Below are 144179 nucleotides of genomic sequence, written 5' to 3'. Positions count from 1 at the left end.
CATAGCAATCAGAGAAGAAAAGGAATTAAAAGGAATCCAAATTGGGAAGGAAGAAGTAAAATTGTCATTGTCAGCAGATGACATGATACTATACATAAAATATCCTAAAGATACCACTGGAAAACTACTAGACCTCATCAATGAATTTGGTAAAGTTGCAGGATAAAAATTAATGTAAAGAAATCTGTTGCATTTCTATACATTAACAACAAAGTATCATGAAGAGAATTTAAGGAAACAATCCCATTTACCATCACATCATAAAGAATAAAATACCTAAGAATAAACCTACCTAATGAGGCAAAAGACCTGTACTCTGAAAACTATAAGACACTACTACAAGAAAGACACACTACTACAAGAAAGACACACTACAAGAAATTGAAGATCTCACAAACAGATGGAAAGATGTACTGAGTTCTTGGATTGAAAGAGTCAATATTGTTAAAATGACCATACTACCCAAGGCAATCTACAGATTCAATGCAATCCCTATCAAAATACATAATGCCATTTTTCACAGAACTAGAACAAATAATTTTAAAATTTGTGTGTGTGGAAACACAAAAGACCCCAAATAGCCAAAACAGTCTTGAGAAAGATGAACAGAGCTGGAGGAATCAGGCTCCCTGACTTCAGAATATACTACAAAAATACAATAATCAAACAGTATGGTACAGGCACAAAAACAGACACATAAATCAGTGGAAAACAATAGAGAGCCTAGAAATAAACCTACACACTTATGGTCAATTAATCTATGACAAAGAAGGCAAGAATATATGAGGGATCAAAGACTGTCTCTTCAATAAGTGGTGCAAGGAAAACTTTACAGCTACATAGAAAAGAATGAAATTAGAATAGTCTCTAATACTAGATACAAAAATAAATTCAAAATTGATTAAAGACCTAAATATAAGATCAGATAGCATAAAACTCCTAGAGGAAAACACAGGCAGAATACTCTTTGTCATAAGTTGTAGCAGTATTTTTTTTGGCTCCTAAAGTAAGGAAATAAAAGCAAATATAAACAAATGAGACCTAATTAAACTTAAAAGTTTTTACACAGCAAAGGAAATCCTTGACAAACAAAAAGACAACCCACTGAATGGAAGAAAATATTTGCAAATGATCTGACAGATAAGGGATTAATATCCAACTTACATAAACAGCTCACACAACTCAACATAAAAAAAAATCCCAATTTAAAAAGTGGGCAAGGAAAAAAAAAAAGCAAGGGCTTTATTTTGGGGCTTCCCTGGTGGTGCAGTGGTTGAGAATCCGGCTGCCGATGCAGGGAACACGGGTTCATGCCCCAGTCCGGGAAGATCCCACATGCCACAGAGCAGCTGGGTCCGTGAGCCATGGCCACTGAGTCTGTGCGTCCGGAGCCTGTGCTCCGCAACGGGAGAGGCCACAACAGTGAGAGGCCCACATACTGCAAAAAAAAAAAAAAAAAAAAAAAGAAGAAGAAAAAAAATAAAAAGTGGGCAGAAGAACTGAATAAACATTTTCCAAGAAGTAAATGCAGATGGTCAACAGGCACTTGAAAAGATACTCAACATTGCTAATCACCAGAGATATGCAAATCAAAACCATGATGAGATATCACCTCACACCTGTCAGAATGACTATCATTAAAAAGCACACAAATAACAAATGTTGGAGAGGATGTAGAGAAAAGGGAACCCTCCTACACTGTTGGTGGGAATGTAAATTGGTGTTGCCACTGTGGAAAACAGATGGAGTCTTCTCAAAAGATAAAAATATAACTACCATATGACCCAGGAATTTCACTCTTGAGTTTATATCTGAAAAAAACAAAAACACTAATTAGAAAAGATACATGCACCCCAATGTTCATAGCAGAATTATTAACAATTGCCAAGATAAGGGAGCAACCTAAGTCTCTATCAACAGATCAATGGGTGAAGAAGAGGTGGTAGATATATACAATGGAATACAACTCGCTTATAAAATAAAAAAGAACACAATTTTGCTGCTCGCAGCAACTTGGATAGATGTGGAGGACACTATGCTAAGTGAACTAAGTCAGTCAGTGAAAAACAATAACTGTAGGATAATTATCCCAAAGGACTCTAAACTCCATCCAGTTTAGAGTAAAATAATTCATTCAAAAAATCTGTAGGATATCACTTATTTGTGGAATCAAAAAATACAAATCATTAGTGAATGGAACAAAAAAGAAGCATACTCACAGATCTAGAGAATAAACTAGTGGTTACCAGTGGGGTGGGGCTATAGGGGTTGGGGAGTGGGAGCTTAAAACTATTGGGTGTAAGTTAGGCTTAAGGATGTATGGTACAACATGTGGAATATAGCCAATATTTTGTAATAACTGTAAATGAAAAGTAACCTTTAAAAATTGCATAAAATTTTGTAAAAAGTTTTTTAAACCTGTTTTGAGTTAATAAAAACTTAGCTTCACAAATATACTAAAACTCTGCCTTTACACACTTCCATCTCTCTCCTTCTATATTGTTATTGTCATAGATTACATACATACCCATTATTACCTATGTGCCCATTATTACAGATTTATAATTATTGTTTTATGAATTGATCTTTTAAATAATATGAGAAACAAAGAGAGGAGTTACAAACCAAAGATAAAATACTACTGGATTTTGTATTTACCTATGTGTAATGCTTTACCACACTTTATTTTTTCGTGTGATGTCAATTTACTATCTAGTGACATTTCATTACAGCCTATAGGATTCCCTTTATCATTTCTTGTAAGGCAGATCTACTGGTAATGAACTCACAATACTTTTGTTTTCCTAGTAATGTCTTAACTTCTTCATTTTTTTGAAGTATAGTTTTTCTGGATATAGAATTCTTGACTGGTAGTTTTGTTCTTTCAGCACTTTAAATATGCCATCCCATTGCTTTCTGTTCTCCATTGTTTCTAAAGAGAAATTGGTTGTTAATCTGATTGGAGATCCCTTGTATATTACAAGTAACTCTTCTCTTGCTCATTGCAAGATTATCTTATTATCTTTGGCTTTTGACAGTTTGGTATAATGTGTCTCAGTCTGGATCTCTTTGGTTTACCCTACTTGGAATTTGGTGAGATTCTTGGGTGAGTAAATTCATGTTTGTTTGCTTGTTTTTTCAAACTTTGCAAGTCTTGACCATTGTTTATTCAGTTATTCTTTCTGCCTTTCTCACCTCTCCTTTTAAGATTTTCTTTATGTAAATGTTGGTACGTTGATGTCCCACAGTCTCATAGGCACGTTTTTTTCTTGATTCTTGTTTTTTCCACACTTTAATTTTTTTTTGCTGTTGAAAAATGGGCATCTAAAATATTATGATGTGCAGAAACAGAAAAAAAAATAAAGAAAAGAAAAATAGATACTCTACCAGTCTTTGCAGATTGGCTCTGGTTTGGGGACACTCTTCACTGTTTAGCCAGGTCACATACAACTCTGCCATAGCCTTTACTTCCTGCACATGCTGAAACTGAAGACAAACCAGGAGTAAAAGCTTATGGTGTTTTTTGAGCAGGCATCCTTCCCTGGACATGTGCAAGGCATCCTAGCCTACCCAGTATATTAAGGAGCTTTTAGTCTTCAAAGATTCTCACTTCCCATTTTTTCCTACAGCTTTCAATTTACCTATTGCCTCAACTTATTTTTTGCCCCAGGTGGTAGCATCTTGTTCATTTGGTTTTCAATGTTTTCAGGGTACATCCTCTGTGTAGACATAGCCATTTCTCTGCCCCTGAGAAATTCCACATTAGGAGGAAAAAAGGCCATGTTAATACTTCAGAGAACCCACTGACAGGACAAAGCAGACAAACATAATTCTTTGTGGAGGTCTCTGCTTCCTCAAGGACCAAGTGCCTGCACTGGGAATACAGGCTACCATTTTCAATACAACCACTGCATTGGGGAAGGGATTGGGGGATGGTATGTTTAAACAACACAAATTTCTCCCACCCTGTTTAACAGTGCTTTCTCCTGGTTATGCATTCATTTGGTTGCTGTAAACGTTTGACTATCTTCCAGAGTTCTGATAAGGTTAATTCTCTGTAGTAAAGTTTTTCAAATATTATTTCTTCCTTTACTGGCAAAAGTCATACTGCTTTTCTCTTTAATCTATTAATGTGGGGAATTGCAGTAATATATTGTTTATCCTAATGTTAAGTCATTCATGTATTCCTAAGATAAATTCAGTATGGTCCTGTTGAGTTTTCCTTTTCATGTATTGTTGATTTGCTTGTAGGTTTTTTAAAAGATAATTAGACTTACCTTCATAATTAATTTTGACCTACAGTTACAACTTCTCATGTTCTCAGTATATAGTTTTGTAGCAAGATTATACTTGTAAAATGAATATGAGAGTGCTTCCACTTTTAAAATTCTATGGAATGTATAGTAATTTGGGGATTACATGGTGTATTTTGAGTTTCTGTGTTTTTAGTGCCTTTAAACAATATTGAACTTTCTTTATCAGGCAGTTAAGCTTGATCCTTTCAATATTAGATTTTAGCTTTGTTAGGGAGAAGGGGCAGTTTAGCCCTACCATAAAAGTTTGACCCTTTGGGTATCAAGGTTCAGAATGTGCCTTCAGACAAAAACGTAGGGTATTTTGTAGGGCTCATCTCACTTGTTTTCCTTTTCTTGGGGAGTATAGTCCTAATATGCCTATTGTCCAAGGACTGAAAACTGATGTTTCATATATTTTGCATCATTTTTTAGTTTTTCTTTTTTTTCAAACAGGAAGACAAGTCTAGAATAAGTTACTCCAACCTGCCAGAAGTGCCAATTCTCTGGTTCATCACATTTTTATTATTCTATTTTCTTTATTTTTTCTTCTATTTATTTTATTTTTTGTATTTTGTTCTTTTCCCTTATTAATGTCTGCTTGATCTGTTATTTAGATATTGTATTGAAATCTCACATGATGACTGATTTTCCCATTAATGTTTATAGTTATTGCAATCTTTCTCATATTTTCTAAGATTATGATCTTATAAGCCTAATATTTAGAAGCAAATTGTGTTCATGGAGGCCTAAACTTGTTGAAATTATATTATGACCTTTTTAAAATAGCTATTGGTATAAAATATATTTTATATTGACATAGTGATACAAATATTATTTTAGCAAGTAGAAACAGATAATTTTAAGTGTTAACTTATTCCCACCTATTTACCAGTTCAAATCTTATACAAAGTCTGATAAGGAGGAACTATGTTTGTGTTTTACTTAAGAGTAGAAAAGAGAATATTTCCCATTGAAGAAATTATATTTTCAAATGCAACTCTTTTGTATCTTCCACCTTGGTATTGAGCCAAAGAATAATTATATAAGAAATGATGAAAATAGACACACAAAGAGTAAGACACACATAAAATCTTTATTAAAAATATCTCAAAAGAATCTATTCATACTTTGGTTATACATCAGAGAATATATCACATTTGTGGTGAAATATACAGTAGATTTGTATGTATTTGATTATTTTCAATAACACCTGTGATTTGTTGATTATTTACCATGCATCAGGCATGAAACTATGCATTGTATCTGCATAATCTCAATAAGTGTGTACACTTAAGCAGGTTATTTGATTTTACTTTGTCCCAATTTTCTCATCCATTGGCCTCTTAAGATGCCCTTTAGTGTCATAAATTTTAAGAGATACACTCTTCTGTAAGTTTTCCTGAGGGGCAGAGGGGAAGCCCGTGTACATTAAAAAAAAAAAACACCTAAGTGTTATAAATACTAACATATTAAGGACATGTGAATTAATATGGGTAAAAGTTTAGCCTTCAATAGGTAAACTTTTTCTTTAAAAATTGTGTACACACACGTGCATGCACACACACACATGCAGGAATAGAACAATTATCTCTTTACAAATGTTTACAAGTAATGAGGACACTGTTATAAGAGCAATCTAATAACAATGATAGCTGATGGGCTTATTGCCAGAATTTTATGGACCTACTTGTCTGCAAAAATAAATCACCTTTCACACTACTCATCTGTTTGTGTTTTATTATGGTATTACAAAATTTTCCTCCTGTATTAAATACTTTTGTATATCAGTAATTAAATGTTCTCCTTTATAATTTAGTTTCCAGATGTAAACTGTCCATGTAGCTCTTAAGAACACTTTAGAAATAGATAACAACATAGTCCCTATCAAATATATAATTAATTATTAAATATACTGTTTATTATTTTCTATATTTTATGATATTTTAATATCTTAAAAAGCTTGCTGGCTGGAGAGAAATTGCCACTCTCAAGGCTAGTCAATTTTGCTTTAAGACATTTTTTAGAGTAGTTGTAGATTTATAACAAATCTGAGAGGAAGATATGGAGATTCCCCATATACCTCCCTTCCCAAAATCTATGTAATCATTCCCATTATTGACATCTTCCATCAGAGTAATATATACATACATATATATATATATATATTTACCAAGGATGAACCTAAATTGACACATCATAATCACTCAAAGTCTATAGTTTACCTTAGGGTTTACTCCTAGTATTGTACACTATGTGGGTATGGACAAATGCATGATGACCTGTATCCATCACTATAGTATCACACAAATATATTTTTTTAATTTTATTGGAGTATAGTTGATTTACAATGTTGTGTTAGTTTCAGGTGTACACCGAAGTGTATATGTATATGCATATACATATGCATACATATATCCACTCTTTATTTTTTTTTAAGATTTTTTTTCCCATATAGGCAATTACAGAGTATTGAGATTTCCCTGTGCTGTACAGCAGGTTCTTATTACTTATCTACTTTATATATAGTAGTGTGTGTATATCAGTCCCAATCTCCCAATTTATCCTCCCCCTGTACCCCCTGATAACCATAAGTTTGATTTCTAGATCCATGACACTACTTCCGTTTTGTAAATAAGATCATTTTTACCCATTCTTTTTCAGATTCCACATATAAGCAATATCATCTGATATTTGTCTTTCAGTGTCTGACTTACTTCACTCAGTATGACAGTGTCTAGTTCCTTCCATGTTGCTGAAAATGGCATTATTTTGTTCTTTTTTAAGGCTGACTAATGTTCCATTGTATATATGTACCACATTTTCTTTATCCATTCCTCTGTTGATGGACATTTTGGTTGCTTCCATGTCCTGGCTATTGTAAATAGCAGTGCAATGAACATTGAGGTGCATGTATCTTTTTGAATTATAGTTTTCTTTGGGTATATGCCCAGGAGTGGGATTGCTGGGTCATATGATAGTTTTATTTTTAGTCCTTTAAGGAACCTACATGCTGTTCTCCATAGTGGCTGTACCAATTTACATTCCCACCAACAGTGTAGGAGGGTTCCCTTTTCTCTACACACTCTCCAGAATTTATTGTTTATAGATTTTTTGATCATGGCAATTCTGACCGGTGTGAGGTGATAGCTCATTGTAGTTTTGCTTTGCATTTCTCTGATAATTAGTGATGTTGAACATATTTTAATGTTCCTTTTGGCCATCTGTATGTCTTCTTTGGAGAAATGTCTATTTATGTCTTCTGCCCATTTTTTGATTGGGTGATTTGTTTTTTTCAATTGAGATGCATGAGCTATTTGTAGATTTTGGAGATTAATCCCTCGTTGGTGGCTTCATTTCCAAATATTTTCTCCCATTCTGTGGGTTGTCTTTTTGTTTTCTTTATGGTTTCCTTTGTTGTGAAAAAGCTTTTAAGTTTAATTAGATCCCAATTGTTTCTTTTTGTTTTTATTTTCATTACCTTAGGAGGTGGATGAAAAAGATCTTGCTGCATTTTATGTCAAAGCGTGTTCTGCCTATGTTTTCCTCTAAGAGTTTTATGGTGTCCAGCCTTACATTTAGGTCTTTAACCCATTTTGAGTTTATTTTGTGTATGGTGTTAGGGAGTGTTCTAATTTCATTCTTTCACATGTAGTTGCCCAGTTTTCCTAGCACCATTTATTGAAGAGACTGTCTTTTCACCATGGTATATTCTTGCCTCCTTTGTCATAGATTAGGTGACCATAAGTCTGTGGGTTTATTTCTGGGCTTTCTATCCTATTCCACTGATCTTTATTTCTGTTTTTGTGCTAGTACCAATTGTTTTGATTACTGTAGCTTTGTAGTATAGTCTGAAGTCAGGGACCCTGATTTCTCCAGCTCCGTTTTTCTTTCTCAAGATTGCTTTGGCTATTTGGGGTCTTTTGCATTTCCATACAAAAAGTAATACTTTTGTTCTATTTCTGTGAAAAATGCCATTGGTAATTTGATAGGTATTGCATTGAATCTATAGATTGCTTTGGGTAGCATAGTCACTTTCAAAATATTGATTCTTCTGACCCAAGAACATGGTATACCTCTCCATTTGTTTGTGTTGTCTTTGATTACTTTCATCAGTATCCTATAATTTTCTGTGTACAGGTCTTTTGCTTCCTTAGGTAGGTTTATTCCCAGGTATTTTACTTTTTTTGTTGCAATGGTAAATGGGATTGTTTCCTTAATTTCTCTTTATGATCCTTTGTTGTTAATGTGTAGAAATGCAATAGATTACCTTATATTAATTTTGTATCCTGTGACTTTACCAAATTCACTCATGAGCACTAGCAGTTTTCTGGTAGTATCTTTAGGATTTTCTATGTAGAGTATCCTGCCATCTGAAAAGAGTGACAGTTGTACTTCTTTTCCAATTTGGCTTCCTTTTATATCTTTTTCTTCTCTGACTGCTGTGGCTTGGGCTTCCAAAACTATGTTGAATAATAGTGGCGAGTGTGGACATCCTTGTCTTGTTTCTGATCTTAGAGGAAATGCTCTCCGTTTTTCACCATGGAGAATGATGTTTGCTGTGGGTTTGTCGTATATGGTCTTTATTATGTTGACGCAGGTTCCCTCTATGCTCACCTGGAGAGTTTTTATCATAATTGAGTTTTGAATTTTTCAAAAGCTTTTTCGGCATCTATTGAGATAATCATATGGTTTTTATTCTTCAGTTTGTTAATATGGTGTATCACATTGAATGATGTGCATACGTTGAAGAATCCTTGCATCCCTGAGAGAAATTCTCCTTGATCATGATACATGATCCTTTTGATATGTTGTTGGATTCTGTGAGCTAGTATTTTGTTGAGGATTTTTGTATCTAAACTCATCCATAATATTGGTCTATAATCTTCTTTTTCTGTGATATCTTTGTCTGGATTTGGCATCAGGGTGATGGTGGACTTGTAGAATGAGCTAGGGAGTGTTCCTTCCTCTGTTATTTTTAGGAGCAGTTTGAGACGGATAGGTATTAGCTCTTCTCTAAATGTTTGATAGACTTCACCTCTGAAGCCATCTGGTCCTGTACTTTGGCTTGTTGGAAGATTTTTATTCATTTTCAATTTCATTGCTTGTGATTGGTCTGTTTATATTTTCTGTTTCTTCCTGGTTCAGTCTTGGAAGGTTATACCTTTCTAAGAATTTGTCCATTTCTTCCAGGTTGTCCATTTTATTGGCATATAGTTGCTTGTAGTAATCTCTTATGATCCTTCATATTTCTGTGTGGTCTACTGTAACTTCTCCTTTTTCATTTCTAATTTTATTGTTTTGAGCCCTCTTCCTTTTTTTCTTGATAAGTCTGGCTAATGGCTTATCAATTTTGTTTATCTTCTCAAAGAACCATCTTTTAGTTTCAGAGTTTTTTTCTTTATTATACAGCAAGTTCTTATTATTTATCTATTTTATACATAATAGTGTATATATGTCAATCCCATGTCCCAGTTCATCCCACCACCACCACCAACTCCCTGCTCTCCCCCCTTGGTGTCCATACATTTGTTCTCTACATCTGTGTCTCTATTTCTGGCTTTCAAACCAGTTAATCTGTACCATTTTTCTAGATTCCACATATATGCGTTAATAAACGATGTTTGTTTTTCTCTTTCTGACTTACTTCACTCTGTATGACAGTCTCTAGGAACATCCACCTCTCTACAAATGAACCATTTTCGTTCCTTTATACAGCCGAGTAATATTCCACTGTATATATGTACCACATCTCCTTCATCCATTGGTCTGTCAGGGGGCATTTAGATTGCTTCCATGACCTGGCTATTGTAAATAGTGTTGCAATGAACATTGGTGTGCAAGTGTCTTTTTGAATTATTATTTTCTCTGGGTATATGCCCACTAGTGGGATTGCTGGGTCATATGGTAGTTCTAATTTTCATTTTTAAAGGAACCTCCATACTGTTCTCCATAGTGGCTGTATCAATTTACACTCCCAACAACAGTGCAAGAGGGTTGCCTTTTCTCCACACCCTCTCCAGCATTTGTTGTTTGTAGATATTTTGATGATGGTCATTCTGACCAGTGTGAGTTGATACCTCATTGTAGTTTTGATTTGAAATTCTCTAATAATCAGTGATATTGAGCAACTTTTCATGTGCCTCTTGGCCATCTGTGTGTCTTCTTTGGAGAAGTGTTTATTTAGGTCTTCTGACCATTTTTAGATTGGGTTGTTTATTTTTTTGATATTGAGCTGCATGAGCTGCTTGTATATTTTGGAGATTAATCCTTTGTCATTTGCTTCATTTGCAAATATTTTCTCCCATTCTGACAGGAGAATTGCATTTACATGTCATTACATGTCATTACATTTTGTTTATAGTTTCCTTTGCTGTGAAAAGCTTTAAGTTTCATTAGGTCCCATTTTTTTATTTATGTTTTTATTTCCATTACTCTAGAGGTGGCTCAAAAAAGATCTTGCTGTGATTTATGTCCAAGTGTGTTCTTCCTATGTTTTCCTCTAAGAGTTTTATAGAGTCCATTCTTACATTTAAGTTTTTAATCCATTTTAAGTTCATTTTCGTGTATTGTGGTAAGGAGTGTTCTAATTTTGTTCTTTTACATGTAGCTGTCCAGTTTTCCAAGCACCACTTATTGAAGAGACTGTCTTTTTTTTCCCACACACACACACTGTGTTTTATTTTTACAAGAGATAGTAAAGTGACACCAAGCACTGTAAATGGATGACCAGAACAAAAGTAACAATGATTGCAATTACAAAACACACTCATACTATGACATAATATTGACATTCAGTCCAGTAGAAGAGAGTGTCTTTTCTCTATTGTATATTCTTGCCTCCTTTGTCATAGATCAGTTGACCATAGTTGAGTGGGTTTATCTATGGGCTTTCTATGCTGTTCCATTGATCTATATTTCTGTTTTTGTGCCAGTACCATAGTGTCTTGATTAATCTAGCTTTGTAGTATTGTCTGAAATCAGGGAGTCTGATTCCTCCAGCTCCGTTTTTTTCCCCAAGATAGCTTTAGCTATTTGGGGTATTTTATGTCTCCATAAAAATTTTAAGATTTTTTGTCCTAATTCTATAAAAAATGCCATTGGTAATTTGATAGGGATTGCACATAATCTGTAGATTGCTTTGGGTAGTAGAGTCACTTTCACAATATTGATTCTTCCAATCCAAGAACATGGTATATCTCTCCATCTGTTTGCGTCATCTTTGATTTCTTTCATCACTGTCTTAGAGTTTTCTGAGTATAGGTTTTTTACTTCCTTGGGTAGGTTTATTCCTAGGCATTTTATTCTTTTTGTTGCAATGGTAAATGGCATTATTTCCTTAATTTCTCTTTCTAATCTTTCATGGTTAGTATATAGAAATGCAAGAGATTTCTGTGCATTAATTTTGTATCCAGAAACTTTATCAAATTCATTGACTACCTCTAGTATTTTTCTGGTGGTTTTTTTAAGATTTTATATTCAGAGTATCATGCCATCAGAAAACAGTGACAGTTTTACTTCTTCTTTTCCAATTTGGATTCCCTTTTTTTTTTTTTTCTTCTCTGATTGCCATGGCTAGGACTTCTAAAACTATGCTGAATAATACTGGTGAGAGTGGACATCCTTGTCTTTTTCTTGATCTTAGAGGAAGTGCTTTCAGTTTTCCACCATGGAGAATGATGTTTGTTGTGGGTTTGTAATATATGGCCTTTCTTATGTTGAGATAGGTTCCCTCTATGTCCACTTTCTAGAGAGTTTTTATCATAAATCAGTGTTGAATTTTGTCAAAAGCTTTTTCGGCATCTATTGAGATGGTCATATGGCTTTTATTCTTCAGTTTGTTAATATGGTGTATCACATTGTTTGATTTGTGTATATTGAAGAATCCTTGCATCCCTAGAATAAATCCCACTTGATCATGTTGTATGATCCTGTTAATGTGTTGTTGGAATCTGTTTGCTAGTATTTCATTGAGGATTCTTGCATCTGTATTCATCAGTGATTTTGGTCTGCAATTTTTTGTTTTTAGTGTCTCTGTCTGGTTTTGGTATCACGGTGATGGTGGCCTTGTAGAATGAGTTTGGGAGTTCCTTCCTCTGCAATTTTTTGGAAGTGTTTGAGAAGGATTGTTGTTAGCTCTCCTCTAAATGTTTGATAGAATTCTCTTGTGAAGCCATCTGGTCCTGGACTTTTGTTTGTTGGAAACATTTTAATCACAGTTTCAATGTCATTACTTGTGATTGGTCTGTTCATATTTTCTATTTCTTTCTGGTTCAGTCTTGGAGGATTATACCCTTCTATGAATTTGTCCATTTCTTCCAACTTGACCTTTTTTTTTGGCACAGAGTTGGTTTGTAGTAGTCTCTTATGATGCTTTGTGTTTCTGTGGTGTCCATTGTAACTTCTCCATTTTCAATTCTAATTTTATTGATTTGTGTCCTCTTCCTCTTTTTCTTGATGAGTGTTGGTAAATATTTATCAGTTTTGTTTATCTTCTCAAGGAACCAGATTTTAGTTTTATTGATCTTTGTTATTGTTTTCTTTGTTTCTGTTTCACCTATTTCTGCTCTGATTTTTTTTGATTTCTTTCCTTCTACTAACTTTGGGTTTTATTTGTTCTTCTTTCTCTAGTTCCTTTAGGTGTAAGGTTAGATTGTTTATTTGAGATTTTTCTTGTTTCTTGAGGTAGGATTGTATTGTTATAAACTTCCCTCTTAGAATTGTTTTGCTGCATCCCATAGGTTTTGGATCATTGTGTTTCATTGTCATTTGTTTCTAGGTATTCTTTTATTTCCTCTTTGATTTCTTCAGTGATCTCTTGGTTATTTAGTAATGTATTATTTAGCTTCCATGTGTTTGTGTTTTTTACATATTTTTCCCTGTAATTTATTTCTAATTTCATAGCATTGAGGTCTGAAAAGATGTTTGATATGATTTCAATTTTCTTAAATTTACTGAGGATTGATTTGTGACCCAAGATGTCATCTATCCTGCAAAATGTTCTGTGAGCACTTGAGAAGAAAGTGTAATCTGCTGGTTTGGGATGGAATGTCCTATAAATGTCAATTAAGTCCATCTTGTCTATCGTGTCATGTAAAGCTTATTTTTCCTTATTAATTTTCTGTCTGGAGGTTCTACCCATTGGTGTAAGTGAGGTGTTAAATTCCCCCATATTACTGTGTTACTTTCGATTTCTCCTTTTATGGCTGTTAGCATTTGCTTTATGTATTGAGGTGCTCTTATATTGGGTCCACATGTATTTACAATTGTTCAATCTTCTTGGATTGATGCCTTGGTCATTATTTAGTGTCTTTTTGTCTCTTGTAACAGTCTTTATTTTAGCCTATTTTGTATGATATGAATATTGCAACTCCAGCTTTCTTTTGATTTCCATTTGCATGGTATATCTTTTTCCATCCCCTCACTTTTAGAAAGTCTGTATGTGTCCCTAGATCTGAAGTGGGTTTCTTGTAGACAGTATATATTTGTTTCTTGTTTTTGTATCCATTCAGCCAATCTCTGCCTTTTGGTTGGAGCATTTATTCCATTTACATGTAAGGTAATTATTGATATGTAAGATACTATTGCCATTTTCTTAATTGTTTGGTGTTTGTTTCTGTAGGTCGTTTTTCTTCCCTTACTCTTTTATTCTCCTCTCTTCTGTTTCTTGTCTAGAGAAGTTCCTTTCACATTTGTTGTAAAGCTGGTTTGGCGGTCTTGAATTCTTTTAGTTTTTGCCTGTCTGAAAAGCTTTTTTTTTCCTCTGTGGAATCTGAATAAGAGCCTTGATGGGTAGAGTATTCTTGGTTGTAGATTTTTTCCTTTCATCACTTTAAGTATATCGTAGCCCTCCCTTCTGGCCTGCAGAGTTTGTGCTGAAGAATCAGCTGATAACCTTATGGGGATTCCCTTGTATGTTATTTGTTGCTTTTTCCCTTGGTGCTTTTAATATTCTTTCTTTGTATTTAACTTTTGTCAGTTTGATTAATATGTGTCTCATCATGTTCCTCCTTGGGTTTATCTTGTATGGGACTCTGTGCTTCCTGGACTTGGATGACTATTTCCTTTCCCAGGTTAGGGAAGTTTTCAACTTTGATCTCTTGAAATATTTTCTCAGGGCCTTTCTCTTTTTTTTTCTTCTTCTGGAACCCCTATAATTCAAATGCTGGTGTGCTTAGTGTTGTCCCAGAGGTCTCTGAGACCATCCACATTTCTTTTCACTCTTTTTTTCTTTATTCTGTTTCATGGCAGAGATTTCCACCATTCTTTCTTCCAGGTCACTTATTTGTTCTTCTGCCTCCATTATTCTGCTACTGATTCTTTCTAGTGTATTTTTCATTTCAGTTATTGTCCTCTTCATCTCTGTTTTTTTGTTCTTTAGTTCTTCTAGGTCTTTGTAAAACTTTTCTTGTATCTTCTCAATCCATGCCTCCATTCTGTTTTCAAGATTTTTGGATCATTTTTACTATCATTATTCTAATTGTTTTTCAGATAGATTGCTTATCTCCTCTTCATTCAGTTCTTCTTTTAGGTTTTTATCTTGCTCCTTTATCTGCCACATATTTATTTTTTGTCTCATTTTGTCAAACTTACTGTTTTGTGGTCTCTTTTCTGCAGACTGCAGGATCATAGTTCCTCTTGACCCTGTTGTCTGCCCCCTGGTGGGTGAGGTTGGTCCAAATGTTTGTGCCATTATCCCTTTGATAGGGGTTTTGATTGGTGTTTTGGTGATCAGAGCCTGCTGTAGATATTGAGTGGGGCCTCCCCTTTGCTCTGTGATTGTCACTGCCCTGTCAGGGGCAGGGTCTGCTCCTTATTTGTTGTAGTAGAGGCCCCCAGATCTGTTTCTTAGCTGTGATTCTGATCTGCAGTGGGAGGTAGGTGGAATTGGAGCATTCCCACTGGGAGAGAAGCCACTGTATTTTCCTCCTCTGGAGATGTTCACCTGTGAATGTGCTCTTTTGTGTCGCCTTTTGCCCAGTGTGCAGGCTCACAAAGTATACTGTTGTTGGCACTGCTCTGAGTCCTGCCTCTACTGTGGGTATGCCAGCAATTGGCCCTGGTCACTCTCAGGCATTGTTTTCACCCGGCCACTGGTGCAGGTCTAGTGAGGTTAGGTCCCAGGACTGCAGTAGTTATGCACCTGGACCCCTGTAGCAGCTATGGAGGTAGCTTGAACTCTGGTCTGGCCTAATCCCCAGGTGTACATCCCCATAGATCCCACAGTTGCTAAAGCCAGACCTGTGCCAGCTGCAAGAGCACCTGTTGTCTTTTTGGATGTTTCACAGGTGCTGAATTGAGGAAGCCACCAGCAGAGGTGTAACTCTACTGTTTGCAGAGCTGTGAAGAGAGATTTCAGCTCTTCTTCCTTAGTCATACAGCCCCTGGGGTCAGCTGAGTTTTCAGCCAGTACTCTGGGTGATTTTCCTAGTGGGGGGAGCTATCTGTGCCCTCCCAGGACAGCAGGGCAGATCTGAGTACCCACTAGTGGATTTCCTAGTAGTAAGAGCTATCTGCACACTCCCAAGACAGTAGGGAATGTTCCAGCACCACTGATGGATTTCCTAGTTGTGGAAGCTATCTGCACCCTCCTGGGACAGTGGGACGTGTCCCAGCACCCACTGGTGGATTTCCAAGTATCAAGAGTTAACTGCAACCTCTTGGGACAGCAGGGCAGGTTCCAGCACCCACTGATGGATTTCCTAGTCACAGAAGCTTTCTGCACCCTCCTGGAACAGCAGGATATGTCCTGGCACCCACTGGTGGTAACAAGAAGTTTCCACATGCTCCCAGGACAGAGAGGCAGGTCCCAGCACCCACTGGTGGATTTCCTAGTTGTGGAAGCTATCAGAGCCCTCCAAGGACAGCATGGGCAGGTCCTGGGTCTCTCTGGCAGAATTGTTAGTGGCTGGATATGTCTGTGCCTTTCTGGGTCAGTGGGGGCAGGTCCTGTGTCCCACTGGTGGAATTCCTAGTTTCAGGGGCTGTCCATGCCCTTCCAGGTCAGCCAGGGCAGGGCCTGGTGTCTACACATAGGTCTGGAAGAGGTGGTCAGTACCTGCCTCTGGAGCCCCAGATGGCGGCAGCAACTTGCCTCATACCTGGAGCTACTTTGGGCAGTGTCCTGTTTCTTGGGAATGCTCACAAGGATAGAAGTTCTTATGGCTATCCCACCCTTTTCCTTGTGCACCTCCCAATAATCATGCCTTGCCTCTCTGGTGGGTCCAGGCTTCTTCCTAGTACACCCTCAGTTGCCATGGCCCAACCTCTTTAGGCTGTTTCTGCACCTAACCCTGTTCCTCTCCCTGAGACTGAGCTTCAGAGTCTGAGCTTCAGTACTTAACTCCCACCCTCACTGACAGAGGTGTGTCTCAGGTTGGGGTGTGCAGTGTACTGGTGTGACCCTCTGTTCAGGTTAGTCTCCGTTTTGCCTTCCACAAACCAGTTGCTGCTCTCCTGTTTTAGGCTTCAAAACTCCCCCTCTGTCCAGTCTAATTTCGCTGCTGGTGAGGAGCCTTCCCAAGGTGTGGGAACCTTTCCTACTTCACAGCTCCCTCCTCAGTGCACAGGCCCTATCCTGATTCCTTCTGTTTCTTTTTTTCCTACACGGTTATGTGGAGGTTTTCTTATTTTCTCAGATGTCTAAGGTTTTCTGTCTGAACTCAGTAGCTGTTCTGTGTAAATTGTTCCACTTGTAGATGTATTTTCAATGTTTCTGTGGAGGGAGGTGAACTCTGCTTCTTACTCCTCCACCATCTTGATCCTGATCTCAGTGGAGTCCTTTTGACCTCACAGAAAGTATTTTCACTGCCCTAAAAATCCCGTGTTTTACCTGTTCATCCCTCCATCCTCCAAAATGCTTGGCAACAACTGATCTTTTCACTTTCTCCACAGTTTTGCCTTTTTCAGAATGTTATATAGTTGGAGTCACACAGTTTATAGCCTTTTTAGATTAGCTTCTTTCACTTAGTAAAATACATTTAAGGTTCCTTCATGCTTTTTCATGGCTTTATAGTCATTTCTTTTTAGTGCTGGGTAATATTCCTTCACCTGGATGTACCCCAGATTACTTATCCATCCACCTACTGAAGGACATCTTGGTTGCTTCCAACTGAATTTTGTCAGTTATGAATATAGCTGCTATAAACAACCATGTGAGTTCTCTCACATGAAACCATGGGTTTCATGTGAGAGAACATTTCCACTGGGGTTGGAGAAGCCACTTTTGCTGGGAATAGAGTGGCTAATTCCACAGGAGGTGTGAAGGCTGCTTCTACTGGTAAAGAAAACTCAAAAGAACTTAGGTACTCATTGTTCTCCACTTCATCAGGGTCTTCCTACACACAACCCCATCCCATTCTTTTCCAATCAATCAATGGCCTCACTTTAACAGTAGACACCATGTTATGCTGGAAGTTCAACCTGCATTGTAATTATTCCAATCATGGGCTGAGATTCAGCATTTGATTTTTAACAATTTTTGCCTTGTCTTTACAGGAGGTAAAGATGTCCTTCAGAGCAAATGCAGAAAGTTTTAGGTCATTTATATGGCAACTGTCCTGGGAATTTGAATTCCTGTGATCATTTTTTGTTCTTTCACATTTTAACCAGTGACATTAGGAGTAACCAACAAACCTCATTACATTCCCTAGTTTCTCCAAAGTGCTCTGAAGTATCATATACAGAGTCACTTAGCTCCTTGCCAAAGTGAATGATTAGGAGTACCCAAGGCAAATGTTATATGTGTCTCTATAAGCAGTTCATGGCATGTGCTATCAGTGCACTCTTTACTCTGGAAATAGAGTCATTAGCATCTTTAAGTATGATCAGATTAGAAAGTCAATTTTAGAAACCCCAGAATCAATTCATAAAACTCATCCTTAAAATTCTGTTTCTCTAAAACCACTCTTGGTACCAAAATCTGTATTAGTCAGGATTCTCCAGGGAAACAGAACCAATAGGAGATCTCTCTCTCTCTGTCTCTCTCTCCCCTCATGCATACACACACACACAAATACATTTATCTCTCATTTATATATATATATATATATAAATTATATATATATATATCAAAGGGTTAACATTTACATTTATGTTAATGTAACAGAATGAGAGATACATTTATCTCCCATTTATATATATAAATTATATATATATATATATATCACGTTAACCATTAAACAACACAAGGGTTAGGGCCGTGACTCCCCACCCTGCAGAAGAAAATATAATTTTACAGTTGGTCCTCCATACCCACATATTCAACCAATCATGGACCATGTAGTACTGTAGTATGTATTTATTGAAAAAACTCCACATATAAGTGAACCTGTGCAGTTCAAACCCATGTTGTTCAAGGGTCAACTGTATATAAATATATAGAGGTAGATAAGCATACTTGTTTATAAATTATATATATATATATATATATATATATATATTATATATAATATAAGAGAGAGAGAGAGGAAGACTTATTATAGGAATTTACTCATATGATTATGGAGGCTGAGAATCTTCTCTCTGCAAACTGGAGAACCAGGAAAGCCAGTGTGCAATTCAGCCCAAGTCCAAAGGCGTAAGAACCAGGAGTTCCAAAGTCCAAGGGGAGAAAAAGATAGATGTCAGATGTGCCAGCTCAACTAGAGAGAAAATTTGCCCTTCCTTCAGACTTGGGATTTCAGATTAGTCTCAGATTTGAAGCTTTCCCCTTAGAAGGACTGGGTGCAGTTCATTCATCCATACATTTAACAAATATATATTATGAGTTTTTACCACGTACCAAGTACCATGCTAGGTGGTAGGAATAGAGAAGTCAACTAAAAAATGTACTCATCTTTCTGACACTAACATCATAATGAAGGAACACAGATGTTAAGAAGCAAACATTTGAAAAAAAATTTTCAGATAATCATAAATGTTATGAAGAGTGTAAATCAGAATAATTGGATCAAGGGGTAATTGAAATTTAGGGATTGAGGAAGGAGGGTACTTAAGATAGAATGTTTAGGTAATGCCTCTTTCATGAAGGGACATTTGAGTGGAATTATAAGGAGACAACCATGTGAAGATACGGGATAGGATACAGGCAAGAAGACAGCTGCCTAAGAACCACATTCCCTGTTCTTTCTTTGGGAACTAAAGCATCAAGAATGGTACCCTATGGCAGAGAGGAGTGGAAAAGTCAGTGGTTAAGAGGGGAAATTTTAGGAGCACAATACAACATATTCTATTTTGGAGAGGATGATGGGTGAAAGGAGGTAGTGTATCTTCCCCCTAAGGAGCACAAGATCTGAGCTAACAAGATGGGGAGCTTTATGAAATCTCTCTAAGAAGACAGGAAGACAAAGGTAGGGCAATTAAAGGAGAGGTCACCAGAAGCAAGGAGACAATTCTAAAGAAAATATATGTTTTTTACATAGTTTGGAAAAGGTATATCTTTCCTATAAGTCCATAATTTCCCTGAGGACAGGATCTTTCTCATTCATTTTTCTATTTCTGATGTGGTCTGCTTACTCCTTCTGTCATCATCAAAAGAACCTACAATTGATTATGCTTTTATAGAATAAGTGCTCATCAAATTTCATACAGGATATTCATGAAGTGGGAGACATTTACATAAAGCTATATGGAATTTCACTCAGAGGTCATTTGAAAGGGATAGATGTACCCAGGAGAAAGGAAATTTAGAGGCTATCATGGCCATACCAACAGAGACAGTACATATCAGGAAAAATTTCAAATACTTGAAGATTATTTTTGAACTATGCTGTATGAATTCCTCCAGAAATCTTTGTGCAAAGTATGACCTTTGTTTGAGTTTCACTTTTAAAGTTTGTATGTCTTTCAGACTCATCGATGAGGAAGGAAAGAGCAATCATGCAACTGGTAAGAGACAGGATATATAGCACACCAGGCTTGAAAATCGTGGTGGCAAAAATAATTAACAGATAATGTCAATGCAATAAAAAGTTGTCACAAGATAATGGTCTCCAGCTGTTGTATAAATATTGCAGTGAGAACCATTTTTCAAAGACAAATGTCAAAGTTGAGACAGGAATTTTTATCCCATAAAGTAATAACCCTTAAACAATGTTCTATTGCAATAATTTATTTCTGACACATACCTTGCTCTAAAAAAAAACAGAAAAATTTTTTTATAATAGAGATGCTATATTTGTGTCCTAACAGTTATTTGTTATCTTCAATGTTATGATTATTCAACTTGATCAAAATTACCTTTTTTTAACAATTTAGAAATGTTTATTTTAGTGTATTTTCCTACATGACTAGTTATCATCTTACTTCCTATGTAGGTACCCTGTATAAGCTCTACTTGAAAATAATGACTAGCATCTGAGAGTCGAAATGGCAGATTATACCCTTTTTTAAATCAATAAGAATGTCTTATTGACAGTGTTTGAAAATTCACTGTTACAGTTCTATCTAATACCTTCAACTGAACATTATAGTTTTATATGCCTATTTTTAAAAACTATCTTACATTTTTTCCCTAAGGAATATGTCTACCCAACTCCAGATGATTTTAGGTAACATCACAAACCCAGATGACAGCCAAGTAATCATATATGGATTATTACATGACTCCTGAACTAATTTTGCAGGCTATTGCTAGAGTTAGAGATCTTTGTGTAATTTATTTTATCTAAACTTACTTTAGAATAATTTCTGTTCCAGTTATCAATCTATTGCTTCTCAGCTGAAAACACTCAATTTCCTGCTATGTAAAATGGAAATAATAATGTAACCTCATAAATATTTCTCCTTTGCCAGTAGGCACTATGTTAAGCTTGGTTAATGCAGAGTTTTGGAGGGACCCAGCAGAAGGAAATGTATACTTTTTTTGGTTTCAGGGCGCTCCTCTTGGTAAATTCCTACAGTGTGCAACAGGCAGCAGCACTTCTTGAGCAGATTTCCCCAGAAGGCAACTTCTCAGTCCATCACCCTTGCAAGAAGATTACCAGTAAGTTCCACAGTGCAAGACATCAGCAATCATTTCCATCATCCTACGGGCAACTGCCACACCCTCTCCAATAAGGTCTGGGTCTGAGCCTTGGGAGAAAATGTCTTCCATATTTTCTGTGTCTCAGACAAAAGGGAGGCTTATCCCTATATCAGTTCTTGTATTCTTCAGAGTTCTCTTTTCCCATTAGTTAGGTAATTATGATTATAATTAATCATTCTTTATATTAAATCTTCCCTGTTAAAATTACTGTGTGCTTTGATTGGACTCTGATTAGTACTACTTTCAGATTCATGCCTTCAGTTGTTTTTTTTTTAAGTCACTAGAATGCAGTGGCTTCTTATTGAGGTAAGACTTATTCAATATAAAATTAACTATTTAAAAGTGTATAATTCAGTTCATTTAATATATTCACAATGTTGTTTAACCACCTCTTACCTCTATCTAGTTCCAAAACACTTTCATCACCCCATAAGAAAACTCTGCTCTCATTAAGTGTCACTCCAATTTCCCCTTAGCCTCATCCCTGGCAATCATCAATCTGCTTTCTAGCTTTATAGGTGTACCTATGTTATTTCATATAAATGTAACCGTATAATACGTGACATTTTGTATCTAGCTTCGTTTGCATAATATAATGTTTCCAAGCCTCATTTACATTGTAACTCGTTCCTTTTTAAGCTGAGTAACATTCTCTTCTATGCATACACCTCATTTGTTTATTTAGTCATCCAGTGAAAGACATTGAGTTATTTGTACATCTTAGTTATTGTGAAGAGCTGCAGTGAATATTCATATACAAGAATTGATATGAGTACCTGTTTTTAATTCTTTGTGGTATATACCTAGAAATACTGGGCCATATGGCAATTCTCTGTTTAACTTTTTAAGGAATCACCAAATTTTACCATGGTGGCTGCATCATTTTATATTCCCACCATCAGTGTACAAGGGTTCCAGTTTCTCTACATTTTGGTCATTTGTTGTTTTTCATTTTTTTGATTATAGTCATCCTAGTGGGTGTGAAGTGGTACCTCATAGTGATCTTAATTTGCATTTTTCTAATGATATTGAGCATAATATATGCTTGTTGTCTATTTGTATATCTGCTCTGGAGAAATCTTTATTCATGTCCTTTGCCTGTTAAATTGGGTTGTATGTCATTTTGTTGAGTTGGAAGAATTCGTTATACATTCTGGATAATAGATCTTTAACAGATATGATTTGCAAATATTTTTCCCATTGCATAAGTTGTCTTTTTTAGTTTCTTGATAATGCCCTTTGAATGCACAAATCTTTACATTTTCATGTACTCCAGTTTATCTACTTTTCCTTGTGGTGCTTATACTTTGGTGTCATATTGATAAACCCATTGTCAGATCAGTGTCATGAAGATTTATCCCTATGTTTTCCTGTAAGTGTTTTATATCTTTAACCCTTAAATTTAGATGATTGACCCATTTTGAGTTATTTTTTTGTATACTATGTGAAATAAGCATCAACTTTATTCTTTTGCATGTGGATATTCAGTTGTGCAAGCCAAACATTTCTTGTTGAAGAGATTACTATTTTCCCATTGAATGGATTTGGCACCTGTGTCAAAAATCAATTGGACACAGATGTATGAGTTAAGATCTGGACTTTTAATTGTATTCCATCTGTCTGCATATCTATTCTTATGCTGGTAACACATTGGTTTGATTAACTACAGTTGTGTACTAAATTTTGAATTCATGAAGTGTGAGTCTTCCAATTTTTTTCCTTCTTTTTCATTGTTTGGGCTTGCAATTCCATATAAATTTGAGAACTGGTATTTCTTTCTTTTTTTAATTTTTGAATTTAATTTAATTTATTTTTTATACAGCAGGTTCTTTTTTTTATATACAGCAGGTTCTTATTAGTTATCTATTTTATACATATTAGTGCATATATGTCAATCCCAAACTCCCAATTCATCCCACCACCACAATACCCCTCCACCACTTACTTTCCCCTCCTTGGTGTCCATACATTTGTTCTCTACATCTGTGTCTCTATTTCTGCCCTACACACTGGTTCATCTGTACCATTTTTCTAGGTTCCACATATATGCGTTAATATACCATATTTGTTTTTCTCTTTCTGACTTACTTCACTCTGTATGACAGTCTCTAGATCCACTCACGTCTCTACAAATGACCCAATCTTGTTCCTTTTTATGGCTGAGTAATATTCCATTGTATATATGTACCACGTCTTCTTTATCCATTCATCTGTCAATGGGCATTTAGGTTGCTTCCATGACCTGGCTATTGTAAATAGTGTTGCAATGAACATTGGGGTGCATGTGTCTTTTGAAATTATGGTTTTCTCTGGGTATATGCCCAGTAGTGGGATTGTTGGGTTATATGGTAATTCTATTTTTAGTTTTATAGGAACCTCCATACTGTTCTCAATAGTGGCTGTATCAGTTTACATTCCCACCAACAGTGCAAGAGGGTTCCCCTTTCTCCACACCCTCTCCAGCACTTGTTGTTTGTAGATTTTCTGCTGATGCCCATTCTAACGGGTGTGAGGTGATACTTCATTGTAGTTTTGACTTGCATTTCTCTAATAATTAGTGATGTTGAGCAGCTTTTCATGTGCTTCTTGGCCATCTGTAGAGAATTGTTATTTCTAAATTCTGCAAAAAAAATGATGCTAGAATTTTTATAGGGATTGCATTAAATCTATATACCACTTAGAGTAATATTGCCATCTTCACAATATTGTCTTCCAATCCATGAACACAGGATGTCTTTTGTATTTTTAGTGTATTAGTGTATAAGTCTTTCACCTCATTGGTTAAATTTATTTTTAGGTGTCTTATTTTTTAGGTAATATTACAAATGAACTGTTTTCTTTTTAGATTCTTAATTGGTCTTGTGTAGAAACATAACTGGTTTTGTTTGTTGATCTTGTACTCTGCAATATTGCTGAATTAATTTATTAGCTCTATTAGTTTGGGAGATTTTCCATATAGGATCATGTCTTCTATGATAGAAATAGTTTTACTTCTTATTTTCTAGTTTGGATTCCATTTATTTCTGTTTCTTACCTAACTTTCCTGACTTGAACTTCCAGTACAATGTGGAATAGCAGTAATGAAAGCAGGCATACTTGTCTTAATTCTGATCTTACGAGGAAATCTTTCAGTCTTGCATCATTGATTATATTAGTGTGGGTTTTTCATAAATGCCCTTCATCATGTTGAGGGAGTTGCCTTCTAATCTTAGTTTGCTGGGTGTTTTTATCATTAAAAGATGTTGAATTTTGTTACATGCTTTATCTGAGTCAATTGAGATGATCATGGGTTTTTTTCTTTCTGCTCTATTAATGTGGTTTTTACATTGATTTTCTTATGTTGAACCACCTTTGTATTCCAGGTATAAATTCCACTTGGTCAGAGTACATTATCCTTTTCATATGCTGTTGGATTTGGTTTGCTAGTATTTTGTTGTTTTTGCATATTTATTCATAAGGGATATTGGTCTATAGTTTTCTCTTATTTTGGTGTCTTTGGATTTGATAATAAATAAGGTAATGCTGGCCTCATATAACACTAGGTAGTATTCCTCCCTCTTCTAGTTTTCAGAAGCATTTGAGAAGGATTGATGCTAATTCTTCTTTAAATGTTTGGTAGAATTCACTGTAAAAGGTATCTGGTCCCTGACTTTTTTAGTGAGGTTTTTTTTTCCCCCTTATTTTATTTTATTTTTATTTTTTAACATCTTTACATATACATATATCCCCATATCTCCTCCCTTTTGTGTTTCCTCCTACCCTCCCTATCCCACCCCCTCTAGGTGATCACAAAGCACCGAGCTGATCTCCCTGTGCTATGCAGCTGCTTACCCCTAGCTATCTATTCCACATTTGGTAGTGTATATATGTCCATGCCATTCTCTCACTTCATCCCAGCTTACCCTTCCCACTCCCCATGTCCTCAAGTCCATTCTCTACTTCTGCATCTTTATTTCTGTCCTGCCCCTAGTTTAGTGAGGTTTTTGATTACTGATTCAATCTTTTTATTTGTTATGGGTCTGTCAGATTCTATTACTTTTTCAGTCAGTTTTGACTATTTGTGTGTTCCTAGGAATTTGCCTAGTTCATCTAGGTTTTCTAATTAGTTGATGTACAGTTGTTTGTAGTATTCTCTTATACTCCTTTTAATGTTTGTAAGATTAGTAGCAATTATGACATTTTCATTTCTGATTTGTTACTTTCACATTCTCTGTTTTTTTCCCTTAGTCAATCTAGCGAAAGCTTTTTCAATTCTGTTTGATCATTTTAAAGAACTGGTTTTTGGTTTCATTGATTCTATTGTTTTTCTCTTCTCTACTTTGTTTATTCCACTTTATTAGTTCTCTTCATTAGCTTTGTGTTTAGGTTGGCCTTGCTTTTCTAATTCCTTATGTTATAACGTTCTGTTATTGATTTTAGATCTTTATTCCTTTTTTATAATGTACTCATTTAAACTTATAAAATTCCCACAGAGCACTGCTTTCACTGCATGAAGTAAGTTTTTTACATTGTTATTTTTATTTCTCCCATATTTAAATATTTTCTCATTATTCTCATGATTTCTTCTTTGACTAACTGGTTGTTAACAGTGTGTTATTTAATTTCCAAATATTTGTGAATGTTCTAGCTTTTTTTTTTCTCTTATTGACTTCTAGCTTCATTCCACAGTGGTCAGAGGAGATACTTTTATGATTTCAATCTTTTAAATATATTAAAACATGTTTTGTAGCCTATTATGTTATCCCTCCTGAACAATGTCCATGTGCACTTGAGAAGAATGTGTATTCTGATGTCACTGAATTGAGTTTTATATATATATATAAAACTTAAGGTATATATACATATATATATGTATATATATCTTAAGACATTGTTTTATAGTGCTGTTAAAGTCCTCTATTTCCTTTATCGGTCTTCAGTCTAAATGTTTTACCCATTATTGAAAGTAGCATATTGAAATCTCCATCTATCATTTTAGAACACTTTGTGTTGCATTTCAATTCTGTCAGTGTTTGCTTCATATATTTTAAGGCTCTGTTATTTGAATGGTATATATTTATAATTTTTATGTATTTTTTATTAAATAACACTTTCATCAATATACAATATTCTTCTTGGTTTTTCTAACATTTTTGACTTAAATTCTACTTTTCTCATACTATTATATGTACCTCAGCTCTCTTGTTACCATTAGCATCTTTTCCCATCGTTTCATTTTGAACTTATTTGTGTCTTTAGATCTAAAGTGAGTCTCTTAGCAATGTTTGTTTTGTTTTTCAAATCTATTCTGCCAATTTCTGTCTTTAAATTGGTGAATCTAACCTATTTATGTTTAAAGTGATGAGTGATAAGTAAGAACTCCATTTTGCTCTCTGTTTTTTATATGGCTTAATTTTCATTGCTGCTCAATTTCTCTAATACTTTATAATCAATTTTCTTTATAATCAATTACTTCCAGTGTATGATTATGATTTTCTCTTCATTTTCTTTTCCGTATAGTTTCAGTAATTTTCTTACAGATTTCCCTGAGGATTACAATTAGCAACATAAAATTATAGCAGTCTAGTTTGAATTGATACCAGCTTAGCTTCAGTAGCATTCAAAATGTCTGCTTCTATATAGCTCAATTCTCCCTTTGTATTATTATTGTCAAAAACTACATCTTTATACATCATGTGTATATGCTAAGGTTTTATAATTATTGTTTTATGTATTTATCTTTCAAACCATATATTAAAAAGAGATGTTATAAACCAGTAATACAATAATATAACATTTGTATTTATTTATGTAATTACCTTTACTGGATTTCTTTATTTCTGCATATGCTTTCAAGTCACTGTCTAATATCTTTTTATTTCACCATAAAGGATTCCCTTTAACATTTATTGTAGGGCAAGTCTATTGCTTTTGTTTATTTATTAATATCTTAACTTCTTTTTCATTTTTGAAGAAAGATTTCACAAGATATAAACTTCTTGGTCAACAGCTTTTTCTTTCTTTCAGTAACTTAAATATCTCATTCATTGTCTTATGACCTTTATAATTTCTAATGGTAAATCACTTATTTGTCTTATTGAGGATTACTTGCAGGTTATGAGTCACTTCTCTCATGCTACTTTCAAGGTTCTCTATCTTTGGCTTTTGACGGTTTGATTATAATATGTCTCAATGTGAATCTGTTTCAGTTCATCCTATTGGAGTTTGATGAAATTTTTGGATTTGTAGATTCATGTATTTTACCAAATTGTGTTAGCTTTTTAGCCATTATTTCTCCATATATTCTTTCATTCTCTTTAACTCTCTCTTCTTCTTCTTGGGATCCCATTATGTCATGTTAGTATACTTCATAGTGCCCAAAAGGTTCCTTAGGCTCTGTTTATTTTACTTCCTTTTTTTCCTAGAGTGAATAATTTCAACTATTCTGTCTTTAAGTTAATTGATTCTTTCTTCTGCCTATTCAAGTACACTGTTTATCCCTTGAGTGAATCTCTTATTACAGCTGTTGTATATTTTTAACTCCAAATTTTTGGATTCCTTTTTATAATTAAAATTCCAGGAGTGGAATTGCTGAATCATATGGTAGCTCTATGTCTTTATAGATATTCTCTATTTCATAAGGCATCAGTCTCCTGGTTTCATTTAGTTTTTTGTCAGTGGTTTCTTTTAGATCTTTGAGCAAATTTAAAACTGTCAATTTAAAGTTTTATCTAGTAAGTCCAATGTCTGGGCTTCTTCAGTGGTGGTTTATATCAATTTTTTTCCCTACGAATGGGCCATAGTTTCCTGTTTATTTATATGCCTTGTAATTTTTTTGTTAAAAACAATATTTTGAATATTACAACGTGGAAACTCTGGAAGTCAGATTTTCTCCCTCCCTAAGGTTTTCTGTTGTTGCCTGTTGAGGGGTGCAGTTGTTCATTTGTTTTGTGACTTCTTGAAGCTACTTTAGCAAAAACTTGTTTTCCTTGTTGTATATAGTCACTGAATTCTCTGTTCCATGATCTCAACATTCAGCTAGTGACCTGACAACAAAAGTTTCCTTAAATGCTGAAATGTAGCAAAGTTTTCCTCCACTAAGCATTTCTCTAGTTGCTATAAAATTTTCATTAGTTTCTAAGGCTCTAAAAATGTTTATTCTATCAAGGATTTTTTTTTTAGTTGAAGTATAGTTGATTAACAAGATTGTACTAGTTTCAGGTATACAGCATAGTGATTCAGTTTTTGAAGATTATATTCCATTATAGATTATTATAAGGTATTGGGTATAGTGCTATACAGTAAATCCTTGTGGCTTATCTATTTTATCTATAGTAGTTTGAATCTGTTAATATCATAATGCTAGTTTGTCCCTCACCCTTCTCCTTCTCCCATTTGATAGCCATGAGTTTAATTTCTATGACTGTGAGTCTGTTTATGCTTTGTATTGCAATTCATTTGTATTATTTTTTAGATTCCACATATAAGTGATATCATACAGTATTTGTCTTTCTTGGTATGAATTATTTCACTAAGCATAATATTCACTAGGTACATCCACATTGCTGAAAATGCAATATTTCACTTTTTAATCACTGAATAATATATATGTGTATATATATATACATATATGTATATTAATACATATATATTAAGAAGATATATACATATATATGCACATATGTATATTAATACATATAATTAAGAATATATATATATATATATATATATATATATATATATCTTCTTAATCCAATCATCTGTTGCATTGGGTGCATGTATATTTTCAAATGAGTGTTTGCATTACTTCCAGATATATATTCAGGAGTGGAATTGCTGAATCATATAGTAGTTCTATTTTAATTTTTTTTTTTTTTTTTTTTTTGCGGTAGGCGGGCCTCTCACTGTTGTGGCCTCTCCCCTTGCAGAGCACAGGCTCCGGACGCACAGGCTCAGCGGCCATGGCTCACGGGCCTAGCCGCTCTGCGGCATGTGGGATCTTCCCAGACCGGGGCACGAACCCGTGTCCCCTGCATCGGCAGGCGGACTCTCAACCACTGTGCCACCAGGGAAGCCCTATTTTAATTTTTAAAGGAACCTCCATACTGTTTTCCACAGTGGCTGCACAAATTTTCATTAACACCAACAGTGTAGGAATGTTCCCTTTTCTCCATATTCTCTCCAACATATTATTTGTAGACTTTGATGATAGCCATTCTGACAGATATGAGATGATAACTTGTGGTTTTGATTTGCATTTCTCTAATAATTTGCAATGCTGAGCACCTTTTCATGTGCTTATCAGTGATCTGTATGCCTTCTTTGGAAAAATATCTATTCAAGTCTTCTGCTCATTTTTTAATTGTATTGTTTGGTTTTTCAGTATTGAGTATGAACTCTTCATATATTTTGGATATTAATCCTTTATTGGTTACATCATTTACAAATATTTTCTCCCATTCTATAAGTTGTCCTTTTGTTTGTTGATGTCTTACTTTGCTGTGCAAAAGCTTTTAAGTTTGATTAGGTCCCATTTGTTTATTTTTGCTTTTATTTTCTTTTGCCTCGGTACACTGACCTAAGAATATATGGCTATAATTTATGTAAAAGTGTGTTTTGCCTATGTTCTCTTCTAGGAGTTTTAAGGTGTCATGTCCTATGTTTAAGTCTTTAAAATATTTTGAGTTTATTTTTTTATGTGGTGTGATTTAATGTTCTAAACACATTGTTTTACATGCATCTGTCCAGTTTTCCCAGCACCATTGTCTTTTCTCCATGTATATTCTTGCCACCTATGTCTGGATAAATTAACTGTAGATGTGTGGGTTTATTTCTCAGGGCACTATTCTGTTTCACTGATCTATATATCTGATTTTGTGCCAATACCATGTTGTTTTGATTACTATGTCTTTGTAGTATGGGATACCAAAGCATAACTTTCTCAGAGGTATGGGATATTTATACCTCCAGCTTTGTTCTTTTTTTTTTTTTATCAGGATTGCTTTGGCAATTCAGAGTCTTTTGTGATTCCCTATAAATTTTAGGATTATTTGTTCTAGTTCAGAGAAAATGTCATCAGTATTTTGATAAGCATTGCATTAAATCTGTAGATTGCTTTTTGTAGTACAGTTTATTTTAATAGCATTGATACTTTGAATCCAAGAGCACAGGGTGTCTTCCATTTCTTTGAATCATCTTCAATTTCCTTTATCAATATTTTATACTTTCCCACATGTATGTCTTTCACCTCCTTGCTTAAGTTTATTCCTAGGTTTTTTTGTTTGTTTTTGTTCATTTGTTTTTGTTTTTGAATGTGATTTTAACCAGGATTTTTTTTAACTTTCTCTTTCTGATATTTCATTATTAGAGTATTTAACAGAAATGTAACAGATTTCTGTATATTAATTGTGTATCCTGCAACCTTGCTGAATTAACTTAATAATTCTAATAGTTTTTGAGTGGAGACTATAGGATTCTCTATATAGAGTATCATGTCATCCCCAAATACAGACAGTTTTACCTCTTCACATCCCTTTGGATAATTTTTATTTCTTTTTCTTGTTTGATTGCTGTGACTAGGACTCCTAATGCTATGTTATACAGAAGTAGTGAGAGTGGGAATCCTTGTTTTGTTCCTGAATTTCACAGGAAGACTTTCAGCTTTTCACTGTTGAGTATCTTGTTGGTTGTGGGTTTGTCATAAATGGCCTTTATTATGTTTGCTCTCTACCCACATTGATGAAAGTCTTTATCATTAATGGATGTTGGATTTTGTCAAATGTTTTCCTAGGTCTATTGAGATGATCATGTATTTTTGTCTTTCCTTTTGTAATATAGTGTATCACATTGATTGATTTGCATATGTTGAACCATTCTTGTGACCCTGGAATAAATCCAACTTGACCATCATGTATGATAATTTTATGTATTGTTAGATTAAGTTTGCTAATATTTTGTTGAGAATTGTTTCATCTATATTCATCAAAGATGTAGGCCTGTAATTTTCTTCTTTTGTAGTGTCTATACCTGTCTTTGGTATCAAGATGATGCTGGCCTCATAGAATGAATTTGCAAATGTTCCCTCCTCTTCAATTTTTTGGAATAGCTTGAGAAGGGTAGGTATAAGTTCTTTGTATATTTGGTAGAATTCCCCAGTGAAGTGAAGCCATCCAGTCTTGGACATCTGTTTGCAGTGATTTTTTTTCAAATTACAGATTCTATTTCATTTCTAGTGATAGGTCTGTTCAATTTATCTTTTCCTTCTTCACTCAGTCTTGGGAAGCTGTGTGTTCCTTGAAATTTGTCCATTTCTTCCAGGTTGACCAATCTGTTGGCATAACAGTTTATAGTATTCTTTTCTGATTTTTTTTTTGTATTTCTGTGGTATCAATTGTTATTTCTCCTCATTCATGTCTTAATTTGTTTATGTAGGTCCTCTCTCTTTGCTTCTTGGTGAGCCTGGCTAAAGGTGTGTTAATTTTTTTTTACCTTTAAAAAAAAAAAGCTCTTGGGCTTCCCTGGTGGTGCAGTGGTTGAGAGTCCACCTGTCGATGCAGGGGACATGGGTTCGTGCCCCAGTTCGGGAAGATCCCACATGCTGTGGAGTGGCTGGGCCTGTGAGCCATGACAGCTGAGCCTGCGCATCCGGAGCCTGTGCTCCACAACGGGAGAGGCCACAACAGTGAGAGGCCCGCATACCACAAAGAAAAAAAGAAAAAAGAGCTCTTGGTTTTATTGATCTTTGCTTATTTTCTATCTCTATTCTATTTCTTATCTCTCTCATCTTTATCATTTCCTTCCCTCTGCTGACTTTGGATTTTGTTTGTTTTTCTTTTTGTAATTCTTTTAAGTGGCAGGGTAGGATATTTATTTGATATTTTTCTTGTTTCTTGAGGAAGGCCTGTATTGCAATGAAGTTATCTGTTAAAACTGTTTTTGTTGCATCCTATAGATTTTGTAAATTTGTGTCTTCATTGTTGTTTGTTTCTAATTATTTTCTGATTTCTCTTTTGATTTTATCATTGACCTATTGTTTTTATAGTAGCATGTTGTTAATTCTCCATATGTTCTTTCTTTTCCTTTTTTTCTTTCTGTAGTTGATTTCCAGTTTAATACAGCTAGGGTCAGAAAAAATGCTTGATATAATTTTTATCCTCTTAAATTTGTTGAGGCTTTTTTTGTGACCTAGTATGTGGTCTGTCCTAGTGAACATTCCATGCATGCTTGATGAGAATGTGTATTCTGGTTTTTTGGATGTAGTGACTGTAGGTATCAGTTAAGTCCAACTGGCTTATTGTGTTATTTAGGACTTCTGTTGCCTTGTTGTTTTTGGTCTGCATGATCTGTCCATTGATGTCAGTGTTAAAAGTCTACTACTCTTATTGTATTATGGTTAATTTCTCTCTTTATGTTAGGTTCTTGTGTATTGGGTGCTTATATATTAATGAGTGTTATATCCTCTTCTTGTATTGATCTCTTTATCATTATATAATTTCCTTTTTAAAAAATTTATTTTATTCAAATATAATTGATTTACAATGTTGTGTTAATTTCCACTGTACAGCAAAGTGATTCAGTTATACATATATATATATATATATATATATATATATACATTCTTTTTCATATTCTTTTCCATTATGGTTTATCACAGGATAGTGAATATAGTTCCCTGTGCTTTACAGTAGGACCTTGTTGTTTACCCATTCTATCTATAATAGTTTGCATCTGTTAATTCCCAACTCCCAATACATCCCTCCCCCATTGCCTCTCCCCCTTGGCAAACAAAAATCTGTTCTCTATGTCTGTGATTATGTTCTGTAGATAAGTTCATTTGTGTCATATTTTAGATTCCACATATAAGTGATATCATATGGTATTTATCTTTCTCTTTCTGACTTACTTCATTTAGTATAAAAATTTCTAGATCCATTCATGTTGCTGCAAGTGGCAATACACTGCCCTTCTATGTATTTCATTATAGCCTTTGTTTTTAAGGTCTATTTTGTCCAATGCAAGTATTGCTATCCCCACTTTCTTGTCACTTCCATATGTATGAAATATCTCTTTCCATCTCCCCAATTTCAGTGTGTGTCTTTTGCCCTGAAGTGGGTCTCTTGTAAGAAGCATATTGCAAGTTATTGTTTTTTTAATCCAATCAGCCACCTTATGTCTTTTGATTAGAACACTAAGTCTATTGACATTTAAAGTAATTATTGATAGGTATGTACTTATTACTATTTTTTTCCCGTTTTCCAGGAGTTTTTTGTTTGTTCTTTTGTTCTTCTTTTTGTTTTTCTCTTTGTGGTTTGATTATTTTCAAACCACACTTTTGTACTATGCTTTTGTACTACTTTTGTAGTATGCTTGGATTACTTTCTTTTTCGTTTTTGTGTATCTATTGTAGATCTCTGATTTGTGGTTATGTGGGGTTCCTATATGTTGACCCATGATTATATCTGCTTGCTTAAACTGATAGTCATATGTTCAAAAACACATTCTAAAAGATCTACATTTTTTACTCCCTTTCTCCACATTTTGTGTTTTAGATGTCCAATGTTATATCTTCATGTGTATCACTTTACTCTTTATTGTAACTATAGTCGTTTTTACATGTCTTTTTCAATTTTTAATCTATTTGTTGACTTATTTAAGTGATCCTCAATCCTTACTATATATTTTCCTTTTCTCTTGGGACTTTCCCTTTCCTGTAGATTCTTGCTTCTTTTCCATTTAGAGAAGACCCATCAACTTTTCTTTTAGAGCAGGTTTAGTATTGCTGAATTCTTTTAGTTTTTGTATGTCTGAGAAATTTTTTATCTCTCCTTCTATTCTAAAAGATACAATTGCTGGGTAAAGTAGCCTAGGTTACCAGTTTTCCCATTTCAGGTCTTTGATTATACCATTCTCTTCTGGCCTGCAAATTTTCAGCAGAGAAATCAGCTGATAAGCTTATGAGGCTTCCCTTAAAATTGACTCTTTGCTTTTCTCTTGCTACCTTTATAATTCTCTCTTTATCTGTTTATGTTTTGTTTTGTTTTCTTTTTGCTATTTTAATTATGATATGTCTTGATGTGGGACCCTCTGTGCTTCTGGTACCTGAATATCTGTTTCCTTCTTTAGGTTTGGGAAGTTTTCAGTCTTAATTTCTTAAAATACATTTTCAACCCCCTTTTCTGTCTTCTCCTTCTAGAATCCCTATTACATGTATGTGGGCATGTTTTTTTATTATTCCATAGATTGCGTGTGCTACTTTCATTTTCTTTCATTTGTCTTCTGTCTGCTGTTCTGATTGGGTGATTTCCATTATTCTGTCTTCCAGATCACTTATTCATGGTTCTGTGTCATCTAGTTGGCTATTCATTGCTTCTTGAATGATTTAATTATTAATTTTTGTTTGAGCTATCTTCATATTTTCTATTTCCTTGTTAAAAAGATCTGCTTTTATATCGATAATCTCTCTTAATTTAGTTAACATTTTTACTACCACCTTTTTAATTCAGTGTCTGGTAGACTAATTATCTCTTTATTTTTTTTCAGGGATTTCTCTTACCCTTTCAATTGGGAGTATTTCCTCTGCATTTTTATTTTACCTATCTTTCTCTATCTCTATGAATTTAGGAGTAACAGTTATCTATTATGGTCTTGAAGAGGCATTTTTATGTGGGAGCACCCCTGTGTAGACAGCATGTGTTGAATGTCTTTGGTGTAAGGGCTGGTTTTGATGTGGACACCAGCCATGTCTTTCCTCAGGGTATGCTGGCCTCTATCACTTTGACAGTGGATGTGGTTGGTCTTGGAAGACTTGAAGCTTGCACAGTGTGTGAAGTGGGACTTGTTTTTTGCTCCATGGCTGTTGCTACCCTCTTAGGGGTGAGGGCTACTCCCTAGTTGTTATAGCAGAAGCCCTGATGGTTAGGTTTGAGCAGGCTCTGTTCCTTTTGAGTTTGTGTTTTGCCCCAAAGCAGGGGAGTGCTGAAGTAAGTGAGGTTCATGTGCTCACAGAGGTCTGATGCACCACGTATGTAGACATCCACAGCTCTGTTCAAACACAGCCCAAGGTCACATACTTTCACCTGTTTTGGTTGTCCCAGAGCTACTGCAAATGCTATGGCATGGAGTGGGTGGGGCCACAGTGTTCATCAGGCTAGGGCTGGGGATCAGGGTGTTGTGGCAGTAGGAACTGAATTGGCTGCACTGCTGTCAGGGATCTGGGCTGTTTCTGGGGTGCTGATTGAGCTAGCACCAATACTGGCTGACACTGCTCCACCTGAACCACATACGAGGCCCCTGAGTCTCCTCTGCATCCTTAAATCAGGTCTTCTCCCAGGGCCTGTCTGCCCCAAATGCAGCACCAAGCTGTAGCATGAAGTGGGCAGGACCAGAGCATTCACTCATCTGGGAACAGGACAGCAATGTGGTGCTGATTGGGGTGGTTCCCAAGATGTGGCTTGAGTAAGAGCCAACAATGGCCACCACTTCCCCACACAGACCACACACACCCCATGCTCCTGATCTGTGTCCCTAGATAGTCTTTTTCCAGAACCTGTCTGCTCCAGACCCAGTGCTGTATGGCATTGAGTGGGTGATACTAGAGCATTTACTTGACTGGGAGTGGGGACCACAGCTTACTGGTCATAGTGCCTCTTCAGTAAATGCCAAAAATGTCTGCTGCTGCCCCACCCAGACCACACCCCAGGCACCAGGGCTGGTTCTGCAAAGCTAAACCAAATCTTTTCCTGGGCCCAGTTGGCCCAGATCCCGTGCCAAGCTGTGTTGTGGAATGAGCAGGCTGAGGTGTTTGCCCCACTTGGATTCTGGAGTGTGGCAAGGCAGCAGCCACTAGTGCGGAACTCTCTCCATCCTATTTGTTGGCAAGCCAGCACTTGCACCCTCTATGTAAGTGGGGTCTAGGCTTCTCCAGCCCTTGAATCTGTCCCAGTGGTTCTCCTAGTAGCCATGTCACCTCTGTGTAGATCTCTGGAACACCATGTGGCAAATGGGATGCTCACTCTGTGGCTTGACCTGCTCACTCCCCAGAATGAGCGTCCACCCATGTAGACCATCTTTTCCTTTCAGATCTTTTCTAGGGGTGGAGGTTCTGATGCTATATCTCTTTTCCATCCTACCTGGTTATGTGGAAGTATTTTTTCAGCTTTGGTTGTATAGGTATTCTTCTGCCAACTTCCAGTTAGTTTCCTGTGAAAACTTTTCCACACGTACATGTATTTTTGATGTTTTTAAGGGGAGAATGAGCTCCATATACTTCTATTCTGCCACCTTGTTCCAATCCTCTTTGTCAGTTTTGCCAGCTTAATGATTGTTTCAGTGGAGGGAGCTCCCTGTTTTGCCATTTTCCATGTTGTCACTCTTGTAATGTATTTTTTAAATGATTTATACAAAACAAATAACAGACTATTAAGACAGAATACATGAATTACAAATGGAAATAATTCTCTTGTATTTACAACTTACTTATGAAGATATTCTCTATAGGATCTAGACTACTGACAAGCTTTGCTAAAACTTTGAATTCTATAATATAATCAAATTATTTCCCAAGCTTGTCCTTTTAACAATGGTCTATGTTTTCTCAAAATCTATTTAGTAGAATTTAAAAAGTAGTAAAATTTCTTAAGCAAATGTCTTTTAAAGGGATCTTATTCTATGTATTCTAGTACATTTTACTGGAAGTCAAACATATAGTATTATAGTATCTAAGAAATTTTTAATTATATAAAAATTATAAAAATTTTAAAGGGATTTTCTTTTAATATAATCATGAATGGGTTCAACCAAGACTGAACATCTTAAATTTTTTAGGCTACAAGTGACTGTAAACATCTAAATTCTCCCCTAAAGAATCATACTTCTCCCCGGAAGATGTGAGAAACCCACCTGAGGAACAGTGTTGTCACACTGCACAGACTAACATACCAGATAATTTTTCCCCTCTACATTTCATTTCAGTTAAAAATGAGAAATTAACTGAAGAAGAGAACTTATTTTGTAATAAATTTTTAGAGTCAATTCCAGTTTTGTTTATGCTATAAGGATGTACCACATTTGTTTATCCATTCATCAGTTGATGGATGTTACCAGTTTTTGGCTACTAGGAATAATGATGCTATGAATATCAATATGATATGTGTGAACATATGTTTTCAGTTCTTTGGTGGTGTATTCCTAGGAATGGAATTTCTGGTCATATGGTAACAAAATGTTAAACATTTTTAGGAACTTCCAAAATGTTTTCCAAAGGGGCTGCATCATTTATATCCATTGTTTATTTTGTTCACTGCTGTATCTCCAGCATTCAGACTATTGCATAGTAGATCTCAATAAATAGATACTGAATGAGTGAATGAATGAACGAACATGGTTCTTGTACTTATTATCAAGTTTTCTCTCAAATTAGCGACAAGCTCTTATTTAAAAGAAGAGGATTTAAGGAGGTAGTCCTAATCTCATTCTGTTTAGTTAAAGCAGAAAAGAATCTCAGATAGTTACCTACAACTCAGGAGCACATGTTTTCTCAAGAAATAATCCTCATGAGCATCACTTAAGAATACAGAAATTACACATTCAAAGTAACCTTAGAAGAAATGGTGGGAGTAACAAAAGTATATATATGATATATATTATCATTTATTCATAGTTAAAACTTACTAATATCATCTCAGTTTGTTAGTGTATATACTAATAAAAACAAGGTAAGGGACTTTCCTGGTGGTGCAGTAGTTAAGAATTTGCCTGCCAATTCAGGGGACACAGGTTCGATCCCTGGTCCAGGAAGATCCCACATGCCGTGGGGCAACTAAGCCTGTGTGCCACTAAGCCCGTGCACCGCAACTACTGAGCCTGTGTGCCACAAGTACTGAGCCCATGAGCTGCAACTACTGAAGCACACATGCCTAGAACCCATGCTCTGCAACAAGAGAAACCACCTCAATGACAAGTCTGTGCTCCTCAAGGAAGAGTAACCCCCACCTACTGCAATGAGAGAAAGACTGTGCACAGCAATACAGACCCAACACAGCCAAATAATAATGATAATAGGGTTCAGGGAAGATGGAGGAAGAGTAAGAGGCGGAGATCACCTTCCCCCCCCCCCACACAGGTACACCAGAAATACAGCTACACGTGGAACAACTCCTGCAGAACACCTACTGAATGCTGGAAGAAGACCTCAGACCCCCCAAAAGGCAAGAAGCTCCCCACATACCTGGGTAGGGCAAAAGAATAAACAGAGACAAAAGAATAGGGACGGGACCTGCACCAGTGGGAGGGAGCTGTGAAGGAGGAAAAGTTTCCATGCACTAGAAGGCCCCTTCACGGGCAGAGACTGCGGGTAGTGGAGGGGGAAACCTTTGGGGCCTCATAGGAGAGCGCAGCAAAAGGGATGTGGAGGGCAAAGCGGAGAGATTCCCGCACAGAGGATCGGAGCCGACTGGCACTCACCAGCCCGAGAGACTTGTCTGCTCACCCGCCGGGGCGGGCCGGGCTGGGAGCTGAGGCTCGGGCTTTGGTCGGAGAGCAGGGAGAGGACTGGGGTTGGTGGCGTGAACACAGCTTGCAGGGGGTTAGTGTGCCACGGCTAGCCGGGAGGGAGTCGGGAAAAAGTCTGGACCTGCCGATGAGGCAAGAGACTTTTTCTTCCCTCTTTCTTTCCTGGTGCACGAGGAGAGGGGATTAAGAGCGCAACTTAAAGGAGTTCCAGAGACGGGCGCGAGCCGCGGCTAACAGCGCGGACCCCAGAGACAGGCATGAGACGCTAAGGCTGCTTTTGCCGCCAACAAGAAGCCTGTGTGCGAGCACAGGGCACTATCCACACATCCCTTCGGGGGAGCCTGTGCAGCCTGCCACTGTCCCGGGATCCAGGGACAACTTCCCCAGGAGAACAAACGGCGTGCCTCAGGCTGGTGCAACATCCCGCTGGCCTCTGCCGCCGCAGGCAGGCCGCGAAACTGCACCGCTCCCTCCCCCCGGCCTGAGTGAGCCAGAGTCCCTGAAGCAGCTGCTCCTTTAACCCCGTCCTGTCTGAGTGAAGAACAGATGCCCTCCATCGACCTATACACAGAGGCGGGGCCGAATCCCAAGCTGAGCCCCGGGAGCTGTGAGAACAAAGAAGAGAAAGGGAAATCTCTCCCAGCAGCCTAAGAAGTAGCAGATTAAAGCTGCACAATAAACTTGATGTACCCTGCATCTGTGGAATACATGAATAGACAACGAATCACCCCAAATTGAGGAGGTGAACTTTGAGAGCAAGATTTACTATTTTTTCCTCTTTTCCTCTTTTTGTGAGTGTGTATGTGTATGCTTCTGTGTGAGAGTTTGTCTGTATAGCTTTGCTGTCACCATTTGTCCTAGGGTTCTATCCGTCCATTGTTCTTTTTTTCTTTTCTTTTTATAAAAAATAATTTTTCTTAATAATTACTTTTTATTTTAGTTATTTTATTTTATTTTACTTTATTTTATTTTATCATCTTTCCTCTTTCTTTCTTTCTCTTCTTTCTTCCTTCCTTCCTTCCCTCCTTTCTTTCTTTCTTTCCCTCTTTCATTCTTTCTTCCTTTATTTCTTTCTACTTTTTCTCCCTTTTATTCTGAGCCATGTGGATGAAAGGCTCTTGGTGCTGCAGCCAGGAGGCAGTGGTGTGCCTCTGAGGTGGGAGAGCCAACTTCAGGACACTGGTCCACAAGAGACCTCCCAGCTCCACATAATATCAAATGGCAAAAATCTCCCAGAGATCTCCATCTCAACACCAGCACCCAGCTTCATTCAAGGACCAGTGCTGGACACCCTATGCCAAACAACAAGCATGACAGGAACACAACCCCACCCATTAGCAGACAGGCTGCCTAATATCATAATAAGTCCACAGACACACCAAAACACACCACCAGACGAGGACCTGCCCACCAGAAAGACAAGATCCAGCATCAACCACCAGAACACAGGCACTACTCCCCTGCACCAGGAAGCCTAAACAACCCACTGAACCAATATTAGCCACTGCAGACAGACAACAAAAACAACGGGACCTACAAACCTGCAGCCTGCAAAAAGGAGACCACAAACACAGTAAGATAAGCAAAATGAGAAGACAGAAAAACACAGCAGATGAAGGAGCAATATAAAAACGCACCAGACCTAACAAATGAAGAGGAAATAGGCAGTCTACCTGAAAAAGAATTCAGAGTAATGATAGTAAAGATGAAGCAAAATCTTGGAAATAGAATAGAGAGTATGAAAGAAACATTTAACAAGGACCTAGAAGAACTAAAGATGAAACAAACAACAATGAACTACACAATAAATGAAATTAAAAATACTCTAGAAGGGATCATTAGCAGAATAACTGAGGCAGAAAAACGGATAAGTGACGTGGAAGATAAAATAGTGGAAATAACTACTGCAGAGCAGAATAAAGAAAAATGAATGAAAAGAAAAGAGGACAGTCTCAGAGAACTCTGGGACAACATTAAACACAAAAACATTTGAATTATAGGGGTTCCAGAAGAAGAAGAGAAAAAGAAAGGGACTGAGAAAATATTTGAAGAGATTAAGGTTGAAAACTTCCCTAATATAGGAAAAGAAGTAGTTAATCAAGTCCAGGAAGCACAGAGAGTCCCATACAGGATAAATCCAAGGAGAAACATGCCAAAACACATATTAATCAACCTGTCAAAAATTAAATACAAAGAAAGTATATAAAAAGCAGCAAGGGAAAAACAAATAACACACAGGGGAATCCCCATAAGGTTAACAGCTTATCTTTCAGCAGAAACTCTGCAAGCCAGAAGGGACTGGCAGGACATATTTAAAGTGATGAAGGAGAAAAACCTACAACCAAGATTACTCTACACAGCAAGGATCTCATGCAGATTTGATGGAGAAATTAAAATCTTTACAGACAAGAAAAAGCTAAGACAGTTCAGCAACACCAAAGCAGCTTTACAAGAAATGATAAAGGACCTTCCCTAGGCAAGAAACACAAGAGAAGGTAAGACCTACAATAACAAAGCCAAAACAATTAAGAAAATGGGAATAGGAACATACATATCGATAATTACCTTAAATGTAAATGGATTAAATGCTTCCACCAAAAGACACAGACTGGATGAATGGATATAAAAACAAGACCCATATATATGGTGTCTACAAGAGACCCACTTCAGAACTGGAGACACATACAGACTGAAAGTGAGGGGATGGATAAAGATATTCCATGAAAATGGAAACCAAAAGAAAGCTGGAGTAACAATTCTCATATCAGACAAAATAGACTTTAAAATAAAGACTATTAGAGGAGACAAAGAAGGACATTACATACTGATCAAGGGATCGATCCAAGAAGAAGATATAATGATTGTAAATATTTATGTACCCAAGAGGGGAGCACTTCAATACATAAGGCAAATACTAACAGCCATAAAAGGGGAGATCTACAGTTACACATTTATAGTAGGGGACTTTAACACCCCACTTTCACCAATGGACAGATTATCCAAAATGAAAATAAATAAGGAAACACAAGCTTTAAATGATACATTAAACAAGATGGACTTCATTGATATTTATAGGACATTCCATCCCAAAACAACAGAATACACATTTTTCACATGTTCTCATGGAGCATTCTCCAGGATAGATCATATCTTGGATCAAATCAAGCCTTAGTAAATTTAAGAAAATTGAAATTGTATCAAGTACCTTTTCTGACCACAATGCTATGAGACTAGATATGAATTACAGGAAAAGATTTGTAAAAAATACAAACACGTGGATGCTAAGCTATACACTAGTTAATATGGAGGGGACCACTGAAGAAATCAAAGAGGAAATCAAAAAATACATAGAAACCAATGACAATGGAGCCACGATGACTCAAAACCTACGGGACGCAGCAAAAGCAGTTCTAAGAAGGAAGTATACAGCAATACAATCCTACCATAAGAAACAGGAAACATCTCGAATAAACAAGCTAACCTTGCATCTAAAGCAGTTAGAGAAAGAAGAACAAAGAACCCCCAAAGTTAGCAGAAGGAAGGAAATCGTAAAGATCAGATCAGAAATAAATGAAAAAGAAATGAAGGAAATGATAGCAAAGATCAATAAAACTAAAAGCTTGTTCTTTGAGAAGATAAACAAAATTTATAAACCATTAGCCAGATGCATCAAGAAAAACAGGGAGAAGACTCAAATCAATAGAATTAGAAATGAAAAAGGAGAAGTAACAACTGACATTGCAGAAATACAAAAGATCATAAGAGATTACTACAAGCAAGTTTATGGTAGTAAAATGTACAACCTGGAAGAAATGGACAAATTCTTAGATATGCACAACCTGCCAAGACTGAATCAGGAAGAAATAGAAAATATGAACAGACCAATGACAAGCACTGAAATGGAAACAGTGATTAAAATCTTCCAACAACCAAAAGCCCAGGACCAGATGGCTTCACAGGCGAATTCTATCAAACATTTAGAGAAGAGCTAACACCCATCCTTCTCAAACTCTTCCAAACAATATCAGAGGAAGGAACACTCCCAAACTCATTCTACGAGGCCACCATCACCTTGATACCAAAACTAGGCAAGGATGTCATAAAGAAAGAAAATTACAGGCCAATATCACTGATGAACATAGATGCAAAAATCCTCAACAAAATACTAGCAAACAGACTCCAACAGCACATCTAAAGGATCATACACCATGATCAAGTGGGGTTTATTCCAGGAATGCAAGGATTCTTCAATATACGCAAATCAATCAACGTGATAAACCATATTAACAAATTGAAGGAGAAAAACCATATGATTATCTCAATAGATGCAGAGAAAGCTATTGACAAAATTCAACACCCATTTATGATAAAAACCCTCCAGAAAGTAGGTATAGAGGGATCTTTCCTAAACATAATAAAGGTCATATATGAAAAACCCACAGCCAACATCGTCCTCAATGGTGAAAAACTGAAAGCATTTCCACTAAGATCAGGAACAAGACAAGGTTGCCCACTCTCACCACTCTTATTCAATATAGTTTTGGAAGTTTTAGCCACAGCAATCAGAGAAGAAAAGGAAATAAAAGGAATCCAGGGCCTCCCTGGTGGCGCAGTGGTTGAGAGTCCGCCTGCCGATGCAGGGGATACGGGTTCGTGCCCCGGTTTGGGAGGATCCCATATGCCGCGGAGCGGCTGGGCCCGTGAGCCATGGCCGCTGGGCCTGCGCATCCGGAGCCTGTGCTCCGCAGCGGGAGAGGCCACAACAGTGAGAGGCCCGCATACCGCAAAAAGAAAAAAAAAAAAAAAAAAAAAAAAAAAAGGAATCCAAATCAGAAAAGAAGAAGTGAAGCTGTCACTGTTTGTAGATCATATGATACTATACATAGAGAATCCTAAAGATGCTACCAGAAAACTACCAGAGCTAATCAATGAATTGGTAAAGTAGCTGGATACAAAATTAATACACAGAAATCTCTGGCATTCCTATACACTAATGATGAAAATTCTGAAAGTGAAATCAAAAAACACTCCCATTTACCATTGCAACAAAAAGAATAAAATATCTAGGAATAAACCTACCTAAGGAGACAAAAGACCTGTATGCAGAAAATTATAAGACACTGATGGAAGAAATTAAAGATGATACAAATAGATGGAGATATATACCATGTTCTTGGATTAGAAGAATCAACATTGTGAAAATGACTCTACTACCCAAAGCAATCTACAGATTCAGTGCAATCCCTATCAAACTACCACAGGCATTTTTCACAGAACTAGAACAAAAAAATTCACAATTTGTATGGAAACACAAAAGGCCCCGAATAGCCAAAGCTATCTTGAGAACGAAAAATGGAGCTGGAGGAATCAGGCTCCCTGACCTCAGACTATACTACAAAGCTACAGTAATCAAAACAGTATGGTACTGGCACAAAAACCGAAAGATAGATCAATGGAACAGGATAGAAAGCCCAGAGATAAACCCACACACATATGATCAACTTATCTTTGATAAAGGAGGCAGGAAAATACAGTGGAGAAAGGACAGCCTCTTCAATAAGTGGTGCTGGGGACATGTAAAGGTATGAGATTAGATCACTCCCTAACACCATACACAAAAATAATCTCAAAATGGATTAAAGACCTAAATGTAAGGCCAGAAACTCTCAAACTCTTAGAGGAAAACATAGGCAGAACACTCTGTGACATAAATCACAGCAAGATCCTTTTTGACCCACCTCCCAGGGAAATGGAAATAAAAACAAAAATAAACAAAGGGGACCTAATGAAACTTCAAAGCTTTTGCACAGCAAAGGAAGCCATAAACAAGACCAAATGACGACCCTTAGAATGGGAGAAAATATTTGCAAATGAAGTAACTGACAAAGGCTTAATTTCCAAAACACACAAGCAACTCATGCAGCTCAATAACAAAAAAACAAAAAACCCAATCCAAAAATGGGCAGAAGACACAAATAGACATTTCTCCAAAGAAGATATACAGACTGCCAACAAACACATGAAAGAATGCTCAAAATCATTAATCGTTAGAGAAATGCAAATCAAAACTACAATGAGATATCATCTCACACCAGTCAGAATGGCCATCATCAAAAAATCTAGGAACAATAAATGTTGGAAAGGGTGTGGAGAAAAGGGAACACTCTTGCACTGTTGGTGGGAATGTGAATTGGTACAGCCACTATGGAGAACAGTATGGAGGTTCCTTAAAAAACTACAAATAGAACTACAATATGACCCAGCAATCCCACTACTGGGCATATTCCCTGAGAAAACCATAATTCAAAAAGAGTCATGTACCAAAATGTTCATTGCAGCTCTATTTACAATAGCCAGGACATGGAAACAACCTAAGTGTCCATCATCGGATGAATGGATAAAGAAGATGTGGCACATATATACAATGGAATATTACTCAGCCATAAAAAGAAACGAAACTGAGCTATTTGTAATGAGGTGGATAGACCTAGAGTCTGTCATACAGAGTGAAGTAAGTCAGAAAGAGAAAGACAAATACCGTATGCTAACACATATTATGGAATTTAAGAAAAAAAAATGTCATGAAGAACCTCAGTGTAAGACAGGAATGAAGACACACAGTTACTAGAGAATGGACTTGAGTATATGGGGAGAGGGAAGAGTAAGCTGTGACAAAGCGAGAGAGTGACATGGACATACATACACTAGCAAACGTAAAACAGATAGCTAGTGGGAAGCAGCCACATAGCACAGGGAGATCAGCCCGGTGCTTTGTGACCACCTAGAGGGGTGCAATAGTGAGTGTGGGAGGGTGGGAGACGCAAGAGGGAAGAGAGATGGGAACATATGTGTATGTATAACTGATTCACTTTGTTATAAAGCAGAAACTAGCACACCACTATAAAGCAATTATACTCCAATAAAGATGTAAAAAATAAAAAAAATAATAGCTATATAATAATAATAAAGAAAGAAAGAAAAGAAAAGAAAAAAAACCAAGGTGATAAGATTGAACGTCATAAAAGTTGGTTTTCTATTTGTTTTTGCAGTGGTCACACATTGCATTCCTCTGTCTAGGCAACTGAACACTGCAAAAAAATAAAGTGATTGCAACTACATTAGCAGAAGCAAATACCTCTACTAGACAAGATGCTTCAAGCTTGTTGACAGTTTCAGAGTTCTATCTGTAATCACAAAATATTTGGGTGTATATTTAAAGGTAATATTTGCCTTATGTACTCCAGATACTTGAGTAAAAACAACTTGGAAGCATGTTCCTATTTTAAATTCCTAGGAAATTCGTTGTGTTCTCATTCACTATTAACGCTATTAAGGGTTATGCATGTGAATCCAAGGAAAGAATAATTCCTTAATTATCAGATATTGATGTGTTGCTGTATTTTGAACACCAGGCTAGCACTTGTTTCACCTTGAAACAATCGGTGAGCTGAAAGAATCCTAAAACCACTTAACTATAAAGTATTTGTTTTCTTAAATAATGTGAATGATAATGAAATATAAGCTCACATGGAGTAATCATTTTCATTTAATATTTTCATGTTTCTTGCCTCTAATTTAAACGATAGTAGGATATTTATCTAAATTTATTTTGATGCTGTATAATGAAATGCAGTTCAAAGCAAAGCACTGATAAAAAGAGATGCTTGGATGTTCTTACAATCAGGATGGAAAAATGTGAACTCTATGAAAGTTTAAGGGAGACAGCGAGACTGCCACCATTTATTTAATTCCTGTAAAATATTAAGCATTGGAATCTCAGCTTTACATACATTATCTCATTTAATTGTCACATCACAGATAAAGTATCATAATCCTCAGGTTTATAGCAAATGATTCTGAGATTTTAGAAACTTTATTGATCAAGAATGCTAAAGAAGGAAGTGGCAGTGCTGGGATTTAAATTTAGGATGTCTCTAAAGCCCAAATTCTTAACTACTCAACTATCATACTTTGTTCAAAATATTATTGCAATTTAAAAATAAGCCCCTTTGTAAACTTTATGTTCATTCTAAACAATATTATTATTATTATATAAATAGCTTTTTCATATTCAATAGTAATACATGGTTGTTAAATAATTAGATAATACAGAATGAAATTATCTAATCTTATCATTGCTCAGTGTTCAATTACAGAGAACAGAATATTTTCCACCACTCTAAACCAAAAGAGATTTTACTAAATACTAAATGGCTTACAGAATTATTGTAAAGAGTAAAGAGACAGATTCTAGGCTGTGCTGTCAGAAAGAATGCCAGAGCCATACCACAGGGAATTACTGATTCTTAAATGATTAGAAGTTAGAATTCAAAATCATGCCATCACTGCCAGGACTAGGAAACTGTTCCACAATCTACTCTGTGCATGCTATACTATACAACGGCAAAATGGATGTCCCATGGTCAGCTGCTTGAAAATCACATTACAAGTGACTCAACACTGGGACCCCTTTGATGATGTAGCAAAAAATCAAATGATTCTATGCCTATGCTTGTGAGAAGAAATGGGAGTAACAAAATTATATCTACTGCCTCACTTGCACCTTCCAAATTTCCTGCAATAACATGGGGTTTGTGGGTGTTAAACAGATACAGAGCCCAAGCTGCAATGGAGCCTAAGGAATGGAATTTCTAACTTTCTAGTCTCTACAGAATAGGAAAGCATCTGAGAAGAGGTTGGAAGAGGTGTTGAGCACCAGCCATCATATCTACTAAGCCCATATGACATAACCACTGTGAGCATTTGTTGATTTTTCTTAATATTTATAAATCAGTAGGTTTGTGCATCTCTATAATCTCATGATTTTTTATTGAATAGCTGAGTGGTATTCAATTGTATGGATATACCACAATTGATCTAATAAATCCCCTATTTAGAAATGCAGACAGTTCTAAAATTTTTAATATTACAAACAATGTTTCAATAAATATTTTTGTTGCTAAATCAGTGAACACATTTATAATATTTTCCTTAGGATAAACCCTTAGAAGTGAATTTCTAAGTAAAGTATGCAACACTAATTTTAGAGAAATATATATCAATTTATTTTCTTACTAGCAGTGTACACAATTACCCATTCCCCCCCCCCAAATCTGGCCTACATTGGGTCTTATCACTTTTTAAAAAAGATTATCAAATATTACTAAATTTTGTAGTTATTTGACTATTAATTATGTGGGACTATTCGGGGGCTTACTTCTGGTATAAAGTCTTAGAAATAGTTCTTGGTTTTAAAGAGGCCACAAAGAACAACAGTTCTCAAAGTGTGGTCCCTGGACCAGCAGGAACCTAGAAATGCAAATTTTTATACCCCCACCTCAGACCTACTGATTCAGAAACACTGAGAGTGTGGGCCAAGATTTGTGTTTTAACGAACCCTCCAGATGATTCTGATACATGCTAAGCTTTGAGATCACGAATTTAAAAGATAATTAATGGCTACTCCTACATCCTTTTTTTAAATAAAAATGTTTTACACTTAAATTTAAATTCATTTATACACACATTATATAAAAATTTACAAAAATATACAAATATGACCATATCATTCTTTTTTTTTTTAGTGAAGTCTTTGAAAAAATACACTCAAAATAAAGACAGGAATTTTAAAGTAGTAACCTTTATTTTTGTAAGCAAGAGATGCAAAGAAAATTATATTCTTATATGTTTCTGGTAGAAATGTGATTTTAAATATGATTTCATATAGCAGAATTCTCTTCTTTGGGAACCTAAGTAATATAAATGAAATTTTCAGTATGTAAGGATCTAGGAAGTTCACTTCAATATACACCACGCACTGCTACAATATGTGTCACTGCATTATAGAGGGATCCATAGTGACGAATAACTAAAAATAAAGTGAATTTCCATCAGTAGGGAAATTGCTGAATAAATTATGGTATATCATCACATTGAAAAATTTATTGTCACTTAAAATAATTAAAGCTACCCAGTTGAAGTGAAGAGATTTTCATTAATTACAGTTGGGTAAGAACTCTACGTTTCTGGGAAATAGAAAATGATAGAACATCTATTTATACATGTCTATCCATATACTTGTTAAATCATATGAGAGAGGAGAAGAATGTGACAAGATGTGTGCTAAGTTCTTAAATTGTATAACTATTGGGGGTAGTATTTGTTGCTAATTTGAATGGAGAGGTAGAGAAAGGTCATACTTTTATCATTATATGATTTTATCAATACACCTGGCTGGTTTAATAGTCTTTTAATCTCATTTTCCTACCCTATAAGCATCTCATGAGGATACGTGAGAAGCAGCAGCATACTGCAATAGTTAAGAACCCAAATTCTGCAACCTTAAGGACTTACTCCAAAACTAGGCTCAACTACTAATGGCTATATCGCCTAAGGAAGGCAACTTCAACTCTCTGTGGCTCAGCTTTCTCCTCTGTAAAGTGGGAAATGGCACCTATCTCATAAGTTTTTTGTGAGAATTAAGTTAATATATGTGAAAAGATTAAACTATGCCTGTCACTGTTCTAAATGAGTTAATATATGAGTTACTATTTGCTTACAAAGTGTTTAGTTTTATTTATTTATAAATTATTAATTTATTTAATTAACATTATCATTATTAAATTAAAAAATAAAATGTATAAGAGTCTTGACATTGGGGCTTCCCTGGTGGCGCAGTGGTTGAGAATCCGCCTGACAATGCAGGGGACACGGGTTCGAGCCCTGGTCTGGGAGGATCCCACATGCCGCGGAGCAACTAGACCCGTGAGCCACAACTACTGAGCCTGCACTCCGCAACAAGAGAGGCCGCGACAGTGAGAGGCCCACACACGGCGATGAAGAGCGGCCCCCGCTCGCCACAACTAGAGAAAGCCCTTGCACAGAAACGAAGACCCAACACAGCCAAAAAATAAAACTAAATTTAAAAAAAAAAAAAAAAAAGAGTCTTGACACAAAGCAGGTGCTCAAAAGTTAGAATTGTTCCTAAAATGCAAGTGACCACCTTCTTTCTTCTCAAAGGACATATTCCACTACTATCAAATGCTCTTTCTTCTAACACCTATTCTCTCAACTTCCCTGGGAATATAACAGTTTATCAGTTTCTTCTATACTCTGGTGTTTCACTTCTTTTTTCTTCCAGTTTTATTGATATGTAATTGCCATACAGCACTGTATAAGTTTAAAGTGTATGACATAATGATTTGACTTACATACATGATAAAATAATTACCACAGTTGGTTTAGTGAACTTCCACCATCTCATATAGATGAGAATTAAATACAGAATTAAAGAAATAGAAAAAAAGTATGTTTTTCCTTATGTTGAGAACCCTAGGATTTACTCTCTTAATAGCTTTCATTTATAACTTACAGCAGTATTAATTATCTTTATCATGTTGTACAGTACATCCTTAGTACTTATTTATCTTGTAACTGGAAGTTTGCACTTTCTGACTGCCTTCCTCCAATTCCTCTTCCCCTCACCCTCTGCCTCTGCTAGCCACAAATCTGCTTTTTTTTCTATGAGTTAGTTACTTGGTTACACTTTGTTTCTGAATTGTAATTGACCTTCAACACTATGTTTGTTCCTAGCCCATAACGTAGCAATTCAATATTTCTGTACATTTTTAAATGATGAACATAATAAGTCTAGTTGTCATATGTCACCATACAAAGATATTACATAATTATTGATTATATTCCCCACACTGTACATTTCATACCTGTCACTCATTTTCTGGTAACTGAAAGTTTGTACCTCTTGATCTCCCTCACCTATTTCCTTTTTCCATACGCCTCCCCTCTGGCAACCAATGTTTCTTCTCTCTAACTATAGTTCAGTTTCTGTTTAGTTATGCTTGTTTATTTGTTTTGTTTTTTAGATTCCACATATAAGTGAAATCATGCAGTATTTGTCTTTCTGAGTCTGCCTTATTATACTTAGTATAATACCATCTAGGTCCATCCATGCTGTTGGAAATGGCAAGATTTCATTCTTTTACATGGCTAAGTAACATAACTATATATATATATATTTTTTTCATTTATTGATGTGCATTTAGGTTGCTCCCATATCTTGGCTATTGTAAATAATGTGCAATGCACATAGGGGTGTATATATCTTTTCTAATTAGTATTTTCATTTTCTTTGGATAAATACCCAGGAGAGGATTTGCTAGATCATAAAAATAGTTCTATTTAATTTTCTATAGCTCTATTTTTAAATTTTTTGTGAAACCTCCACATTGTTTTCCATAGTGGCTGCACCAATTTACATTCCTACCAGCAGTGCACAGGGTTTCCTTTCCTCTACATCCTCACCAACTTAATATTTCTTTCTTTGTTTGTTTGTTTATTTATTTATTTATAATACCATTCTAACAGGTGTGAGGGGATATCTTACTGTGGTTTTGATTTGAATTTCTCTGATTAGTGAGGTTGAGCAGCTTTTTATGTGTTTATTGGCCATCTGTCTGTCCTCTGGAAAAATGTCTATGCAGATATTCTGCCCATTTTTTAAATTGTTTTTTTTTTTTTGACGTTAAGTTGTATGAGTTCTTTGTATATCTTGGATATTAAACCCTTGTTGGATATATCATTTGCAAACATCTTCTCCCATTCAGCAGGCGGTCTTTCCATTTTGTTGATTGTTTTCTTCATTGTGCAAGAGCTTTTAAGTTTGATGTAGTCTGATTTGCTTATTTTCCCTATTGTTTCCCTTGCCTGAGGAGACACAGCCATACAAATATTGCTAAGACCAATGTTAAAGAGCATACTGCCTACATTTCAAGTCTTACATTTAAATCTTTAATCCATTTTGAGTTTATGTTTGTATATGGTGTGCAAAAGTTTGATTCTTTCACATGTAGCTGTCCAGTTTTCCCAATATCATGTATCAAAGAGCCTTTTTCTCCGCTGTATATTCTTGACTCCTTTGTCATAGATTAGTTGCCCATATAACTTTGGGTTCATTTCTGAGATCTCTATTCAGTTCCATTGATCTATGTGGCTGTTTTTATGCCAGTACTAACTGTTTTGATGGCTACAGCTTTGTAGTATATTTTGAACTCAGGGAGCATTATACCTCCTGTTTTGTTCTCCTTTCTTAAGATTGTTTTGATCACCTGGGGTCTTTTGTGTTTCCACACAAATTTTAGATTATTTTTTCTAGTTATGTGAAAAATGCCCTTGGTATTTTGATATGGATTGCACTGAATCTGTAGGTTGCTTTGGGTAGCATGGTCATTTTAACAACATTTTTTCTAATCCATGAGCACGACATATCCTTCCCCCTGTGTCACCTTTCATTTCTTTCATCAGTTTCTTATAGTTTTCCAAGTACAGGTCTTTTACCTCCCTACTTAGATTTATTCTTTTTAATAAGATTGTAAATGGGATTATTTTCTTAATTTCTCTTTCTGATAGTTCATTGTTAGTGTGTAGATTTCTCTATATTAATTTTGTATCCTGCAACTTCACTGAATTCATTGATGAGTGCTAGTAGTTTTTTAATGGTTTCTTTAGGATTTCTATGCATAGTATCACGTCACCTGCAAACACTGAGAGTCTTACTTTTTCCTTTCATTTGGATTCTTTTAATTTTATTTTATTGTCTGACTGCTGTGGCTAGGATTTCCAATACTATGTTGAATAAAAGAGTGAGTATTCTTGTGTTCTTCCTATCATAGAGGAAATGCTTTCAACATTTTACCATCAAATATATGGCCTTTATTATGTTGAGATATGTTCACTCTATATCCACTTTGTTGAGGGTTATTATCACAAATGTTGAATTTTGTCAAAAGCTTTTTCTGCAACTATTGAGATGAGCATACAATTTTTATTCTTCAATTTGTCAATATTGTTTATCACATCGATTGATTTGCATATATGAAACCATTCTTGCATCCCTGGGATAAATCCCATTTGATCATGTTGTATGATCCTTTTAATGTATTGATGAATTTGGTTTGCTTATATTTTGTTGAGGATTGTTACATTTAGGTTAATCAGTGATATTTGCCTGTAATTTTCTTTTTTGTGTGACATCCTTGTCTGGTTTTGATATCGGGGTGGTGCTGTCCTCATAATTGAGTTTGGAAACATTCTTTCCTTTGCAATTTTTTGAAATAGTTTGAGATTAGGTGTTAACTTTTCTCTAAATGTTTGGTAGAATTCATCTGTGACCATCAGGTCCTGGACTTTTATTAGTTGGAAGTTTTTTTTTTATTACCAATTCAATTTCATTACTGGCCATTGGTCAGTTCATATTTTCTATTTCTCCTGATTCAGTTTTGGGCTATTGTACATTTCTTGAAATTTGTCCATTTCTTTTTGGTTGTCCATTTTATTGGTGTATAATTGTTCACAGTAATCTCATGATCTTTGTATTTTTGTGGTCATGGTTATAACTTATTTTTCATTTATGATTTTATTGATTTGGGCTCTCTCTTTTTTATTGATGAGTCCTGATAAAGGTCTATCAATTTTGTTTATTTTTTTTCAAAGAACCAGCTCTCAGTTTCACTGATCTTTTTTATTTTATTTTATTATCTTATTTTATTATTATTTTTTTTAGTCTCTACTTCATTTATTTCTTCTCTCATCTTTATGATTTCTTTCCTTCTACTAATTTTGGGTTATGTTTGTTCCTCTTTTTCTAGTCCCTTTAGGTTTAAGTTCAGGTTATTTATTTGAGATTTTTCTAGTTTCCTGAGAAAGGCTTTTATCACTATAAACTTCCCTCTTAGAACTGTTTTGCTGGGTCCCATAGATTTTGGATCATTATGTTTTCTTTTTCATTTGTCTCCAAGTATTTTTTTTATTTCCTGTTTGATTTCTTCAGTGATCCATTGGTTGTTTAGTAGCATATTGTGTAGCCCCCATATTTGTGTTTTGTGCAGGGTTTTTTTTTTGTAGTTTATTTCTAGTCTCATAGTGTTATGATCAGAAAGGATGCTTGATATGATTTCAGTCTTCTTAAGTTTACTGAGACTTGTTTTATGGCCTACCATGTTGTGTATCGTGGAGAATGCTCCATGTGCACTTGAAAAGAATGTGTATTCTGCTGCTTTTGGATGGAATAGTCTCCTCTCTCTGTCTCTCTCTGTCTCTGTCTCTTTCTGTCTCTCTCTCTATATATATTCCATCTTGTGTAATGTATTGTTTAAGGCCAGTGTTTCCTTATTGATTTTTTTGTTTGGATGATCTGTATTGATGTAAGTGGGGTGTTGAAGTCTCCTACTGTGTTACTATCATTTTCTCCCTATGTCTGTTAATATTTGCTTTGTATATTTAAGTGTTCCTCTGTTGGGTGCATATATATTTACAATTATCAAATCTTCTTATTGGATCAATCCCATTATCACTATGTAATGTCATTCTTTGTTGCTTGTTATAGTCTTATTTTAAAGTCTGTTTTGTCTGATATATGTATTGCTACCCCACTTTTCTTGTTGTTTCCATTTGCATGGAATACCTTTTCTACTGTGGTATTTCTGAAACAGGTAATTAAAGGCTTTTATTTCTGATAACTAGAAAGAAGGCAATAGGGCTAACAAATGACATACATTAAGTTATTCATTCATTCATATTTATCAAATGACTGTTATTGCTGGCACAGCACAAGGCAATTGGAAAAGAGCAGTAATGAATGAAGAAAATTTCTCTATGTACTAGAGTTTATATCAAATTAATTATTCAATTTAAATTATGACATAGAGAATAAAAAGAAAGCATGAAGTCAAAGAATTCAGTAGAGAACAAAGAAAATAGGCAGAGGTCAAGTCAGGTAGGGCTTTACAGGCCACATGCAAGGTATTCTATATATGTAAAGCACAATGGGAAGGTACTGGGATGACATAATCAGAACTGTCCTTTTAAACAGTTAAACATGATGGATTGAAGATGTGTTTTCCTGCTCCTCTTGAGATGACACTGAAATGACAATACAGCAATGAAAGGCTATAAATCCAATAGGACAAAAAGAATAGGAGAGGACACAGGAGTTGACAAAAAATGTCATTAGCTTTACAAGATAGAAGAGGGTGGAGTAGTAACTGCCTTCCTGAGTAGAGGGAGCTTAAACCTCTAGAGGCAGATAAAAAGTGAGAAGTTAGTGCATCACCTCACAGAGCCTCAGAAAAACGCAAATATGAAGATACGTTGTACTGATTCTGCAAAAGTTGGGGGTAGGGTGAAAGGCTAAAAAAGGTGGGGTTAGGAGTTAGTGTAATTCTCTAAGTGTCTTGAGGCTCAAGTCTCCACCCATAAAATTCTTGTGGTCAGGTGATTACATTTCTCCAATCTTGCAAATAAAAAGGGATTTTCCCTGGAGATAGAAAGGCTCCAGAAACAAGACAATAGGATTTCAAGAGGGCAGATTGAGGCACCAGAAAAAGGAGGGTTAAGTAAAAGCAGGCAGACTTTAATTATGAGCCCACATCTCTAATGAAAGGTTAGATAGTCCTTCTCTGATATTTTGGGATGCTCCACTTCAAAGTACACTGAATCATTCTTCAGTGAAGCTCACTGGTTATAAGCCTTATTAATGCATTTCAGCTCCATATTATAGTGTTCTTAAATAGAAATAGAGAGCATTTACATCTAGTCATTTTTATCAGCAGACACCTGAGAAAATCCCACAACATGAAAAACAACAAACAAACAAGCAAACAAAAGTTATTCAGGGACACATAGCTTTTAGAGGCAGAAGCCCTGTGTGTCTCCCTTTGCCTGGCAAAACAATAAAGCTATCTTTTTCTACTTCACCCAAAACTCTGTCTCCAAGATTTGATTTGGCACCAGTGCACAGAGAGGCTGAGCTTTGGGTAACAGTTTTGGCAACCATGAAGGGGCCAACTTGGGGATGGTCCCAGGGGTGTCCCTGAAGGCCAGATCACCCTGGACCCTTGCCTGGAAAGGCTGAGCCCCAATCATAACCTGTCCACCATCCCAGCAGCTGGACTCTGAGTTCGGAATAGATGGTGGAAGAGGGACAGCCCTAGCAGCTGCGCTTTTGCCTTGAGGATGTTCCTCTCTTCCTCCTGCCTGGACCACCCTAGACTTCCTCCTCCAAGAAATTATTTTGGGGAAGCAGAAAAGATAGCATCTTATGTTGTGACACCTCTGCCAGAATCTGGGTCTCCCATCGCCTCGAAGCTTCCTTACATCCTTCCAAAGCTGGCAGACAAGATGCTGCTGAATGTGAAAAAGAGCAATGACCTGAGCAGCAGCTTGAAGAAAAATGGAAGGAACTCTATGATGTTCTTATTACTAGTCACGCTTCTCTAAAGTTGCATGGAGTAAAACTGTGGGTACATCACACTAGAGTAAGAAGATTACCAGAGATGAACCAGCCAAGCCTGCCTACAGCCAGTGAGCAGACTCCCAAGAAGCAGACATCTCACCCTTTGGGAAAGTATTTGTTTTGACAAATGGAATGAAAGTTCTGCTCTCTTATCCTTTCTCATACCTTTTACTACAAAACTATAGATTCATATGCTGATTCTTTCAATAATTTTAACTGCTAGATATGTGGTCAGCTTCCTATTTCCTGGTCTTCAGGATTGCCTTAATGGGTTTTCCCCATACAGGGAATGGTTTGAAAACAACTGGCTACAAGTCTCTCCAAAGTGCCAAGTGTGCAACGGGTTTCAGGCTTATTCCTAAGGGACTGAGATCTTAATCATAAAAGACTTGGACCTGGGACTTGGAACTCAAATATTTCTAATTCGGTATCTATTCCACCAAATTTAGGCAGGACTACACCCCATCTCAGCAGGAAGTAGTCAGAGCAGTCGTCACCCCATTCCCTCAAAGATTTGGGAAAGATAAAACCGAAATGGGGATTAAAATCAGGTCCCCCTAAAACCAACTTCCTCTGCCGAGTTTATGATTAACATCTCTATTATCCAAAATGACTGTTTCCTTTCTTGTCCAACATCTGTTCTCCTCAAGATTGAGGAGTATCAAAGAAAAGGGGGTAATGAAACCAAGTGGGGCTCTGTGGGGCTCCTTGGCATGGAGGCCATTTTGTCCCCCATTCCTTTGTAGGCAAGACTCCAGCCTCCATGACTTTCCCTGAGTTCCAAAGGGCAGATTCAAGCAGATGCTAATCAAGAGAGGAGCAGCCAAGAAACGACCTTAGGCAAGATTAAAGGGACCAGAGTAGCTCATCAAGATTAGGAGACAGACCACCTGAGATGAGATTAAGAGAGTGCATTAGTCAGAGTTCTCTAGTGACAGAACAAATAAATTTCAGAGGTAGTAAAATTTTTGGAGGGAAGAACCCCTGGATGATCATTTACTAAAATGAGAGTGTAATAGATGACAAGCCTTATTTTTGCAAATAATTAATGGATAATTCTATGTCTCTCATTTGATCTGCCTGAATTTTGGTTTATTGACATACCAGTTTCACAAAATGAAAGCATAGCTCGAAGTCCAAATCGCTATTTGTAGTTTTCTTTTTTCTCTTTTCTATTGAGGCAATGGTATTCTTTAATCCACACTTTTGGTATTTTAATACTTAAATTGCTACAGTTCATGATACACTAAAATGTGGTGATCATTTCACAGTATACACATAAATCATTATGTTGTACATCTTAAATTTATTCAATGTTATATGTCAATTATATCTCAATAAAACTAGAGCAAAAAGAAGTTATTCAGAGGGAAAAGACACAAGACAGAAACGGTGAAGGAAAGTTAAAGAAACAATTAACATGGTCTGAAAAAAAGTACAGACTATATGTCCATGAAATAAGGAGCAAAAACAATCAATAAAAAGTATGGGGCCCTCCCTGGTGGCACAGTGGTTAAGAATCTGCCTGCCAATGCAAGGGACACGGGTTCGATCCCTGGTCCAGGAAGATCCCACATGCTGCGGAGCAACTAAGCCCATGCGCCACAACTATGGAGCCTGAACGCTAGAGCCCACAAGCCACAACTACTGAGCCCATGTGCCACAACTACTGAAGCCCGTGCACCTAAAGCCCGAGCTCCACAACAAGAGAAACCACTGCAATGAGAAACCTGTGCGTGGCAATGAGGAGTAGCCCCCGCTCGATGCAGCTAGAGAAAGCCCACGTGCAGCAACGAAAACCCAACACAACCAAATAAATAAATTTAAAAAAAAATAAAGACACGTGTTTCCCAAATCGCCCTTCCACTGAATGTTGGAGGTTTGCATAAATAAAAAATTTTTAAAAGTATGCATATCTTAAAACTACAGTAGCTGAAATTGTAGGAATTTAATAGAAAGTTCATAAAAGAAAGTCAAGCATACAGATAGCCAATAGGCACATGAAAAGATGCTCAATATCACTAATTACCAGAGAAATGCAAATCAAAATCACAAAGAGTTATCACCCCACATAGGTAAGAATGCCCATCATCAAAAAGTCTACAAATAATAAATGCTGGGGAGGCTGTGAAGAAAAAAAACCCTCCTACACTGTTGGTGGGAATGTAAATTGGTGCAGCCTCTACGGAGAACAGTATGGAGGTTCCTTAAAAAATTAAAAATAGAGTTACCATATGATCCAGCAATCCCAATCCTGGGCATATATCCAGATAAATCTCGAATTCAAAAAATACAAGCACCACAATGTTCATAGCAGCACTATTTACAATAGCCAGGACATGGAAGTAACCCAAATGTCCATCAACAGATGAATGGATAAAGAAGATGTGATACATGTCTACAATAGACTACTACTCAGCCATAAAAAAAGAATGAGATAATGTCATTTTCAGCCACATGGATGGACCTAGATATTATCATACTAAATGAAGTAAATCAGACAGAGAAAGACAAACTTCATATGATATCACTTATATGTGGAATCTAAAGTATGATACAAATGAACTTATTTATAAAACAGAATCAGACTCACAGATATAGAAAACAAATTTATGGTTACCAAAATGGAAAAGGGGAGGATAAATTAGGAGTTTGGGATTTGCAGATATGAACTACTATATATAAAATATATAAACAACCAGGTCCTACTATATACTACAGGGAACTACATTTAATAACTTGTAATAACATATAATAGAAAAGAATATGAAAAAGAATATATATATACACATACATATATCTGAATCACCTTGTTGTACACCAGAAACTAACATAACATTGTAAATCAACTATACTTCAATTTTCTTAAAAAAATAAAGAAAATAAAGTCAAGGAAATTTCCCAAAATTTCAACTGCAAAGAGTAGGGGGTGGTAGAGATAGAAAGCAAAAGAATAACAAAATAAAAGATTCAATCCTGGTGGTCCAAAATCCAACACAAAGGAATTCTAGACAGATGCAAGAAATAGAAAGAAATAGAAAAATAGAAAGCAAAGGATTATCAAAGGAATAAATCAATAGAATTTCTCAAAATTGAGTCTCTGAAATGTTCACTGAATATCTGTCAGGATAAATGAACAAGTGAACACAATGGAAAAAGAGAAGACACCAAACCTTCCAAAGTGATGAATCAGATTGATTAAAAGGATCTGGAGCCAGAATAGAATAGGACTTGTCAATAGCAATCCCCATGCCTGCAAGCCAGAAATCTGGTCATCATCATCACCACTTGGGTGTGAATGACCATGCCATTCTCCAAATTAAGAAATATAGAGAAGGCCCAAGCATGTACAGGAAGTTAGAATTGGGCCCTTATGAACCTGAGCTACTATAGAACACAGAAAAGGAATGTGGTAAAGCTTTAAGTAAATTAAAATGTAATATTTGCCTCTGATCTTCATTTTCAGAGTGAGCTCAGCTGTTCTGATATTTCCTCATTTACTCACTCTCTTACTTCCTGTCTTTGGGGTCAAGTAATTTTTGAAATTATTTGAATGAAAAAAATGTTGACTGCCATATCAGTAAATAAAGGGTGTTGCAGCCATCAAGCCATCACATTGCAGCCACCCCAAAGGTGAGCCTTTGAGGGAACTCAGGATAGAAACAGGATGCCTGCCATCAAGCAGTCAATCACTGCAACAATCCTCCCAAAGGTGCACCCTGAGGAGACTCAGAATGGGAAAGCACAGGATATTGGCCCCACATAGTTAAGGTGTATATCAAAGGAATGATTTCAATGAGCCCAGACTCTTGTATCTTTCCATATATAGAAAAGTACTAAATTCCTTAACTTAAGCTATCTGGTTTTCTTTAACAGTAATCTTTTTATGTTCAGACTACTTGGTTTTTGTTGCAAAAACTCCTATATATCCTGGATCCTCCCTTACCTTTTCAGAGTGGTCCCTCAGAGTGATCTAAGAGTCCTGTCTCCCAGGCTCGGGCTTGAATTCCTCAGAAAATCCACCAAATAAAACGCAACTCTCAACTTCTAGGTTGTGCTTTTTTTTTTTTTTTCAGTCGACGATAGTTTCAGGAATGATTCACAAGTTCCCCTTACCTCAGGTAGATCTCTACCTAAGAAGATAACTCCCTCTCCTCCATATTTTGAAAGGGGTATGGGAAGAGGAAAAAGAAAGAATTGGAAAAGCATTGAGCAAGCAGGGATATCAGGGAGTACTGAATGTCCAAAATTACCACTCAAGAGGCTAGTTTAGCTCACACAGGAATTCTCATAGGATCTTCCCCCCCAAACCAATTCTTCCTCTACTTAATGCAAAGGTCACTCAGAATGAAGCTGTGACAAAGACGCTTAGAGCCTGTATTTTTTGATTATCAATGCCTCACGTTAGCACAGCAAATTGTGTTCAGTGTCAGCCTAACCTGTTCTCCCATTCCTTACTACTTTAGCAACTCCTTCAGAGTGTTGGTGAGGAAGTATATGAAAATATGTATTGCATGGTTTATTAGGCTCTTATTAAAATAGTTGACAAAGAAATTTAAAGACTGTGAGTTTAAATTCTTGTCATCTTATCCTTCATCATTGAAAAAAAAATGACTTTCAATGTAGTTTCTACTTTCCCAAAACTCTTACCTGAGCTTTAATAAGTGACATAAAATCCTGACTTGACCCACCTGTTAATGAACTGTGAGATGGCCTAAAGATGCCATCTCTAGATGGCCTAAAATAAATCAAATCCTTATGGTATTAATTTTAGAAGAAAGCAAAAATATTTCAGACAAATGAATTCAGCAAAATGAATATCCAAGCGAAATTAACTCTGCTTGTTGTGGAAACACAGCAGTAGGAATAGTAATAAACAACCAAATAGTAGGAACAGCATAAACAAATACCAGGAAAGTTATTTTCAGAATTTGCTTACCTAATAATATTTAACACTGAAATCAAACATAAGAGGGTCATTAGAGAGACATTCTGCCTTACTCCACATAAGCAAGTAAGTAGTATAAAATCACTGATTTGGTCATCCCACACAAGAGCTCATATAGTAAATATGAAAACACAGCATTACATTACAAGTTGTTTCATATGGGTCTGTCTAGAGTGTGGAGGACTGGAGGGCAAGGACAATTGGAAAGGGCCTTACTAAAATCTGTTACAGCAGGACCCTGAGGGGCCTTCCTGAGTACAGAATCTCCTCTCTGCCCCCCATTTCTTGATTGTAGAAAAAAAAGGCATTAGTCTTCAAGGTCTTCACTGAGTTCCAAAGAGAAGGCTCAAGCAGTTAATGATTAGGACAATAGAGTCACAGGACTGCTAGTTCCTCCTGAAGATAGATATACAATCTGATGTGTATCTTTGAGTTATTCTGTAGAAACTAAGATGCCCCCACCCAGGTGGAGGATGGTGACTACATGCTGACCACAAGCATGTAGGCCCCAGACTGGTTGGAACCAGAAGGTTGAGATTTCCAAAACATCAGCCTATTACCTCACCGCCAACCAATCAGAAGAATGTCCACAAGCTGATCACACAACCTATGACCTTCTTTCCTAACACTGTCTTTAAAAACCCTTGCCTGAAAGCCATTTGAGCATAAGCTGCCTGTTCTTCTTGCTTGGTGCCCTGCAAATAAATCCTTACTTTGCTGCAAACACCCTCTGTTAGAGTTTGGCTTTCTGTAACATGGGCACAGGAGCCCTTGTTCAGTAACACTTATCTTTAAACATAGCGGATATTCAAGATTTTTTTAAATGACAGTGAAATTATTTCTTTAGTCAATCTGATCTAAAAAAAAAAAAACCCAAATCGATGTGCATAAAAAAAAAAAAAGCAAATGAAGCCTGCAGATTTTACTTTCTCTTAATTCATGATAAAAATAGCCCTAGTGATACCAATTGTCCTATGAATCAGGTCAAAATGATTCAACTAATAAATGCTCCCTACTGGAATGTTATGCTGAATATTTATAGTAAACTTTACCAGTGTTCTTACAGAGGAAATAACTTATCACAAACTGTCAAACAGGTTTAAAATAAAACAATCTACTCTACGGCAGCAAAACCTGCTGCCCCAAAATGTCTCTGGCATGTGGATTATTTTGAGCTGAAAACAACAGTACCAAAAAGACTCAGGAAGAAACTTCAACCTTCCTCCTAGCTGCCTAAAACAATGTAGATAGAGCTGTCCAGGAAGGGAGCTATCATCATAGGTAACTATTGTATGAACTAGATGTGTAGACTGGGAGGAACCTAGCAAGGTCTGTTTGTTAAAATTTTTCTTGTCTCCATATGGCCGAGAACACATTTGTTTACCAAGCATTTGCTTTCCCATCTCCATGTAAATTGCCTTCCTCCCCTTTGAGGTACCAAACCACTACCCCCAACACCCTTTTTTGCCTTTAGCTGAAGAGGGCTTTTAAGGTGAGGGCTGCAGCCATTTTGGTGAGTTACTCATTTTTTCCTGAGTCTCTCCCACTGTATACATGTTATATATATATATTTTTCTCCTGTTGATTTGCTTCAAATCAATTTAATTCTTAGACCAGCCTGAAGAATCAAGATGGGTAGGGGGAAATTTCTTCCTCCTCAACAAGAACAAATTCAGGATATTCTACTTCTAAAGTAAAGAATCCTTACCTAACAAAGGTTAAATCAATCTTCAGCTTATACTATGGGGTCAAACTCTGCCTGAAAACAATTTAAAAGCAATGTAAATGTATTTCCTGTAAACTTGTGGCGCATGTTTATTAACATGATTTTGTAGCTTTAGCTCCATTAGTGATTATCACTCATTTGCATTAGAGAATTATAAGTCCAAGCCCCTCAGTCATCTCCTCGACTGAGATAAACACCTGAAAACAATTTCCTCAGGTTAAGCAGTGGTGTGTGTGAGAGATTTGAAATTAATCCTTCTCCCCTTTAACAACTGTGGCTTGTCTTTTTCAGTATTTAAGTCACTTGAAAGGGTGATAAACGGGTTCAGGTTATGCAGTCTCAATTTCCAATTCCAGATTAGTGGACAGAATCCTAACTGAATGTTAATACAAATAACATATTTTGCTTTGGGATCTTCTAAGTTTAATAAAGAAAAAAATCAAAAAGGCAATAAATTAAAATTTGACTATTCAGTTTGTTTATGCATAAAGAAAAACTGAACTGGGTAATCAGTAAATACACCTCATGGTGAATTTCACTGCTAGTAATAAAAAGACCTCTTGGGTTGAATATTCTGTCTCTAAACAATCATAGTTAGAAATCATTTTTAAAATGCTTTCCTGGGATATCTTCTTTCTATAGACATCTAGTTTTATTACTCATCTACTCGTTTTTTCAATTTCACTTTTTCAGTTTGTTTTCAGTTGGAATGACTTTTCAGAAAAGTAGAACCGGATAGAACACATCCGTAGTCACATTGGAGGGAAGAGGGGATTGGGGTACGGAGGCTGAAAAAGGTACAGAGAAAACCAAGATTTCTTGCCCTCCTATGCCCCCAGAAGAGCATCCCCAGCCTCAGCAGGACGACCCAGCAGGGGAGCCGGGCCGCCCCTCCTCCATGGTCTCCCCCTTCCCCCGGGGACTAAAGAAGGCGCGTTCTGTTGGGGGTCACCGGGCCGGCGCCAGGCTGCGATTGGACGCGCCCCCGTCAGGCACCTGCCAGAAACACAAGCGCTGCAGCAGTCGAGGGCTTTAGTTTTTTTACGTCCCCCGCCCCCTCCCCTCCGCACTCCATGCCGGGTCTCTCTCCAGCTCGCTTGGGCTCGTTCGCGCCGCGTGAGAGTTGGCAAAAACCTCGCAGCCGCCGCTGCCGCCTCCGCCTCGCCCCGGTTACCGCCCCAGCCTCTCCCCCTTCTCCCGAGCCCTCCGCTCCCGCCATGGGGCCAACTTGGGGCTCCTAAATTGCCGCCTTTTAGCTGCGCGCTCTCCGGCCAAAGTCCTCGAGGGCTGGTTATGGTTTACGGCGCTAGAGGGGCCAGCACAGAGGTAACGGGAAGGGGAAAGGACAGCTAACTGGGGGAAGCAAGGCCAAACGATGAGTTTCCAAAAGGAGGACGGAGTGAGCAGCCTGTGCCAGAAGGCGCTGCATATCGTCACCGAGCTGTGCTTCGCGGGCCAGGTGGAGTGGGAGAAGTGCTCGAGCATCTTCCCCCCGGACAGGGGCAGCCAGGGCGGAAGTAGCACAGGTAATTGGGGGAGGGCTCCGCTCGCGACCTCCCAGTCGTCTGGGACCCGCGTCCTCTCGGCTCTAAGGTCCCGGGTCCTGAGCCTTCAGAGCGGCGCCGGCGCATCTTTGGGACGCCGCGCTTTCCTATCCTACCTCGCTCCTTCCTTCTGGTCAGCTCCTGGCGGCTTCCAGCGTAGACTGTTCGGGTTTTGTCTCCTCGCCTCCATCTGCCCGGCTTCTTCCACTTCTCTGGTCCACTCCGTACCCGCCGGCGCCTTCTCTCGCTCCCAGGCGCCTGCACCCCCTCTCCCTGAGCTCTCCCACGCCTCCGATCTCCCTCCCGGAGTGGAGGGGCGAGCGCGAGCGGCGGCGTCCGATCATTAGCCGAGCGCTGCCCTCGGGGGCCATTCGCCACCCGGACTCTGGCTGCCCTAGCTTGTCCCGCGGGTGGTGGGTCGCGGCTTGGGGAAGGGGCCGGGCGGAAGAATCCGGGCGTGGACGCAAAGAACCGCGTTGGAAATGGGGCTGCCTTGGCCCCCGAGAGCAGAAAGGATCCCTGTAGGGATAACCCGCGGCCGCAAGCTGTCTAGCATTTGATAGTGTGCAAAGCCCTTTAATACATATGACTTTATAGGGCTTCATGACAACGTTGGCCCAACAGCAGGGATTATGGATCCCATTTTTTGACGCGACAGGTAAGGCTCAGCGCACATACAGATTTACGTGGAACAGAGGAAAAGGGTTATAAATCCTTTCTACACACGTGCTCATACACCCCCCAACACAGGCACCCTCTCTGCCCCTTCAAGAAACTTGGGGGGAAAAACGGGGTGGGGTGGAGGAAACATATCGACCTTCAGAAATCTGGAGGTGGAAAGAAGTCTCAGGTGACAGATTTTTCTCAAAGGGGTGTGGGGAACGTATCAGAGCCACTGTTTTTGTCATGCTTGGGGGAAAGTGTTTTTTACCACCTGCGCTATGTGCAGCCTGTTGTGCTGTTGACGCGGGCGAGATGGATTCCGGGAGTTGCTGGCCGCGTGGTTTTAAGAGTCCCTTGTGAGAGGGTCACTTGTTGCTTTGGGAGACGAACACTGGTTGGGGATTTTTGTCATCAGGCTGGAAGGTTATCATTCCTTCTGTAGGGTCTTGTTTCTTTCCCCTTACTTTCCCGTCATTTTAGTCACCTGGCAGGGATTCGTGGGTTGAGGGTAGCCAAGGCAACAGGTAAGAGCTGGACCGTAGCTCAGTGTGGAACGTGACAGTGGAGAACTCTGTGCTGGGGAGGAGGCGAAGTGGGCACAGTTAGTGATCCCCTCATCCACTACTACCAAAGACAGAGGGAGAGGGGATGGAGGTGGAGGAGAGATGTGGTTTAGTCTTTGCATACCATTATTTAAGTGGAATATTTGCACTCTTAAAATTCTCTGATCTTGGCAATAGGAACCACGAGAGGCTTCTGTATGCACTTGGCAGAACCTGAGGAGATGTTGCTGTTTGGGCCCTGGAGCGGAATGATGCATAATTGCTTCTGTACATATTCTGGAAACGTAGACATTTTGTGAATTTTTATAATCACAACAGAGACTTCCATTTGTTCATGAGGTGTTAAATTGCTAGGAATGTATGAAAGTCAACTACTAGTGGAAGGCACTGGGTGAACATTGTGTATATGCTTGTCTTGTGTATGGTAGCTAAACATGACATAAACACTCAAAATAGAGTGAACTTAAAATCCTGTGTGGTGATTGGATAAGTTGCTCTGAAATGTCTTTGATGATACACTTGCTAAAGATAAGACTAAGAGAAGGAGGTGAAGTGAAAGAAATGAGAGTGTTTAAGTTTAAAGATCTGTACTTTGGTCATTTAACAGTTGATACTGTGGATAAAACTACTGATTTCCACCATCACCCCACCACCCCACCTTGTGATCATACACCAAATAGTGGTTTCCTGGGTCTCAAATTGATTGATAATGAGGAAAATTTGAAGGTTGGAAAACAAACACTAGCTCTTAAATCTTTATAAATACACAATTATCAGCTTAAGGTAAAGCATAGTATATGAATTGTAGAAAGGGTTCTGAACTTGTCCTAAGCACTACAAGTAGTTGTAATCCTAATTCCTTTTGGACTTTCCCTTGGGAACAAAAAGTGGACAAAACATAGTCTAAAACAATTACATGGATATTCTTCTGCCCTTAGGGGAAAATATATACTATTCAAATGGGGTATTCAATTTAATATATGAATATTTATTCAATGGCTGTCACTAGAAAAGACATCCTACTAGGTTTTGTATGAGATATAAAGATGCACAAGATTGCTTTACATTTTCCATTTGTAAATCTATGCAACAATTAGAAGTACAATACTTTAATCTGCAAATATACTCCCAATACCAATATATATCTATGAAATGGATCAAAGATTATTTACCAAATCTTTAATTATATTAATTAGCCACTCAGCTTCACTTTGTTCTTTAAAGTAAATTTTCTTATAACTTATGTACTTGTGTCCTTTATTAAAGATCCCTACGTAAACACACTTCCAGTAGGCGATCCTTCTACTCACTGTTTGTTTAATGAGAAACACATTATTGGTAGGAGGACATGGACATTGAATGGTACAGTGGTTTTTTACTTTCAGCACTGCCCAGATGGTGTCAGTTATTCTAAGGTTGCAGTGACAATTGCAAGCTTCCAGATTGTGTATATTTTTAGATTCCTTCATATAAGTGTAGAGGCAGAGAAGTTCAGGTATAGTCCTCCTTTGGTCTCCATGGGGGATTTGCTCTAGGAGCCCCCACAGATAACAAAATTTGTGATGCTCAAGTTCCTTATATAAAATGATGTAGTATTTGCATGTAACCTACAGCACTTCCTCCCATATACTTTACATCATCTCTAGATTACTTTTAATACCTAAATCAATGTAAATGATTATGTAAATAGTTGTAAATACAATGTAAATGTAATGTAAATGGTAGCCTGTGTAACAAATTCAAGTTTTGGTTTTTTGAACTTCCTGGAAATTTTTTTTTTTTTTTAATATTTTCAGCCTGTGGTTGCTTGATCCCATGGATATGGAACATGGATACAGAGGGTTGACTGTAATCCTAAAGTTATTCTAACTTAAAGAAGGCATGAACCATATATATAAATAAGATATTCTCCTACTGTTTTTTTTTAATGCCAGTAAGGAGCAGCTTCACCATTCTCTTTACCATTTACTACTACAGAAGTAGCAGAAGCAGCAGCAGCGTTATTGACTTGAGGATCAAGCAATTAAGTCGACAGATCCCATATTTTATTAAACTTTACAAAAACTTAACTGCAGATGGCAACACTGGTTAATTTACTCTTTTGGAATAGTTTTTTTAGAGACATTATTGATGCCAACATTACTGGAAAGTTCATCATATGCTATTTTTTTAGAAAATCAGACTTTTGCAGTCTTTTTGCCACTGATTCTCCCTGTCCCCCTAAATAGATAGATCACCCACTAAACTCATTAATTTATTGATATAATAGGACTTAATGCTATAATGTTTAGGGAAAATACAAAACAATATATTGGCCTTAAATGTGATTTTTCATACGTACTGTGATTGAATATACATAAGAATTTTTGAACTGCATTTGAGTTCATTTCTGGTCAGTCTTTAATTGCTTCTCCATATCCAAATCCCTATGAAGTTTTAGGAAACTTTGTTGCTTGAAAAGCAGACCTCATAAATGCAGCTAATCAAACCCACTTAAGCTCATAGTCACATCACAACTGTATAGACCTAACCATAATTTAAATATTTAAAATAAACATTTAATTCATTAATGTTATAAATTTTCATTTTTACACTTTTAATTTAGTACTAAAATTTCTAAAATAAACATTTAAACAAATTATTCTAAATTCATATGTGTGTTCTTCAATTTCTTATATGTGGGAGCAAGTAGGTATTTATATGGCAAACACTTTCACTGAAGTTACTTGACTAATAAGAATGGTACCAGTACCATTAATTAAATGTTGTGCATAGTTGTTCAAGTTAATGTAAATGTAGAATTAATATACAATCACAGATTATAAATCATTTATAAATCATTTACTCAATTATGAGTATATGTAAAGTCTTAAAAAATAAATTTGGCTAATTTAATATGATATTTGGTACTATACTTGATACCATATTTTATTGAATCTAAGATGCTATTGATTACAATACACAACATTATTTTATATGATACCAAAAAAGGAAAAAGAAAGATGCAAATTAAATTATGCTTTCTTATCACATAGAATTTTTATTTTATACTTATGGAAAAACTTCTAAAAGTTAGAAATAAATTTTTAATCTCATATATCACTTGTACAAATATAAAAAGGAAAGCATAAAAGACAAATAGGTTAAAATAATTTAAAAATTAAAGTTTTGAGTCTGATTCTTCTGAATGGCTTTTTGAATGAGAATTGGTGATACCTTTGTTTATCCACTCATCATTGGACTCTTTGCCATCAAGAATGCTGTTAAGACTAGTAATGATGCCTTTTATTCCTTGCAGGAATTCATAAGAGATATAAGATCTAGTGTTGCTGTGCTCTAAAGCTAGCTGTACAGTTATGTCGAATGTTGGCAATGTTGCCAAACTCATCTGACCCAACAAAAGTTTGGCTTATGAGGGTTATGGGTCTGCTTCGCTATTTTCTCCAGTATTTTCTTCCAAGCCAATTTAGACTCATTCTGCGACTTCTGATGCTGATGTATTTGCTTTAGCACATACACAGATAAAACTATGACACACATACTTAATGGCAATTAGCAGTTGTAACAAGCTTGTTATTCTTCATCCAGCTGCCTGGAATGTAGACATTAAGCTTGCCATCTTGGACTTTAAGGAGAAAGCAAAAACCTTTGAATAGAAAAGCAAAAATATGGAAGAAACCAGGATTCCAAACACCTGAAGCTGATGTATTTGCCCTACTTTCTTATGCTGAGCCAATTAATTAAATGAGAGAGAAATAAACTTCTATCTTGTTTAAGTCAGTATTTATTTGGTCCCTTATTATAGAAATCAGAATTATGCCCCATTATAATAATAACACCATATGAAGAGTATAAATAAGTTAACTTCAAAGATAATTCCAAATCTTCGTTTTAGAGGCAGGTTTCCTCAGCTTTCTCTGAATAAGAGTTGCTGGTTTGAGTTTTATTACCTCTTGTTCTCTGCAGAATGTTGCCATAAACATGGTCTGTCATCAGGCAACAATGAGGACAACCAAAGAAATAAAAGACTTGGAATATACAAGAAATTATAATTTCTGATTAATTGAGAAATTACTTCTTTGTACATTTTGAGAAATTAAAAAACTATAATTTTAAAATTTAAAAAAATGATGCAGAAAGACACAGATAAGATTATCAACTAAGGCAGTAGTAATTGGAATTGAGAGCATACAAATTGGCCTATACTTTTCTGCATCGTAGCCATCTGCATGGTTAATAGGTAATTAGACCTAACAGTACTTACAATCCATAGTAATTAAGACCATGCAAATATTAGACTTTAGCAAAGTTCTGTTTTACTAAACGATTTTGAGGAATTAGCATTTTTTGCCTTATTCTGTTTTCTGATGAGAATGGTCTTTCCTGTTTCTTTCAGAACAATGCCACTTTATTTTGAGATATTAAGACATGATAAAAGAGTAAGATCTTTATAGCTACAAATCATTCAAGAGATATAGAGTCAGCCAACCAGACAGACAGATAGATAAGTAGATACATACCGGTGGAAGCAATAGTTATGCATATGTATGTAGTCAAATCAGAGTTCGAGCAAATTTAAACCTGATTTTCTTTGACTCTAATCTAATTTTTGAAATTTCATTTACTCTAATTCTTACCAAGATATAATTGGATGAATGGCATATAATGGATTCTTTTTAATGCAAATGTCTTTAGTGTCTTTAATGTCTCTGCAAAGAGACATTAAAATTTTGAGCTAGAGAGATCCTACTCATCAAGCTTGCTCATTAAAATAGGCAATTTCAAAGTCTGGAGAAGGCAAACCATTCATATTCATCACCCTGACCTCAGAATGGTTGGCCCCTTTGCTCCAGTGATCTTCTCCTCCTCTCCACCTTACCTCATTTCTTTTATGATCATGGTCAAACACTAGTCATTATGTTAAACAGTACTATTTTAGAATTATAAATTCAAATATTCTGAGCCCCAACGAAGAGCTCCTATGCTTTTATCTTTCTCATTTGGAAACTGCATTCAGTTTTCTACCTCTGTGTTAATTCCCTGTCAACAAATATTGCATCATACTTACGATACATCATTTCATCATTGCAATCATTTTCTCCTTTGAGGTTTATCACATTCTCCTGGGACGGTAGGGAGTGCTCATTCATGGATAAATTCATCTGCTTCTCTATTCCTACACCAAAGAAACTGAATATTTAGGAGGTTTTAAAACCAGGGAGATGAGTATCACTCTTAGTCTCTAATTTCAAAAGAACCCTCAATTCTGACCAGACATCCTTTGTTTTCCTATTCAATTTTCTCCTGTTCTCTAAAGTTCATATATCAGATTTTCCGCACTCTGTTTAAATATTCCAAATTATTCCCCAATATCCCTAAATAACTGGCAGTTGACCCTAACTCCTATTTTGCAGAGAAAATTGTACTTACAAACAAGAATTCCCTTGTCTTCCTGCCTATACCTATAAACTTACCTGATTCCAGAACCATCCTCCTTTTCTTTTCTTTTTTTTAACATCTCTATTGGAGTATAATCGCTTTACAATGATGTGTTAACTTCTGCTTTATAACAAAGTGAATCAGCTATACATATACATATATCCCCATATCTCCTCCCTCTTGCCTCTCCCTCCCACATTTCTTATCGCACCCATCTAGGTGGTCACAAAGCACCGATCTGATCTCCCTGTGCTATAGGGCTGCTTCCCACTAGCTATCTATTTTAGATTTGTTACTTTATATAAGTCCATGCCACTCTCTCACTTCATCACAGCTTACCCTTCCCCATCCCCGTACCCTCAAGTCCATTCTCTACGTCTGCATCTTTATTTCTGCCCTGCCCCTAGGTTCTTCAGAACCTTTTTTTTTTTTTTAGATTCCATATATATGTGTTAGCATACAGTATTTATTTTTCTCTTTCTGACTTACTTCATTCTGTATGACAGTCTCTAGGTTAATCCACCTCACTACAAATATGATGTTGAGCATCCTTTCATGTGTTTGTTGGAAATCTGTATATCTTCTTTGGAGAAATGTCTGTTTAGGTCTTCTGCCCATTTTTGGGTTCGGTTGTTTGTGTTTTTGATATTGAGCTGCATGAGCTGCTTGTAAATTTTGGAGATTAATCCTTTGTCAGTTGCTTCATTTGCAAATATTTTCTCCCATTCTGAGGGTTGTCTTTTCATCTTCTTTATGGTTTTCTTTGCTGTGCAGGAGCTTTTAAATTTCATTAGGTCCCATTTGTTTATTTTTGTTTTTATTTCCATTTCTCTAGAATGTGGGTCAAAAATGATCTCCCTGTGATTTATGTCATAGAGTGTTCTGCCTATGTTTTCTGCTAAGACTGTCTGGCCTTACATTTAGGGTTTTAATACACTTGGAGTTTATTTTTGTGTATGGTGTTAAGGAGTGTTCTAATTTTATTCTTTTATATGTAGCTGCCCAGTTTTCCCAGCACCATTTATTGAAGAGGCTGGCTTTTCTCCATTGTATATTCTTGCCTCCTTTATCAAAGATAAGGTGACCATATGTGCGTGGGTTTATCTCTGAGCTTTCTGTCCTGTTCCATTGATCTATATTTCTGTTTTTGTGCCAGTACCATACTGTCTTGATTACTGTAGCTTTGTAGTCTATTCCAAAGTCTGAGAGCCTGATTGCTCCAGCTCCATTCTTCTTTCTCAAGATTGCTTTGGCTATTTGGAGTCTTTTGTGTTTCTATACAAATTGTGAAATTTTTTGTTCTACTTCTGTGAAAAATACCATTGGTAGTTTGATAGGGGTTGCATTGAATCTGTAGATTGCTTTGGGTAGTATAGTCATTTTCACAATGTTGATTCTTCCAAGAACATGGTATATCTCTCCATCTGTTTGTATCATCTTTAATTTCTTTCATCAGTGTCTTATAGTTTTCTGCATACAGGTCTTTTGTCTCCTTCGGTAGGTTTATTCCTAGGTATTTTGTTCTTTTTGTTGCAATGATAAATGGGAGTGTTTCCTTAATTTCTCTTTCAGATTTTTCATTATTAGTGTATAGGAATGCAGGAGATTTCTGTGCATTAATTTTGTATCCTACTACTTTACCAAATTCATTGATTAGCTCTAGTAGTTTTCTGGTGACATCTTTCAAATTCTCTATGTATAGTATCATGTCATCTGCAAACAGTGACAGATTTACTACTTCTTTTCCAATTTGTATTCCTTTCCTTTCTTTTTCTTCTCTGATTGCTATAGCTAAAACTTCCAAAACTATGTTGAATAATAGTGGTGACAGTGGACAAACTTGTCTTGTTCCTGATCTTAGAGGAAATGGTTTCAGTTTTTCACCATTGAGAACTATGTTGGCTGTGGGTTTGTCATATATGGCCTTTATTATGTTGAGGTAAGTTCCCTCTATGCCTACTTTCTGGAGGGTTTTTATCATAAATGGGGGTTAAATTTTCTCTAAACCTTTTTATGCATATATTGTAATGATCATATGGTTTTTCTCCTTCAGCTTGTTAATATGGTTTATCCATTGATTGATTTGCACATATTAAAGAATCCCTGCATTCCTGGGATAAACCCCAATTGATCATGGTGTATGATCCTTTTAATGTGCTGTTGGATTCTGTTTGCTAGTATTTTGTTGAGGATTTTTGCATCTGTGTTCATCAGTGATATTGTTGTGTAGTTTTCTTTTTTTGTGACATCTTTGTCTGGTTTTGGTATCAGTGCGATGGTGGCCTTGTAGAATGAGGTTGGGAGGGTTCCTCCCTCTGTTATATTTTGGAAGAGTTTGAGAAGGACAGGTGTTAGCTCTTCTCTAAATGTTTGATAGAATTCACCTGTGAAGCCATCTGGTCTTTGGCTTTGGTTTGTTGGAAAATTTTTAATCACAGTTTCAACTTCAGTGCTTCTGATTGGTCTGTTTATATTTTCTATTTCTTCCTGGTTCAGTCTCAGAAGGTTGTGCTTTTTGAAGAATTTGTCCATTTCTTCCAGGTTGTCCATTTCATTAGCATATAGTTGCTTGTAGTAATCTCTCATGATTCTTTGTATTTCTGTAGTGTCAGTTGTTACTTCTCCTTTTTCATTCCTAATTCTATTGCTTTGAGTCTTCTCTCTTTTTTTCTTGATAAGTCTGGCTAATGGTTTGTCAGTTTTGTTTATCTTGTCACAGAATCAGCTTTTAGTTTTATTGATCTTTGCTCTGTTTTCCTTCATTTCTTTTTTATTTATTTCTGATCTGATCTTTATGATTTCTTTCCTTCTGCTAACTTTGGGTGTTTTTTGTTCTTCTTTCTCTAATTGCTTTAGGTGTAAGGTTAGATTGTTTATTTGAGATGTTTCTTGTTTCTTGAGGTAGGATTGTATTGCTATAAACTTCCCTCTTAGAACTGCTTTTACTGAATTCCATAGGTTTTGTGTCATTTTGTTTTCATAGTCATTTGTTTCTAAGTTTTTTGATTTCCTCTTTGATTTCTTCAGTGATCACTTCGTTATTAAGTAGTGTATTGTTTAGCCTCCATGTGTTTGTATTTTTTACAGATATTTTCCTGTAATTGATATCTAGTCTCATAGCATTGTGGTCGGAAAAGATACTTGATACAATTTCAATTTTCTTAAATCTACAAAGACTTGATTTGTGACCCAAGATATGATCTATCCTGGAGAATGTTCCATGAGCACTTGAAAAGAAATTATTCTGTTGTTTTTGGATGGAATATCCTATAAATATCAATTAGATCTGTCTTGTTTAATGTATCCTTTAAAGTTTGTGTTTCGTTATTTATTTTCATTTTAGTTGATCTTTCCATTGGTGAAAGTGGGGTGATAAAGTCCCCTACTATGATTGTGTTACTGTCGATTTCCCCTTTTATGCCTCTTAGCATTTGTCTTATGTATTGAAATGCTCCTATGTTGGGTGCATAAATATTTACCATTGTTATATCATCTTCTTGGATTGATCCCTTGATCATTATGTAGTGTCCTTCTTTGTCTCTTGTAGTAGTCTTTATTTTAGAGTCTATTTTTTTCTGATATGACAATTGCTACTCCAGCTTTCTTTTGATTTTGATTTGCATGGAATATCTTTTAACATCCCCTCACTTTCAGTCTGTATGTATCCCTAGGTCTGAAGTGGGTCTCCTGCAGACAGCATATATATGGGTCTTATTTTTGTATCCATTCAGCCAGACTGTGTCTATTGGTAGGAACATTTAATCCATTTACATTTAATGTAGTTACCAATATGTATGTTCCTATTACTGTTTTCATAATTGTTTTGGGTTTGTTAATGTAGATCTTTTCCTTCTCTTGTGTTTCCTGCCCAAAGAAGTTCCTTTAGCATTTGTTGTAAAGCTGGTATGGTGGTGCAGAATTCTATTAGCTCTTGCTTGCCTGTAAGTTCTTTAATTTGTCTGTAGAATCTGAATGAGATCCTTGCTGAGTAGAGTAATCTTGGTTGTAAGTTATTCCCTTTCATCACTTTAATTATGTCTTGCCATTCCCTTCTGGCTTGCAGAGTTTCTGCTGAAAATTCAGCCATTAACCTTATGGGGATACCCTTGTATGTTATTTGTTGTATTTCTCTTGCAGCTTTTAATATTTTTTCTTGTATTTAATTTTTGATAGTTTGATTAATATGTGTCTTGACATGTTTCTCCTTGCATTTATCATGTATGGGACTCTCTGTGCTTCCTGCACTTGATTGTCTATTTCCTTTCCCATATTAGGGAAGCTTTCAGCTATAATCTCTTTAAATATTTTCTCAGCCCCTTTCTTTTTCTCTTCTTCTTCTGGGACCCCTATAATTGGAATGTTGGTGCATTTAATGTTGTCCCAGAGGTCTCTGAGGCTGTCTTCAATTCTTCTCATTCTGTTTATCTTTATTCTGCTCTGCAGTAATCATTTCCATTATTTTATCTTCCAGGTCATTTATCCGTTCTTCTGCCTCAGTTATTCTGCTATTGTTTCCTTCTAGAGCATTTTTAATTTCATTTATTGTGTTGTTCATCATTGTTTGTTTGCTATTTAGTTCTTCTAGGTCCTTGTTAAACATTTCTTGTGTTCTCTTCATTCTATTTCCAAGATTTTGGATCCTTTTTACTATCATTACTCTCAAATCCTTTTCAGGTAGATTCCTTATTTCCTCTTCATTTGTTTGGTCTGGTGGGTTTTTACCTTGCTCCTTTTCTGCTGTGTGTTTCCCTGTCTTCTCATGTGCTTACCTTACTGTGTTTGGGGTCCCCTTATTGCAGCCTGCAAGTTTGTAGTTCCCGTTGTTTTTGGTGTCTGCCCCTAGTGGCTAAAGTTGGTTCAGTGGGTTGTGTAGGCTTCCTGGGGAAGGGGACTAGTGCCTGTGTTCTCGTGGATGAGTCTGTATCTTATGTTTCTGATAGGCAGGACCATGTCTGTTGGTGTGTTTTGGGCTGTTTGTGACCTTATTATATTTTTAGGCAACCTCTCAGCTAATGGGTGGTTTTGTGTTCCTGTCTTGCTAGTTGTTTGGCATAGGGTGTCCAGCACTGTAGCTTTCTGGTTGTTGAATGGAGCCTTAGCATTTAGATGGCTATCTCTGGGGGAGCTTTTGCCATTTGATATTATGTGAAGTTGGGAGGTCTCTAGTGGGCCAATGTTCTGAACTCAGCTGTCCCACCTCAGAAGCACAGGCCTGACACCCTGCCAGAGCACCAAGACCCTGTCAGCCATGCGGCTCAGTAGAAAAGTGGGAAATAAAGCAAGCAAGCAAGTAAGAAAGTAAGAAAGAAAGGAGGGAGGGAGGGAGGGAGGGAAGGAGGAAGGGAAGGGAAAGGAAAGGAAGGAAGGGAGGAAGAAAGGGAGGAGAAAAGGGAGAATGAAAGGGAGAAAGAAAGGGAGAAAGAAAGAAAGAAAGAAAGAAAGAAAGAAAGAAAGAAAGAAAGAAAGAAAGAAGAGAGAAACCATACCAAAAACAAATCCACCAATGATAACAAGCACTAAAAAGAATAGTAAAAACAAAGTAAAGAAAAAAGTAAAAACTGACAGACAGAACCCTAGGACAAATGGTAAAAGCAAAGGTATACAGACAAAATCACACAAGGAAGCATACACATACACACTTACAGAGAAAAAATTAAAAATATGTATATATATTTTTTAAACAAATAAATTAAAAAAAGGAATTGAGCAACCAAATCACTAAACAAATCTACCAATGATAATGAACTCTAAATACTAAACTGAGATAAACATAAAACCGGGAACCAGTCAGTCACATACAGCAAACCCCAAGTCTACAGTTGCTCCCAAAGTCTACCGCCTCAATTTTAGGATGGTTCATTGTCTCTTCAGGTATTCCACAGATGTAAGGTACATCAAGTTGATTGTGGAGATTTAATCCGCTGCTCCTGAGGCTGCTGGGAGGAATTTCCCTTTGTCTTCTTTGTTCACACAGCTCCTGGGGTTCAGATTTGTACTGGCCCTGCCTCTGCATATAGGTCGACTGAGGGCGTCTGTTCCTGCCCAGACAGGACGGGGTTAAAGTTGCAGCTGATTAGGGAGCTCTGGCTCACTCAGGCTGGTGGGAAGGAGGAGTACAGTATGCAGTGCAGTCCTGTGGTGACAGAGGCTGGCATGATATTTCAACAGCCTGAGGTGCGCCGTGTGTTCTCCCGGGGAAATTGTCCCTGGATCACGGGACCCTGGCAGTGTTGGGCTGCATAGGCTCCCAGGACAGGAGGTGCGGATAGTGACCTGTGCTTGCACACAGGCTTCTTGGTGGCTGCAGCAGCAGCCTTAGTGTTTCATGCCCATCTCTAGGGTCTGCGCTGATAACCACAGCTCGTGCCCTTCTCTGGAGCTCATTTAGGTGGCGCTCTGAGTCCCCTGTCCTCACGCCCCCTAAAATAATGGTCTCTTGCCTCTCAGGCAGGTGCAGACTTTTCCCCAGACTCCCTCCTGGCTAGCTGTGGTGCACTAGCTCCCTTCAGGCTGTGTTCATGCAGGCAACCCCCGTCCTCTCCCTGGATCTGACCTCCAAAGATGGAACCTCAGCTCCCAACCCCACCCATCCCAGCAAGTGAGCAGAGAAGCCTCTCTGGCTGGTGAGTACTTGTTGGCAGTGATCCTTTGTGTGGTGATTTCTCTGCTTTTCCCTCTGCATCCCTGTTGCTGTGTTCTCCTCTGTGGCTCAAAAGTTCCCCCCCACCAACCACCCCCTCTCTCCATCAGTGAAGGGCCTTCCTAGTGTGTGGAAACTTTTCCTCCTTCTCAGCTCCCTCCCCAAGGTTCAGGTCTCATCCGTATTCTTTTGTCTCTGTTTTTTTCTGTTTTCTTTTGCCCTACCCAGGTACGTGGGGAGTTTCTTGCCTTTTGGGAAGTCTGAGGTCTTCTGCCAGCATTCAGTAGGTGTTCTGTAGGAGTTGTTCCACATGTAGATGTATTTCTGATGTATTTGTGGGAAGGAAGGTGACCTCCACGTCTTATTCCTCTGCCACCTTGAAGGTCTCCTGCCCATCCTTGTTTTCTTACAAAGGAAGACGTGATCCAGTCCTTTCACCTTTGCTTCAGACTCCACCCATGGTCACCTTTTATGAGACTTTACTATTAATTATTCATCCTGCTTAATTTTCTATCTCTTCTTGTCTACTTATTCCTTCCCATAAATTTTAAAACATGCTAAAATATTGCATATCCAAACATCAATTCCATGTGCTACTGTTTCCCTCTTCCCTAAATATAATGTCCTGAAGGAACTATCTACACTCACAGAATTCACATCCTCACTCCCATTCATTCATTAAACCACATTCATCTGTTTAACAGTCTCTGCTTCACTAGTCTCCTTGAATGCACTAAAGACCTACTTGTTAAAGTTAATGGATACTTACCAACCTTTGTTTTAATTGAACTTACTTTAACTTCTTATGCTGTTTACCACTTCTTAAAATATTCTCTAAACTTCTATGAAAGCACATTGGCCTCATTTTTTTTCATACTTCTACTCTTTCCCAGTCTTCTATGCAGGCTCTTTGTTCTTTAAAGTTATGTTTCTTTTATTATCGGTGTCCTCAGAAATCTGTTAAGGAGCTTTTATCTTCTCTTTCATGGATTCAGATTCTACTATTTAAGAAAGTCCTTCAATTTTATCTTGAGTTGCAGTGACCAACAGCTTACTCAAAATTTCTATTTGCATGTTGGATATGTACTCCAAACCCAACACAGCCGAAGCTGAAGTCATTGTCTTCCTCACTTCAACAACCTGTTTGTCTCCCAGTGAATCACATTCTTGTCCTTCAATCTTCACACTCTTTCACTAGAGCCTTGATTTCCCAATGTGCTCTGTTTCCCATTTCAGCCACCCTTGTTCAGAACCACTATAATCTCTCATGTGGATGACTACTATAATCTGTTAACTATTCTTCATCTTCTAGTTGGCCTCCACTCTTATCTTCTCCCTAGCCAGAAGGTTATTTCTGAAATGCGTATTCAACCATTTCATACCTTGACTTAAAAATGTTCCTGGGACTACTTATTTGAATTTGAACTAAGTCCAAACTCATAACATCCTTCATGTCATAGCTAAATACTGAATCATAAAAACTCATTTTAAATATTTTGATGACTTTATAAATTCTCACAGATCCTCCCTTAATCTTTTGAGAGTCAGATTCTTTTTTTATCTTGCTAAACAAATTTTGTTGAAAAAAAAGTCATAAAGACCTAAGAATTAAACTATTGGTTTTGTTTTTTAAATACTTTTAATAATTAGTCATAATTTCAATAACAAGCAATGTAAAAAGTGTGTAATACAATAGCTTCTTTTTATAATTTTAATTTTATTTTTCTTAATAAAATTCTAACTAATGCAACTTCTTTCACTTCTTGCTGTTGTGGAGAAATCTCTTCCCTCCTTGCTTTACATTTCTGGATGGAAGGAGCTACAAGATAGAATAATCATGGAATCTTGGCCTACCCCATCCCTAAGAAATTACTTACCTGTTTCCCCCTTTTCTTTGAGTTATAACCTTGATATCCTCAGGAAACAAATATTCTCTACTCCTTTGGATAGTAAATTTTATAGGATCAAGTACCCATGGGGAACACATGTGGTTGTCCAGCCAGGACTGTGACTGTATGGGCTAGTCTAGTTAATTCAAGGTGATATATTAGCAAATCCACTTTCTAATAGACCTAAGCTGATATTCACTTTTATTTTTTTTAATTACTACCTGCTTGAACAGTTTCTCTGAGCACAACTGAGTAGGAAAATAGAATGTTATTTATTAACTTCCTGAAGCATTAATATTTACTTAGAAATTTTGGTTTCCATTATAAGCAAATTCACTCCTTTCAGTACTAAATAGCATTAGAAGATGTGTTTCTCTTCTAACTAATCTGTGAATCACCATTCAATCCATACTCAATCCATACCTATGCCTCTTTTCCCCTAGGTACTCTTGTTTAAAGAAAAAAAAAAAGTTGACAATAGTAGCAACCTATTGTTGCACTTATGCAAATTATGATGCTAAATAATTTACATACATTTCCTTATATAAAACTCACAACATTCCTACGAAATAAATATAAATTCCCCCATTTTACTGAGACTCTTAAAGCCTAAACAATTTGCCCAAAGTCACACAGTGTTGGAGTTGACATTTTAACCCAGGTCTAAATGGTTTCACAGTATAAGTTATATTATACTATTTTCCTAGTATAAGAATTTCTACATATTCCCTCTATATCACTCAACTTTTAGCCATCTTGAAGTTCACAGACATTTGAGTATCTTTTCAGATAATTCCCAAAATGTGTATTCAGTAGCTCCATAAATATTTTTTGACCATGTGATATATGCTAGACACTAAAAATAAAAAGGTAAATAAAGGGAGTAAGTGTACTGGTAGGATGGGAGCATTTGGAGAAGCAAAATAAATACACATCCACAATTCCTTGTCCACAATTATGAAACCTCCAAACCTCTAAAACCTGAAAATTATTTTGCTAATTGTCCAATTTGGGGACTTCCCTGGTGTCGTAGTGGTTAAGAATCCGCCTGCCAATGCAGGGAACACAGGTTTGATCCCTGGTCAGGGAAGATCCTACATGCCACAGAGCAACTAAGCCTGTGCATCACAACTACTGAGCCTGCGCTCTAGAGCTCACATGCCACAATTACTGAAGCTTGCGCACCTCAGAGCCCGTGCACCACAACCACTGAGCCCACGTGCTGCAACTACTGAAGTCCACGGGCCTAGAGCCCAAGCTCTGCAACAAGAGAAGCCACCGCAATGAGAAGCCCACACACCGCCGCGAAGATTAGCCTCCCTCACCGCAACTAGAAAAAGCCTGTGTGCAGCAAGGAAGACCCAAAGCAGCCAAAAATAAATAAAATTTTTAAAAAATTGTCCAATTTGGCACCAACACCTTACCTAAATTGGCATTCAGTGATCCCACTCAGTGTGACTGATCCATACATTTCATTACATATATATTAATGTGTTTGGTTACTAGATGTTATCCCAGATAATGTATACCTCACTACCTTTCTAATATCCAAAAGAAAATAATTTTTGAAACCATCATGTCCTAAGTGTTTGGGATAAAAGATTATAGACCAATAAATTATTACTAGTGCTATGGTAGTGGATGTGCTTTCAAGGCCCTTAGAGGCAGAGAGAGCTTCAGGGAAGAGGTACTACTGGATCTAGATTTTGAAGCATGAATACAAATTTGCCAGGCACCCAGACAGGAGGTAAAAATGCCCTGGAACTATTAGAAACAGCCTGAACAAAAATCATGAGAGAGTAACGTATGGTCAGGAGAAGGAGAATAGGTAGGAGAGTGGCAGAAGAATGAAGTTGGTTCAGTAGCCAGGGGTCAAATCACAAAGACACTGTGGAATGCCATGCAAAGTTTAGATTTGACCAGATTGGGTGATTTGGAAGGATGTTAGGCTAAAAGTGGTAAGATGACCATTTACTAAGTTTCCAGAATATGACTTGATTCCTGCTACTCTGGTACAGTTGATAGTACAGCCTTTCACTTTCAAAAGTGACTTGGTTTGGATGAAGTATTTTATGAACCACATTAGTGAGAAGGGAGGTGTGATATTGTGCATATATATTTAGTCTTCTTCTACAGTTCCTGGCTCACAGCTCCCAAAACCCTTAGAATTTCCTCAGTGATGAGAGCAATGTCTTGTTAGGTTAATGAGGTGACTTTTGGACCCCACCTAAGGATGAGGGCTGTTTTCCAGAAGAATCAACCATGTGATTAGAGGGTTGGAACTTTCAGTCCCACCGCTGCTGACCTCCTGAGAAGGGAAAGGGGCTGGAGGTTGAATCAGTCACTAGTGGCTAATTATTTACTCAATCATGCCAATGTAATGAAGCCTCTATAAAAACCCAAAAGGATGGGGTTTGAGAGCTTCTGGGTTGTACATGCAGAAATTTGAGAATATTGTGCTCTGAGCTTCCATGTCCTTTCCCCATACTTTGCCCTATAATCTCTTCCATATGGCTATTTCTGAGTTATATCCTTTTATAATAAACTGGTAATCCTTTTATAATATATCCTTATATCTTTTTATAGTAAACTGGTAAAGAAATGAGTTTACTGAGTTCTGTAAGCTGCTCTGGCAAATTAATCAAACCCAAGGAGAGGGTCGTGGGAACCTCCAATCTTTTGCCAGTTGGTCAGAAAACCACAGGTAACAACTTGGATTTGCTACTGGCATTGGAAGGGAGGGGAGCAGTTATGTAGGACTGAACCTTTAACCTGTGGAATCTAATGCTACCACTCGTAGGCAAGTGTCAGAATTGAGTTGAACTGTAAGAACACCCAGTTGGTATCCAGAGAATTGTTAGTGGTATGGGAATTCCCTCCCCCCAACACACAAGTTGAAATTGGGTCAAAGAACCTAAAAACAGGGGGCATTTTCAGTTATAGACTGAAAACTATTTCCCTCCTTTCCTCTATCCCACTTTGTCCTGCAGTTTCCTTATATCTTGGCTTTGGCTCCAACTGAGTAGAAGTTAGCCACTGAAGAAGTTAATTGAGTTAAAATATCCAGAAAAATATAATGTAAGTGGAGCTGAAAATACATGAAGGTTATGAGGCCATCATTGGCTTCCTCCATTTTAAAACTGTAGTTAATAATCAGGAAGCACATTCATTTTATAATTTTTCTCTTTCCCTCAAGGTATGGTGCTAATGGATAATTTTAAAATGTAAAAATAAACTACAAAGTATAAAATATGATCACACATTCCTCACCAATGGAATATAAATGGAAAATATATTCAATGTAACTTTAGCTAGCAATTGAAAAATAAAGGAAAATATTAGTGTCTATGTATCATAGCATGTCAAAATTAATTTTTATTCTTATAATTAAGTAACAATAAAAACTTGGAAGTATTTCAATTGCTTAATGGATTTCCATCAGCTACAAATTGAGAGTTTAACTAGAGCCATTTTATCTCACTAATCAGAGAAATAAACAAACCTATCATTTCCCCATCAGGTCAGTGAAAATTAAAATACAACAATATTTCTCTGAAATTGTAGGAACTGGTAGACTTATATGATGTTTTTTTTTAGTCAGTCTGGGGTTCTTTTTGGAAATATCTAGTAAAGCTAAATATGTGCATAACATGTGACCCTGTGGTTCTATTTCTAGATATGTACTTTAGATAAATATTCACAAATATGCACAGGGACAAGAGTACAAGGATGCTCATTGTAGCTATGTTGTAATAGCAAACAGTGGGCATAATCCAAATATCCATCATGATGAAGTATTATGGAATGCTGTGACATGAAGTTAGACCTCAAGTATTGTTGAATAAAAAAAATGCAAATTGAATAAAGAAATATGCAGTAGCCATTTATATTAAAATTGTATTAAGTAATTCTATATTTTATAGTTACTTAAGATATATTTGTTTTTATTAGTGCTTGGGCTGGACAGACACACACCAAACTGGGGTTAGTGGTTGCTTTCTAGGAGGGGTGGGACCTCCTGGATTTACAATGGTGGTTAAAGGAAATTGGATTTATTCTTTAGTTTTCTAGGGCTGCCATAATCAAGTACTACAGACTGGGTGGCTTTAACAACAGAACCTTATTCCTCAGAGTTTTGGAAGCTAGAAGTCTGAGATAAAGGTGTCAGGAGGGTTGATTTCTTCTGATTCCTCTTCTCTTTGGCTTGTCAATGGCTGCCTTCTCCTTGGGTCTTCACATGGTCTTCCTTCTGTGACTGTCTTTGTCTTTATCTGTTCTTCTTATAAGGACACCAGTTATATTGGGTTAGGGCTCATCCATATGACCTCATTTTGCCTTAATTACTAATTTAAAAGTCTCTATCTCCAAATACACATTCTGAGGTACTGGGGTTTAGGACTTTAACTTATGAATTTGGAGGGGATGGAGGGACAGACACAATTAAGCATATAACATATTCTTAACATCTTTATTTAAAACAAAGAAACAAAAGAAATTGGTTTCATATTTGACACTGATGCTAAACAGAGTTGTAAAAGAAAAGTATAAGGTTATCTAAATCTAGAAAAATTTTCCCTCATGGGGAATCTATTTGGTCTTCCAAACTTTAAGAGTGCTATAACACCAGGTTGCTAACATTGGTTATTTTAGGAAGGTGAAAATGGAAGTGAGTAGGGGGATATTCTTAACATTTTTTAATGGATTTTACTTTTTTAAAACAGTTGTAGATGTGCAGAAAAATTTGTGAAAATACTTCAGAGTTCCCATATTCCCCACACCCAGTTTCTCCTATTATTAACATTTTATATCAGTATGGTACATTTGTTACAGTTGATGAACTAGTATTGATACACTGTTAACTAAAGTCCATACTTTATTCAGATTTCCTTAGTTTTTACCTAATGTCCCTTTTTTTTTTTTTTAACTACAGGGTTCCATCTAGGATACCACATTGCATTTAGTTGTAATGTCTCCTTAGTCTCTGGGTTATGACAGTTTCTCAGACTTCCTTTTTTTGGACAACATTGATGGTTTTTTGTAGAATGTCCCTCTACTGGAATTTGTCTTCTGTTTTTCTCATGATTAGATTCAGGTTGTTGGTTTGGGGAGGAAGACCACAAAGTGCCATATTCATCACATCCTATCAAGGGTATTAACATGAATTGTCACTGTTGATGTTCCCTTTGATCACCTGGGTGAGGTTAGTATTTTTCTGATTTCTTCTGTGTAAAGTTACATTGTTTTTGCCCCTTTCCATACAAGTACTCTTTAGGAGAAAGTCACTTTGTGCATCCCACAGTTAAGGAGTGGAGAGCTATGCTTCACTTCCTTGAGGGCAAAATATCCACATAAATTTTTTGGCGTGCTTTTGCATGAGAGATTTTTTTCTTCTCTGCCATTTGCTTATTTATACAATCATTAACTTTTTTTTTACTATATCCCTTTTAATTATTTTACATAATGAGCATATATTAATTTTGTAATTATTTTAATTTTTTAAAATTAATTAATTAATTTATTTTTGGCTGCATTGGGGTCTTTGTTGTTGCTCATGAGCTTTCTCTAGTTGTGGCAAGAGGGGGCTACTCTTCATTGCAGTGCGTGGGCTTCTCATTGCGGTGGCCTCTCTTCTTGCAGAGCACGGGCTCTAGTAGCAAGAGCTTCAGTAGTTGTGCACTCAGGCTCAGTAGTTGTGGCTCATGGTCTCTAGAGCTCAGTCTCAGTAGTTGTAGCACACAAGCTTAGTTGCTCCGTGGCATGTGGGATCTTCCCAGACAAGGGCTTGAGCCCATGCCCCCTGCATTGCCAGGCAGATTCTTAACCACTGCACCACCAGGGAAGTCCCTGTAATTATTTTTAAATAAGAATATTTTAAAGATACTTACATAAGAAATCATCAACCAATTTTGGACTTTAGAAATTAGGAGCATGAAAGCTTATTAGAAAGGACCTATGGAGTTTGAAAATACAAATAATTGTGTACCCATTCTCTATTAGTAATGTGTTATTCTCATTTACACCATAGAAAGCAGTTTATACAAATATTTAACATTACCTGTTTAGAGAGTAAGAAGGTTGCATCTTTAGGTCAAACATGAAGCAAACAGAAGCCTTTCCAGTTGTATATAGTTTCAGAGCATCTTAAGCTTCATGACTTCAAGGCAGGTTGCATGTAGCTGACCTTCATTTTGCAAACTCTTGGAATGTTTGTACTATACTTGGAAATGATATGTACATACCATGCTTTTCTTGTATACAATTGGAAACTTCCTGGGAAAGAAATTTTTGTCTCCTTTGAGAATTTCCAAATATAATTATTAATATTTCCTCCCTACAAAGATACTTAAAAGTAAATTTTTGAAACTCTAAATCAGCAAGCTATTAATAATAACCATAATATCAAATTATCCCATTTTTGCTGCCCTATTACGTACACTATCAGTGACTTAATATTTCTTTACATTGTAATTTTTTCCAGATATTTCAGTCAGCCTGTTAGCAGTTGTTGTCAGCTTTTGTGGCCTGGCCTTGTTGGTTGTTTCACTTTTTGTCTTCTGGAAGTTGTGCTGGCCTTGTTGGAAGAGCAAACCCATGACTTGCAATGTCAGTACCCTTCCACAGAGCATGTCAAGTGCTCCCACTGAAGTTTTTGAGACTGAAGAGAAAAAAGAGGTTAAAGAAAATGGAGAGCCAGCACTAAGAGCTATTGAGCCTGCAATAAAAATCAGCCACACTTCCCCTGATATCCCAGCAGAAGTCCAAACTGCTTTAACAGAACATTTAATTAAACATGCACGTGTGCAAAGACAAACTACTGAGCCTACATCTTCATCCCGGTAAGGAAAGATCAAATATATAAAACTATTTGTGGTGTGTGTGTGTGTGTGTGTGTGTGTGTGTGTTGTATGTGATTTTCTAAGAGAAAAAAACTGAGGTGGGAAAGGAGAAAAGAAAAGACAAACAGGAGAATGAGAAAGACACAGGAAACAGATAATAGAATAAGGAGGGAATTGGCAGGACAGAATAAATAGGGATGAAGAGAGAGAAATTAAGGACAAAGAAGCCAAACAGAGAGCAGTACCATGAAAGGGGCTTACTGGAATTTGAGGTCTCATTAAAATCATCTAATTAGAGTTTTTCTCCCGTTGCGGAGCACAGGCTCCGGACACCCAGGCTCAGCGGCCATGGCTCACGGTCCCTGCCGCTCCATGGCACGTGGGATCCTCCTGGACTGGGGCACGAACCCGTGTCCCCTGCATCGGCAGGCAGACTCTCAACCACTGCGTCACCAGGGAAGCCCAAGATTATTATTTATTGACTTTTTCCTTTGAAATATCATTGTTTGATCATTGCTATTTTCAGTCTTTCAATTTAGTTTAAAACAACCAATAAATATCAAGAAAACAGCCATTTGCAATGCGTTTCATGAAATTATCCACAAGTTCACAGTCAAAACTGAGTAACAGAGACTAATGTTTCATCTACAGTTGTTTAGCACCCACCCCATAAACTGCTGGAAAATTTCATTGCTTATTTGAACTCACATAGACCAAACTCTTATACTGGTTAGAGTATGGTAAGTTCCACAAGAGCTTTGATGAATATCATGAGCATAGCAAGGAGTGTACATGAAAGGAAGGAAGAGGGAGACCTCCTTAAGGAGATACATTTTAAGGAAGTGCATTTTAACTCAGCCTGGAAAAATCAGCAGAAGTTTGCTTGAAGGAAAATAATTTGCTGTGGTGTGTATTGAATTGTGTTAACTGTAAAGGGAAAAAGATTCTTGTGAAAAGCCATTTTTTCTACTAAGTATGGTATTCAATCTTTAACACGAAAAACATGTTAGTAGCAGTGTTTCTCTGATTCCCAGAAGTAGCAACTAGTTTTACACTAGGACAGGGTAAAAATCGATAGCAATGGGGGTGAGTCTGTTTTCTGCTAACTGATTGACTTCCTAATCTTACCTTCCTACTTCTCTAAATCAAAGATGCATCCATGCTTTCTGACATGACGTACTTTTTGTGGGTTTGGAAATCTATCTAGTTGAAAAACTGCATGGGTCATGCTTGCTACTAGGATTGAAAGAATATTCAATATATCTTTTATAAAATAAAAAAGGATTGTATCTATAAATAACTTGTCTTCTTTCTGAAATAAATTCCAGAGGGATGAGTAAGAATAATTGTTACTTCGGGGATGAGAAACTTTGGGGTAAGGAGGATGTATGGAGGTGTTATACTTTTCTGAGCTATTTAAATTTTATAACCAAGGTATGCCTCATATTTAGTTATTATGTTGACAAGTTTTCCTGAGCACTGCATTTGGGTTCATTTTTATAATCCAGTATACATTCATTTAAATTTATTTATGGATATTTAACTATAAAATAATTATCCCATGTGCCACTTCTTTATATTTATAGGAAAAACTGCTTCAAAATTATCTCATGTTGTTGGTTACTTGATTGTCATTACTATCACAACTGCAAACTGTGGCCAACTATGGTATTTAATAAAGCCTTAACATACCCAGAAATTTCAGGGTAAAAGTGTTCAATTAACCTACAAAACATTTTTTAAAAATATTGATAATGGCTATGACAATATATCAACTTAGTATTCAGAATTATTCAACTCTTTCAGTTGATAAGTGCACCCTACATAAGGACATTCAATTAATGAAGACAAATTGAGGTAAGCTATGACAATATCTTGCCTTTCTTTGTGCAGATTTTTTTTTTTTGGAAACCTCAGAAAAATGAAGTACTATCTCCAAAATATTATCTGCTGAATGTAAACATACAGCTTATCTGATTATCCCTAGCTAGGGGAGAATGAAAGAATACATACTGAGAACACGTGTGAAGATTTGGTTTTAGATGCAGAATTGGTTTCTAGAAATAAAATACAATAGGGAATGACAACAGGTCATTTTAGCCCTGGATTTCTCAGTTATTAGATGAAATTGAAGAAATCAGAAAAAAACCTTTTTCTCTCAATCTTAAAAAACATAAAAATTGGATTGTACCTGTACATCTCATATTTTCTTAAGAGAAAAAGTGGAATACAAATTCATAGTTCTGCTAGAACTTTGATATAATTTCATTACCTCTTTGAATTTCCTTGTTTATGAGTGGCTGAAGAGGGAAGAAAAAAAAGTATTGTTTTTGAGTGCCTGCAATTTAGTCACTATGCCAGGCATCCTTCCTGCTAATCCTCTGCCAGCCTGTATGAAGTAAGTATTATTAATTATACCCATTACTTGTGAGTTAACTGAAGCCCAGAGAGATTTTAAAAATTGCCTAAAGCCATGCAGCTGGTGAAAGTTAGAATTCAGATTTATCCAGATTGATGGAACATGTTTTAAGAGTTAAAGCCAAGGGAATATGGTTTTTTGCAACCAAAGATGGTTAAAGTCTGCTGCGGGCAGGTAGTTTGGAGATTGGAGAATGAGGGTCACTTCCTGCTCATTCTGCTCAGTTGGAAATGTGGAATTATATGTGGTTATCATGAATAACAAGAGTCATGAGTTTAATCTGTTTAGCCTTGGGATGAATTCCTTGCAGAAAACTTGATTATTCCTAGTTCTCAAAACCCCTCATCTATATAATTACTTCATCATACTAAAAATTACCTTTATATAGAGAGGAAGGGGAAATTGCTGAGTTCATTATGCAGACAGAGAGATCCAGGGCACATCATTATAAATCAGATTATTCTGCTCAAATGCTAACTTTTCATTGAGGTCTAGCAAAGCAGAACCGCCCCCCGCCCCCCACCCCACCACTCACACATGCACACACAGTAAATTTAACTTTAATGCTTGGTTTTCTCACCTTATTAATATATCCCAGCTCTAGTCTGCTGTTGGGACTCCATTTTATTTGGTTCAGACAATAGATGACATATTCTCTCAAGTTTTGTCACTATTCTTAAGCGGCATCTTGATTAGTTTAACAGCATTGCCGGAAACTGCCACATTTCCCAAGTTCTCATGTTCCTTTTCAAATACCCAGACATTTGGCCCCATCAGCCCGCTGGCAGCCAAACAACCCAACAGACATCTGTGTATTTCTTATTATTAACATTATTCTCACATCTGTCTTGATTGACTGTTGATTCATCCAATAGCCTTACTCAGTAGATACAGTCAGCAGATATAACTTTTGGGTATAGTCAGTGTACTCTACATACTCTGTCCACTCTGCAAACTCTAGTGAACTGGAAAAAAATCCACAACATAATGCAGAGAGATAAGATACCAACTCCAGCATAAGGAACTACAAGTGCAAACTGTGTGGTGGAGAATGTGGAATTAAGATAATTACAAAAATCATTTTTAGCTGAGGCATGGAGAAGTCCCATTAAACTGAGACCAAAGGAAACTAGGAATTCACATAAAGACAATTGGAAGAGAGTACGCATTCTAGATGGAAACATTTTATGTGAAAAGACACAGAATGGCAAATCTTATGAAAACAGCAGGTAAGTTGCCTTGATCAGAAAATAGAGGTCAGTGGAGGAGTAATGGAAGATAAAGTCAGCTGGGATTAAAGTCTGAGGAGGCCTTGGAATCATGGCCAAAATTGTTCAAGGTCTGTCCTGTCAAAACTATTTGTAGCAAAAGAGTCCTTTGGATAAAGAGCTGTGTTTTAGGAAAATTAATTTGACAACAGTGTGTAGGACAGACAATAGAAAAAGGCATCTATTTTGAAAGTAATATAGTAGTTCAGGCATGATAAAAATCTTATAACATTTTGAGTCCATACTGCCCCACACATATAGCTCTACACTGCCTTCTTAGGAAGAAAACCTGCCAATTTTATTTCTGTACTGATCTTGATACCTAGACAAAACACTGTAGGAACTCAGGGTATATTTGTTGAATTTAAAAAATCAGTAAATGAATTTGATGACTTCATTTTATCTATCCAAATGGATCTTTCATGGTTGCCAGTTAGAAGGGTGCTTGGTCTTTTTATCATCCTCCTGTAGACCTCAACTCTCTGCCTCTGTGCTTTTGCTTATGCTGCTTCCCTTGTCTAGAATGATAAACTCTTTTTTATCCACTATAAGATCTTTAAGGAAAATGCATCTTTTTTTGTCCAATTATAAGCTATTGTCCTTTAAAGCCATAGCTACCAGTCTAGCAATTATTTATTGTCTTAATGTTGAGCTCTAGCTGTTTGCCAGACCTGAGATGCTAAGTTCTCAAAGAACAAGTCTGTATAACCCACTTTAATGTGCTCCTAATTTCCTCACTGGGTAGGTGCATAATAAGCATCAAGTGAATGATTTGGATTGACTGATGATCTCTCCACTTTGCTTTGCTCCTTTAAAGACAGCATCAGATGGTGAGATAAACATTGCTAATATTAGGAGAAGGTTAATGATGGTGTACTCCCAAGGAGGAGTACGAGGACCAATTTTCTGTGCATTCATTAATAGTGTGAAATGAGGTGAATTGTAAGTGGCAAAATAATTTGTTGAGGATGAGAAATTATGTAGGTTAGCCACTGTTAGAGAGGATTATAAGTACCTACTGAAAATAATTTGGAAACCTAGTGACAGGTCCATTTGAACATGAACAAAAGCATGACATGGAAAGAAATCATTGACTCATATGTGCTGATGGATTTACAATTAGCTATGGTTGCTTAGAAAAGTAATCTTAATATCATCACACATAAAGTCAGAAAGAACACTCAATGTATATTGTTAAAAGAGAAATGAAGAATTACATAAAAATATGTAATACTGGAGTGCATAGTTTTCTTTGAGATTTTTTAAAAGTTAAGTCCTTCTCTAAAGATAGCAAAAAATGTAATTTTCATTCTAAGATACTGTAAGGAGTGGAAGACAAGATGTTACACAAAGGAAGAATTTAAATGGTATTTAACCAGCTAGGATATCAAGAAGCAGTGCTTGGCCAGAACAATAGAGAACCTGAGATCTAACTCCTTGAAATAAAACTTCATAAAACATGCTGTGCCGGTGCTTGAGGTGGTTAAATAATTTCCGCTATGAAACATATGTATTTGGTATATAAACTAACTTCTGAAATGGGGTGGCTCTTTGAACCAAGGTCAGAGATAAAACCTTATAAATGTATTCAGACTTGGAGAGTTTGTTTTCTGGCACTGATAAATATTATCTCCTCTTTACAAGCACTAATTATAAATTGATTAGGCCCTTCTTCTTCATAGTACGAATAATTCTTGGGAAGTTGACTTTTATTAGTGACAAGAATCTTGTAGTAAATTATTTCATACAAACTCCAACAGACTTTCTTGAATCCCAGCATGTGTTTATTATGAAATTCATGAAAAGATTAATAATATTTAGTTCTGCTATTATAAAGACCACTCGTAGAAGGGTTGGGGAATGGAAGGTACGTCTGAAACAAGTGATTTCAATACACTCTTTTCAGTATGCTCAATGAGATGTGGAGGAACAGAAGGAGGGACCCAGGGTGGTAGGTCAACTCAGTTGGAGGACTACAACATTTTTCTTCAAATTCTAGCTGACCTCTCTAGGAGAGAGGCTCATGATAGCCAGCAACATAATTCCAAGTAAGGGAAGACCTAAATGACAAATTGAGCATAGAAATTTAGAGCTAGAATACAAAATTAAGGTCAAAAGACCTTATAGGGGCCTAGCAATACCAAACAGAATATTCTTGGATTTATTAATCTGACAAGTAGTTATTGTGAGTTTTTTTTTATTTAGGCTTCATTTTATATTACTTCTTTTCTTTAATATAAAATATTATGTTCTCAGAACTTTGTTTGTAGATCAAAAACTACCAACCTAATTACTTCATACTCTATTCCTTTAAATATATGCTGGATCAAAAACAATTGCTTATCATCTCTTTTTATGATTTGTAAGCTTTTTTTTTAACATAGTGAAAGGCCAAGGGACAAGTATTTACAGAATAAGAACAATTCATTTCCTTAATTACTATTAAAAACAAGTTTCCTGTAAATTCTTTGAACAGAATAAAGATAAGTTACTTAAATTAATTTTAAGCATTACATTGAATAATTGAGAAGAAAACCAGTTTTTTTTGGAAACAGCTTTTATTATGATTGGATTGTTAGTCATATGGCTAAATTCTTCAGGGAAAATTTTTAACTTATTTATTCAACAGTATTTATAGAACACTTGTTATGTGCCAGGCATTTTTCTAGACATTTGATACACATTAGGGAACAAAACTCAAAATTCCCTACCTGCATTCTTGTGGAGAGGAACCATACAACATAACTAAGTCAGTTACATGATGTTTTAGAAGATAATAGATTCTGTAGAAAATACTAGTGCAAAATAAAGGGGTTGGTAGGTCTGAATGAGGAGATGGAAGGGTGGTCCATGCTGGTGTTTGGGGAGAACTTTCCCTGTGGAGGAGGCAACCAGTGCAGACGTCCTGAAGGTGGAATCTGCCTTTTCTGTCCCAACCACAACAAGGAAACCAGTGTAGGTGTAGCAGAGAGAACCAGGTGGAGAATGCTAGGAGAAAAATCAGAGAGGTAGTAGGACCCAAACCACTTTTGGCTTTGAGTAACATGCAAAGCCACCAGAGAGTTTTTAATCAGAGGAGTGCCATGATCTAACTTGTTTTGAAAGGATTACTCTGTTGTTTTGAGTATAAACATTGAAGGAGGCAAAATGATAGAAGCAGAAAGACCACTATGGAGGCTGTAATCCAGGCCAGAAGTGATGGTGGTTCAGACCAAGGAGATGGTAGTTAATGATGGATATATATATATCTATATCCTGGCTGGATTCAGGATATACTTTGAAGATAGAATAAACAGACTATGACACACTAGCTTGGGCATAAGTAAGAAAAGAGGAGTCAAGAATGACTGCATGTTTTGGCCTGAGCATCTGGAAAGATAAAATTGATAAACATGAGGCTGTGAATGGAGTGAGTTTGGGAGCACAAAACAGGAGATATGGAACTGTTGTGTTTAAGGATGTTGTTAGAAATCTTAGTGGAAAAATTGAGTACGCAACCAGATAATAACTCTGGAATTCTGGAGAGAATCTGTAAAACATATGTAAACTTGGGGTCCACATAGAGATGGTGTTCAAAGCCAGGAGATGATATTATCAGAGAGGTGAGTGTAAATAAGAAAGAGAAAACCAGAGATGAATCCCAGAAGTACTCCAATATTAAGACGTCAGAAACAGCATTGTAGACTGAGAAGTCGAGACTAGTAAAGAAGAAGGAAAACCAGGAGGGTATAACCTGAAAGCCAAGTGAAGAGAGTATGTAAACAATCAGGAGTGATTAACTGTCAGGTGACTATTGTAAGGTCAAGTGGGGTGAGGATCATGGATTGACCGCTGAGTTTAGCAATGTCAGGGAGACATTATTGACATTTTCAAGAGCTATTATATCAGAATTGGTATGTGAAAAACGAGTTAGAGTGAGTTTATATAGAATGGGAGAAGATAAATTGGACAGTGGATGTACTATCCTCAACTCTTTCAAGGAGTTTTGCTGCAAATGTGTTAGAGAAACAGCAGTACAGAGAGAGGAAGTAGAGTGAATGGAAGGTTCCTTTAAGATAGCAGAAATAACAGTATCCTCTTGTGCTGATGGTAATAATCCAGCAAAGAGGCAGAATTAATAATGCAGGAAGCAAAGAGGAGCAGCCTTGAAGGTGACATGAGAGAAAATGGGATTTAATATACAAGTGGAGGGATTGGCTTTAGATAATAACATGGGTAATTAATCATATCAGAAAAGTAAAAAATATGGATACAGATGCTGATAACAGGTTGATGAGGTGGAAGGTTTCTGCTCTTTGCTTCAACTTCATTAGTGAAATAGGAAGTAAGGTCATTAATTGAGATTGGGAATGAGGAAGGTGTTAGAGGTTTGAAGAAAGGTGAGAAGGTGTGAAATAGTCTTGTGAACCTAGGAGATTAAGAGGGAGAATGGTTTGCTGTTCATTGTTAGGGTTTAATGAGGAATGTGGTCATGAATTTAAAATGGAACATTGAGAGTTCTTTTATGTTTTTCTCTAGTTGTATTCGCTTGCACATGTACAGGTGTAGATATGATGGAAAGTTGAATTCAACCAGGACTGTGGTTTTGCCCTGCAACTAAGAAGGTAGAGAGCAACAAGAGAATTGGGAATGTATGTGTGAGAGCGGCTCTATTGATTAACAATGGAATTGAAACTGGATAAAGAGGGAAAAGTGATATCAAGGAACTAGGGATTATGAAATAGTGATAGAATCAATGTATTGGAGGTTCTTGTGAGTTGGAAAGTTATTTGAATTGGAATATAAGAGGGTGTGAGCTGGAAAGAGGTGCTGCTCAGAGAGAAGCATGTGTGAAACTGGGGTTGTGGAGAGTTTGCAGCTAATTAATAATGATGAAATCTGGCTATGAATATGGTAGTAACTGAGGTAAATAGAGAACATCATTAGAAGAGAGAAATTAAAAGAACCTAGAGGCCAAGTAGTTGGAAGAAACTTGTTCATGGCTAGGAATCGAAGCAAAAACATTGTCAAAGAGAGTTAGTGAACCAAGTGATTAAAATCACTTTGAAGGGAGTGATTTGAGTATTAGTAAATGACTAACAATAAGTGGTAATGGGGATATGATCTGTTGACTTGAGCTTTAGAGCCGGGAGTGGTGTATTCAGGGAGAATGATGTGAATGTGGTAATGAAGGACAAGAGGAATGGACAACTCCTTCACTTCTAGGACCAGTGGAACAAGGATTACCACAAAAATATCAACCACCACATGATAGGGGCACAGAACAAACAGTGTCCTTGGGGAAGAATCAGGCTTCTACTGAGCAATAACATGAGAAGAACATTTAAAGAAGAGATTAAAGATATAGAGGATTGTGCTGACATCAGACAATGAATTAATTTCAAAAATTCCTTGTGGTACATTATACAACTTAGTCTGCCTTCATATATATAGTGCCCTGCTTGATATATGTTCAGATATTTTTGTGCTGAATGAGTCACTCTTGTCATTGTTTCAAATTGAATGGAAAAAATAGGAAACAAATAAAGATGAAAACTTTGTTTACCAGCAAATTAATTTAGTCTTATTATTTGAGCCTCTTTAGCTATAAAACAGGGTTACAACTTTTAATATATGGTGATAGTTTCCTATATAAATATTATTAATATTAAAACAGAGAGATGAACTCCTTGTAAATATATTGAATAAACAAATAAAACGCTGTTAAATATATTTTTGCTTTTCACCTCTTATTTCTCAAGCAGTACCTAAGATAAATTTAATAGCTAGTAAAGACACTGCAAGTAAGAGTAGGAGGATATAGGTTTCCCACTTAAGGAAGAAAGAACTGCTGTGGCTGAGAAGTGAGAGTCAGAGGGAATCTGTTGTCCAGGGTGGTAGTCCAGGACATGCTCACACAAGAATGACTTTGTGCCAACTCTGTGCCAACTCCCCAAACAGGAAACCTAGATTTGAGATTGTCAGAACCAGAGAGTTCATTACAGCATTTGCCCTTCAGCTCCATGTGTCCTAAACTCTAATGATAATTATTAGCAGTATGAAAAATGGTAAGTTTCAAAGTTATCTGTAATATCTCATTTGACCTTCACAACTATGAAAGGACGGTTTTATGGATGAGGAAAGTAAACATCAAAAAAGTGAAGTGACTTGCCCAAAGTTGCTGTTACTCCATAGGGAGGCTGGGACCAAACTATAGTCTGATTTCAGTCCAGCATTTTTTAAATCTCATCTCAGTGTAATGCTCTTCAAGTGCTTTCTCCTGGGTCGTGTGGAAAAATTGGCACGGTTTCTAGTGAGATTCCAGGACTCTACTCACACATTAACCAAAGCAACTCTCTCCGTACGTGTTGAACTTCTGGTCTCTGATTTTGTTTGAAAGAAAGGATCTGTTGGTGAAAAAAATATTTGAAAATTACCATATTAATACATTTTATTCCTATGGCATCAGATAATATTGACTATATCTAGTAGTTACTCTCAGATATTTCAGGTAAGGTGGGAAAAGTTTTTCCTTCTCCATCTGGAAGAGTACTTATGCGGTGCCTTCCTGGGTTTGAAGGGTAAGATTGGGGTCAGTAACAGACAAATGGCCTGTACTTTAATTGGTTGATATTTGTGTGAGACTAAATAGACACTTACCACTGTCATTCCAAAAGAGAAAAAAAATTCAAGAAGATAAAGAGGATCTGTGTTGTCATGGCAATAGTTTAACATTGTAATAATTAAAGCTTCTCTTAACTGACTAGCTAAATTGTGACTTAAAACATGAATTATTTACTGTATAATGGGGGCACTGGCTTACTAGAACAAAAATGTTACTACTTTTTGATTCTTGTTAGAAGGGGCTTTACAGCTGCCCAATTATATTCAGTGGCATAAGAAATAAATGATTGAATTTTTAGGGAGAAGATAGAAGCTTAAATTTTATTATGTTGAAATGCATAAGGGAGGTGAAATTATGGATCAAGTTATAAAAAAAGGAATTAATTTCTTGGGAGCTTTTTGCTCACAAAAATTTTAAAAAAATTTAAAATTGTTGCGAAAGTGATTTTGACAGAAATATTAGATTGTTTAGTAAAATATTCTAAATCTCTTAAGAATATTGAATGTATTAACTGGATTATCTAGACCTCTTTAATAATTCACAACAACACATACTACCTGTATTCCTTTTTAAATTCTTATTATTTCTTAAATGCTCCCTGATGGTTCCCTGACCCTAATTTAAGCCCCTGATCTTGTATATCTGGAATAGATTCAGGATCATAATACATTTCATAGCATGTCCAATACATTAAAATGGGATCAATCTGAGGATCAATCTGAGGAAACAGATCACTTCAAGATTTAAGTAACTTAGTAAAGACCTTTACATATATACTCACTTAGATACTGAAACTAAAATATTGGGTCTTAAATTCAGTATAGTTTTAATTAGGCGCTTATTCCCTCATCTGAGATAAAGTTATCCTAGTTTGTTTCTTTATATAGAAATAATTTTTCAATTATGATCAAGTGGAAAAAGTTATAACAGCAAGCATAAAGGATTTTGAAGTAAGTACTGGAGAGACATTGAATTTAAGAGAGAGATGAAAGATGGAAAGCCAAGCTGAAGGCTACTGTAGAAAGCAAAGTATGAGATGATGAGGATATGGACCAAATAGCAATGGAAATAGAGTAGAATGGACAATTATATGAGATATCTCAAAGCAAAAAATCAACAGGACTTAGAAAATTAAGCAAATCCCATGAAATAAAGGAAAAGTGATTCAAACAAGCATACTGCAGTATTCCAAGCATAAGTGACTGATAAAAATGTTAGAGCTATTGTCAGAGATTGTGGAAGAGTGAACTGGTTTGAAAGCAAAATAGAGAAAATAATTAGTTTGCTTGAGTTTGGAACAAAATTAGGACATTTGTTTAGAAATCCCCCTTCAAGACAAAGAGATATGGAACTAGGATTTTGTCTATCTGAGAAATATCTAGGGAATCACCAGATTAAAGGTAGTAATTATAGCCCCAAAACAGATTATTAGTCTGATGGAGTGACTGAGAAGAGAAAAGAACAAAAGACCTGAAACCAGACAGTGAGGAAACACATAAGTTGACATAGCTCATGCTAGAAATCATGGAGAAAGTATGAGAAGCAGATCTTAATGCAAGTCACATTTATGAGCATTAGTAAGCTGATATACCTAATGTTCTGGAAATGTTGGAGAGATAAATAGTAACAGTGAGTATAGGAAATTCAGTTTGAATTTTAAGAACTATTATTTAGCCCCAAACTCTAAAATTCTACAGTTTTTTAATCCTTAAGAGTTTCTGAAGCCCACTCCATGTTGAAAAAAAGAAAATGTACTAATTTTTTCTGTCATAACTATATATTCTTTTGAAAAATACACATTCATTTAGTTATCTTAAGTATTAGAAATAACACAGCATAAGAATATGTGGACTTATGTTTTTTTTAATATTGTCATCACTAAAATGGGAAATTCATAAGACCAAAATATTCAGATGAAAAGAAACCAGTCATCTGAATGATTTGTTTACATAATGTTTACATCTAGATATACCCAGGTAACATTTTGTAGAATACTGAACTTTTTTGGTAATCATCTTTCTTTACAATTGTGTTGAAAAGTTTTGGGCTTATTATGGTACATAAAAATACCAAAAGCTCATAAAAATGTACATATGTGTGTTTTAGGTGTTTCTATAATATTAGGAGACTTTTCTTTGAATATTGCATTCCTGGTTTTTCAAAAGTAACTCTGTGTGTGTGTGTGTGTGTGTGTATGTATGTGTATCCATCTGTTTATTGCTGTAGATATAATGCTCCCATTATCCTGGGTGTGGGGGAGAGTTTATATGCCACTGTATATAACATTATCATCAAAATGATCTACTTAAATGATTTTGTGTGTATGTGTGTGTGTACAGACACAATTCCTTCAGAAGACACCTACCAAGGCAAATGCAGGTTTCCAGTGTTGATTTTGGCATGGGCACAGAACCCATTTTACAAAGAGGAGAAACAACAACCAGCATTGGGAGAATAAAACCAGAGCTCTACAAACAGAAATCAGTTGACTCTGAGGGCAACAAGAAAGAAGATGTCAAAACCTGTGGGAAGCTTAACTTCACCCTCCAGTATGATTATGAAAATGAACTTCTAGTTGTTAAAATTATCAAAGCCTTAGATCTCCCTGCTAAAGACTTCACAGGAACTTCTGACCCTTACGTGAAGATGTATCTTCTTCCAGACAGGAAAAAGAAATTTCAGACCCGTGTGCACAGAAAAACTTTAAATCCTGTGTTTGATGAAACTTTTCAGTTTCCTGTAGCATATGATCAACTAAGCAACCGAAAACTACATTTCGGTGTGTATGATTTTGACAGATTTTCTAGACATGACATGATTGGGGAAGTGATTTTTGATAATTTGTTCGAAGCCTCTGATCTCTCCAGGGAAGCCACAGTATGGAAAAATATTCATTGTGCTACCACAGTAAGTTATAATTCCACCAATGTTTTCCTTTTTATTTGACCTGCAGTGATAAAATAGACTAATTTTTACCCACATTAGTTCTACAAATTAGAGAATTTATGTCCTAAAGACCTGCAAACAGAGTATGTGATTACATACATATATAATAATTCAGACACTTAACACTATGTAGGTAACATTAGTGATTGTATAAATAAAAAATATTTTCTTTCAACGTCTAACCTTTGTTTCTACACTTTCTGTTTGGGGAAATTCATTACTTCACTGTATTGGACATTTCTTGTAATTTGCCAAAAATAGTAGGCCTTTTCTCTTGTAAAATATTTATCTGTAACCTATTATCAACACTCAATTTCTTCATAGTTATTATTGACTTTCATTATTTAAGATGATTTTGTTCCTCAGATTAAACCTAAAACGTACTTTGATGACACTGGAAACTCCTTGATTTTATCTAAAACAACCCATTCCTTCAGGAGATTTTGTGGAATTGATACGATTGTAGCATTTGAAATGCCGAATGATCAAGAAGTAATTGTTTACATTGGAAATTTTCCTTTTCATTACAAAATGCTTTTTCTGATTATAAAATAATTTAATATTGAAAATTTTAGAAACAGGGTAAAAAACATAAAATTAAATAATCCATAATGCCATGAATTATATGTAAAAACTTGGCATATTTCTTTCTACTTTTTTTCTATGAATGTTTTAAAATAATTAAGATCAAACCAAGTTTAAATTTTTTCACACTCATTTTTTTGTGCTATATATGTTTTAGTACATGATGTTTAAATATATGATCCATTTTCCTAACCATTCTTTTATAGTTGGACATTTGAATTAGGCATAAATTTTGTTAGACTAAAAATTTGTTGCATTCTCTATACATAAATCTCTTTTTTATTCAAGATTATTTGTCCAGAATAGAATTGGAGAAACAGAATTAGGGAACTGGTCTCTTTGGAGGTTAGATTGCTAAATTTTTTTCATTTATTAGTTTTTAAATGAAGACATTTAATTTTTTACTACCAGGTTGTCTTAACATCTTTTGTCTAAGTTTTACCACAAATTATAAACTAGAAATGTTGAAGTTTTGGACAGTGACAGGGATTATTTAAAAAACAAGAAAACTTTTTAAATTCAAAATAGCTCCTTTTGTGTTTCCCCCTTATTAATGTTTTACTAAGTACAACCAGTATTTAGGGTTATTAAATTTTCATTATTGGGTTTTTATTTCATGGTCTCCACTGTGATAATCTATTAGGGAACAAACTGGATCTCTTTTGATTTCATATTGTTTTTCACATTATTACTTATATTCCTACAGGGATAAAAGTGGTGAAGAGTGAATTTTACTGTTTTAAATATATGACACCTTCTGTAGAATTCTACAAATGCAGATAATAATTAACTGTTAGGTTATTTCTCTTGATTCGCCAATCTTATATTAGTCCTTCTTTTATTCATTCAACAAATATTTGCTGATTGCCTACTCTGTGTTTGATGTACTGTAAGTACTAGGGGTGCAACAAACGTTACCATACAAAAACTGTTCTGTTCATATATTTGGGTTCAGGTAAGTAACCCCTAAGTGAAGTCTAAAAATTAACATAATTTTATAGGTGATTGACAGTGGATTATTTTTTTTTACATTCATAAATTTTTGTATTCCATACTGGTCCTTAAAAAACAGTAAGAATCCCTTGTGGAAGCTTCAATTTTTGACTGCTAATAGAACATAAACTGTTTTTTTGGTAAATATTAATGAATTCTTCAATTTTATTTTCAACTCTCCCATGTGCTTGAAGTATTAATTTTTTATTTCTGCTGTAAAAATTACCACAAATGTAGTGTCTTAAAATAACACAAGTTTATCACCTCATATTTCTGTAGGTTAGAAGTCCAACATAGGTCTTATTGGACTAAAATCAAGGTATTGGCAGGGCTCTGTTCCTTTCTGGAGCCTCTAAGGGTGGTCCATTTCCTTGCCTTTTCCAGATTCTAGCAGTCACGGGCATTCCTTGGTTTAGATTTAACCCACGTGAGCAATCTATGATAAGTTTCCCATCACAAGGTTTATAATCTTAATTGCATCTGCAAAGTCCTTTTTGCCATGTAGGTAGCATACTCAGGTCAGGATATTAGGAAGCAGCCATCTTTAGGGATGCCTTTATTCTGCCTACCACAACATAGACATTTTCATTTCAGTATTCTGGATATGAAAGGAAGTATGCAGATAATAATATGTATTATTAAATTATTCTAGTCAAATGACGTTTCTCTTTAACTGGAACAGTGAGCCACACACTGTTCTAGATACTGTTTATGACTTTTTTGTTGCAAAGATAGTGATGAAACCTAAATTCCTTGACTACGGGACCAAAGTTCACAGTATACACTAGTATCATCTTTATGGTTAATGTATTTAATTAAAACTTCTCAAGCTTTTGAAAAATTATTAAACAATTTTATATTCTTATATTAATAAAAATGAAAAAAATAATGTGAGTTGAAATTTGCTTAAGAAATTGTCTTTTCCTACTCACACATCTTTAATTTTAAGTAATTTCACACAGAAATTATAGAATGTTCTAGAAAGAAGGAGAAAGGAAAAAAAGTAATGTAGTCATATACCCTCACGAAATACTTGTTGAATAAATAACTTAGCATATTTGCATATAAGGCCAAGTGAAAGAATGTATGTTAGTACAAATCTCCCAGAAGAAAAAAATAAAGTGCAATGATGTACCTTTTGATATGCTTGGTTATATTTGTTGACATTAACTACTTTCTGTAGGCAAAAATTATTCAGTGTGTAGCACAAATTAAAAATTATTCAGTGCCTACCACAATTTCATATGTAAAATAAACCAGAAATATTTTAAATTTATTGTTAAAAATCCTAAATGGTTGAAACAAGAGGCACGTATCATGTATTTATAATTTTATTACCAATAAATTATTTCTATGCAAGAGGGTTTAATATTTTTATCAGGAATTAGCAGGGCTTTTTTAAAATTTCAGGTTGAATGAAAATAAAAAAATAAAGGCATGTCTTTATTCTGTGCAAAACATTAGTTTTCACTTTAGAGCGGTATATTACAAATATGGCAAGCCAGTTGGCTCTTCAACTAACAGAAATATCTTTAACATAGGGAAAAATCACATTGGAGGACAGTGTGTACCCTATGCCTCTACTTCTGTAATGGGAAAGAGAAATATATATTCATATTCAGTTATATATACAAAAAAAGTTCTATATGAGGAGACACAAGAATTTAATAATAGTTGTTACCTATTGGCAAAAATAGTAGAAGCTGGATGAATATGGAGAAGGAATGATTTGCAACATATTCCTTTATATACATTTTAAGCTTAAACTATGTGAGAATAATATTATTCAGATTTTAATTAACATTTTTTCAGAAAGTCCTGTTTAATAAATACTAATGTATTTTGAATATATAAATGTAGTTTTCTTATACATACTCAAGAATCCATTGAAAGTTTACATAGATAAGGAAAAGCTTTCCTTCTTATGAACAGAACCACTTCATTTTGCATATTTATTTATTTACTCATCTATTCAAATAACATTTTTTTTTCAGCACCAACTATGTTCTAGACACTTAAGAATTCTCAAAGGAGTAAGTGTGTGTGTGTGTGTGTGTGTGTGTGTGTGTGTGTAACCACACTGACCTGGTTTATAGCTATAAAATGCTTGAATCTATTATCTTCTAACTAAGGGTCTATCAAATATTATTTTTTTGAATATTTCTGTTTTGTAAATAAGTTTCATTTATACTATTTTTTAGATCCCACTTATCAGTGATAACATATAATATTTGTCTTTCTCTGTGTGACTTACTTCATTTAGTATGACAGTCTCTTTATTTCATTCTTTATTATGGCTAAGTACTATTCCTATTTCATTGTATACATGTGTGTGCGTCTATCTATCTATATATATCACATCTTCTTTATGCATTCATCTGTTGATGGATATTTAGGTTGCTTCCATATCTTGGCTATTGTAAATAGTGCCACTCCAAATATTGAGGTGCATGTATCTCTTCAAATTAGAGCTTTCCTCTTTTCTGGATTTATGCCCAGGAGTGAGATTGCTGGATCATATGGTGACTCTATTTTTAGTTTTTTAAGGAAACTCCATACTGTTTTCCATAGTGGCTGTACCAATTTACATTCCCACCAACAGTGTAGGAGGATTCCCTTTTCTCGACACCCTAGCCAGCATTTGTTTGTAGACATTTTAATAATGGCCATTCTGACTGATGTAACACAATACCTCATTGTAGATTTGATTTGAATTTCTCTGATAATTAGCAATATTGAGCATCTTTTCACATGATGGTTGTCTTCTTTGTATGTCTTCTTTGGAGAAATGTCTATTTAGGTCTCCTGCCCACTTTCTGAGTGGGTTGTTTTTTTTGTTTTTGTTTTTGAGTTGTATGAGCTGTTTGTATGTTTTGGAAATTAAGCCCTTGTCAGTTGCGTCTTTGCAAATATTTTCTCCCAGTACGTAGGTTGTCTTTTCATTTTGTTTATGGTTTCCTTTTCTGTGCAAAAGCTTGTAAGTTTGCTTAGGTCCCATTTGTTTATTTTTGCTTTTATTTCTATTGCATTGGGAGACTGATCTAAGAAAACATTGTTACAACTTATGGCAGAGAATGTTTTGCCTATGTTCTCTTCTAGGAGTTTTATGGTGTCATGTCTTATATTTAAGTCTTTGAGCCATTTTGAGTTCATTTTTGTGTATGATGTGGGGTAGTGTTCCAATTTCACTGATTTACATGGAGCTGTCCAGCTTTCCCAATACCATTTGCTGAAGAGACTGTCTTTTCTCCACTGTATATTCTTGCCTCCTTTGTTGAAGATTGACCATAGGCATGTGGATTTATTTCTGGGCTCTCTATTCTGTTCCATGGATCTTTGTCTGGTTTTGTGACAATGCCATGCTGTTCTGATTACTGTAGCTTTGTATTATTGTTTGAAGTCTGGAAGGGTTATGCCTCCAGCTTTGTTCTTTTTCCTCAACATTGCTTTGGCAATTCTGGGTCTTTTGTGTTTCCATATAAATTTTAGGGTTATTTGTCCCTCCCTTCTGGCAACCACCAGTTTGTTCTTTGTATCTGTGAGTATATTTCTGTTTTATTGTGTTTGTTTTATTTTTTAGATTCCACATATGAGTGAAATTACATGGTATTTATCTTTCTCTTTTGATTTATTTCACTTAGCATAATACCCTCAAGTTCTATCCATATTATTGCAAATGACAAGATTTTTTTCTTTTTCTATGACTGAGTAGTATTCCATTGTATACATATATACCACATCTTCTTTATCCATTTATCTATCAATGGAAACATGTGGTTTCCATATCTTGGCTACTGTAAATAATGCTGCAATGAACATAGAGGTGCATATATATTTTCAAAAGAGTGTTTTTGTTTTCTTCAGATAAATACCCAGAAGTGTAATTGCTGGCCCATATGGTAGTTTTATTTTTTCATTTTTTAAAGGAACCTCCACACTGTTTTCTATAGTGGTTTCACCAAGTTACAATTTCCACCAGCATTGTATTCTCTTTTCTCCACATCCTCACCAAAATTTTTTTCTTGTCTTTTGATAATTGCCATTCTGACAGGTGTGAAGTGGTATCTCATTGTGGTTTTTGAGTTGCATTTCCCTAATGATTAGTGATGTTGAACACCTTTACATGTGTTTATTGGCCATCAGTATGTTTTCTTTTGAAAAATGTCTATTCATGTCCTCTTCCCATTTTTTAATCAGGTTGTTTGCTTTTCCAATGTTGAGTTGCATGAGTTCTTTGTATATTTTTGCTGTTAACCCCTTATCACATATATGATTTGCAGATGTCTTCTCCCACTCAGTAGGCAGCCTTTTTGTTTTGTTGATAGTTTCCTTTCCTGTACAAAAGCTTTTTTAGTTTGATCTAGTCCCATTGGTTTATTTATGCTTTTGGTTTCCTTGCCTGTGGAGACACATCCAAAAAAATATTGCTAAACCAATATCAAAGAAGTTACTGCCTGTTATCTTCTAGGAATTGTATGGTTTTGTTCCTTACATTTAGGTCTTTAATCCATTTGGAGTTTATTTCTTTATATGGTGTGAGAGAGCAATCAATTTGATTCTTTTGAACGTAGCTGTCCAGGTTTCCAACACCATTTATTGAAGAAGCTTTATCCCATTGTATTTTCTTGCCTCCTTTGATGTAGATTAATTGCCTAGCTAAGTGTGAGTTCATTTCTCAACTCTCTATTCTGTTCCATTGATTGTTTTTGTGCCACTACCATACAGTTTTGAATACTGTAGCTTTGTAGAATAGTTTGAAGTCAGGGAGCATGACACCTCCAGCTTTGTTCTTCTTTCCCAAAATTGCTTTGGCTATTCAAGGTTTTTTGTGGTTCCATAAAAATTTTAGTGTTATTAGTCCTAGTTCTGTAAAAAATGCCATTGGTATTTTCATAGGTATTGCACTGAGTCTGTAGATTGCTTTGGGTAGTATGGACATTTTAATTGTATTGATTCATCCAATTCATGAGCACAGTATATTGTTCCATTTATTTGTATTGTCTTCAATTTCTTTCTTCAAAGTCTTGGAGTTTTCAGAGTAAAGATCTTTCACCTTCTTGGTTAAATTTATTCCTAGATATTTTATCCTTTTTGATGCAGTTTTAAATGGGATGCTTTTCTTTATTTATCTTTCTGACAGTTTGTTATTAGTGTATAAAATGCAACAGATTTCTGTATATTAGTTTTTTGGTTTTTTTTTTTTTTTTTTTTTTTTGTGGTACGTGGGCCTCTCACTCTTGTGGCCTCTCCCATTGTGGAGCACAGGCTCTGGACGCACAGGCTCAGTGGCCATGGCTCACGGGCACAGCTGCTCTGTGGCATGTGGGATCTTCCCAGACCGGGGCACGAACCCGCCTCCCCTTCATCGGCAGGCAGACTCTCAACCACTGCGCCATCAGGGAAGCCCCTGTATATTAGTTTTTAATTCTTCAATGTTACTGAATTCTTTTATTAGTCCTACTACTTTGTTGGTGGAGTCTTTGACACTATATATAGTGTCAGGTCATCGGAAAACAGTGACAGTTTTACTTCTTCCTTTCCAATTTAGATGACTTTTATTTCTTTTTCTTGACTAATTATTGTGGCTAGAATTTCCAGTACTATGCTGCATAAAAGTGGCAAGAATGGGCATCTTTGTGTTGTTACTGATCTTAAAGGAAATACTTTCAACTTTTCACCATTGAGTATGATATTAGCTATGGGTTTATCATATATGGCCTCTAATATGTTGAGGTATACTCCTTCTAGGCCCACTTTGATGAGAGTTTTTATCATAAATTAATGTTGAATTTTATCAAGTGGTTTTTCAGCATCTATTGAGATGGTCATATGACTTTTATCCTTTGTTTTGTTAATATGGTGTATCACATTGATTAATTTGTGTATATTGTACCATCCTTGCATCCCTGGAATGAATCCAACTTGATCATTCTCTCTTTATCTTTAACATTTGCCATTTTAATTATAATATGCCTTGGTGTGGATATCTTTAGGTTCATCTTGTTTGGGACTGTCAGTGCTTCCTATACCTGGATGTGCAGAGGTTAGGGAAGTTTTCAACCATTATTTCTTCAAATATATTTTCCATCTCTTTGTCTTTCTCTCCTTTTTCTAGGAACTCTGTAAATATTATAATGCTTGATTTTTATCCTAGAGGTAAGGTCCCCTAAACTCCCCTTTAACTTTCCTTTAAAAAAGGAAATCCTTTCTTCTATTTGCTGTTTTGATTGGGTGATTTTACTATTCTATCTTTTATATTGCTTGTTTTTCTTTGTCATATAATCTGCTGTTGATTTCCTCTAGTGTATTTTTATTTCAGTTATTGTACTCTTCATTTCTGATTGATTCATTATTATACTTTCTAAGTCTTTGTGAAGTTCTCAATGAATTTTCCCGTTCTTTTCCTGAGTTGGGTGGGCATTTTTGTGACTGTTTCTATGAACTCTTTCAGTTAAATTACTTGTTCCCATTTCATCAGGCTTTTTTCTGGGGTTTTATTTTGTTCTTTTGTTTAGAACATATTCTTCTGTCTCCCCATTTTGTTTGACTTTAGATTTTCTTTCTATGAATTAGGCAAAACAGCTAATTCTCTACAGTCTTGATGGAGTTGCCTGTGTGGCTGAATCTCCTGTGTAGGTTACTTGTGCCTAGTGGCTTTGGCAGGCTGGCTGGAGTGGGAGCAGTCCAGGCCAAGTGTGGTTTCTGGGTAGTGCTGTGCCTGAGGCCACCTTGTGGGGCACTGAAGCTGGTTCGGGTCAGTCTGGAGGGCAGTACTTTGGGAGTGCTACACTGGATGTCACCTTGGCAGGATGGCTGGGGCTGGGGCTGGAGTGGGTATGGGCTGGGAGGAGTCCCAGAGGGACTCAAACAATGGTGAGCCCCTGGTACCTCTGACCCCAGAGAGGGGTCCAGTAGTGCCCTGCTCATTTGGAAGAATCTCTAGGATTAGTAAATAGATTTTCTTCTCATATAGTTTAGATGCTCTTTAAACTGCCATCTTTTTAACGGTATCCCAGAACAGGCAAGTCTATGCCCGAGCCCCTCAGCAATATCCCTCCCTACTTCAGGTTACTGCAATGAGGGTGTGGTTCCCATAGATATCATATCTCTGTCTTTCCTACCCATTTCTATATGGTCCTTCTATATTCAGTAGCTGTTCAATCAGTCCTCAGGTCTTCTGGAGGAGATACTGTATATGTAAAGTGTAGATTCAGTATGTCTGTGGGAGAAGGTGAGCTAAGGGTCTTCTTATCCTGCCATTTTGCCCTTCACCCCAACACCTACTCAACATTTTTTTTTTTTTTTTTTTTTTTTGTGGTACACGGGCCTCTCCCTGTTGTGGCCTCTCCCGTTGCGGAGCACAGGCTCCGGACACGCAGGCTCAGCAGCCATGGCTCACAGGCCCAGCCGCTTTGCGGCATGTGGGATCTTCCCGGACCAGGGCACGAACTCGTGTCCTCTGCATCAGCAGGCGGACCCCCAACCACTGCACCACCAGGGAAGCCCCCTACTCAACTTTTAACAACAGACTGTTAAAAGGGACTTTGTCTCACAAATATTTTATATTCAATAAATCACCAGAGCCTAAGTTCTTTAGTGACTAGACTTCACTTCCTCTTAACTACAGCCAGAGACAGAGACAGAAAAAGACAGAGAGAGATAGAGGCCCATGAACGATAGACAAGCTACATGGTGATTGCACTCTTTACATTTAGAACAATGTAGGAATTTAAATTGGAAATTATGTAGATGCTATGAATATAGGCAAAAAAAAATCATCTTTCTTTTTAAACAACCACAAATATTATTATTCAAAATTTAACTTTTAGATATACATTAACTTTGAATTTTTGTTTTGTGCAGCAGAATGCCGTAATGAATATTACAGGAATGTACTACTTAAACTGCTAATAAAAGGCTAATATAATCACTGTTGTGGACTCTGGAACAAACTGACCATGGCTTTGCATCCTTGCTGTGTCATTTATCTGTATGTCTTTGAGTAAGTTACTAGATCTCTCTAAGTCTTAATTATCTTATCTGCAAAATGGGGATTATGAGAAGGTGAACCATAGTTTGTTGAATAGACTAAATAGATGCCTAGCATAGAGCCAGACATTTGCAAATGCTCAGTATACATTAGCGGCCAAGAAGTATAAACAGAATGATATCACTGGAATATGGTTTTGGTGTTGTAGTTGACATATTAAATAGGAAAGAAGATCTTGGTGCTAAGAATGGCTATGTCCTATTATAATAGTGAAGATAGTTTTAGGTGGTATGCTTTTCTATTTAGGTCAGAAAGTTTTGTGTGAGAGATAATTTAACTCTATTTAGTTACTGTATGCTGTGATTCAGTGAGTAGATACTATTTCTTCTTTTATGATATATATACTCACACTGATACCTAGCATGCCCCTCATCTCCCACCTGACTTGACTCTTCCTTTTCCACTGGGCACGTCTCCTCTTTTTTTCCTCACCAACCTCTGCATGCACTTATCAAATGTATCTTATAAAACCTCAAGAGTTAATGATGCTGGTTATCTTCCGTATGTTCCTTTCCAATAATCTTCACCCTGTTTGGTGCCTTAAGTGGCTGGCCTGTTTGTCCACAAACTCTCTGCTCTCTGAGTTCTGGCAAGAGCTGTTAGGACAGAAGGAGAATCACATTTGGATATGTATTCTCTTTAGATCTTTCTCTGAGAGATTGCTTCAGGATGGCTATGTCCTTTATCTGAGGGTACCGTTCCTCTCAAATTAGGCTATTATTATTACCACTTCTTTCTGAATTCAGGTAAATGTCCCCACCCACTTGCCCTTTCAGACGTAGGGGTCATTACCACCTCTACTCTTACCCGCACCAGGGCACCACACCATCTCTTGTGGTTTCCCTACTTCCTGCTCACATCACTGTAGATGGGCCCATCATTAAGCCCTCTGGAATTACTCTAATTTGTGTGTGTCGTTTGTTTCTTCTTGTATTCCTGAATGATACCACAAAGAAAGAAAATGATTCCTGATTACAAATAGTTTAATTTCCTGTAACCTTCTTAGACCATGCCATGTGTCTAAGATGTTTCATGTGTTTAGTACCTTTAAGGAAGCTAAATTAGTCCATTAAATTCTTGATAATAAGACAAGGCCTTAAACCACAAAAAGAACCATTACATTGTTAAAATTTTCTAATCTTTTCTTTTTTTAACATCATTATTGGAGTATAATTGCTTTACACTGTTGTATTAGTTTCTGCTGTATGACAAAGTGAATCAGCTATATGTATGCATATATCCCCATATCCCCTCCCTCTTGTGTCTCTCTCCCACCCTCCTTATCCCATCTCCCTAGGTGGTCACAAAACATCAAGCTGATCTCCCCATGCAATGCAGCTGCTTCCCACTAGCTATCTATTTTACATTTGGTAGTGTGTATATGTGAGTGCTTCTCTCTCACTTCGTCCCAGCTTCACTTCCCCCTCCCCGTGTCATCAAGTCCATTCTCTACATCTGCGTCTTTATTCCTGTCCTGCCCCTAGGTTCTTCAGAACCATTTTTTTTCCTTTAGATTCCATATATATATGTTAGAATATGGTATTTGTTTTTCTCTTTCTGGCTTACTTCACTCTGTATGACAGATTCTAGGTCCATCCATCTCACTACAAATAACTCAGTTTTGTTTCTTCTTATGGCTGAGTAATATTCCATTGTATATTTGTGCCATATCTTCTTTTTCCATGCATCTGTCAATGGACACTTAGGTTGCTTCCATGTCCTGGTTATTGTAAATACAGCTGCAATAACATTGTGGTACATGTGTCCTTTTGAATTATGGTTTTCTCAGGGTATATGTCCAGTAGTGAGATTGCTGGGTTGCATGGTAGTTCTATATTTAGTTTTTTAAAGAACCTCCATACAATTCTCCATAGTGGCCGTATCAATTTACATTCCCACCAACAGTGCAAGAGGGTGCCCTTTTCTCTGCATCCTCTCCAGCATTTATTGTTTCTAGATTTTTGGATGATGGCCATTCTGATGGGGGTGAGGTGATACCTCATTACAGTTTTGATTTGCATTTCTAAGGATTAGTGATGTTGAGCATCCTTTCCCATGTTGGCAACCTGTATATCTTCTTTGGAGAAATGTCTATTTAGGTCGTCTGCCCATTTTTGGATTGGGTTCTTTGTATTTTTGATATTGAGCTGTATGAGCTGCATGTATATTTTGGAGATTAATCCTTTGTCAGTTCCTTCATTTGCAAATATTTTCTCCCATTCTGAGGGTTGTCTTTTCATCTTGTTTACGGTTTCTTTGCTGTGCAAAAGCTTTTAAGTTTCATTAGGTCCCATTTGTTTATTTTTGTTTTTATTTCCATTTCTCTAGGAGGTGGTTCAAAAAGATCTTGCTGTGATTTATGTCATAGAGTGTTCTGCCTATGTTTTCCTCTAAGAGTTTGATAGTGTCTGGCCTTACATTTAGGTCTTTAAACCATTTTTAGTTTATTTTTGTGTATAGTGTTAGGGAGTGTTCTAATTTCATTCTTTTACATGTAGCTCTCCAGTTTTCCCAGCACCACTTATTGAACAGGGTGTCTTTTCTCTATTGTATATTCTTGCCTCCTTTATCAAAGGTAAGGTGGCCATATGTGCATAGGTTTATCTCTGGGTTTTCTATTCTGTTCATTGATCTATATTTCTGTTTTTGTGTCGGTACCATACTGTCTTGATTATTGTAGCTTTAGAGGTTAGTCTGAAGTCAGGGAGCCTGATTCCTCCAGCTCCATTCTTCTTTCTCAAGATTGCTTTGGCTATTTGTGGTCTTTTGTGTTTCCATACAAATTGAAAAATTGATTGTTCTAGTTCTGGGAAAAATGCCTTTGGTAGTTTGACATGGATTGCAATGAATCTGTAGTTTGCTTTAAGTAGTATAGACATTTTCACAATATTGATTCTTCTAATCCAAGAACATGGTATATCTCTCCATATGTTTGTATCATGTTTAATTTCTTTCATCAGTGTCTTATAGTTTTCTGCATACAGGTCTTTTGTCTCCTTAGGTAGGTTTTTTCCTAGGTATTTTATTCTTTTTGTTGCAATGGTAAATGGGAGTGTTTCCTTAATTTCTCTTTCAGTTTTTTCATCATTAGTGTATAGGAATGCAAGAGATTTCTGTGCATTAATTCTGTATCCTGCTCTTTTACCAAACTCATTGGTTACCTCTAGTAGTTTTCTGGTAGCATCTTTAGGATTCTCTATGTATAGTATCATGTCACCTGCAAACAGTGACAGCTTTACTTCTTCTTTTCCGATTTGTGTTCCTTTTATTTCTTTTTCTTCTCTGATTGCTGTGGCTAAATCTTCCAAAACTATGTTGAATAATAGGGGTGAGAGTGGGGATCTTTTTCTTGTTCCTGATCTTAGAGGAAATGGTTGCCGTTTTTCACCATTGAGGATGATGTTGGCTGTGGGTTTGTTATATATGGCCTTTATTATGTTGAGGTAAGTTCCTTGTATGCCTACTTTATGGAGGGTTTTTATTATAAGTGGGTGTTGAATTTTGTCAAAAGTTTTATCTGCATCTATTGAGATTATCATATGGTTTCTATCCTTCCATTTGTTAATATGCTGTACCACATTGATTGATTTCCGTATATTGAAGAATCCTTGCATTCCTGCGAAAAACCCCAATTGATCATGTTCTATGATCCTGTTAATGTGCTGTTGGATGTTGTTTGCTAGTATTCTGTTGTGGATTTTTACATCTATGTTCATGAGTAATATTGGTCTATAGTTTTTTTTCTTTTTGTGACATCTTTCTCTGGTTTTGGCTTCAGGGTGATGGTGGCATCGTAGAATGAGTTTGGGAGTGTTCCTCCCTCTGCTATATTTTGGAAGAATTGAGAACAATAGATCATTGTTCTTCTCTAAATGTTTGATAGAATTCACGTGTGAAGCCATCTGGTCCTCGGCTTTTGTTTGTTGGACGATTTTTATCACAGTTTCAATTTCAGTGCTTGGGTTTGGTTTGTTTGTATTTTCTACTTCTTCCTGGTTCAGTCTCAAAAGGTTGTGCTTTTCTAAGAATTTGTCCGTTTCTTCCAGGTTGTCCATTTTTTTGGCATATATTTGCTTGTAGTAATCTCTCATGATCCTTTGTATTTCTGTAGTGTCAGCTGTTACTTCTTTATCATTTCTAATTTTATTGATTTGCATCTTCATCCTTTTTTTCTTAATGAGTGTGGCTAATGGTTTATCAATTTTGTTTATCTTCTCAAAGAACCAGATTTTAGTTTTATTCATCTTTGCTATCGTTCCCTTCATTTGTTTTTCATTTATTTTTGATCTGATCTTTATGTTTTCTTTCCTACTGCTAACTTGGGTTTTTTTTTTGTTGTTGTTGTTGTTCTTTCCCTAATTACTTTAGGTGTAAGTTTAGGTTGTTTATTTGAGATGTTTTTTGTTTCTTGAGGTAGGATTTTATTGCCATAAACTTCCCTATTAGAACAGCTTTTGCTGCATCCCATAGGTTTTGGGTTGTCATGTTTTCATTGTCATTTCTTTCTAGGTATTTTTTGATTTCCTCTTGGATTTCTTCAGTGATTTCTTGGTTATTTGGAGTGTATTGTTTAGCCTCCATGTGTTTGTATTTTTTACAGATTTTTTCCTTGTAATTTAAATCTAGTCTCATACCCTTGTGGTCAGAAAAGATATTGATATGATTTCAATTTTCTTAAATTTACCAAAACTTGATTTGTGACCCAAGATATGATCTATCCTGGAGAATGTTCCATGAGCATTTGAGAAGAAATTGTATTCTGTTGTTTTTGGATGGAATGTCCTATAAATATCAATTAAGTCCATCTTGTTTAAGTATCATTTAAAGCCTGTGTTTCCTTATTTATTTTCATTTTGGTTGATCTGTCCATTGGTGAATGTGGGGTGTTAAAATCCTCTTCTATGACTGTGTTACTGTCGATTTCCCCTTTTATGATTTCCCCTGATGTATTGAGGTGCTCCTATGTTGGGTGCATAAATATTTACAATTGTTATATCTTCTTCTTGGATTGATCCCTTGATCATTATGTAGTGTCCTTCTTTTTCTCTTGTAATAGCCTTTATTTTAAAGTCTATTTTGTCCGATATGAGAATTCCTACTCCAGCTTTCTTTTGATTTCCATTTGCATGGAATATCTTTTTCCATCCCCTGATTTTAAGTCTGTATGTGTCCCTAGCTCTGAAGTGTGTCCCTTGTAAACAATATATATACAAGTCTTGTTTTTGTATCCACTCAGCCAGTGTATATCTTTTGGTTGGAGTGTTTAATCCATTTATATTTAAGGTAGTTATCGATATGTATGTTCCTATTACCATTTTCTTAATTGCTGTGGGTTTATTATTGTAGGTCTTTTCCTTCTCTTGTTTTTCCTGCCTAGAGAAATTCCTTTAGCATTTTTTGTAAAGCTGGTTTTGTGGTGCTGAATTCTCTTAACTTTTGCTTGTCTGTAAAATTTTAATTTCTCTATTGAAACTGAATGAGATCCTTGCTGGGTAGAGTAATCTTGGTTGTAGGTTTTTCCCTTTCATCACTTTAAACATGTCCTGCCACTCCCTTCTGGCTTGCAGAATTTCTGCTGAAAGGTCAGCTGTTAACCTCAGGGGGATTCCCTTGTATGTTATTTATTGCTTTTCCCTTGCTGGTTTTAATATTTTTTTTCTTTGTATATAATTTTTGATACTTTCATTAATACATGTCTTCACATGTTTTTCCTTAGATTTATCCTGTATGCGACTCTCTGCTTTTCCTGGACTTGATTGTCTATTTCCTTTCCCATATTAGGGAAGTTTTCAACTGTAATCTCTTTAAATATTTTCTCAGACCCTTTCTTTTACTCTTCTTCTTCTGGGGCCCCTATAATTTGAAGTTGGTGCATTTAATGTTGTTCCAGAGGTCTCTGAGACTGTCCTTAATTCTCTTCATTCTTTTTTCTTTATTGTGCTCTGTGGTAATTATTTCCACTATTTTATCTTCCAGGGACACTTATCCGTTCTTCTGCTCAGTTATTCTGCTGTGGATTCTTTCTAGAGAATTTTTAATTTCATTTATTGTGTGGTTAATCATTATTTGTTTGCTCTTTAGTTCTTCTAGGTCCTTGTTAAATGTTTCTTTTATTTTCTTCATTCTGTTTCCAAGATTCTGGATCAACTTGACTATTATTACCCTGAATTCTTTTTCAGGTAGACTGCCTATTTCTTCTTCTGTTGTTTGGTCTGGTGGGTTTTTACCTTGCACCTTCATGTGCTGTGTGTTTCTCTGTCTTCTCATTTTGCTTAACTTTCTGTGTTTGTGGTCCCCTTTTCACAGGCTGCATGTTCGTAGTTCCCATTGTTTTTGGTGTCTGCCCCTAGTGAGTGATTTTGGTTCAGTGGGTTTTGTAGGCTTCCTGGTGGAGGTTTCTGGTGCCTGTGTTCTGGTGGGTGGGGCTGGATCTTGTCTTTCTGGTGAGCAGGGCTGCATCTTGTGGTATGTTTTGGGGTGTCTGTGAACTTAGTATGATTTTAGGCAGCCTCTCTGCTAATGGGTGGGGTTGTGTTCCTGTCTTGCTAGTTGTTTGGCATGGGCCATCCAGCACTGGAGCTTGCTGGCCATTGGGTGGAGTTGGGTCTTAGTGCTGAGATGGAGAGCTCTCACCAGTTGATATTATGTGGGGCTGGGAAGTCTCTGGTGGTCCAATGTCCTGAATTTGGCTCTCCCACCTTAGAGGCTCAGGCCTGACACCAGGATGGAGCACAAAGATCCTGTCAGCCATATGGTTGCTGGTCTTGGAGAGTCTCCTAGGGAAGAAGGGGACTGCTGCAGCTCAGCCTGGGGACATAGACACCAACAGCGGCCATTCCTAGGATCTGAGTCTACTGTGAGGAAGGCGGTGCTGGCAGGCACCCTAACATTTTCTAATCTTTTTTACACAGAGAATTTCCAAGGGCTTCCTTACACTGGAATTTCACATTTCATCGCAACTGAAAAATCTGAATTCTGCCTTTTAAAAATCAAGATTTCAGTGTTAATAATAATCGTTTATTTAGAATAGTCTAAAAATTGCCCCAATTTATGATAATTTTATAGGTTTCAAAATATATATTTGTGCATCCAGCTTCTTACTTTAGAAATATAACCTAGAAACACATAAAATGCTCTACATATCCCTATTTTTAAAGTAGAAGCTACTGAATATAATTTAACCTTTCCTTGTTAGTGGTGATCATTGTGACCATTAATTATGATAGTAAATTTAAAAAGCAGATTTTTATTTTTGTCCGTTTTTCTTCTATTGCGCTATTTTCTCTCCATATAAGTATATGTGCTTCCTGCATTCCTTACTTCTCCAATTTGTTATTTTTAGGTAGTATAGTAAAATATCTAAGTTGGAAGAATTATATATAAGTAAAATCAATATGTGTTAAATAATGATCTGAGATTTTGTTCTCAGAGTAAACCACATGAGACATAATAAGTCAGAAGTTTTTTTCTATTAACCTAAAAGTTCATGGGTATGTTCTGAGTAGGATTTTGAAAGTCTAGATCTTATTATCTTATTATTTTAGAATTTGTAGAGAGTTCAAGTGATCCTTTCATTTTATAGTTAACAAATGGAGGTCCAGTAATAATAAGAAAATCACTTAAATTCACACAACTGATTGATAGAAGGTTCAAAACTATATTTAAACTCTTAGTTCAGTGTAGTTTGCCCTGAACTATGTTAGATTTTTACCATGCTTGAAACATACTAAAAAGATATGAAAAGAATTAATTTTTTTAACATGGAAGTTCACTTTTGGTTTACAAAATTAAAATCTCAAAATAATTACATAAATTGAAGAGATTTTAAATAAGATATTTATGACAAAATATATGTATAAAACCTTTAAAATTTATAATCCTGTCAGATCCATCATATTAACAACTTTTATCAAAAATGCATGAAGAACTAAGCAATGACTCTTGGCCTTATTCAAAACAGCAGTCAGAATCAGTGTTATTTCAGGAAATTTCTAGGCTATTTTACTTCTTAGATGTAATTGGTGAAAAATCCATATTAGAAGTATAATTTAATTAGATCTGTTGTGTCTTTCTGTATTGTAATGCTTGGAGGTTATAGGAGATAGAGAGAAGCTTTTTATCCCCATGATGTTCTAGCAATATACGTGAGTCTGTTGCAAATTTTAGGAATTTAGTGTAATTCTACAGGTAGTATTGAGTTAAAACTGTTCCTTTCTCTCTTGCATTTAACTAGTTTAATTTTTTAAAATTCTCTTACATAGTGAAAAGGATAAGCAGTTGATTTTTAAATGTGAATGTTCAAAATATTCTCCTCTTCCTCTATGATAGACTGCATTAAATAACTTACTAAAATTCAGGTAACTGATTTTCTAATTTTTAACAAAATTTTGAAAAAATATAGTACTTCATTTGCTAGCTTTGAAATCTAAGGACATGAAAACAAATTTGAGTTTGTTCTTCTGGCTAGTAAAATGTGAAGCAGTATTTCCATTTGGGAAAGGCACAGAGGAAAACAGAAAGCCACAGGAATTCAAAGCGAGTGCCCTTTAGAAACCTGGATTTGCTACCATCAAGTCGTATCACTTTGGGGAAATTGCCTAACATTTCTGAACTTGTTTCCACAACCAAAAAAAAAGAGGTTTATAATAATATCAACCCCACAGAAATAATTTTGAAAATACAATAAGTTAATAAATATGCAGGTCCTGTAAAATTTAAAGTTGCTAAGTTACGTGTCAGTTATCCCCAACATGCTGTAATCTTGCAAACAAAGAAAACAGCTATTTGTTATCCACTTGGTTATTAATATCCCAATTCCTTCCATGTCTTAAATTTCTTACCTTAATTTTTTTTTTTTTTTTTTTTTTTGCGGTACACGGACCTATCACTGTTGTGGTCTCTCCCGTTGCAGAGCACAGGCTCCGGACGCGCAGGCCTAGCGTCCATGGCTCACGGGCCTAGCCGCTCCATGGCATATGGGATCCTCCCAGACCGGGGCATGAACTCGTGTCCCCTGCATCAGCAGCCTGACTCTTAACCACTGCGCCACCAGGGAAGCCCTCTTACCTTAATATTTAACTTTCTTAAATGTATTACCATCACAATTTTTTAAATGAATGAGATATTCTTTACTGTTATCCTCAATCTTAAATTGAATAAAACATGACAAGTTATAAAAGACTGTGCTATGGCATACACTGCATTAATTCTTTCTATGAATTTAATTAGTTCACTAAACCAAGGATCTCACTGACTGAATACCAATTTTATTTATGTTTTTGGAGTACTTTTAAATTTTTATATATTCTATGCATAACTCCACACCCCATGGTAAGTAAAGGGATCCTTTACAAGTGTAGACACCTATGAGATAACAGTCTAGAGAAGAGCTTAGGTCACCAGAAGCAGAAAATTATGTCGAAACGGGCTGTTATCATACCAAGTATACTGCAAATGTTTTAATTTATAATCTATTTATTTATAGAGAAACAAGTATGATATATTGACCATCCAGTGAAAAATAATGACTAGGAGAACATTTTTGTAACACCGGCTGTTTACCTACTATGCCTATTTGTAGACCAAGGATCTTAAATCTATTGATTCAACAAATTTCTATTTAGTTCTCCTATTTACCAAGCACTTTTCTGGATGTTTTAAGATATAAAATGTCCCCAATCTAAAAAGGCTTACTTTGTAGAAAAAGGAGACAGGTAATAATGGAAGAAATATTCATATGTCCAATGAATGGAAGTGCTATATGAAACATGAGGCAGGCTAAAAGAAAAGAAGTGGCAGTGAGGTGGGGCCACTCTTCATAGGATGGTCAGATAAGGCCTCTCTGATGAGAGTGATAGATGAGGGTCAGATCATCTAGAGACTTCAAGTCATGAAAAGAACTTTGAGTTTTATTCTGAGTGACATGTGAGACCATTGATGGCTTTTGATTAGAGGTGAGCCGTGGCTTCATTTATTATCAATAAGATCTCTGGCTACTATGTGGGGAATAGACTTTGTTTGGGAGGGGAGGAACCAAGTAAACCAATTTCTTATTCTTTAAAATTCATCCAGTTCTAGTATCTACATACAGCAATACTGAGAGGAATTCCTTCAATTAGGAATTTTGTAATGATATTTAAAAGCATCAAACACTCTAAGGACTGTTGTACACAGTTTACTACACAAGTTTCTATGCCCCATCTATAAATGGTGATTAAGGTTTGAGAATAAGTCTCCAGTTCCTCTCAGCAAGAAACTTATGATATCTCTTAACCAGTACAGTGAGGAGTTCTTATCAAATTTGTATCCTCTTATTGTGTCCCAAGTTCTTCTTGTCCCAGTGTCTATATTACGCTATCGCCTGTTTGCTTCAGGGTCCTTATTATGCAGGTGGTTAGGAGACTTGATTTGTTAAACCCAGGAAATGTTGTTTTTACGCCTCAGCTCTGTCTCTTCAACCTGACCACTTAATGACTCCTGGTAGTTAAGTCTATGGCTGTGTTGGATAGGATAAGAGCTAAACCAGTGTGTCAGGTAGAGTTATTTCCTGCTTAGATTGAGGGCTGAAAATAATTCTCCCACTGAGAAGAAACAAGGGCACTATTAAATAGCATCCCCGGCAATAATAGCTCTTGGTTGTGACTATTAAGCACAATGGTCCCATCTCTAACACTGCCATGCTCTCTGCCCATTCCTGCCCTGACATCAGCAATGTTTCACCTTATCTTTGTGCCATGGCCAACCACAGTGCTTAATATTATATGCTTAATAAAAAGGCATTCCTTCCTTCTTGCAGAAATACTAGCAGGTCCTGCTAAAGGACACCAGGTGAGCATTTTCTCTATTTTTAAGTGCAGATGATGGGAAAAATCCAGGAATGTAACTAGGTTTTGTGATAGGACGCTCCTCTTGCTGTTTCTTCCCCACCTTCATTGAACATGATGAAATCTGGTTTAATCAGCATCACTGGGAGAAAGAGAAAGGGCAGGGAGGAAGTGCTGTGTGAAAATTTTGGTTCTTTGGAGGAAAAGGAGGGAAGTGGGCTAGAAACTGGAAAAGGATTATATAATGTTAATTACATTCCCTAATTGTATTCTTTCAAAAAGCTTCTTCCTCCTTCTCGTTTGCTTCCCATAGTCACTAGACTGCTTGTGCTGGCTGAGTGGAAGAGATGGCCAGATGTACAAAGAAAAGAAGCAATTTGTCCACCTTAGGGATATATTTAATTCTGAAATTCCAATGCACTATAGAATTATAGCAAACATAATACCAGATCACACTAGCATAGAGGGATCTACAAAGAAATAAGTTCAATAAAACTAGTAGATAAGTATCATGTAACTTCAGCCCCCCAAACCTTAGTGTACCTTTAAATGGCTCAAACGTGTTTTGAGCCATATATGGACATGCCCTTGCACACTTCTAGGGGTTTCACTCACAAAGGCCTCAACATTCATGAACAGTGTCTTTGCTCAGTTGATCTCAGATTACTGAGTAATCTTCAGTTCTTCAAACAGTAGATGTCCCTGCTGTCCCTGAAGTCATGACCTGGCCTGATATTTTTATGATTTATTCATTCAATATGCTTTTTTATTGAGCATCAACCTTATACCAGTCACTGACCCTAGAAAGATTGTTATAAACAAGAAAAAATAGTATTTTTTGAATATCTACTATGTGTCAGTCTGCAAACTGGACCCGTGGCATACATTATCTTTGTATATTATCCCCTTTAAATCTAAATGCAACCTCTCCAGGTAATTGTTATTAGCCATGAAAATGGATCTCATCCTGACTGCAGAGAAAATCTGCGTTGATTTGAAAATCTCAGGAATACTTATTCCTGAGAAGGGATCCTGAGCCAGTGATCTCTGTTTACCTTCTGGTCATGCTTAGACACTTCAAAACCTCACCCCACAGCTTCTTTATATGCTGCTCCCTCTATTTTTAATTCCCTTTACCATTAGTCATTCCTCAAGGTTCAGATTAAAAGTCACCCACCTCTGAAGTCCTCCTAGATCCTCATGGGAAGAATGAAGTATTTTTCATCTCTATTTTCTTAATTAGAACCTAAGAATCCCTCTTAAAAATGCTTACAGCACTGATTTTAAAAAATGTACTTTAAAATCACGCAGACCTACGTTTTTATTCCAGTTTGTCCCCTAGTTAATTGTGTGGTGTTCTGAGAGGTTATGTGACTTGTCTAAAATCCCATGTAAGCCCTATGAGGAGGAAAATTTTGTCTTGATCATCAGTGTTCCCTCAATGACTAGAAGACTGTGTGCCATTTTGGATGTTCTCAATAAACACAAGCATGCTAATAAATGAATGAATGTTTACAGATTGACGAGGTATTTGATACAGCTGGAGTGCAGAGTTTAGGGGGTTTGTTGTGTATAACAAGAAATTTGTAAAATGAAGGTAGAAAAAACATAGGGACAAAATTGTTAGGGACCACATGTGTCATGTTGAGGAATATGGACTATATTGTAGGTCCTGTGTATCCAACACGTATCAGAGAGTCAAACACAATCTGATTGAAATTTTTAGCAGAGCCAGGGGACAATATAAATGACACTGCACATTCATTGTTCAGTATGGTCTTTTCTCACGAATCTCCAACAAAATCAACACAGTGCTCTCTGCCTTAAGGATTGGATCCTTCCTCATCTAAGCCACATTGTCTGGAAATTTAATTGATAGCCATGTTTTATGACCACTTATTCTTGAACTTGAAATAAAGCTATTAGCACCAGTTGATCCTTTCTTGTCTTTCCAATGAGGCTTTGCCAGCTCTGTAGCACACAAAGACTAAAAGGGCCCGTCCATACATTCCTGAACATGTCTGAGCTATGTATATTATTTAGTCCTCATTTTACTGGTGTTTAAGACTACAAAGATTTAGAGCTGGAAAATAAACTAGTTTATCTCTTTGAACACCCTCATTTTATACCAAAGAAACTGAGGCCAAGAGGGGTTAAATGGATTGATTGAGGTTAAGTTCAATGATTTTCTCAGGTGGATGAGAGGTGTGGGTCAGAGAGAAATAAGTATTTTACTGTAGTTTGAATTCAGCAGACCCACTTTGGGTTTTCATTTCACTGTAGCTTCATTTCATGAAGTAATTTAGTAACTTAATGAAGAAGCTCATTTTAGCCAATAACGTATCATTTAACAATGTGAGGAAAGCTATCTATTTTCTTACCAACCAGGAAATTAGGAAGGCAGGCTGCATTTAGGGTGCTAGGTGGATGTGATGACTGCTGTCACCATGGCAACCAATTGTTCATTTAAAGATTTTTAAATAAGTCTTGGTGATTCTTCCTAATATGTCTCCGAATTCAAACCTGTCTTCAGCCAAAGCCTTCCTATGCCTGTTTATTTCAATGGTCCCTTTCTTCTGTCTTTTTCCATCCTAATCTAGCCTACTCAAAACAAAGAAATGTTTTTTAAACTATCCTTTTCATTAGCATCATTTTTTTTTTTGAGGGTCTGTTCATGACAGGCACTTTAGATGCATGATAACTACCCTGTGAGGCAGATGTTATTATCCCCATTTTACTTGTGATCAAACTGAAGTTAAAGGAGGTCCTGTATTTTTGCCATGTGCTTGGGAAGTAGTATATGGAAGATATAGGATTTCAACTCTGGCTTTTCTGACCCAGGAACCTATGCCCTTTCCATTCTGCCAAGCTCCCAGTCTTTCATGTTACCAAAATCTTTGGATCCCTATTGCCCAGAGAAGTCACCAAGCCAATTGCATCTAGCCTTAAACCTCCCCCAACAGGTCACCAAATTCCATATTTCTCAACATAAATTGCCCATTCTTATTTCTGAGTATTAATCATAGTACACACATAGAGCTTCATTCCTCTTTTTCTCTGTAAAATCCAATCTCTTTAATCCTTCAAACCCCGATGTAATGATTATTTTCCTCCAGGAGTGCTTCCCTTGGTTATTATAATCACTAGTTATTGAGCCTTTAACCTGCCGCCTCTCCATATCTTGAGCTCACTATTTGTTCAGTTAGTCCTGAAATAAGAAATGTAATGCAACTATTTGCATATCAATTTATCTTTCCAATGATTTTCATTTTAATTCTGGAGAGACATTACATGCAAAAACTTTATAACTGTGAATATGTTTGTGAGGCTGACTGTAGCCAGTCATCAGAAAATGATCTTTATCTCTCCAGCTCTATGTCTGTGGAACCAGGTTGAAGAAATCAAATATATAGTCCCTGACCTAACCTCAGTGTTAGCTTTTTTTCATGAGCCCTTTTTCCAAGTATGGATTCAGAAGATTGTCACTGTGAATGTTTCACCAATTACATTGGTGTGTATAAGAATGAAATAAAAGTCATCCTACTTGAAAGAAATTTTATGAAACATGATATCCTAGACTTTATAGTAGGCTTTCAAATAATTATTTGCCAAAAGGCACAAAAGTTGTTCAAAGGTTAATATGGGGATTTCATTTTTATATCGAATTACAGTAAATGAGATTACCCATAAATAAAATTTTCAGAAACTCAAAGTCTTTCTCATTTTAAGCCAAAGTTATCACTTCAAACATTTTAAGGATTTTGGATAAAAATAACTCTAAAAAATAGTGTACACTTCTCTACCTTCTTAAACAAAACATATAGGATAATTTTCCCTAGCTTGATGACTCAGTCATCATTTTGAACATCAATTACTCTTCAAGTCTGAATAAAATGTCGTTTTTAAGTTACTGAGGAGTTATTAGTGTTAGTTACCCTTGATACAAAATGATTCTAGATTGCTATCCTTTTTAGAATACAGTATTTGCTTATTTTTTATATGCTTTGTGTCTTTGTAGCTATCACTTATCTCTGCCTTTGCTAGACCTATGCTGTTAGTTTCCCCATCTTTACATTTCACATGTGTGTTTTGAACTGCTATAGACTGATATATCAAGTAAACCTTCTTCTTAGAATTTTGTCTAAAATAATAGTAAATGGGTGTTGAATAAGAGAAGATGTAGTCTCCTTATATAAGAGAATTTTATTGCATAACTTTGTTATATTTATGCTGTATGTTCAGAAACGCTTCAATTTATTTCCTGGTTCTTTGCTGGGCATTAGAGGGTTCAAATTGTTGAAACTAAGACTTTCCTTATAAACTGCAGTGATCTGGGGCAGACCGAGGCAAGTAAAACTCAACCTCATCCTTGGAGGTGGGCTGTAAACACACGGACAGATTCAGTGGTGGGTACTGAAATCAGTGCACATTTTAGCTCAGAAAACTGTCACCAAAATCTGGAGTTCTGATGTTACTTTTGTGATGGGACCTTTTTAAAGGTCATACAGCCATTTACCTTCATTAAGTTCATTTCTCATAATTATCTCTTATATTTCTTCCAGAGTTAAAAAGTTGAAGAATATTGGTATTTATCCTAGAGAGTATTTTGCCCTTTTCCATATGTAGGCAGTTTTAGTTCTTTCACATTCATACTTCCTGAAGGAAAAAAATTATTCAAATGAAGATTCAAATTTTTGTGCAGTTATTATGCATGCATACTATACATTAATTTTCCCTACTCAGTTCATTCTAGTTCCCTTAAAACTCCTGACTATATGGAATGTAAATATTTAAGTAGATTTCTTACTACTGCAGTAACAAAAAGCCAACTAGCTTGTCATACGAAGTTGCTCAGAGATGTCCTTTAATCATGCTCTTTGCTTTCAGTTTATTTGGGCTAGTTCTTTGGTCACTCCCCAGTTTAACCTCTTTATATTTGCCAATACTCAATAATAGTCAAAATTATGTTGCAAATGAATTCATAGAAAGGATCTTTGAGAGATGAGACCAAAGACAGCAAACTTTCTTTGTTCCAGCCAGTAAACATGTGATACATCTAAAGAAACAGAAAAATTACTTCTACAGATGGTGTGATGTGTAAAAATAAAAACATATCAGTCAGACATGTGAAAATGTTGTATTTACCAATCCCTTTAGATGTCTCTGTTTGTGTACTTTTTTCTCCATATATGTAGTTCATTTCCTGTTGAATTCTAAGTATTTCATCTCTGAGATCATGTCTCCTATTTCTTTCCTAGCTTCTCCATCACCATTCCCACCATGTTTCTTGGTGGAACAGGTATCTTGTTCTACATTTATAAAGGCATCCCTTAAATTTTACCAGCTTTCAACAAAATATGCCTACTCTGATTGATAGTTCCAGGGAGGTGAAATGTCCAGTAAGGGAAAGAAGGATGGCTAACAGACAGAGAACTTCAGTCCATTGACTGAGCCTAAAGAAACACGTGGAAAAAGAGAAAGAGAAATAAAGAATCAGATAAAAATAAAATTCAGACTTCTTTTCTTAGCCCTTTATAGCCTACTCTCTTCCTCCTCAACTGAAATCTTCAAGGGCAGAATCATGCCATTTCTATTTTTTTATCTATAGCACCTACCAGTGCACTTAACAAATAATACTCAGTATTTACTTGGTGGTGAAAAGAATGAGTACTAGAAGGAGGTTGTACTCTTCCTGTTTTTTCTCAGGCCTCTTCTCCTTTTGGATCTTTCTCACTATTTTGGATCTGCAGCAATCAAACAGCCCAGAGGAGACCCATTTGGATATACTTTTATTTTAAAATAATTATTTTCTTACTATTTTTTCTCAAAAAATAATGCTTTTTATTATTATTTTTCACTTGTCCAGTATTACTGAGCACCTGATATGTGTAAGGCCCTGCTCCATGAGATAACAATACAGCAATGAGCAAAACAGCATGCCTTATCATATGCCAGACACTGTGTGCCTTGGACTTTATTTACATTATCTCAATTAATGATTAAAACCCCTGTGGAGATGGCATTTTCCTCAATCTGAAAATGAAGTTTCAGAGATTCAAAGCTTAATTAAATTTCCTAGGATCTCACAACCAAGAGGTAGAAAACAGGAATCAACTCAAGTTTAACTGACTCTAAAATTTATGCTCTTAGTTGCTGAGCTCTACTACTTCTAGACCATGAATAAAGAAAGGGGAATTACATAAATCAGAACCTAAACTGTAAGGATAAGTCCAGTAAATGTTAATAGTTCTTCATGAAGAATTTTTAAAAACCAGTTTTATGGACCTGGATGCATAGAAACTTATTTCTCCCCATATTAAATCTACCACAGTTTGTCTTACCAGGAATATATATACATTTTTTTTTAATCTGAAGTATGTCACTTTATTTAATTTATATTTTTAACATCTTTATTGGAGTATAATTGTTTTACAATGTTGTGTTAGTTTCTGCTGTATAACAAAGTGCATCAGCTATATGTATACATATATCCCCATATCTCCTCCCTCTTGTGTCTTCCACCCACCCTCCCTATCCCACCCCTCTAGGTGGTCACAAAGCACTGAGCTGATCTCCCTGTGGTATGCGGCTTCTTCCCACTAGCTATCTATTTTACATTTGGTAGTGTATATATGTCCATGTCACTCTCTCACTTCATCTCAGCTTACCCTTCCCCCTTCCCATGTCCTCAAGTCCATTCTCTACGTCTGCATCTTTATTCCTGTCCTGCCCCTAGAATCTTCAGAACCATTTTTTTAAGATTCCATATACATGTGTTAGCATATGGTATTTGTTTTTCTCTTTCTGATTTATTCACTCTGTTTGACATACTCTAGGTCCATCCACCTCATTACAAATAACTCAGTTTTGTTTCTTCTTTTGGTTGAGTAATATTCCATTGTATATATGTGCCACACCTTCTTTATCCATTCATCTGTCAATGGACACTTAGGTTGACTCCATGTCGTGGCTATTGTAAATAAAGCTGCAATGAACATTGTGGTACATGTGTCCTTTTGAATTATGGTTTTCTCAGGGTATATGCTCAGTAGTGTGATTGCTGGGTCGTATGGTAGTTCTATTTTTAGTTTTTTAAGGAACCTCCATACTGCTCTCCATAGTGGCTGTATCAATTTACATTCCCACCAAGAGTGCAAGAGGGTTCCCTTTTCTCCACACCCTCTCAGCATTTACTGTTTCTAGATTTTTTGATGATGGCCATTCTGACTGGTGTGAGGTGATACCTCACTGTAGTTTTGATATGCATTTCTCTAATGATTAGTGATGTTGAGCATACCTTCATGTGTTTGTTGGCAATCTGTATATCTTCTTTGGAGAAATATCTGTTTAGGTCTTCTGCCCATTTTTGGATTGGGTTGTTTGTTTTTTTGATATTGAGCTGCATGAGCTGCTTGTATATTTTGGATATTAATCCTTTGTCAGTTACTTCATTTGCAAATATTTTCTCCCATTCTGAGGGTTGTCTTTTCGTCTTATTTATGGTTTCCTTTGCTGTGCAAAAGCTTTTAAGTTTCATTAAGTCCCATTTGTTTATTTTTGTTTTTATTTCCATTTCTCTAGGAGGTGGGTCAAAAAGGATCTTGCTGTGATTTATGTCATAGAGTGTTCTGCCTATGATTTCCTCTAAGAGTTTTATAGTGTCTGGACTTACATTTAGGTCTTTAAACCATTTTTAGTTTATTTTTGTGTATGGTGTTAGGGAGTGTTCTAATTTCATTCTTTTACATGTAGCTGTCCAGTTTTCACAGCACACTTATTGAAGAGGCTGTCTTCATTGTATATTCTTGCCTCGTTTATCAAAAATAAGGTGACCATATGTGCATGGGTTTATCTCGGGGCTTTCAATGCTGTTCATTGATCTATATTTGTGTTTTTGTGCTAGTACCATACTGTCTTGATTACTGTAGATTTGTAGTATAGTCTGAAGTCCAGGAGCCCGATTCCTCCAGCTCTTACCAGGAATAATTTGATTTAATTCCTTTAAATAGCTCTTTGAGAAGCACCCTAAATGTGCATTGTTCACACTCATTTTCATTTGTCCACCATCTATGCAGCCACTGACAGCAAATTTATCTATACCAGGGTACTGTGGACAGTTTTACTTTAAAAATGAAACAAAGCAGGTCAGTTTTAATCCAGATTAATTAATAATCTTTTCATTTCTTCAAAAACTGCACTAAGAGCCAGCTATGTACCTTCATTAAGATGTAAAAATAAGACAGATAATAACCGTGCTCTCCTAGACCTTATATATTAGAATTGGGGAAACAAAAAATAAATGTAAAAGATCAATTCTGGTGATGAGAAGTACTATGAAAAAAAATGTGAAGGATGTGTGAATGGGATGGGTATAGGATAGGAAGAGGGAAAGCCTCACTGAAGAGATGCTGTTTGAGCTGTGTCCTAGTTGGTGAGGAGGAGTCAGCCATGTAAAAATATGAGAGAGAAAAAGAAAATGCAAAGGTCAAAAGCAGGAACAAATATCATTCAATTGAGTAACAGAAAAAAAAGCTTTTGTGCCTGCCTAAGAGTGAGCTGAGGGAGAAGCAAGAGATTAATAGAGTGATAGGTGGGTCCAGATCACATGGGACCTCCTTATATGTATTACTTTGTAATGCATTATCTAAACAAAGACATATTTAATAATGGAAAGAGACATTCTTAATAATTATATCAGGACAGTAGGTATAAATCTGGAATTTCCTAGATTACCAGGATTTATAAGTACCCCACTTATATGCCTAGGTAAAGCATTTGAATTTTATTCCAATATAGTTGTGAGCCTTTAGATGGTTTTAAGCAGGAAAGTGAAATAATGTGATTTGCATTTCATAAGTGATCACTTTGCTTCTGAGATCAGTTTTAGAGACTACTGAAGTAATCCTGGCAAGAAGTGATATTGGTTTCAATGATAGTAATAGAGCTGAAAAGAAAGTCAGTAATTTCATATGTGTTTTGTAGATAATGTAGACAAGACATGGGTTCGATGTGTTAGGGGTGAGAGAAAAAGAAGAATGAAAGTGACTGCTAGGTTTTTGCCTACAGCCTTTGGGTAAATTATGATATCATTTCCTGATTTTGGACAGATGACAGAGGGATTGGTTTCAGAAGATGTTTGGGAATGAGTAGAATCAACAGTCTGATTTTGACTGTATTAAGTTTGAGATTCCTGTTAGAAATACAAGTGGATATATCAAATGACAACTGGGAAATACTCTTTTTTCTTACTCTGTCTATTACAGCTTTTTTGCAATGCAATTTGTATCCTCAATAAAACAATTTAAAATGGCATTCAAATATTCCACCAAAGCGATTTTTCACTCTATTATATTTTGTTTTCACTATCTGGTATTTGAAGTTGCTAACATTACCAATTGCCTTTCTAGGAAAGTATAGACCTGGGTGAAATCATGTTTTCCCTTTGTTATTTGCCAACTGCTGGACGTATGACATTGACAGTCATCAAGTGCAGAAATCTGAAAGCTATGGATATCACCGGCTCATCAGGTATGCACACAATTGGCTAGTGGGTACATTCCCAAATAAAATATTCCACATAGCCAAAGTTATATATGGCTCTTGAATTACTGAGTTCATTTGTTTGTCATGGGACACTATAAAAGTAGAAAAAGAGATTACCAAATAAAGTGCTCCAAACACCTCTTTAGTTTACATTATCATTATGAAATTTTAAAAAAGTATTATCTAATAGATAGACTTTGACTTGGGTTTTTATTTTTATTTCTTTCTCTACTGATTTAGTTCTTTCTCAAAAATGCATTATTTACCATACACTTCCCTACTTCCAACTAGTCAGTTGCTTATAAAGGAATATCCTTGGACTTTAAGCCATTCAATTTAAACTTGTGTTACTCTACAAGTAAGAGTCCTAGGAAGACATATTTAGACTGAATTTATCTCCCTCACCTGATCTGCAAAGAAATAACAACATTCCAAGACCACCGTTTGCATTTGCTTTCTTACCACCTTTCTAACTAAAAATTTGGACAACAACAGGGACTGAAATAATAAAGTAAATGAATACTGCTTAAAGTTTCTTAAAGATATTCTTGAAGGAAATTTCTCTTGTGCTAACTTTGTTAAAGAGGTAAAACCACATCATTCTCTTTAATCCCTTCATTTAAATCACCACAGTTCTGAAGCGTTATTTGTGAGTTAATAGGTGAACTCTGGCACAGCTCTGTGGAAGAAAAAATGATAAAGACAGAGTAGGGAGTTCAGTAGCATTTGTTGAATTAAACAAATAAGAAATAGTAGTGGAGATATAGTAAAAGATGACATGGGAACTTTTTGGTTCTTCAGAACAAAGAAATAAACTAAGTTTTCATCACAAAAAGTATGAGGGAACTCTCAGTTCTAATGTAGAGAGAACTCCAGGATATACTAAGTGAATAAAAAATGAGGTACAAGCATAAATATGGATATCATGCTCCCTCCTATGTAAGAATGAGGAATCTTAGAATATATATCATGTTGCTAATATTTGCATGAAGAAATACTTGAGTGATATACAAAAACTGAGTGGTGGAGAGGTATGGGGACAGATGGGAGGAGACTTCTCACTGCACATCTTTATCTCATTTTTGAACTATGTCCTGAATTTCCTATTCATTTTTTAAAATTTGCAATGTATAGTTGAAATATAAAGATAGAAAGAAAGCAAATAAATTCCACATTCATTTTGGTGAAAAGGTCATAGGTAAGTAAATGTTGAAAAACTTAAACAGCACACTCTGCAAATTATTGTTTATTTTACTCTTTCTACCATGTATCAAAAGAGAACCAAATTTCAAGAAAACAACATCAAAGTTGTAATTAAGTGCAAGACTACTTTTTATTTATATGAAGTTTCTCATCAGGGGAGTGCATGTTTTGAGAACATCACCTCATTGATTCTCACAACAGACTTGTGAATCAACTAAGGATCCAGTAAATTACCCTTGTCACTAGTAGAGAAATGTCATCAGAGACATGATGGGGGTAGCAAACAATAAACTAGGACTCGTTCTCATTGTTAATGAGAGGCCTAGGCCTGGAAGCTCATACATAGAATTATATCACAAAAATAAGCTTCTTCCTTAGAACATATTTCCTATTATTAAAACATTGAAAAGTAAATAGGAGTCTGTTTCTGTTTTATAAATAAGTTAATTTGTATCATTTTTTTAGACTCCACATATAAGCGATATCATGTGATATTCTCTTTCTCTGATTTATTTCACTTCTTAGTATGATAATCTCTAGCTCAATCTATGTTGCTGAAAATGACATTATTTCATTCTTTTTTGAGTATTATTCCACTGTATATATATATACCACATCTTCTTTATCCATTCCTCTGTTGATGGACATTTAGGTTGCTTCCATGTCTTAGCTATTGTAAATAGTGCTGCAATGAACACTGGGGTGCATGTATACTTTTGGACCATGTTTTTCTTTGGATATATGCCCAGGAGTGGGATGGGAGGATCATGTGATAGCTCTATTTTTAGTTTTTTAAGGAACCTCCATAGTGACTGTACCAATTTACATTCCCACCAACAGTGTAGGAGGGTTCCCTTCTCTCCACACCCTCTCCAGCATTTATTGTTTGGACTTTTTGATGATAGCCATTCTGACTGGTGTGAGGTGATATCTCACTGTAGTTTATTTTTTCTTTCTTTTTTTTTCTTTGCGGTACGTGGGCCTCTCACTGTTGTGGTCTCTCCCGTTGCGGAGCACAGGCTCTGGACGCTCAGGCTCAGAGGCCATGACTCACAGTCCCAGCCGCTCCGCGGCATGTGGGATCTTCCCGGACCGGGGCAGGAACCCGTGGCCCCTGCATCGGCAGGTGGACTCTCAACCCCTGCGCCACCAGGGAAGCCCCTCATTGTAGTTTTGATTTGCATTTCTCTAATAATTAGTGATGTTGAACATCTTTTCATGTGCCTTTTGTCTACCTGTATGTCTTCTTTGGAGAAATGTCTATTTAGCTCTTCTGCCCATTTTTTGATCAGGCAGTTTGTTTTGATGATATTAAGCTTCATGAGCTGTTTGTAAATTTTGGAGACTAATCCCTTGTCAGTCACATCATTTGCATATATTTTCTCCCATTCTGTGGGTTGTATTTTCATTTTATTTATCATTTCCTTTGTTATGCAAAAGCTTTTGAGTTTAATTAGGTCCCATTTGTTTATTTTTGTTTTTATTTCCATTACTCTGGGAGATGGATCAAAAATGATATTGCTGTGATATGTCAGAGAGTGTTCTGCCTATGTTTTCCTCTAAGAATTTTATAGTTTCCAGTCTCACATTTAGATCTTTAATCCATTTTGAATTTATTTCTGTGTATGGTGCTAAATAATGTTCTAATTTCATTTTTTTACATGTAGCTATCCAATTTTCCCAGCACCATTTATTGAAGAGACTGTCTTTCCTCCATTGTATAGTCTTGCCTCTTTTGTCGTAGATCAATTGACCATAGGTGCATGGGTTTATTTCTGGGCTTTCTATCCTGTTCCATTGATCTATATTTCTATTTAAACAGACTCACAGACTTAGAGAAGGAACTCATGGTTACTAGAGGGTAAGGGTGGGGGGTACAGATCATTAGGGATTTGGGGGTTGACATGTACACACTGCTATATTTAAAATGGATAACCAACAAGACCTACTGTATAGCACAGAGAACTCTGCTCAATATTATGGGAAACCTAAATGGCAAAAGAATTTGAAAAAGAGTAGATACAGATATATGTATAACTGAATCACTTTTCTGTACACCTGAAACTAACACAACATTGTTAATCAACTGTACTCCAATATAAAATAAAAAGTTAAAATAAATAAATAAATAGGAAACAGCCATTGAACATTTCCCTTTTACCTTGTTGTCCTCTATATACCTTATTTCCAGCCATAAAATATGTTTTTGCCCCTTGATACAAATGCTTATGAAATATACAGAGACATTTTTCTAGAGCCTAAAAATCATCCATTTCATTCATTTGCTCAAATAAATTAATGTTCCCATGTTTTTGGCTTATTCTAAGGAAATAAGTTTTGTCACTTTGTTACATTGATGGAAAGAGAGAAAATATGGTTGTGGTTCTACAGTTGGAGGGTAACTATATAAAAAAAAAATGAAGGTAGAGCAGACACTGATTGTTTTGACCGCCTAGGATACTCACCCCAGTGCCAATACCCCCTCCCAAAACCATACCTCCTTTTTATAAAAAGATACAAAAATTAAGGCTTTTTAAAGAAACTTTTGATAAATATTGTATAATTTTCTATAATACTGTAACAGTTTTTCTACTTAAGGTGGCAGGGGTAAGAAAGTAGAGATCAGTCAGTTAGGGCAGAACTTGTTAACAATTACTTGGCCTCTTTGGCCCATAAAAATATAGCCCGACTAAAATTTTATCTTTCCAATTGACATTATACAGACAATTCATATGAGGAAACTTCCCTGAGAACATCTGTAAACCAAATATCACCTTTTCATTGTATACTGTTGAGTATGTAATAACTGATTTTTAGTGATCATTTCTTCAATCCAAACTCCTTATCAAGCACTATGACTAAAATGGAACCTCTAAGTTTAGTACCTTTTCCAACAATTCAAGACAATTCCCACATAGATTTTGCTAATTTCAATTCACTGTTACTATATATACTTATCTAGATACAATGTTGCTCCTTCATAAATTTTAGCCTTCTTATTCTAAGTCATTTTGAAGGAAATTAATTTTAATACAATTATTTTTACTTGTTAGGATTACATTCCTGACTAAAAGACACATTATAGTTTAGACTGGCTCTTGATAAACTAGTGAGTTTTCTCTGTTGTATTAAACACAGTGATCAAGTTAATTCTTTTCTGGTCCATTCAGTAAGAAGTACTAGAGAGTCTATTGCCCCCAATATGTCATTTGAATTTAAAACCGGTAATACTAAAGGGCTTAATATACTACTTTTCTTATTTAGTAACATTTAACCACAGTTTTATTTATGCTTTGTACTATTACTTTCATTTTAATAAAATTGCCTTCCCGTGATAGATCCTTATGTCAAAGTGTCTCTGATGTGTGAGGGTCGAAGATTAAAAAAGAAGAAAACGACTACAAAGAAAAACACTCTAAACCCTGTGTACAATGAGGCCATTATTTTTGATATCCCTCCGGAGAATGTCGACCAGGTCAGCCTCTCCATTGCAGTCATGGATTATGACAGGTACTTTCATCCCTCTAATCACTGAATAACAGCTACATTTAGTCATATGCAGACCAAATTCAGCTCTTCAGGTTATTTACTGCTACAAGAGTTTTAATTTAAACTGGAGTGAATAAAAATTATTCATTCAAAATTAATTTTATTCTATGTTATTATTTACCCTTTTTCTTTTCCAAAAGACATCATTCTTAAGTTGAAGGACAGGATACCTGCGGATGGTGAAAGAATGGGATACATTATAGGAAGCACTTTTGTGAAGTCTTTTTACAGTAACAACATATATTACAATCAACGTATTTTGCTTTCCCAGCTGGGCTGGAATATGAATATCATGATACTGAGCTCTATCATTAACTAGCACTGTGAAAGGGCAAGTTATCTCTTAGAAATTCACTTTTCCATTTGTAAAACATCAGTGTAATGTGCAGCTGTGAGCAGTGAGTATTAACAGTGGAAGATTAATAGTGCCCATAGCGTTATGCCTTGAGGCTTTCACACCAGTCTTAAATCATTGCTTTGTGGATAGTTCTTCCAGTTCGCACACTTTGATTACTTCTCCTTTCACAAAATAAATGGCAAAATCCTGAGTGAAGCTCTGAAGCTTCTTCCTGCTGCAGCACCCACTCCTTCCTTTTCTGAAATGTTGCCCTGCATCAACATTTCAGATACAGGTATCTCGTGTATGCGAGATATCTCATATACATGAGATACCTGTATATCTCATTTCACCCATGCTTTACAGCCCTGCTCAAGGCACCATTTCTGTGTCTTTCTAGGCTAACCAATCTCTTCTCCCTCTGAACTTTTGTCCCACTAAAGGTTTATATATATTATTTGATCCTTGCTATATACTTCTTTTTATTGTTTTGCCTTTTATATTTATAAGACTTTCAGAAAGGAATCTTGTATGTTTAACCTACAAAATTATCAGCACATAGACAATGTCTTATTTTATTCTAATGATAACACAAGTGGGACAGAATACACATACACAAATATTCAAAGTGTTTATTTTATATCATTATGCAAATGGCAGTAAACCAAGACCCTATAACATAGAGACATTAAAAATGGTATCCTCTGGATGAGAGCTAGAAAAATGAAGCACTGAAAAATACAATGATATATACCACCTATTTGAAGTTAGTTTATATCACAGTTTACAAAACAAGTTGACACAATTTAAAGAGAGAGAGTGAGAGAGAAATCTTGAATTAGTTGAAATGGCAAACTTTAAAAATGTTGTAATGTTTTAATCAGAAGCCCTTATTCTGCTTTACGAAAAAATTACTCCTATTGAGTTCTCACAGCATAGATTGCAGGTAGATACAATTGCGCATTCATCACCCAAATAATTTTAGGGAAATGGACGCTGACAATATATAAAATAGAAAGATTAAAAGTTATTTCTAAAATATGCTTTTTTGGGAAACTTCATATTAAAATAAAAGATATTAAGCCTACATATCTATTAATACATCAGTGACAGGAAGAAAGTAATGAAATGTCCTAAAATCATCTCAAAACTTTCCTTATAGATAGATGTATGTCAAAATAATCCTCAAGAAAACATCTTTAAATTCCATTCCATTCTTGAAAAGCAGCTTACCATATGTATGCTTGAGTCAACTGTCTTGATTCAAGTCCTGCCTCTGTCTCTTACTAAGTGTACAAAGGCAGGCAGGTCCCTTAACTTCTGGGTGTTTAATTTCTTTGTCTGTAAAATGAGATGATGATAATAATATTCATGGTCATGGTGTGAGGATTAAGTGAGTCAGTACATTTAAATTACTTAGAACAGTGTCTGGCACATTGCAAGCTCTTAAACATATTAATATCATTATTATTTTGATTTGTTGCTATGAAAACAAGGCATGAATAGAAAATAAGAATGTTGCTCAGTATGCTCTGGTACTATGCAATAATAAGTCAAATTCCATGGTTCAAAATGTAGCCCTGCCCTGTTTAATTGTAATACAAGCAGTAATGTTCACTGACATATCATTTAGAATCAATTAATTATGGTCATTTATACAAGAAAGTGGGTATTGAGCTCTTGGTAAGAAATGTAGGCATCATTATAAAACATTAAAACTTTTGGAAAGAAGGAGATTAGAGTTACATCACTTAAAGTTAATAGGTCTGCTACCAAGAAAGAAACTCATCATGTAGGTAAAGACCAGCAGACATTTCTCATTCACACTATTCTTATTATTGTGAAATGTTCTCAATTTACAGGGCACTAAGATGGTTTGTGTGTGATCCTTTTACAGATTCATTTTTGAATGCTGATCCTGTTCAGTAAATTTTAGCCTACTTAAGACTCTTCATTTGATCTGAAGTAGTTTAATATGTAAAATTATCTAGAACCTACCACAAAATCTACTCTTTTAATCATAAGTTTAAAATTCTGTTTAAGGTGTGTGAAACTTATCTTTGAATGTTGGAATGAAAGTAAAATATTCTCTAAATCATAGGGTAGGACACAATGAAGTCATAGGAGTGTGTAGAACAGGACTGGATGCTGAGGGTCTTGGGCGAGACCACTGGAATGAAATGCTGGCCTATCACCGAAAACCAATAACACATTGGCACCCCTTGCTGGAGGTAAGCTCTGGGATTCTTTCACATCTACTCTCTTCTTTATCTCTTGCTTAAATATTATTTATCTGCTAACACTTCACTAATGTTTTATATATTCACCTATTTTTTTAAACAGATATTGTTCTTGCTTTTGTCCCACAAACTCTATCATCCAGAATGAAAAGTTCAGTGTGCCTTGTTGGTTTTTAAAAACCACTAAACTTTCTGAGTTTGATATTCCTTTACAGTAATCCCATAAAAACTGCAAGCCTATTATTTTCTTTGCATTGCCTGAAAACTTATATCAGTGAGTGGTGGAGCAATCAAGTAAATTCATTACTAACTGGAAACTGAATTTTCCTGCTTCTCTTTTGTGAAAACAGCTACCTCACCTAAACTTCTCCAGAATCCCTAAATAGGGGTAATATCACCTAATACAGTTCATCTATGTAAGGGGACAGATATAAAACCACTGACTCTGGTCAGGAAGTAAAAGGGCTCACAGATTTTTAAAAATATTTTTTGCCTGAGTTGAAGGCCTGGCTCTGCTGTGTGAATACATATTACACTCTGTAATAGCAGTAAACTCATAGAGTAAAACTAAATAAAATGCTGAATGTTAAGTGCTTAGTACAGAGTATGGCACAGTGTTTGCTCTAATTATAACTAATATTAATAGTTATATTAACCAGAAGAAGTATCAATACCAGTTTCTATCAGGATTTTTAGCCATGAAGACAGTTGTCAGAGACTGCGGGAGTCTCTTGAAGAGTCTCAAAATAAATAAATAGAGAAGAGTCTCAAAATAAATCATTTATATGACCTGATTAACTGAGATAATGCAGGTTGATAAAAGGATGTATGGTAGAGGGTGGAATTTACGCAATTTAGTAAAAAGTTATGATAGCCACATAGTAAGTGAAGGATACATTGCCATCTCTCCCATGGATAAGATTCTGCTTCTTGTTCTGTCACTAAGCACAGGGTTGAATAGGAGAGACAGAGCAGTGTAATTAAATGTCAGTGAGCCCTGGTTCTAAGCTCAGCTTAGTCACAAAAATGTGACCTTGGCTGTGTTACTCAAGACACTACAAGGAAAATTCGATGAACACTGTATAAACAGCACATGCTCAGACAACAGAGGTGAACTGTCACCATAGATAAGATATCTGCTTTATTATATTAATGTTCCAAATCTTTACCTCACTTCATCATTTAATGTAACTCATAAAAGACAGACAGACATGCAAATGCACATTCACACAGCACTTTCCCCTAAGTAATAGCTCAACGAGTCCTGAGAAGGTTGTTTCATTTCAACAATGTGTATTGTCTAAAGTATACTCTACTGCTTTACTATTCTTTTCCTGATTCTCATCTTTGTTTACATGTAAAGTTTGAAAAGTGAATATTAAATCTGAGAATCTAGACATGAGAGTAAATTTTTCTGGGCAGAGAACCACACTGAAGGGAGACATGGATTGTAACCCTTGCTCCTCTGGCTGTCTAATCCTAGGCAGACCACATACTCTGTCTGCAGCTACATTCTCCCATATTTAATGAAAATAGAAATGCCCACCCCTACAGAATTCATAGGAATGATGTAGGGAGAAGTGAGATAATGTGACCAACAACTTTTAACTAATGAAAGGACAGATGTTGTATGACCCAAGGCATATTATACTTATGACTGTTTAATAAGAAGTTATACATTTATATGATGAAGAAGAGCTATGAAATAGGCATGTGTTTGTGTCTGAGAACATGTGAATACTTTTCAGTCACCATAGAATATATAGGAAGAATAAGCTACAATATGGGCCTCAGAAGAATATCCCAGATATATTTTTCTAGCAGCTGACTATCAGAGCACAAGTGGGCCAAAAAGATTATGTACATATACTTGTTCTAGCAAATAGCTCATTTTTTTCAACTCCTGTACCTACATTCACTGATCAAACAGAACATAGGGACTGGAGACCTAACAACTGGCTGGATTTTGAATTGTGGGAAAGTGGTACATGTGTAATTATGTTTTGTTGCCACAGCAGGTATCAAAATGAGAAGGGAACAATTATTCAAGAGCTGAGTAAGTTGGTAAGAGGAGACTAAAGCATCACTTGGAAAATCTGGCTACTTCTACCTAGATACAAAAGTTTATTCTGTTGTAATTAAACTTTTAAAATACACATAATATTTAAAGACCATGAGAAATTATTCTTTATCACTCGTGGCTCCCATTTTCCCAGTCCCTCTCATCTCATTAATTGCTCTCATAAAAATCACCTCCTGCCTTAGAGAAAGTGGAATGCAGTCTCTTGTGTCTTGAACCTTCTTGTTCTTACCCAGCAATTGCCCCCGACTGTAGTAAACCATTAGTTATTTTACAATAAGAACTAAAAGCCTGTGATAGAATGTGAAATGAATCTGCAGTTGCTCTGCATGACATCTATGTACAATGCTCTACCTACATCTTTGTTAGATGTTTGTGTCCCCTCATGATACCTGAGAAGGTGAGTTCTGAAAGGCGTGGGGAGTTATGTATATCTTCTCTTCAGAGGCTTGCATATCAGGGGTGAATATTCGCTATTAAAAGGTAACAATTACCCACTTTATTATTTTTTACACTAGATCATATATTATGAAATTATTATCTTTCAGTTACCTGGCCGGGCAACCAGTTTTGATAGTCAAGGATCCTGTCCATCTCCCAAACCACCTTCCACACCATAATGCTTTCAAAATAAGACCATTATAATAAGGACCCAGGACTGTGTACTCATCAGATCAAAAAAAAAAAAAAAGTGGAAGATTTGATCTCCTTATTTAAAATATATCCTGATAATGAACAAACAATGTGCAATTTTTATTTACCTTTTTTGTTTATTAACTTTGGAAATCTTGATGTATTTTACTTGAATACAAATGGTCCTTACATAAGGCTTTTTATTCTTTGTGTCATATGTCAATTAGCACAAAGAATGTTTTCGCTAAGTTGTAAATTCTCTGCATAAGCAAAGAATACATTTTTAAAAATTAATCCATACTTATCTAAAATTAAATAGTTAATGCTGCTATTGTATAAAGAAGCACATGTCACATATGTATGGTTTTGACTTTATTAAAACTATGTTCATTTCTAGTTGTGCACATGGTTCTATATACACTTTAAGGGAAATTCTGAACTTTACTCACAGCATTAAATCCTTGAATAATCAAATTAATATTACTTATCTGATAATATATTCTTTCATTCTCAACAAAATCTTTTCTTGGTGAAGTTTGGCTCTGCTAAACTCAAAACTTTTTCTTTCAAGCTTGTTCTTTAATATATAGAGAAAAAAAACTATAATTTGAAGAACTTCTTTGAGTATAAACTTAAGAAGTAATATTTAGTAGCTGGAAAATGGAGATTGAGCTATTTGGGCTACTATTTTATATTGTCTTAAAGTTACATTAGTTCAAACATCTGTAGCACTATTTAACTCATATTTTAAAAATTACATTACTCTTAATCTCAAATGTAGCATTAGTATTCCTAATTGACTAGAATCAGAACTCATAAGTCTTCATAAGGTTCTCAAGTACTGTGACATGTTTATTTTGTAACATAAAACTATCACATAGATCCTGTATTTCTGATAGGCATACTGACACCAAAGGTACAATAAATGTCTGTGCTCATTGTCGTTTGGATTGTACACAGTAATGGTGACTTTTAAACTCAAACAGAAGTAATTTTTAGAAGTGGGTATTTTCTTAAAGAAAAAAATGACATTTCTCAGCAAATTATAAAACTATACCATAAATAATACAACTTGAACATTTAATATAAATAAATAATTCTTAAGGCCCAGACCCACAGTCTTTTGTGAAAGGCATTTGCCTTCATAAGGATCAAGGATCAGGTCACTAGTCGTAAACACTATGCAAATGTTTTTACATGACAGAACTTTCCTTTAAATCATGTCAACTTTTTATTGTCTTGTTTCTGGGCCCTATTGGAACGTATCTATATTGAATGACCCCAACCTTACTTTTGAGATGTGTACCATGGATAGTGCATATTTCAAGCTTATCCCAAGAGAGAAGGTTAAACCCCACGCCCCAAAAGAAAACTGAAAAGCAAGAAAATCTGCAGGTAGGCTATAAAAACATATTCATCAGAATGAGAAAATTTTATCAGCAATTACAAAGTTTTGATTTTAGTAAAATCCTTTATTTTAAAATATTAAAAAATACAAAGTTTCAAAAATCTTGAAATTTTGTGTGTTGGCATCTCTCATATGATGGTATTACTATTAATTAAGATGTAACTATTTTACACATTAATATTTTAAAGTCAAACGCAGTTCCCTAAAATTTTTCAAAAATGCTTGTGCCATCTTAATGAAAACAAGTATTCCTTGTTAATATTTCCTAACTTAAAATAACTAAAGAAACCTGTTGGACATACCTGGTTACCTTATCAAGCCAAAAAGAACCACTTGCTATAGACAGAATGAGGATGACACTTCCATTTTGTAAGTCTTTGTTCTACTGGAAAATAAAATTGTCAAATGGGAAGACTCAATAAAATAACATATTTGGAGACAATTGTTTATAGGTATTGCTGCAACTTACAATTAATTAGCAACTCTATTTCCTTAGTATAATTATTTTCACCTGAAAATATATTTTAAGGGCTTTATATTCATGCTTTTCTTGGCCTCCTATGGAGATAAAGTCAATGTTTATGATGAAAAATGCAAACAATCAGCCAAACAGGAGATGTTAATATGGTTATTGTAGATTAAATGTTTAAGGTAATTTTTTTTAATGTTTCTTAGGGATTAGAATAAACTCACCATGACTGAGCATTTGTTAATCTTTGAGAGATTAAGGAGAGAAAATTAGTAACTCAGATTTCATGCATCATTAAAATGGTAGTTCATATTGTAAAAATGTAATTCTACCATTTTCAATACAATACACCATCACTCTGCACAGTCGTGCATCCATACAAACATAACTTATCCTCTTTCTACCTGTGGTTGAAGATGGAATGTTTTTCATTTCAGTATTTAAAATAAGGTTCGATGTTACAGATATCCTCCACTAATTTGTGTGGAACACCACATTTTAATGACAGCACTGACACATTATGAAGTTATAATTTAGGTATATAATGAATACCTAATTCCAGGGAATTATTCAGGGACTTGCCAAACATAAATCTAAGAAAAAGGAACAAGTGTTGATTGATTAGCATAACAACACTGATGTTCTTTTTGGTTTTGTTTCTTGTTTTGTTTATTTATTTATTTATTTATTTATTTATTTATTTATTTATTTATTTATTTTACCTGATTCACTAAGTAATCAGGTGAATTAGGAAATTGAGTATGAAAAAATATTAATGTTTGTGGAGTATATAATCTTCTCACAAAAATCTGAACAGCTGATGCTTTTTTTTACCCTAGTTTCTTAATATTTTATGGACAATTTTAATTTTTTTGTCAGGGCAGCCCTGTTTCTGGTACTTTATTTTACATATAAAACTTATGATGTTAATACATTCATAGTTCAGTAAAAAATATCATCAGGACTAGTGCCAGGGAACTAGAGATGGGAACACAGAACAAAGCACCCACTTTCTTATGCAGTTTTTTGGAGTGATTGCATGTTCTAGTTACTGAGGGAGCTCACAATTGATGGCTACTGACTCGGGTATTAGATAAAAGCAAAATGTATTTGAACCTATTTGGTTATGATAGTTAATTGACACCTGCGTTTATTCTTCTGTAATGTCTATTTTTAAATCGCAAATGCAATAAAAGCTATCAGTCTCTTAAAGCTTTAATTTAATGATTAATTGCTTCAGAAATGAAAAATCCAAACTTTCACTTCTTTCTCAACTTTTACTATCCATGAAACAAAATATAACTCATTTCAGAATGACTTATCAAAAGAGCCAGAGACTATTGTAACTAAAGGGACACAAAATCTTAACATTGAAAACATTATTATTTCTTTACCTCTTTAAAAACAATATTCGATATCATCTCAGATATATTTTCATGGAATGGATTTCCATATGATTTTTATGCCACTTTAGTTGCAATTATGACCAAGTAATTTAATTGACTGATAATTTTAAAAAAAAGAAAGAAAGAAAACTAGAGGTGATAAGGATTTAAGAAAATCATTCATCTTCCAACTAAATCTGTTCTTGAAGCAGCTCTTGTTGTTGTGATGTACTTTAATTGATTTAAACTTTTGTAGTTTGTAGGCTGCCAAAAAGAAATGATACAAAAGCATGGAAAGTAAAATAATTTAAATTAAGAATCTATATAACTGAATGGCAGTTAAATGCAGATGTTAAAGCATATGGAAATAAAGATATTGAATGCAAAATCAAAAACCACCTTTGTATTTTAACTTTTAGGAGAAAGTAAATTCTCTAACACTGTTCAAAAAACCCATGACATAGCATTTTAATAGTTACTCAATGATATGGCTCAGGATGTGATTCATCTGAACCTACTAAGACCCACTATTTAAAAGAAACTAGTGAGTTTTTATTTTATATGGGAAAGAGAGTTAATTAAACTAAATGTTTCCAACATGTTATTCAGTGATACTCTTTAAGATAAGAATTTTCTATTTCATTAAAAGGCTTTTCCTATATTTGTTCAGTCTTATATTAAAATGAACAGGAATTTAGTTAAAGATGCATTGGTAGTACCTGTAATCTGGCAAATTACAGTTAACCAAAAGGATGTGCATTTGAACAATGGCAATTAATTAGTATTCAGTTCAAGGGTTTTCTCATCAAAGCAAGAAATTGTTTTTATTTCCACCCTGTTCATTATGAAGATTGGTAACCAGGGTTTGACTTAATAGCATGATAATATCATGCTGTAGAGACCTTAAAAAGAAAGCACTAAATTAAGGGCTGAGGTGAGACTTAAAGATTTATTGAATGCAAACATTTTGGATATTAGAAATGGTGATTGAAAAAATAAATAAAGATATATAAGAGAAAAGATAAGTTTATTCATGCTTGAAATGATTTAAATACACTTCTATAAGGAGAATTGATTACAGTAGTCCTATTTTTATCTCTTCTGAAACACTGGAAATGACTTGCCATTAATGGATCTAAAGCTGCAGATAGTTTTTATATGGAAATGTTTTAATCTCAAACTGACGATGATTTCTTCGAAGCTCAACTGGGTCATGAATACCCTCTCCAAAGAACAAACTATGCCTGATTTTGTCATAAAAGGCTAAAAATAGACCATTTTCT

At 35.9% G+C, this 144179-nt stretch overlaps 1 protein-coding gene across 1 annotated transcript; it reads left to right on the top strand.

The window, feature by feature from the left end:
- Positions 1–64162: 64162 nt before the first annotated feature.
- Positions 64163–139621, top strand: SYT10 (synaptotagmin 10; the record flags this gene model as incomplete). The annotated part of the gene is made up of 7 exons (XM_081249123.1): positions 64163–64313; positions 86004–86361; positions 98992–99559; positions 129457–129577; positions 134134–134305; positions 136783–136912; positions 139550–139621. The coding sequence occupies 7 exons, from the start codon at positions 64163–64165 to the stop codon at positions 139619–139621; spliced, it is 1572 nt and encodes a 523-aa protein (XP_081105249.1).
- Between the last annotated feature and the right edge of the window lie 4558 nt (positions 139622–144179).

This window comes from Mesoplodon bidens, assembly GCF_964165515.1.
Source record: "Mesoplodon bidens genome assembly, chromosome: 11".
NCBI lineage: Eukaryota > Metazoa > Chordata > Mammalia > Artiodactyla > Ziphiidae > Mesoplodon > Mesoplodon bidens.
Note: the sequence above shows the minus strand (reverse complement) of the source record. Positions and strands in the feature narration are given on the sequence as shown.